The sequence below is a fragment of the Rousettus aegyptiacus genome, unplaced genomic scaffold (genome assembly GCF_014176215.1).
Source record: "Rousettus aegyptiacus isolate mRouAeg1 unplaced genomic scaffold, mRouAeg1.p scaffold_m13_p_1, whole genome shotgun sequence".
In the NCBI taxonomy this organism is placed as follows: Eukaryota; Metazoa; Chordata; class Mammalia; order Chiroptera; family Pteropodidae; genus Rousettus; species Rousettus aegyptiacus.
The window spans coordinates 109325386-109447281 of NW_023416284.1; the positions used below are offsets into that span (position 1 = coordinate 109325386).

Below are 121896 nucleotides of genomic sequence, written 5' to 3' on the forward strand. Positions count from 1 at the left end.
GAAACTCCAGAAACTGGATCAGATTCTAGATTTAGAAATCATCTTAAAGATACTCTGCAGCTTAAAATAGCTTTAATTTTATTGTCCATGAGTAAAATAGCTTTCTAAGGCCAGTTTGTATGCAGTGAACTCTGTTAACTCATCAGTTTGCCTTTAGAATTTCTTGCTGTTTGTCGTCATTCTCCATGGTAATTTGGATAGTTTTCTGAGGATTCTTTTGCTACAAGAATTTTAACTACTACTTAATAATTTCTCCCTTTGTACCAAGAACTATACTACATTATTTGAAAATGTTACCAATATTCATGATGATAATAATCAGATAGTTACTGTTATCATTCCCAAATAAAAATGAGGAAACAAATTCTAGAACATTAAGGATTATGTATGGTATGTTAAGGACCTAGGATATTATTTTCTAAGAAACGGGGAGTAATTGAACAGTTTTAAGTAAGAAAATTGAAATGATCAGAGTTACAATTTGGATAAATTTTTCTAGTGTCAGAACTTAACTTCATCCTTAGTCGATTTGACACAGATAAGAATGGAGGTAATGGCTTGTTAGGAGGTAATCATAGTAGAAGTGATGAGAAATAATAAGGGTTGGAACTAAGGCAATGGCATTGTTAATGGATTTCAGCTTCATCTCTCATTTTTAACTATATAAAAACTCACCATAAAATCTTTCTCAACAAATAATCTTCCAGGCAGCTCTTACCAATATATGAGAACATATATGCAAATAAAATCCTTTTTGCTTTACTTTCTTGCCAAAATTTTGTACTACCCTGCTGGATGGGTTTCCCACCATACTTTCTTTTACGTTGCTGCCTGATAGCTTATATTAGTGACAAAAATGGCTACCTGTTGCAATAAAGAGAACCTAAAATAAAAACAGTCTATTTCTCTGTCTCTCTCTCTCTGGAATGTGGCTGAAAAACTTCACATTTCAACATTTACTAGAAGGATAAGAAAAAAGGAGTTCAGAGCAGTCAACTGCCTTGATCCAAGTGAGGAAATGCTGCACACATCACTTCCATCCCCATTCCTTGGTGAGAACTTAGGAAGCCAAAACTAGCTGCAAGTTGGACTGGAAATATGGTTTCCAGCTGGGCAGCTATGTGTCCAAGATGAAGAGGAAAAGAAATTTGTGAGAGATGCAAAATTTTCTTAGTTTTTATATATCATTCCCTTAAATATATTTTTAAATTATTTTAATTACCCTCAAAATAAATTTCATACACTCTCTGTTCTCATTCAAGTCTTTGTGCTATCTGATGCCTGTCTACACAAAGGGTATTATTTCCAACTCCTGTCACTTAAACTTTATTGTTTCAATAAAATTTAACAATAAAAACTGCCTCAGCTTTTCCCTTTCCTGCTTCGAGCTCAGTCTGCTAGACTACAATGCATTCTTACCTTCCAAAACCTTAAGCCTATATTCATTAAATCCCATATCAAATTCTTCCTCTGCTATAGAACCTGACTTGATTGCTTTAACCTTCCTACATTTGCATCCTGAGCTCTTTACCAAATCTCCTGGTAGGTGCTAATACTTTTCTTTTTAAAAAAATTTTATTCTGGAATATTTTCTATGTACTAAGTAATACATAAAAATAAATGGGATTCATTGTTGCAGCAGTAATTCTTAATTTGTTCATACCTGTTTTTATTCATGCTCCTATATATTTCCCTCCCACATGAATTCTGGGCTTGGTCATATGACTTGCTTCGGCTTATGGGACAATAGCGAATGTGATATAAGACTAAAATAGCGCTTGTACATTGAGCTATGCTTTCTAACTTCTAGGAATCCGGTGACCACTAGCATGTAAATAAGCCTGGGTGAGCCTGCTGGAGACATATGGCCTAGCCACCACTATCACTCCTAGTTGACAGCTAGCACGAACCAACAGCATGCACCAACTGCCAGAACTGTGAATGAGGCTATCTTAGACCATCCAGATAAAGCAGATGCATAAACTGACTACAGCTGCAAGAGTGAGTCCAGACAAGATCAGTAAAACAACCATAGCCGAGACTAGTCCAAACTGCTGATCCACAAAAATGTGAGCTAATAAATCATTGTTTTAACACACTATGAGGTAAGAGTATTCTTTTACATAGCTAACGCTGAGATATGATATATATACATTTATAAAAATATTAATAAACAATCATTTTTATTACCATACTAAGAAACAGCATTATAAATAACCCCCTCCACAATTAAAATCGCTTTCTCATCCCTTTGGGATAACCGTTATCTTGAAATATGAATTTTTAAAATCATTCCCTAGCTGTATATGTACATATAATTTATATATATTATTGATATTTATAAAAATTACATCATGCCATATATAATCTTGTTTTATACTTTATTTTTTCAACATTATGTTATGAGATTTATCTGTAGAGTTGTGGCTTATGCATTTTCACTGCTATATATTTGTCCATTTCCTGTAGATGAGCATCTGTGTCATGTCTGGGTTTTTAGTTGTAACATATTTATATTTATTTTTTATGATTTGCTAAAATAAACAGTTTTGTAATAAACCTCCTTGTATAATTTTCTTGTATAAGTTCAGATCTCTACAAATATTTCTATGGTGAATATTTAGAAAAGGAATCATTAGGTGACAGAGTATATGAATGTTTACACAATTATGCTTTATTGTTTTCAAAATGATTTTATCAATTTATACACCTTAGCAGCATGATGATCTATAGTCTCTCAAACAGTCATTACTAAACTTTGTTTAAAAATTATTTGCCAATCTGGTGTGAAGTGTTATCTCATGGTCTTTATTTGCCTTTTCATAAATGTTGGTGAGGTTGGACATTGTTTTATATTTATTTCACCGTAACTCTTTCTTTATTTTCAGAAATAGTTATTCATATTTTTATAGATTTTTCCATTGGATTGTTCCTATACCTTTTTTATCCATTATTTTATTTTATGTCTTCTTACTTAGAGTTTGTTTCTTATAGAATTAGTTAATAAGTAGAAACTCGAACTCCCCATCAAGGAAAGCTACTTGTTTTTTAGATAATAGAGAACTTTGCATGTGAATTTACACAGCTTTGCATGACAAATATTTTTCTAATATTTTTTTTTGCACAGAAAATATTATACTCAACTAAGTGGATAGTTACACTTATTTTAAAACAGATTACACTTTTGCCTTTCTGATTTGACTGATTGGCACTCTCCACATCCTTGTAAAGAAAAAGAAAACAGACTTTTTCAAAATGTTCATCATTGTTAAACATGCAACAGCTTGGCCAAACTCTTCTAAATCAACTCCCAAAACATAGTCTAGGATACAGCTCTTCCTAAGAGAGCTGTTAGAAACCTTGAACAGTAAAACAGATAAAATACAGAGCATACTTATAAAACTTATTCAGGCTCTAGAGACAAAATTTGAGGCACTGATGTTCAAAACTAGTAAAATTGAAATAAAAGTAACCAGCACTGTTTAAGAAAGGTATCAGAAAAAATAATCCATATATTCTACTTTTGTAATTAGTACTAATGTATATGATCACGTCTAATGATACTTAGAATAGCTTAACACAATAATATTGTCCACTTACAGAACAGTTATACTAATAGTACAACTAGAAATTTTTGGACTAATGTTTACATAGTTTCCTTGTGATACAAATTATTTTGTGTTAGTATATATAGTTCTCTAGAAAACAAACTTTCATACTAACTACATCCTAATGCAAAATAAGTTTCAGTTTTACATGTAGAAAATAGCTATAATTTTAACCCTCCCAAAAATCTGTGTAAATGAAAGAAATTTTAATAATATACAAAGGAACTTATATTCGAGAAGTTAAAGGCAGAATTGTGCCCTGGTAATGCTGAGATATAGGGATGTCCAAAAATCAACAGCACTTTTATGAAGGGTTTTTCGGTCTGTCTTGTAGAGCCGTTTTAATGTTCAGTAGTATTTTAAATCAGAGACGCCTTCAATTACACCTCTCTTAAACCTTTTATGTTACCATTAAAACCCTTTTCTCTTCTTCTTACATATATAGACCTGATGGAAAATAATGTATTACTTTTTTTTGTTTTTCATTAGAAATTCATGCATATGTAACACTTATGTCAATGACATTTTATACAAATATTCCCAGATACTTAGCTTCATCTATCTTTTTTTTTCCTCACTGCCATAATTTACTTTCCCAAAGCTCCTTGGACTATTTAAAATACACAGCAAGTATTATTTACAAAATTATATAAAGATGTTTAATGAACTAATACCTGAATTTTATTTTCTACAAAACTTATAGGGAGTTCCCAAATGACCTTTGTCAGTGAACAGAAATAACCTGTTTCATAAAGCCCTGTGGCAGACAGGAACAGAGCTAAGTTGATTGTCTTTATGTAAACACCTGTTTCCCATGATTGGGCATGGTTAAGCTGTGAGTAATAAAACCTGTGGGTGAAGGGTTCTCATTTACTGCTAGTGCCTTGTATTGGCAGTAACTCATTGATTATGTGGCTTTAAATGCCATCTATGCTGATGATTTACAGATTTGTATCTCTGGCTGAGACCTCTCCAGTAATCTCAGGACTCATATTTCAAGCCACTTTCTGGACATCTCACTCAATCATCCCAAGTCAAACTCTCAAATACTGAGTCTCAAATGGGTCAATTCCTCCCTGTCCTATGCTGAAGCTCAGTATGTGATTCCTCCTTCTATTGTTTCAGGCCAGTTTAGTGGAACTCATCCTTAACTCTTTTTCACATCCATTAGCAAATCCTACCAACTCTACCTTTGGAATATGTTCAGATTTTAATTACTTCTTACCACTTCTACAATTACTATACTAGTCCAAGTTACCTCCTCTCTAGGATTGGATTATTTCAGTATGCCCTAAACTGTCTTTTCTGCTGCTTTTGCTGTCCCACTCAGTGCTCTCACAATAGTCAACATTCCTTTTAAAACACAAGTCATAACTTTCTCTACTCAAAACCTCCTAACGGATTTGCGTCTCAGGGAAAAAATTCAAAGTCCTTTAGTTGCCTTTAAGACCCTACATAATCTGATCCCCTGCTCCCAGCCTGAACTCCTGTCCTTCTTCTCTCCTCACCACTCACTCTGCCATAGCCACACTGGCCTCCTTGCTATGTCGCAGAAATGCCAACCACATTTTTGCATTTACTGCTACTTTTGCCAAGAACGTTCTTCCTGCAGATATCTACATAAATCACTCCTTTTAATTCTATGTTCAATTCTGTATCACCACTATACGAATGAGGTAGCACTTTCTACCTTGAAGGAGGCTTTGTTTTCCCTCCAATAATTTAGAAATACTAAATCATCCTGTGGGCTCCAGATTGTGCTCCTTGTTTATTTGATTAGAATACCTTACAGGTGCCAACTCAAGAGAGCGATTAAAATTATCTTACCACACTTCCTCCACGGAATACACTGAAACTGTAGTTCTATATGGAATACTTTCCTCTGGGAGAAAAAAAAAAAATCCTTAATATTCAAGAAATGAGAAGAAAATCCCATGGAAGCACGTGAAAGGCTGAGACACAAACCTTCTATAAGCCCTACCCCCGGTGCAGCAACCAACTAGAAGAGCTCAAAATCCCAAGCACCTCTCAAAGGAGCTCAAAGGCTCTTCCCCACATTGGGCACTCCCAGTTTTTAGGACCGGCACCTAAGAGATGAGCCCCGCAAAATGTCTGGCTCTGAAGCTCAAGGGGGCTCCTACCCATCAGAGCTGTGGGGCTCTGGCAAACTGAGGAATGATTCTTAAAGGCCATGGTAGACTCACCTGCCCCGGGGCCTAGCACAGAAGCAGCTGGTAGAAGAGCTCCCAGGCTTTATGTGAAAGAGACTCTGTTGTTGTTTTTAAAGGATCGGTATGAGGGGGCTGGGATACTCTTACGGAGGCTGGTAGGTGCCATCTTACTGCTCTCGTTCTGCCTTGCTAAAGAAGGGGGTTGGGCGGCATTTTTTTTTCTTTTTCTTTTCTTCTTTTTCCTTTTCTTAACTTTGCTTTTTCTTTGATTTTCTTTTTATTTCCCTTTCTTAAATTTTTTTTTCTTCTTTTTTTCTCAGTGTCATCTTTTGCTCTCCTCCTATGCTTTGCTCCAGCCAGTGGGTGCCATTGTTGCACTCTCCAGAGGGCCAGTATCTCCCAGAGAGGAACTTCTATGCATATCTGCTGCCCATGCTTTACATTTGGTGACATGGTATTTCTGGCTGCCTCCCAGGTGACACCCCTTGATCACCTGCCTCTGGAGGCCAGAGGGACTTGAATTCCTGGGTCCCATGGGACTTGTAACAGTTGGACAGACAGTTCTTGGCAGCCTAAAACCCCCAGAGCACTGCACAGACCATATAGGTCTTTCTGAGAAAGAGCCTTGTGTATCGTCCCAGGATCTTTGGCCTGATGATCAGGCTTCTGGTTTATAGGGGCCTAATCTTTGTGGTCTCTTTCTGCCTCTTTCCAGCTTGCCACTGTCTTTCAGAAAGGAGTTTATAATTTTGGATTGTGTCTTGATTTTTGTGGCTGTTTTCAGGTGACACCTCTATATCACCTGGCTCCAGTGGTCACTGGGACTTATGTTAGCGGTCCCAGAGGACTGTATATGTTTGAATTATTTAAAAACTGCTGTCTGAGGGTCGGTTTCCAATCAGCCTGAATCTAGGTACTGACTGAGATCCTTCCCTTTGGGACACTGACTGGTTTTGGCACACTCTAAGCTACAGGAAGCTATTAAAATAAATTATTTGGACAATCACAAAGGTTTGAGAAACAACCAAGAACTAGAGCAGGGTTGAACAATAATGTTCATCTCCTACACAAGGCCAGTCCTTCAAGACTGGCGGGAGACTGTTTTATGTAATGCATAGAAACCAATACAGAGAGTCAAGCAAAAAGAAGAAACAAAGGCATATGTTTCAAACAAGACAATAAGATAAAACCTCAGGAAAAAAAAAACTTAATAAAATGCAGATTATAATGCCTTAAAAAGTGAAATATACTTTGAGAACATTTGTTTTAAAATTAGGAAGTTAAAAAAATTAGGAAGTTAGTCCACACACTCAATTTTAACACTACTTCTTTTATATCCACTGTTTATTTTTTTAATCAAAATAATAAATTAAGCTACATGGTATTCATTTTCAAATTATTTATAAAACAACTGAGAATACCTTATAATAATTTTTAAGGAATTAATAAATGAGTGACCATGGTAGGAATTTTTTATCTTACAGTATAGAAGGAAGATTCTTCCTAATACCTATAGCAGCTGGCATAAGGTAATGCACTTCTCAGAAGCAAGAGAGTGGCAGTGGTTTATTAATGGGTAAAATACATCCTGTCTGGAGTATTTGGTCTTTTTGAAGTAGGAATCAATAGAAGACCAGCAGGCAGAATTTAGAGAGGGTATTCCTAGAGAGCGGAAAAATCTTATCAAGGCCCAGGAACTGTATTTATGTGTGGAGGATACAGAAAGCACTTTATTTTCACTTAGTAATAGGCCTAGGTGGTTAGTGTGAAGATTTCACTGGGCCCATTATGTTCAATAGCCAAGATTTTTAAAAATATTTTTCCTTTTCATCATAACATCTTTGGAGAATTGCTCATCCTCTCATATAGAATTTTTAATTTCCTAAGTAGAACACCTCAGAAAGGCTTGCTGACATCAACATGTACTGAGTACAATATTGCAAACTTTCACCTGTAAGACAATTAGTTTTCAAATCACTAGTCTTAACAACATTAAGAAATAGTACTATATATCAAAATAAAATCCTATTTTGTTATTAATTTTAAAAAAGTAATTTAAAAGCTATTTAGAAACAATTTTATGAGAGATATGCCAAACATTGAATAGGCAACAATTCAAAAGGAGGGGAGTCTATACTCACAGATGCATCTTTCTAAAGGACATAGTCTTCATTTTTTACTTGCAGATCTTGAAGAAGAAAGACAAAGACATACATTGTTCAATATACTCACATATTCTTGTCAAAAAACATTGTTTCGGTTTCACAAACTTATTTTTTGAAGTTGGTTGAAAAGATCAATTTTCATACACTTCCCATATTTGCTGGAAAATAATGTATATTCTTCAATGTTCTATACTTGCCTATTAACTCATGTTTGTTACGTAGGTACATCTGCTCAATTCTGATTTTTTTCTCTTAATCAATTAATAAGAGAGGTTCTCTAAAACTTCTCACCAAAATGTTACACTTCTAATTTCTCCTTGCAGTTCTATCAATATTTACTTTATATAGTTCTGACATAGAGTACTATGTCTTATATAAGCTTAGAAATGAGAATAGTAATTAAAAGTGTCATCAATATATTTGAACCTCATTTCTTTAGCAATGACTGTTTTGTGTTAAAATACAAATTTACTTTATTAATATGATTACCCCGGTTTTCCTATGGTGGGTTTAATCCTGGTTTATATTTTACCTTTATTTTACTTTCAGTCTTCCTATATTTTTAGTTTTAGGAGTTTCTCTTTTAAACAGAATGTAGCTAGTCATTAAAATTATTTTAAATCCAATTCAGTAAGCGATCTTTTCATTTATATTTAATATTAGATCACAATGTCTAGATTTAGTTCTATTCTATTATTATAGGCAATATTCCTCCTTTGTTATGTTTCTTTTATCCCTTTCCCCTTTAATCTTGATGAATTGATTGCATTTTAACACTTTGCAATTATTCCCTTTAAATGTTTAGGAGTCAGCAAACTAAAGCCTATGGGCCAAATCCCACCCACTAGCAGTTTTTGTAAATAAGGTTTTATTAGAATAGAGTTACACATAGTAATGTACGTATTGTCTATGGCTGCTTTTACACTACAGCTGCAAAGTTGAGTAGTTGTGACAGAAACAGAGTCTAAAACATTTTCTGTCATGTCCTTTACAGAAAAACTTTGCCAACCCTGGTTTAAAATACTCATACTATTTTGTGTTCCGAGATTGATTCTAATTTAATCGTTGTCATCAATTAACCTATCACCCATTTGCCCCAAGAATACTTGCTGGTGGCACTTGTAGCTTCAGGGTTTACCCCAAGATAACTCGTGACTACAGTCCTAACCTTACTCCCAAAGTTTGCCACAAAATCTCTCACTTTTATTATTTTCCCATCACTCTAGTATATCAATAGTCTTTGGAAAAAAAATGACATCATATTATTTATAGCATTCTGTTTTTAGTAGTGGTATTTCCATTTATAAAATTTAGTAACTCTTGATCGCCAAAAATATCAAATCTTAGAAAACGTGGTATTCCGATGAGTGATGTTAACATTGTTATCGAACAGTTGTTAGACAAAGATTGATTTGATGAATCCGATTTATGTATACATTTCTGTTACATTAAAATTAGAGACAAGTTCTGTTTAGAAATAACTCCAAGAACAGTTTTGTTTTGTTTTGTTTTTTACATTGAAAACCAGTCAGATTAGCTTCAGCCTCAACGAGTATGTTTATGTAAAATTAAATTAACGCTGGCAGTGAGCTGTACTTTTTTTTCCTGAATGGGAAAAGGGTTAAAATGCAAAACTTATATTTCCAAGCATCACTTTCCATCAAACATTCTATAGTCGTACTGTATTTTGCTATATTTAACCCTATTTAATGCTATTTAATTTTCTTTTGCTTTTTTAAAACAATTATTACACATTGTTATTTATGTCTACCTTCACGTTTACCATTTCCTTACTCATCATTTTTGTAACATTTCCTTTTAGGGTTAATTTTCTGTCTTCCTGAGGTATAATCGTAAGCAATGGCTTTGCTGTTGATGATAAACTATCAGTTATATTTTCCTAAGAATATTTTTATTTTGTCCTACTTTTTAAATAGTTTTTCTGGATACAGAATTCTAAATGACAGTTATTTTTCCTTAGCAATTTGAAGGCAGTAATTACCTTTTGACTGACTTCCAAGTTGAGAAATCAACTTTGATTAAGAGGTCAGCCATTAGCCCCCAAAAGTCTCTGAAGTCTCTGGAATACTAATTAAATAGACATTAGAATTCCCTTTGAACTCCATGTACTTCAAATTCTTTTAGATTTCCATCACTTTATATGTCTCATTGCTGCCTTCTGGATAATTTTTTCAGATCTATATTGCAGCTCACGATTTTTTTTCTCATCAGTGACATCTATTTAACACATCTCATAAAGTTTTAGACTTAGAATTAAGTTTTAGATTTTTCCTTCCCAGAGGTTCTAGTGGTTCATTTTAAATATTTCATATTCATGTTTTAATTCTTCTTTAAAACACATATGATATGCTTATTTATAATATGTACATATGTGTGTGTGTGCGCGTGCCTTTGTGTGTTTCGTCGAAGAAAGATTAAAATATATAATCTAAGATCTTATTGGTCTTGTGGTTCAAGGTAGAGAGTTATAATTATTGTCCCAGTTTGAGCTTTTTCTATAAGTACCTGCATGGAAATAAACACAGTCCAGCTTTTTAAGTAAGTCCTATTATATTTCACCATGTAGTAGTAGCCACAGTGAACTGGGGGAAAATATTGTTCACGGTTGACTACGCCATCAGATTAGGTCCTGTTTCCAGACTGGTTAAGTCTTGAGGCTATTTTATGCAGTGTTACATCTCTCATTTTCCTATCTTTACTTTGCAAAATCTGAGGCCATCGTGAATCTACTCATCCTTTCCTTTTTGTGTATATACATTGATCTTGAGGCTAACTAGCTATGAAACTAGTACACAAAGGTTAAGGTGCATAAAATTTCTAAAATTTCTTTGTCATTTTTAAAGCCTATATCTAGTCTGGTTTCTTCTATCTTTGAAATCCCCATCTTTCGAACAATCTTTACAAATAGTACAATGGACTTTGAGGTAATTTTTGCAGAACCTTTGCACTTTTTAAATTGCTAACTTGGATATGGTGTCACTTTGCTACCCAAATAAAAATACTGGCATTGATTGTTACATTTCCTATGTTCTCTTCAGTTACAATCTTAACTAAACTTGATAGATTACAGATGTATAGATATATATTTAGCAATGTATAACTTTATTGGGAAAGGTATCTTCACTTTAAATTTTAAAACGTTCTAGCCCCCTCCCCCCCCCCCAAAAAAAAAGGCAAAGAGAAAACATAGGAAAGGATGTAATCTGAGATGGAAATTGGATGATAGATTGAGCACTTCGCTGAGTGGTTATGAGACAGTTACTTGTATTTGGGAATGAGGGTTTCTTCTGCCTTGAATGGAGCTCCAGCATGAGCTAATTATTCTTTGTAATTGTCTTGGGAGATGATATTTGCCAGACTGTATAGTAGCCAGGAGACTCTGGCTCAGATTCAATGATGGTGATACAGTTCTTTACTTGAGAAAAAATTAATTTTGGATTTTATTTCTTATATTTTTCTTATTTCTTTAGTTCAATGTAGACATTTATTTTTGCCTTAGTTTTAAAGAACTCGAGTATCTGTGATTTATACCCTTCTACTTTCAAAAAAGATTAGAGCCACATTACAAAGCAAAAATACATATAAAGCAGAAAAATAAAAAACAACCACACAACTAACAAGTCAATTTATAAGTAGCTAAAAAGACCTGAGGAGACTGGATCCTATTAAAATAGGCCAAATCATTGATTTCTAGTACTAATTTGAGTATAACCAAAGTAAGACTAAAAATTTACTGTAATAATTTAGAATAATGTAACTGGACATATGGACATATATATATATATACATATACACATTTTATATATATATATATATATATATATATATATAGAGAGAGAGAGAGAGAGAGAGAGAGAGAGAGAGAGAGAAAGAGAGAGAGACTATGAAAGTACTGATGCCAATAATCTCTCCTTAAAAGGGAACAGGGAGGTTTTTCTCATTCTAATCATTTTTTGCTATTTAAAAAATTTTTTTTTGTTTAAACAGATGAAGTATTTATTTTCTGGATTTTTGCTTTGTCCATTAACAGTGAGTTATTTATTAATAATAGAAAAAGAAATTAGTTTTGACAATTAAAGATATAAAGAATCATTTAATCAACAAACATTTTACACCTGATATGCTTATAGTCTCAGTTTATGACGCATTTACTATCCCTCTTAAATAAAGAGTCAAATCAGAAAGCACAATCGAAACTAGCATCACAAGTTTAATGTAGTTTAAAATATAGAAATATATTTAAACAGCACATTTAAAGAATAATATAATAGACTTCTATTATTCTTACAATGGTATACTATTAATTCAAAAATATATTACTTAATGTACCCCCAATATAGTTATTATCAATTTTTTAAGATAAATTTTAGAATAACATTACAATATACCTGAATTACAAACAAACCCATAACATTTTTGAAGCTATTTATGATATGTTTTATTTGAAAGATCCAAAAGGATGATTAATAAATGGTGCTTTATGAATATTTTAGATGAACTATAAATAGACCTAACCATGGAGCCACCATAAATAGCAAGGTATCCATCTAAATGTCATTCTTCAAGAAATCAGTGTGTGTTAAAGAGAGCCTTAGAAGGCAGAGGGAAAAACAGAGAGAAAATTAATTTTAGAGGGAAGAACACACATGCATATACATACAACAGAACCTTCCCATTTGGAATTATTTGTGCTTCAAGGAGGGTTTATAAAATCCCCTTACAAACTAAGGTTTTCATTGAGCTCATTCTCAAAGATATGAAAAATGGATTTCAGCTGTTCATTCGAAATGGCAATTCTGTCAAAGCCATTCTGGGATTTTTTGGTAATTTCCTCCAGTTTAGTTTCAGTGCTTTACCCTAAATAAAATCCCTTGCATCACATCAATCAGCAGACTCAGTTATAAAGGAAAGCTAAAGAAAATGGCTCTGTCGGCATCTGTGCTCCAGTATATTTTATGCATACAGTGACTTTTGTTTGTGGAGGGGGAAATGGAGCATATGTAAATGTTTCCTTATTTTGGACCTCTTTTAAGTCAGAAAAAAAATCTACAGCAGTAGTGTTCTAGATAATAGGCAGACATGATTTATTTGAGGTAAGAAGGTTGTACTACAATTTTTTAGTGTTAACTTGGAAAGTTATGGACACAGGCTCAAGTCTGTCTCCACAGAATTCCTGAAGCTTTGAGCTCTTTGCAAAATCTACAATCCACAAGCCAAGAAGGAACATGCTCCTACAGTTACACCAATTCTGTTAAACCAAACAGTTATAACAATTATGTGCAACCTTTCAGATTCTATGTTCTGCCTAGTGTTTATTTATTCAAATCAAGTTCAACATTTCACTTTATCTAATGAAGCAGAAATTCTAAAAGAAAACTCGTGTTTATCCAAGCATTTTTGTTTGGGTTGTTATTTTTTTAAGTTTTATTTCTAAATAAATATTCTATCATGGTTTTCATTGGCACAACATAACCAAATGCATTCAATTTCCTTCAACAATATTTAACAGTCAAAGGAGTTCTGTCAAATTTCAAAAAATTATATTAAAAATTGCATTAGAAAAATGTGGAAATGGAATTGAATCAAACTTAGCATATCCCATTGAAAGTTAGACTGGGCAATCTATTGTATAATGTAGTGAACTATAAAGTATATTTTATTAATAAGGCATCCATAATGGAGAATATATACCTTCAATAAATAAACATGACTATATACATGATATAGTACATAGGTAGAGGGATGAAATGAAACAGACTAATTTTATAAAATTTTCCTTTTGTCTCAAAGCATACTTTTTTATTGTAGTCATAAACTTTAATACAGATCTTTTTCTTATTACCATTATTATTTAATATTAGTGGCAGCCACATGAGCGCACTACCATATTTCTGTATTTTTTCAAAATGACATTGGAGCTGTCATCAAAATATAGCACAGAGATGGCGTTTAACTTGGTTGGAGCACAACAAGGCTTTGGTACGTGGTCAGGAAACATCAGATGAACCTAGGAAAGAACAAAATGTTTTTGTTTTTTTTTAAGAAATAAGGTAGACATTTTCTCTGCAGCTTTAAAATAATGTACCCGTTTACCACTCACAGTCAGACACACCCTGAAGCTGATCACCATTCTCTTCTTTACGTTCAGTGGCTGAGGTAGAGGGGGTGAGGGCGTAGTGGAGGATGTATTCTAAAGTATTAACACCTAGAATCAACCCAGCAGTTCTAATTATGTGTTGAGGCCTTGAAAAATGTTCTATCAAGTAAGGAAAACTTTCTCTATGGAATATTCGGTGGAAATTTTCCTAGGGGAAAGAACATGACAACTAGCACTGAGTTGCTTTTGGTTAAAATGACTTCCATTTACTTCATGAGAAATACAGAAGTTATAAATGTAAATCAATAAAGCCACACGATTGGACCATAGAAAGATTTGGATCTAAGAATTATTTTCTAAAGAATAAACAGTAAGTCATAGAAGTAATGCCAACTCTTAATTTTCAATGGTAAAGGAAGCTTTAAAAAATCACAACAAAATAAATTTCAGGTATAATCCAATATTTAAAGCAATGATTTTAATTCTTTAAAGAACCTTTTAGCAGATTGGCTAGAGTTTAATATCTATTTACCTTCTTTCTCCCCTAGACAAGTGCCAAAAAGCAGGCTAAGCTAAATCAGAAGTAAGGAGCCTAGATATTTTACAAAATTAATATCCATCTTCCCTATAAGCCTAAAAAGGTGGCTGTACCTGGGAAGTGAAATGCTTAAGTAAAGGGTTTATTCTCATTTTGATCAGACTAGCAGTCTGCCTATGATTTGCAATAATTGAGCAAGGAACCAGAACATGGTTCCCCCTTTCCTACCCATCTACTCTAGTCCTTCCTCCAAAGGAGATTATGGGAAGTTCCATTGATGAGTCCTAAGGGATCTACAAAAACTGAATATAGCCTCTTAGAGTTTGGCTCACAATGTCCTGGCTGAAATGATATAAGAGCACTGCATGTGGACAGAAACAGCAGGAAAAATGAGGTGATCTGACATGAATTTGAAATTTCCTAATACCTCACGAAACTAAAAGTTGGATACTTTCTACAAATTTCAGATGCAGCTTATGTCCCTCATCAGTTTTATCTTCCATAACCCACACATACATGATTGATAACCTGCTTTTAATGGCCTTGGCAGCCTCAGGAAGCAGTTGCTCTAAAAAAAAATGAGTTGTTCTTGAATGTATCTCAAACATATTAGTCACAAACATGCTTTCCTTTAATAACAAGCATGCCTGTCTTCTTGTTTCATGTCCTTCACAGAACAAACACAGTGAGTGCATAATGCCAGGAAAAAAAAAAAATCAAACTTCGTATGTACACTTCAAGTTTTGTGATGACTTATGTCCCTTGTCCCTGGATAGAGATGCAGAGCAGAGTCTTGTTCAAAGTGCGTGTCAGATTTTTTTTAAATGTTTGTTTTTCCACACTGCCTTCTAGACTATAGTTCTAAAAGCTGACAATAGTAATTATATATTTATAAGAAAAAAAAAAAGAAAAAAATGAGATAAAGACATAGTATTTTACAGAGTTTTTCAATGATTAAGCATTACTTAGCCTGAAAGAAAGTTTGATACATTAGATACGGAGCTCAGGAAGCAAGTCTACTTTCTGGAATAACAGTAAAGAGGCAAAGAATTTTCTGAGAAATCAAATGGCATTTTTCTATAAGCTAATAGTGGCTATTCCTCTGTGACACTACAGAAAGGCAGTGATCGTGGCTGTCCCTTCAAGCCATAATAGAGCAGTATTACTCTCTGTGGACCAGCTTAGCAACCCGAATCCTCATAGACAAGGATAAAAGTCTAGATTTCCTAGAGATTTTTTTTTTTTAGAAGTGGAAGTTTGAACACACCCATCTTTGCAGAGCATACCATCTCTCCATCTTCCAGAAATGATATCCCATATCAAAAAGATAAGTCTTCACACAGAGCAAAAATGAAGTCATATCAAACTTTAAAATGCCCCAAAGTATTTATACTTTATATGTGGCTTAGAAGTGGCCAATTTCATTCATCATGACTCAGAAAAAGAATAAGATTTATAAATGATTACTTTTCAAAATGTATATTTGTTTTAACTTTCTGTTTCTCTTACATCAAAGTTATTTCCAAAGTTTTTGACAACTCCCATGCTCCAGTTGTTATAGATGTGTCTTTGGTGTCTACCTCTTCTGTAACATCTATGAAGTCAGTGAAGATGCCAGCAAAACATCAAGACATTTAACAATTTACTCTATCAGCATATATACATATATATTTATATGTACATATGTATATATGCTATTCCATCAGCTTTAAATTTTAGATTAAGTGAAAAAAATGTAACCTGAAGATTCAACTCTTTACAAATTCTAATAGTTACGTTTGGGGTGGGGTGGGGGCGGTCATAAACAAGCCTTGGTCTCAAAGATAGATTTTTTCTAATAGCTACTGCTCTCTTGCTGCCATCCACCAGATAAACCCATTCCATTATTAAGTCTAGAGTCTAAAATAATTTGTTCCCTTCCACCCCTCCTAATTACATAGTTAAATTTTTTATATTAACTCAAATATTAATTTGGAATTATATCACATAATCTATTGCACCTTCCAGGAGCCTATCAGTCTTTCAGAGATTGTCCCTCTGCCACATCAACGTCACATACCGTAAGGCAGGTATCAATCAGACTCTCCAAAAGTTTCATGAGCTCATTAAACACAGTACAACGATTCAGAGACCACAAACATTTCATTATCTTTTTTCACAAAAATAAACCTAGGTTCTTACAGATTAAATCATACTAAATTCCTGAGTATGCAAAGGAAAAAAAGATTAATTTCTACCTTAAATATTACCAAAAAAAAGATAGCGAAAAACAGAAATGAGTCTTCTACTTATATTCTACATTGAAGAACTTTCATAATGCCACAGTGTTATGAAAAATTCCTAAATAATTAGAGTAAAACCCCTCATATTAAATTCAGCACGGATATTATTCAATGATTTTGCAATATTTACTAATGAATTGCTAGGTTACAAAGAGTTACTGTGAACCTGTGTGGTCAGCCATATTACATAGTAGAAAAATGAAGGTAGAATAACCACATCATGTCATTACTCTAATTCTCCTAGCTAAATCCTTCCCCATTCTGGAATCAAAATTATTATTTAAACCAGGTTGAATTTCCTGACTATTCTTATAATTTGTGTGTTACTTTGGCTCTAAAACATACCAAAGGAATTTGAGAAGATAATGCATTGATAACTATAAATCGATACTTTCTTTTAAAATAACTTTATATGATTCTTACACAGTAAAGCATTTCTAATTCTATAAAAACAAAACATACCAGAGTTTGAACTATAGCATGGTTGGTAGCATTCATATGGGCATTGAGTGGAAAAGAACATTCTCCATCACAATAAAATGCAGCATATCCTTCTGGTGCTATAATCCAGTCCTAAAATGCACAAAAAAAAAAAAAAAGAAAAGAAAAGAAAGAAAGAAAGAAAGAAAGAAAGAAAGAAAGAAAGAAAGAAAGAAAGAAAGAAAAGAAAAAGAAGAAAAAGGTAATATTACCAAAAAAATTCTTAAAAATACTCAAATGTATTTAATCTGGATAGGTTTTTTTTCTCTTCTTGGTCTAACAATTAGTCTAAAAAAGATAGCCTCCCCAAAGGCCTAAATTTATTTTTAAGTTGAAGATTACAACAAAAGTATAAATATTTTCTCAAGAAATTGTCCTCTAATTTCTCCCAAGAGGTTGTTATGTATAATATTCATAGTATGTATTAATGCATGCATTCATGAATAACACCAAAATCACAAAATAGTCTAAATATTGTTTAAACAGGAAATGATGAACTCTGGAAAGCTCAAGTGAATCAGAAAAAAAAAAAAAGGAATAAACTTGAGATAATTCTCATTACTTCTTAATAAGTCATTTCTGGTTTTAGAATCTTAATAACCTCCTAAATCTTTGATATTTCTTCCTTGTGCTGTTTTTCTTTTCTTTCATGCATTAACTTTAGTTTCTTTAGAAGAAATGAATTGGAGCAAATTCTTGAAAACTGTAACTGAAAGATTTTAGAAAGCTAAAAAATTGGCACATATAATGGGTACCTTAATTTTTTTCCCAGAGAGGTACGACTTGGCCCAAATGTAAAATTATTGAAAAGTGCTATTTAAACAACAGCACTTTTTTTACTTTCTAAGTATAGGGTTACATTTCTTCAAAATAGTTGTTTTTGAACTATAAAATCTAAAAATTATGTTTCAATGGTGTGGTGAACAATAATGGAAAACTAAAATGATGTGCATAACCCATATACTGAATAAACATGTTAAAAATAATTACTTACTGTATTAGAAAAATTACTAACAAAGATTACAAGTAACTCAGGACTTATCATAAAGTAAAAAGAAACACCTAAAATGACTGATCATCCTTACCTGCCATCCCAGATCCCGGAAACTCACATAAAGTTCATGCTTCTTACAGGCTTGTTTTTGTTCACTTGTATTATAATCTGAAGATAAAAATCAGATTTTAAACAAATGGCAGCTTATTGGGTATACTAATATTTCTTTTGTGAGGTTACTGATAAAAAAGAGGCTGTATTTAAAGTTATAAAATATGAGTTTGATCTTAAAGCTAGAGCAACTTACTAACCATGTGAACATCAGACAAGTCACTTGTCATGAGTTTCTTATTCTGTAAAAGGTAGACAATATCATTTACCTTTTGAGGTTCTAATAAGGATTTTGTTAGATCTACCCTCTCTCCCATGTAATGATTCACAGCCTGCTGCTTGAAATTCATTGAACGCTGCTCAATGAATGTTTAATCATTAATTTGTACACACTATAGTGGCACTTCATATGTTTATACATAGTAAATGTTCACATAATATTTTTTGGCTTTAATTTAAATTTATTGGGGTAACATTGGTTAATAATATTATATAGGTTTCAAGTGTACAATTCTAAAATACATCATCCATATATAGCAAATTGTGTTCACCACCTAGTCAAATTTCCTTTTGTAACCATGTATTTGACCTCCTTTACCCTTATTTACATTCCCCCTTCCCCTCTGGTAACCACTAAGCTATTGTCTGTATCCATGAGTCTCTGTTTGTCTTGTTCATTTGTTGCTTTCAGTTTTATATCCCACATATGAATGAAATCATATAGTTCTCAACTTTTTTTGTCTGACTTATTTTGCTTAGCATGATCATCCCAAGACCCATCCATGTTGTCATAGATGGCAGTATTTCATATTTTCTTATGTCCGAGTACTATTTGTTCGTATATATGTACCACATCTTTAACCAATCACCTGATGAAGGACACTTTAGTTGTTTCCATGTCTTGGCCACCATGAATAGTGCTGCAATAAATATTGGGGTACATCTATTTTTACAAATAAATGTTTTCAAATTTTTGTGTAGATACTCAGAAGAGGAATTGCTGAGTCATATGGTTATTCTATTCTTAAATTTTTGAGGAAACTGTATTTTATAGTGGCTGTACCAATTTACATTTTACCATTTTACTAATTTAAATTATAAATTTACCAGTAGTGTATGAGGGTCCATTTTCTTCCCCAAAATAAAGGATAAAATCATATAATTATGTCAATAGATGCAGAAAAAGCATTTGACAAGATACAGCACCCATTTATGATTAAGACACTTAACACAATGGATATAGAAGGAAAATACCTCAATATAATAAATGTCATATATGACAAGCCCTCTGCTAATATAATTAATAATGAAAAACTGAAATCTTTTCCTCTAAGATCAGGAAAAGACAGGATGTCTACTCTCACCACTTTTATTCACTATAGTATTGAAAGTCCTAGCTAGAGCAATAAGGAAAAAGAAACAAATCAAAAGTATCCAAGATAGAAATGAAGAAGTCAAATTGTCACTTTTGCAGATGACATGATTGCTTATATAGTAAAACCTAAAGACTCCACTGAAAAAAAAAAAACTATTAAAAACAATAACAAATAGAATAAAGCTGCAGGATACAAAATCAACATACAAAAATTCATTGCATTCCTATGTATACTAAAAATGAAATTTCAGAAAAATAAAAAGCAATTCCTTTTACAATTGCAATAAAATGAATAAAATATGTAGAAATAAACTTAACAAAGTATGTGAAGGACCAATACACTGAAAACTATAAGACATTATTAAAAGAAATAGAAGAAGACACAAAAATATGGAAATATAGTCTTTGTTCATGGATTGGAAGAGTCGACATGGTTAAAATGGTCAGATTACTCAAAGCAATATATAGATTTAATGCAATCCCCATCAAAACCCCAATGGCATTTTTTTAAAAAGAAATAGAATAAAACATCAGATTTATATGGAATTACAAAAGACCTCAAATAGTCAAAGCATCCTGAGAAAAAAGAACGAGGCTGGAGGTGTCACATGGCCTCACTTCAAATTATAAATATTATACCAGTTTTATAAATATTTTAAATTAAAAAATCAATAAACAAACAAATAATTCGAAGTCAAAACAGACTTCTTTTTTCTCCTCTCTCACTCTCACATCCAATTTTCTAGGAAATCCTGTACATTTTTCCTTCAAATAGGTCCAAAGGACACCCACTCTCACTATCTTCACAACCAGTCCTCATCCAAGCCACTATCATTTTTCACCTGAATTATTGCAATATACTCATTAATATTCTTCCTGCTTCTGCCTGGCTCTCTTAAAACAAAACAGCCAAATATATTTTTAAATAAGGCAATTGAATTTCATCACTCCCCAGCAAAGTGTCCAATAATGATTTCCCATATCCATGAGAATGAAATATTCTCACATTGGCTTTCAAGGCTATATGATTTGGCTCCATTACCTCTCTGACTCATTTCCCACTACTCTTCCTTTCCTTCATACACTCTGGCCATGATACCACCTTGTTTTGCACACAGGTCAGCTTCCCTCCACCTTAGGGCCTTCAATCTCACTATTCCTTCTCCCTGAAATGCTCTTCCCTTGGATATCTATATAGCTAAAATTTACAGCTTGTTTGTTTCTTCACTTAAGCATCATCTTGTCAATGAAGACTTCACTGATTACCCTAAGATCACTACTCTCACTACTCTCATCTCCTTCCCTTTACTCTGATTTTTTCCCATTTCATTTATCATTTTTACTACATTATTTTTACTCATTTATTATGTATATGGGTTCTTGTCTGTTTCCTCCTACAAGAATGTCAACTCCACAAGGGTAAAATTCTTGTTTGGTTCTGTTTGTTTTACAAGTGTCAGGAACAGTACCTGGAATGCAGTAGGTACTCAAATATTTGAGACATTAATAAATAAATTTCTCAGAATATTCTGTAAATGATTTGAAGCAAAGGAAATACATTATTTCTATTCTATATTTTGGACTATAACCTGAAAAACCCATAACCTTTTATATTGTTTAAGAAAGTTAAGGATAAATGGAGAGCTCTAATCTTGCTTCCAGAATAAAACACCAAAGAAACACAGAACTTTACAGAAAATCTTTCTATATTGTTTTATTTGAAGTTTGTTCACACTTAATACCAATTTTTAAAAGCTAACCCATTTTGATCATTTCCAATACGAAATATGAATGAGGGAAACATTTAGGGTAAGAGTGTCAGCAAAATAATTTATTTTCAAAAAAGACAGTTAACTTTTTCTTCAAGAAATAAATGCTACATTTACTCTGACAGTTGTCTCTGGAAAATCAATGTAGTTGGTTTACTATGCAGAGCAGTCTGTCTTAAGGTATCACCTTCCAGTTTAATTATCCTCAACTTCTAATAAAAATGTAGACACATCAAAGATCCAAAGAGCCTGTCTTATTGGACCCTGTCATCTGCCTTTCACAGTTATATCAACTATTTATTTATTTAATGTCAGTCTACAAAATAAGATAATAATTAAATTTTGAACTCAGAGACATTTTTCCTTCTAGATCAGAGTTATTCCCACTGTGCAATTACCTTCATTAAAACAAATTAAATATGTCAGTAATGACGGAAGATGGAGGAAAGGATTTATTTGAAACTTGGCACTCTTTGGGTAAACATTGCCCTTTATGAGAATTGCACAGGTTAACTTTGTTTAGACAGTGGAAAAGTGTACTGTAACGCTAAGTACAATAAAATTAAATGGTAGTTTCCCTCTATAATTTTTAGGGAAAAGGAAAAATTGATTATGGTATTAGTTTGTTTGCATGAACTTCTTGATATTTAGAATTTGCAAAAAGTCAGCTATGTGTTATGCCAGGAGCCAGCAAACTTTTTCTTTAAAAGACAGATAATAAATATTTTAAGCTAAGGAGTCTTTCTTGAAACAACTCAACTTTGCAACTATAATACAAAAGCAGCCATAGACAATATGTAAATGAATGGATGTGGCTATATTCCAATAAAACTTAACTTATGAATACTAAAATTTGATTTTTATGTGATTTCTACATGAAACAAAATATTCTTCTTTTGATTCTTTTTTAAACATTTAAAAATGTAAAAAACATTCTTAGCAATTGGGCTAAACAAAAACAGGCAATGGGCTGAATTTGGCTCTCAGGACGCACTTTGCCAACTCCTACATCAGACAATAAGGGGGATATTTATTCTTTTATCCTCATCTTAATTTAAAACATTGAATGTGAACAAAGACATTGTAGCCAATAACACACACGAGTATATATGAAAAGCCATAAAATATGTATATGGTTATTTGAATTCCATATTTATAAAAAAAGAAAATAAAACTTAAAGTAAAAATATATCTGTTCCATCTATGCAGCTCTTCGTGCAGGCTAAGTGATGTATATAATGTAACATCACATAAAGGTAACGAGCAATGAAATTTATAACAGAATCTGGTTCCAAGAATCTGATTTCATAGAGCGTTAGGACCATATGCTTATTCTGTCAGAAATAAAAATTAATGGATACTGAGTGAAGTAAATGTTGTATCCAAACCAGCAAAGTCTGCAGTTAGGTTTACTATAAATAGTTGGCTGAATAAACTGTGGGAGGAAGGGTAGGGAAATTAGATTTATATCTTTCAAAGATATTGATTGGCAGCCCTTGAGATATTAAAATAAAATGGACATAATGCTACTGTTGATGAACTTACACACAAATAAGGAGTCGTGCAAGAATTACTAAAACATTCTGGTGCCGCAGCCAACACTAGAGAAGTATGCTAACATCCCTGAGGCACAATGTAGGTATCATAAATACAGCATTTCTCTGTAATAATATTGGGAAACTAGTACCAACATATTGAAAATATTGTTAAATACTTCATGCCAATTATTTTTATGGTCAATTTCTGAAAAGAAAGCAAATTCGATTTTTTTCTCAGCTTGATATTTTAAAAATTATTTTGCCTTAAAAAAATATTGTGAAAAACAAAATAAAATACATGGATGTTAAATGTGGTTAAAATAAATTCTGAGATCTACATAGGGCTTCAATGGTCAGTCTACTAGTCCCTGACAAAACAACCAAATAAACATAGACTAGTCTAGCTATGAAGGGTACAAAAGAAAATCAAATCCAAAAACCTCTGTATACCAATATGGGCTTCTTTTTTAAATCTATTATTAGCTTCTTTAAGGGACAAAATACTGATAAATCTGTAAATAAAAAAAATTTCAAAATATAATTTAACATTTAAGCACATCAATAGCTTAAACAAGCCAAATATGGTGAAATGCTGAGCTTCAAAGTAAAAGAGAAGATATTAATATTCTCACACTTAGTTCCCAAAGGGAAAATGTCATAAAGGAGTCAGGATTTTAATTAATTTATGGAAAATGGAAATGACAAATGAATAAGGGTACAAGAAGGAAAAAAAGCAGAAATGATGCTACAGACGAATATTCAATAATGTAAATTTTGATTTGGCCTTGGAGATAAAGTCGTGATAAACACAAAATAATAATTACCCCTACTTTAAAATGTTATTACTTCTTTGGTTTAATCACCATCTTCCATATCCAGTGAACTTTTAACTTGAATTTTGCAAAACCCAGTAGGAATTAGTGATATTTATTTGTGTATGGATAGCTGTGTTAGTCTCTGTACAAATGTATGATGCAAAACATAGACCACAAAATAACAACTATCTGGTGTGTTTGCTTAACTCTGCTTAGCAAAGCATCTATGTGGATGATCCAAAAACATTCTCACCTTAGAGCTTCTTGGCATAAAAACCTGTCCACAAAATTGAGTTTTAAACTGCCTGTCAGAAATCTCTAAATGCAAGTTTCCAAGACGCCTCCTACTTACTATTTTTACTTCTGATTTCACATCTCTTTGATGCTATTTTGATCAACGAGATCACCAATCATCTCATGGCCCAAGCCAGAAAATCTAGTAAGTTTCTTGATTTTTTTTCTCCCTCATATCCTTCACTAACCTGGTCCACAAAGCTCCACTAAAGTGACTCATATCTAGACCAGTTAACCTGTTGGAAGCCCTTTGTGTTCTTGGTTTCTTCATACATCCTCAACATCCTCTTCTGATAACTTCATCCTAGGATAATGCTCTATTTCTACTCTTCTACATCTCAGACTATCAGACCTTTGCCTCTTTCATGGAATTGCTCTTTCTCCATAGTCTATGCTTGATATTGAGGTTCCCACTGGAGGCTCTATCCTTGACATTTTTCTTTCTTTGTTTTTTATGGCACTGTCAAATCGTATGCTTCATCTAACAATTTGGGATCATATCCACATCTTTTCCTACACCTTCCACTTATTTTTAACACTCCTAACTCAAAGTTCCATTTCACCCAGCCCCACTTGGCCTCATCCCACATGTTTGGGTTTCCACTTCCACTCTTTCCAATCTATAATCTTTATTGCTTGGGGTGTTGGACTAGCCTCCTAATCATATTTGGGCTTTCAGTTTCCTCCCTTGGCATTCCGTCCTTCACTCTGATGCCAAATTTAAATTTTTAAAATGCATATCTGATTATGACTTTCCTTTTCCTAATTGCCTTTATGAAGACACCATAGCTCCTTACTATCACATACTATTCTTTATGATTTGGTTCCTGCAAATTTTTCTAGCTGATATCACACTCTTCTCACATGAGAGTACTTGCATGTCCAGCCATTTGACATTAGCACTTGGCTCTATAACTGCACGCATCAATATGAAATGGTTTCATCCTCCTTTCTATTTCTGGAAAATGTCTATTCTTTCTTACGAAATCTCTCATGAAGTCTTTTGGGGTATACTTAGCACTGCTTAGATTCTCTATCCTTACTATTCTCACACTACCTTACACCTACTCTAATAAAATTTACCTCTCGGTAATTACTAATGTACGTCTTTCCTATTGTCTATGAAAGTGATTTTTTAAGAAAGCAAGGTCTTTATGCCATCCATCTTTTATGAACATATAGTTAATACTGTACTTGTCACATAATGGGTGCTTATTTAATATTGAATATTTTTATAATAAATTATTCCTAGTTATATATACTCTTTCTGTGGATTCTCTTTAGACAGAGATGATACAGACAGACTCCATTAATGTCTACTGAAAAGTTTATTTTTACTATTATATAATCAATTGCTTAGATGGATTGGCCAAAGTAACTTAAGGATGCTAAAATCCCTTTTGCTTCTGAAGTCCCAAAGGCCAGCAAATCCCAATAAAGTATCAGGGGGTATGGACACTTATTAATAAGAGAGAGGCAATTTCTAGTTTTCTCTGCTGTAAGAGTCTGAATTCTTTATGTACCAGTTCTGAAAAACCAAACTATATGAAGTCATTTAAAAAATAACAATGAGAATAGATAACACTATAATAGGCATGTGCCCCTCTTCTCAGTTCTTTATATATATTAACTTTTTTAATTCTCACAATTCATATAATCTTACCCTATGAGGCAGGTATTATTAACATTCCCACTTTACTAATGAAGTGACAGAGGCAGAGAGAGGTGACATATCTTGTCCAAGATTCTACAACTAGTAAATAGCAGACCTATGATTAAATGACAGAATGATATATAGATAAGTGGGATAAGTGACAGATGATAGATAGATAGATGGATAGATAGATGATAGATAGATAGATAGATAGATAGATAGATAGATAGATAGATAGAGTGAGAGAGCTAGATATTATATGCATCAAAATAATTACTGTTTTAGGAGAGAGTCCCAAGATTTTGCATGACTCAGTATACAGATACCAACTTTTAGTGTTAATTACTGCAGAAATAATTTGGATTAGAAACATTTTATATATGTAGCCTTGTAGTATTTGCACTGCAGCATTGATTTTGAGAACTCCAATTTAGAAACAACCAAAATGTCTTTTAAGAGAGACATGATTAAATAAACTCTGATATAAGCACTATTAAATATATTGCAGCAGTTAAAAGAATGAGGTCGCCAATTTGAAAGTTGGCTGAGATAGTTGTTTAAAATTACATAAAAACAACTATATAGTATTTTGAAAAGGGCAAAATTATGGCGACAATAAATAGATAGGTGGTTGGTAGGGGCAGGGAGGGATGAGTAGGACAGAGGATTTTTAGAGCAGTGAAAATATACCACATGATATTCTAGGAATGGATATATGTCATTATACATTTGTCCAAACCCAGAGAATGTATAACACCAGGAGTGAACCCTGATGTAAAGTATAAACTTGGGTGACTGTGATGTGTCAGTGCAGGTTCATCTTTGTAACACATGTACCATTCCAGTGATAGATGCTGACAGGGGAGATTATGCATGAGTGAGGACAAGGAGTACACGGGGAATCTCTGCCTTCTTCTCAATTTTGTTGTAAACCTAAAACTGCTCTAAAAGACAGTCTTAAAGTATATAAAACATATCCTTCATGTAATTAAAAATGCATAATGAAAATATAGTATCTAAAAGAGACTTATATATGGAGGAAGAGATCTGGAAGTACACATAGCCTGTAGATGTTTGTATTAAGGTAATCTATGACAAAAGGATTAGGTGATCAAAAGAGAACTTTAGTCTTACTTATGATTTGATTGTATTTAAATAATTAAAATGTATATTAATTATGTGATATAAACCATCCTAAACGAATAATTTCAACTAATTGTTCTTTCTGGTTTCGATTAATATGTTTGTCCAAGAAGCATTACTTTACATTGTATTCAGCAGGCAAGAGACAGAGTCAACAATCAGAGTTGAAAATAAGTGCAGAATGTTTTCATTTTAATGACTTTTTGAAAGACTTGTCCTAAGAAATCACCATGGTTTCAGGCAGGGCCAAAAATGATTCGCCTTCAAAGATTCCCGTATCAAGTACACAATAAGGTAGTCTTTTCAAGCAGTTCTGCAGTGAACCAGTACTTGCCATTTGCCCTTTTAGTACTAAATTCTTAAAGCTCTATTATTTTCAGAACTGATAAAGTCCTTAGAATAGCATCTTGCTCTTTAAATTTTTATCAATCTGGGAGCAGTGGTTCTATGTATATTTATCTGAAAAAGAAAGTTAGTTTTTCTCATACAGCCAACACATTAACTGATTCAGTGAGTATTTGAGGGTTTCCGTTTTATCCTAGACACTGTTCTAGCTTCTTGCATAAGAGTATGGGAGAATAAAGGAGCATTGAGAAATTGGAAGGCAAGAATCTTTGAAGTGAGAAATAGGGCAAAGACAGCAATAATGACCTGGACTAACATTTGATGATGTGATTTGGGAAAAAAAATACAATCAGGAAAACATCTACTACAACTCTTCCCCCCACCCTCCTTTTTTAACCATGGAGTCTTTGCACAGTATTTTACTGTAAAAGCCTATGTACTATTACAGCATTTATTATTTCTATTTGGATAATTTTAAAACTTCACTGGCATTTCAAGAATCCTAAGTATCAAATTTTGTGTTTATACTGGTTTTATTCTTTTCCTTAAATCCCTGTCTTTTAGGCAAAATTCTATGAGATTTTTCCAATCTGCTTGATTACTATCTATTTAAAGGTTAAGTCTCGTAGACACAAACCAGCTACTTTCATCCTTCTTATTATCTAAATATGAAAACGCTCCAAAACCATCTATGACATATTTCACAGAAATGGTTGCCAATGACAAACTTTCTGAAAAGAAAATATTGGTCTATATTAGAATAATTTTGTACTCTAAATGGTGTTAGGAAACTGGTGAAAAGTTCTGTGATTTCTGTCCCATATGTTTTATTCATCGCTGGTTATAGAAGTACATTTGTTACTTGTGGTCAGGAAGAGAAGATAAATAGAGTTCACCAATAGGGAAAAGGACTTTGATGATTTCAGTCTCTGCACCGCCTCTGCCAGAGTAGTTAAGAGCTCTAATAATAAATATGGAACTTATGCTTTTCCCTTTGTAATTTCCTCAAAAATTATTTACTATCTATTCGAGTTTTAACAAACTTTTTACTTAATGCAGTCTGCTATATTAAATTAAAAACATTTCAACCAATTTTAGAACCATTCTACATGAAAAGAAAAATATACAACTTTGACAGGCTAGTATTTACAGGGAAGGAAAGGTCTTAGGAAGTTATTTTTCTCCATCTTTCATATTTACCAATTATAATTCTTACCAACCTAAATATTTTATGAAAATCTTTATAAAATGGCTTTATAATAGAGCATTACTATCATGTTTTACTTTCAAGTGAAAAAGATGATTAAACTTATTTATTGGAAAATTATTTTAAAACATCACTCTAAATGTAACATGTAATTTGGTATAATGTAATTCTATATGGATATCATCTCCCATGCTTCTGTTGCTACCTATACCAAATAGACTTCTTTCTAACATGATTTTCCTGGTGTTCATAATTTAGGAAGATTCCAATGAATTCCATCTAATATCTGTTGAGAGTCCCAGATGCAAAAGCAAACAAACATTAAAAAAAAAAAAGCAGTTATATGTTTTTGTCTTGTTTGTAATCATTCTTATTTAACACTCAAACATGTTTGAGTAATAAAAAGTGCAGTATGGTTTGTCAGTTTCAAGTGATTTAGGGGAAAAAAAAAGAAGATTTTAGGAATGATGGCAAACAGTCCGAATGTGTCTTTTTGGAAGAGCAAAGCATTCTAATTCGCTAAAAAAAAATATGCAAGGATTATGTCTGTTTTATTTACCAGCTCATCTATTTTACCTCCCAAGTACTCTGCATGTGGTGGCCATTAACAAGGAAGAATGCATATTTTACAAATAAACAAATATGATATATTAAGTTGGGATGTTCTAGGGCAGCAGTCCTCAACCTTTTTGGCACCAGGGATGGGTACTCCTATGAGAATCTAATGCCTGATTATCTGAGGAGGAGCTGAGGCAGTGATGCTAGCGCTGGGGAGCGGCTGCAAATTCAGATGAAACTTCACTTGTTCATCCACTGCTCACCTTCTACTGTGCAGCACAGTTCCTAAAAGACCACGGACCAGTACCAGTCCATGGCCTGGGGCTTGGGAACCCCTGTTCCAAGGTAAGTTTTTCCCCTTCAAATAGACTTATTATATGTAAATAAAGATAATTTCTCGGAATAAAATAGCCATCATTTTCATCTAAAAACAGCTTATGACAATCTGTTTGCAGCCTGGACAAACCAAAATACTTATTGGCATAAATAATATGATTAAATCACTTCAGATTTTGGTAATTAGATACATTCAGATCAACTGTACTTTTATCTCCTTTCTACCAGTTAAAAGACATCTATGTCCATATATTTATTGCAGAGTTACTTACAATAGCCAAGATATGAAAGCAACCTGTGTCTGTCAGTAGATGAATGGATAAAGAAATGGTACATATATATAATAGAATATTACTCAGCCATTAAAAAGAATGAAATCTTGCCATCTGCAACAACATGGGTAGACCTAGAAGGTATTATGCTAAGTGAAATGAGTCAGACAAAGAAAGACAAATCACATATGATTTCACTCATATATGTTATCTAAAAAACAAAATAAAATGAACAAACAAAACAGAAACAAAGTCATGGATACAGAGAACATTTTGACATTTGCCAGATGGAAAAAGGTTTAAAGGGATGGGTTGTACACCTAAAACTAATATAATATTGTATATTAACTATAATTCAAAAAAAAATTTTAAGTAGATTAAATTGCAAGCTTATTAGGATCAATTATGTATTTGTTATATTTCATTGTTAGATTTTATATACACTTGTGTGAATATACACACACTTAAAGTAGATTATCTAGATAATAGCCCTCCAAATAATTAATAAAAATATAAATATTATCCTAATTATCTTAATTTCTACTTCTATTGTCAGAAAAAAAAAATTAAGGTGCCTGATTCACATGTATTGTTTTAAGTACTAAAGAAATATTTTTATGTTGAATTTACTTGGTTACCCATTTACATCTGAGAGGCCCTGGGGAAGTCAGCTCAGCGAATTGTACAATTCAGTTTTGGCTAGACTTTGTTGATGTAGCCATTTCATAATTTTATTACTGCCAGCTTGGTTTTAATTTGAACTGAATCTTTCAACATGTGAAGGTAAGCCATACTTATTTTAAAAAGAATTACTGTGTGATTCACTGATGAAACATTCTGGAGATGCTAGATACATTGCTGGATGATTTAATAAACCAAATAAAGGTATACATCCAGAGGGTAAATTTATTGTGGCTACTTGATTTGCAACATGTGACCCCATAACTCTCTGTGCACAACTGCTGCTCTGGTTTTATCTTACCTCCAACACTGGACATTCTGGAAGAGTCCTGATGAGAGCTGGATTTATTGCGGTTTTGATTTTTCCGTTTGTTGGCTGCTCTCACAGATCGAAGAAGTACCTCGCTTGCCTTGAAGAAAGCCACCATGAATGGTTGCTTTGACTGAGGCCCATGTCTCCCCACAAGACCAGCAGATTTTACGTTGATACTACGTCCTAGAACAGAATGCACAAGCACTTGGTTTATGAAAAAGAGATAAAGTTTACCTGATGTGAATGAATCCTGAACGTACTTTGAAAAAGGAAAAAGTTTTAAAACATTATCAGAATGTTTCCTTCACAGGCCAAAGATTCTTATAAACATTCAAAGTTTACTATTACAGACAACTATCCATGCTTGGTTTTTCGGGTTGCATTATTCTTCCACCTCAGAACACCCTCCAGCTGCCTCCACAAACTTCTCAGACCTAGAAGTCAGCAATAGGATACATGGGAGGGCTTGACTATCATCAGCCTGGAAATGTCCATGTTATGTAACAAATTTCAGAAACATTAGCTATAGGCTCTTCTGCATTAAATTCCCTGTAAGTTTTCTCTAAGTGGTAAAAGGTGAATGGTTGGCTGTATGTTTCTACTTTCTCCAGCTTACTTAAAGCCTTTCAAGTGTTAATTAGCGCTGATAGCTTCTCCCACTTCACCTCTGGCCTGTGCCCAGCAAACTTTACAAACCTGTGTTCTACTTAAAGCTCTTTGCAGGTCATTCTAGAAGCTTCTGCTACATAGAGATGGGGGTTTGGCGTTAGCTCCCTTTTTTTCTCAATGTGAAATAATTTGAAGTAAATAAGAAAATTTCAGAATTTCTCTCCCTCTGAGGAATGTTTACTAAAAGGATTTCAGAAAATTCAAAACAAGCCTGGAGACTTTCAGAAAGGAGAAAAATTTCAGATGAGCTTAGAGACTGACCTTTGTCCCTAAACCAGTCTCTATCCCAGACCCTCCTGAGCCAATTAGTGTGGTTGTGTATCAGAGAAGAAGCTCCTGTCTATACAGGAGTCAGAAATCCAGGTGCCCTGGAGACTAAAAGTAGATAAAGTACCTCTCCCACTGGAATAGTAATAATAATGCCAAATATGCTTGGATCATTTGCTTTGTATGTGCTAGGCATTTTACTATTTCTCATGTGTTAGTTAATTTGAGTCCACAAATACTCTAGAAATTATGTATTACTACTTTTCACTTTTTACAATTCCCTTTTGTTATCGTCTATCTAGTTTAAAATAATTATCGCTCAAAAGGATATTATATATAATATAAATATATAATATATGTAAAGAAAACCATTGGCTGATATCTAGTTCTATGAAAATTACTCAAAAAGGATAAACTATTTAATCTTAAATTGTAACTTCGAGAATTAATCAAAATTCATACAAAGTTTCTACTCTAGATACAGAAAATACCAACCTTTGAAGAGTAATATATAATGTAGTTTGAAATATGTGCATGATTGACTCTGCCTTGCCCCATGAGAGATGTGCATGTTTTCTTAAAATATTTATTTAGTAAAGACTGTGAAGCAACCTCAGTCCATTGTAAGACCTGACCCACCTTGGAAGAAAGAACGGCATCAATGGCATTTCAGCAAATAAACTCTTGCTCTTAACAAAATTTATTTTGGCAGCATAAACACTTTTGTGTATACTTGTATTGTGCAGAGACCTTCTACCGTCAGAAAATGAGACTGTGTCATGTGAGGCTGTGCAGCTGTTGCGACAGACACAGAGGTCCTTTAAATGTGGAGGTATCGGTTAAAAAAAATGTGTGCACCAATCCAGTCAGCATCGGGGTCCTCAACAATTGTTCTACAATGTATTGGGAAAACTTGTTCGGTTCCTACAATTACTAAAATGGCCATCCACCTCACACATGCCACTACACTCAGTCCTACCAAAGAAAGAACTTACAAATAATCAAAGCAGTAAACCTTAAACAAATGAACATATAGGCTTCTCTTTTAAATGCAAACTTGCAGTGGCTTTATGCCAGAGTCTATATTTCTTAGAAAAACTCTATCACTGGCATAAGTGAAAGAGGCAGTTTGATTTGTGGTCAGAGCAGTTTCCATTCTACTTCCACTGTAACAAATGTATTAATTCAGCTCAGACTTCCTCCTTCTGGCAGCCCTTTTGCTGTAAAAAGAGAAATTAGAAGTTCCAGCCAAATACCATACCTTGAACTGACCCACTTCAATACATAAACACTTTTACAACATGTTTATTCAGGTGTAGCACTTGAAATTGGTTTAAGATGTTTCCAATGACAGAGAACTCAGCAAAAAAAGAAAAAAAAAAAAGAACTGAGAAACTTAACTGTTATGGAATAGAATAACTGGCAATCTGTTCTTCAAATTTTTGATTTTTTTTTTTCCTGTCCTGGAGTACAACATAAAAAGTATTTGTTGAGCTTTTATTTTGATTTTTTAATGAAGTGTTAATTTAACAGGAACTAAATTTTTACTTGTATACATCGATGACTGAAGAAATCATTTTTAATATATGATCTTTCTAATACTGAAATAGGTTGCTGCAAGATGTTCACAAATGGAATAGAGTAAAATTGGTTTTCCATTCATTACAACACACACAAACCCTTTTATAGTTAAATAAGCACTTAACACAACGTTCCAAGTTTCCTTTGGTTTGCAAGAGGGTTTCTTTTATTATTATTCTAAAGACTTTCAATATTTTAATTTTTATCTGTGGAGAAATAATACTGCTCTAAAGATTTATGTCCTGAAAACTGTAAAGATGTGTGTATGTTACAAATATGGGTTTCTTGGGCTTTACAAAGGTGGATATTGTATGTGAAGCAAAGTACCCTTCAAACCAATGTGAACTCCCTTTAAAATAACTTTTGATATTATTAAGTTTCCTCTTGGTTTCCTTTTTACTTCAGCAATGAGGTGACTATTAAGATTCCATAAGTTAATGCTTGCTCAGTTACTCTTGGTCTTGAGCTACACCATAGAAGCATTAATTATTTGACCTACTCTTTCAGACACAATATACCTACTCGATTATATAGACTAAACTTTTTGAATGGCTGAACAGCTGTTTTTGTTAGAAGTGCTAATGGGGACCCAGACTCTGATACATGTATTGAGAATAGTGAATCTTTTATAAAATTTATTTGAACATGTTAAATTTTTTTATTAAATGTATAGTAAATTTTAGACATTGAAAATATATAAAGAAGCCTACCTAAAACATTTTGATTTAGAAAAACTATATGTAGATGTGTATCACTGTGGTTTTACTTTTTAAAGTTGATCCTTATTTTTGATTTCTAGTTAAAAATATGCAGAATGATAGGTGGATAGATAGATAGATAGATAGATAGATAGATAGATAGATAGATGGATAGATGAATCAATGATAGATAGATAATGTGAATATAAAAATGGGGATTAATGAAAAGAGTATTAAGTTTAAAAGGTGATTAGGACATCAGCTTGAGCCCAGGTTTATTCATATGAAAATTTGAACATGTCTAGGCATAGCTAGAACATTGGCAAGTGTAATTCACCAGGCATATACATGACTAAGGATGACGCAACCTCATGAGAAAGAACTCATCCTAAGGAAAAGGTGAATCGCTAACTCATAGATTCAGAATAAATGTTTCAGTGAGCGTTAAGAAGCAGTGATTTTGAGGCTATAACTCAGAGTTCCTTCCAGTGCAGCTCCAATAAGGTTGCATGACTAACTGCTAAAGAACAAAGGGAAGTCAAGAAAATATAACAGAACTGCTTTTACCTAAAGTCCCTGTAAAATACTGGAAGGGCAAGGTATCACTACTTTGGAGCTTAGTTAACAATGTGATAAGTGATGGAAAATGGTTCACCCTACATCAGAAGAGAGTGGTAGCAGCTCAAAGGTGAGCCAAGCAGCAATCTGATGTCTTTGAGAATTTTAAGGTTCACCAACAATTGTACCAAAGCAAGAGACAGTGCAGGTGATGGGATGAAGTTGCTCTTAGATAAAGAGGACACTATCCTTCCATAATATCCATGCCCTAATGTTGTGCACTAGGAAGAGGGAAGGGATATGATCTGCTAAATGGGTTTGGTAGGAACAAGAGAAGAAGAATTTGGTTGTTGAGAACTGTTTAAGCTTAAATACACTTGGTGTCTCCCACAAGAATGGCAGGGGAGAGGAGATGGGAAAGGTTTTTTGAAGGATGTACCAGCATTCTAGTGATTTCACTATAGCAGCAGACCCAATGAAACATTGTTTGTGACCAATTATCCTAAGTTTGTGTATCATAAAATCCTTGGATTATAAAAACGAAACAGGTAACGAGAACAAAAACGGAAGTCCAGACTTTGGCATCAGCAGAGGTATTTATCATTAGCATTTACAAAAAGAATACCCATTAAATCTTTGCATGTAAAAAATTTTTAAAACTATTCATATCTTGGTCATCTTATTTTTTTCTCAAAATGATTGTACAGGTATAAAGGGAACATAAATCATCTAAACAGCAAATATATAATCATATGATTTCACAATTGTATTAGCTACAGAGCGAATAAAGATGGGACTATGCGGATATCTTCTAAAAAGAAATATTCTTTTTCTCTTCGCGCAGCTAAGAGAAACATAGATGAGGCCAGAGCTCACACCTACTAAATTTTATCATAATTGAAGCTGGAGATTCAAGACTTCCAGATCTGCTACTCTGACCCTTGTGACTTTGTATAAGCACTAGGGTCAGGACATTGTATTTACATCTGTCTAAGGACAGAACTATTTCAAATTTAGTCATGGAAGAGGTAAACTGGCAAGCCAAAGATCCATCCCAAACTCACTGGTTTTGTATTTCAGACCATTCTCTTTGGAAAATGTGACTTTCGAAATGTTTATTTCTTTAAAAACAAGGTTATTAAAGGACACTCTGACATTAAACAGCTCTTTAGACACATGTTGATGTTACAAGGATAAGTGGTTCCAAATAGGAGCATTTAGTTTTCCTCCAGAATACACAGTTTGAAAAACATTCATTTGAGGATTTATCAAAGTCTAAACGTTGATATCACTCTAAGATGTTAGCATAAATTCCAGTTTGTTTTTTTCTCCTATAAATCCACAGTAATTGACGGCTTAACCCAAAACACCTGTGATAGAACTTGTGCACAAATTACCTTTCTTTCATTTCAAAACATACTCTTGCAGCATCCTTGATGGACTGTTTCACAGAAAACAAATCAATGCATAATTTCACATTCAAATATCTTCCTAATCTTTGCTTATTTTCAATCTATGATTAAATTTGATTTTGATGCCCTTAAATTATAGTTTCTGTGACTCTAAATTTTACTGAAATTTTACCCTTTATAGAAGCAGATGTGTAGAATTCTCTACCCAGCATATAGACTAAATCATTTTTATATCAGATTTTAAGGAATGTGGAGAAGATACAATTTGTCTACTTAAATTCCATATGCACTTTAACTCAGCGTAACCTTAATTTAAGTATGTTGCAATCCAGCTCTGAATTTCAACTCTGTTATAATTTGATGAAAAATGTGCATGGTTTCCAGTTTTAGAGCAAAAGCACAGACCTATTACTGGATAAAAGCACATGGATTTGAAGTATCACAAACAGAATTTTACATTTGTGTTCGAACTTTTTCTGTCTTTAAGATATTTTACATTGCCTTATAAACTCAAAAACAAAAAGGCTAGAATATTAAAGTATTTTAGTGAGTGACACTGGAAATTCACAGTTAAATGGTATTTGAAAAAATATATTTTTAAACTTTAGAGTTGCTGGTAGTAAGATTTTTGATTCTTCATGGTATTTCTGGGGTTCTGTTTAACAAATCAGGCTCTTCGTGTGATGCCTTTGCTTCTCATTCTCTTCTTTATATTGACATTTCAAAGAATAAATTAAAAATAATCACTTTATTTTATATTAAATACTATATATTTACAATTCTATATTTAATATTTAAAAGGTACCAATAACAAAAGAAGGAAAATGTAATAATATATGTGAATAAGGATAGGATTTATGTGGCTGATATTAAAGGAGAAAAGACACATTGGAGGCATGAAATCCACAGAGGGCAAGAGGGAACCGTAATCTGATGCACTGACATGAAATGTGAGTTGAAAGTTATGTGCAGATAAGAAATGTGGTTACAATTCCTGGTAATATGGCAGTAGAAGGAATTCATTTTCCTCTATGATTGGGTGTGTATGAGGGGTAGAGAAGTTCAAAGGAGGAAGAGATTTAAAAAGAGTTGAAATTTTTTGTAAAAAATGTGGAAAAGGGACTGTAATTCCCTACAGTTTGAGAAAGTGGTGGGGATTACAAAAGTGAGTATTTGGTCAGAAACACCAGCATGATGACTAAAGGCGTTGTGAGGGGAAAATGAAACCAGTTGAGAACTGAAGCTCATGGGACTCCAGAAGGTAAGGCTTAAGGAAAGACAGGCCGAGAACCATAAAGGACTAAGGCCAGAGGTGTGTGCCTAGTTGTGGAAGTTGTCCAGAATGCTCAAATATTTTATTGCACTGAGGGTGGGACTGAGGTGATGGAAAACAATTAGTCTCCTTGGGGACATCAGTCTGAAATGAGGAGGCATACTGTCTCAGGCGTGACAAGCCCAATGAATGATTTTTACTAGGGCCTTGTTTTCAGATACTGAAAATATGAAGCTCAAACTAAGATTTGCAGTTTACCTTCACATAAGCATTTACTTTTTAATAGCTCCTCTCTTTATATATAGTGCCTTTCCCTTGAGGCCCTACAAGCTTTGCAGGCATCATCTGTCACATGCCCCCAAAAGACTGGTTAGCAGTTGGTCTTACAGCCCTCATTTATTTTAAGAAAGCAGAAACATTCTTTTCACAAAACCATGGGAAGAGTGAATTATTTTTAATCTTTTTTCCAGTTATTATATGACTTTTTAAAATAAAAAAAAATGTATATATACACACATACTTCTTTCCTTGAGAATCATAGATTTAAATAAAACCATAATGAAGTGGTTTCAGCAGAAATCAACCAAAAGTTCTTTTAAAACTCATTCAGTGTGTTAAGATATCAGTAAAAAGAAAAAAAAAAAAAAGCTTCTAGGCTTTAAACTAATTTTAGTTTGTTTCATAGCCATGAAAATTATTTAATTTTATATCTTTATTTTATCTATTGTGAGGGAAAGTAGTCTTTGGCATGAAATTAATGCAGTTAATAGGGAAATTCATGAGTATCTGAAGGAAACATTTTTTACCAGCCTATATTATATATTATTCAAAAGAATTTTTATCATACAGAAAAGCACGGTTGGTTAAATGTTTGACCTTCCCTTCAATTTGATGCATTAGCCTGTGAAATGATCACAAGCTACTTCTAGAATCTTCAGAATAGTCCAGTACTACCAAAGCAGAAAAGAAATATATTATTTTGATATGTTATAAAGAGTTAAAAGAGTAAAAAGTATTTTCCAAAATATGAAGTGAAGAATGGATACTGAATACCTAATGCATATGCCGTGATAAGAGTCTACTTTTGTACCCCCTCCCCCCAAAAGAAGACATTTGGGACTTAATTCTTTCTTATACATATGAAGGTTGAACCCCAAAACATTCTTCTGAGTAAAGAGAAGCAGAACTTTCCTTCACCAATTTCTCATGTCTTTTCCTATAGCAAGAATGTCAACTTGCCTGCCTTAAACAGGGACCAGTCCCAAGGCGAGATCTCATACCACTATGATTCCATGATGTACTCACCTCTGAACAAAAGCATCCCTTTGAGCTGTCTACAGCAAAATTACAACTGGATTTGAAGAATGTTTACCTTTTGGCGAACCTGGATCATCAGCATCATCTGATCGCATGCCATAAGTAGAAATTTCATATTTCTATAACTTGTATTCCTTCTCAGAGAAATGTCACTATCTCTACATATAAATATAGCTAGTACTCAAAAGGAGTAACAAGCATGCCTTCAAAAGGATCAGAGAAATTGGGAATTGAGAAGTTTAGTTAATTCAATACTTCTGAAGTCATCTATCTAGTTATTTCACCAGTCGATTTATATACATCATCTTCTTTACTACTCAGAACAATGGTTACATTTTACAAATGAGTAAAATAGGCTCAGAGAAGCATCAGATGTTTAACACAGCCTTGCAACCCCAAAGTAGTATGCTATTCCTTTAAGCACACAGTGTTTTCCTTTCTTTGGGATTGTTTCATCTTAGATCTTAGAAGCTGTGACTGTTAAGAACTGTTATATCTGCTTGGTTTGTTAAGTTCAAGACCGGACTTTCCATCATAAGTGGGAAGGAAGGCACTCAACACTTCTTGTCAGCCATGAGAGGGCAGGTGGTTTTTCCAGGTTCCGAGCCACTCAAATTGAAACTTGTCACACTGCAATGAAATTAGTATGCATATTCAAGGAGGAGGGATATGTAATTTCCCATTCAAAGTATTTTCTCTCTAATTTCAAATTTTGATCACCACTTGGTTACATACTATTGTTCGATGCTTTTCAATTCTATTTTGGTTCTTTTATGCCCTGTGAGCTTATAGCAGGTGTGTCAATGTTTAACTTCAGCCACACAGAACCACAGTAACTTCTCATATCTTATACTGATTAAAGGTTCTCTTTTCATTGTGCTCTCTGCTCACGATACAAAAGCAGCACTACTGTATTTCTGCATATGCCTTTAAGAGATATGCACCAGCAATAAATTAAACTTACAGTATAAAAATCAATGAGAAAGACAGAGTTAATGGTAGTGTATGATAAGAATAAGGAGAATCTAATATTCTTCATGGCCCTAAATTGATATTACAATGAAAGTATTTACTCCTCAGATCATTAATTAAACCAGGATCAGAGTCTAGAATAAGGAATATAACAAACAACAAAAACTGGAATACGTTTCTGACATTGGCATTTATTGGGTGAGATTGGTGCTCCATGGTTACTGTTCTGAATTAGAGAAAATCAAAAACAGAAATATAGATGTAGCCAAACACTTCCATATTCATTTTCATTAAGGGAAATCTAAAAAATTGTAAAATATATCTTTCACCAGATAATTAAGCAAGACTAAGTCCTACTTTCCCCTGCTTATTTTAAGTCACTGATTTCGAAACTCTTTTCTGTGTATATTCTGAGTTGTGATGCTAAAATTTGGATAAGCAAATTATGTTTACCATGTGGCACTCATTCAAATATAAACATACTATAAATTTTTAAAAAAAGGAAATTGACTTTAAAATCTAGTTTAAAACACTGTATTTATAGTGTATATGATAAAACAGCAAATTCAAATTTTTAATTTAGTTCTCATTATGTTCAATAATAGCATCTGTTTATAAAGGAAAATTATTTTCTCACTACAAATTATTATACAAGGCTAAACTATGTTATGAGAAGTCCATTTCAGAGTTCTGATCAGAGAGAAAAATATAGATATTAAAAATAAATACAGATATTTTAAAAGGGATCAGAATCATGATTATTCATTTTTCATTTTCAATGATTCATTTCAAATCATTTTTGCTCAAAATATAGGGTTTCTAGAAGAGTAGTCATGGTTCACTCAATTAAGCTCTACTTTTAGGGGGGAAAAAAAATGCCAAGCACACTGATGAATTAAAAATGTGTTTTATTGCTAGAGGTTTTTTTTTTTTTTTTTTTCATTTTTTTGAGAAGAATTACCCCAGTGTGTTATTTCCCAAAACACAATTTAGGCAGCCAAATGTCTCTTTAAGCTTGGAACAATACCAACTCACTATCAGCTTTTATGCTGAGAAGGGGGATGGTGTAATGAGAGAAAGGACTAATTTCATACTGATGTTTTGCAAAATCATAAACTGATACATTTTTGGGAGGAAACTGGATGCTTGACTAGCCTCACAAAGAGTGGCAGGGGAGGTAGATATGAGGATCTAACAGTAGGGAGCATGGATTAAGAGAGAGTAAAGCAGAGAAGGAGAGAAAACAAGGGGAGGAGAGCTATCACAATACATTAGTGAGTAGAGCAAGGCACAAAGGAAGGGGGAAGTTCATTATCAAGTTAAAAATAAAGAAATTAAATTGGCTAAATTTAATTACATGTTGAGTTCAATCACCGGCAGAAGAAAAATTACTATTTTTTCAATTTATGAATTTATCAAATTAACCATAACTGTGTAAGGGGCTAAAATAACCATTTAAGTATTATAGTTAAATTTAGAATACAAAAAGTATGATAAAAATGTTATTACCATTTGAGGGCCAGCTCACAATTAAATTCCAGACAGAAAATATAAAAACCCAAAGGTAATTCCCAACAGAACCAACACTAAAATTCAATTTCGTTCCATAACCGTCATTATTAATAGCATTGTTTTAGTTGGAAATTATAAAAATATACTTTTTTCATTTTGGAATTTATATAAAATTTATAAAATTTGTGAGAGTCGTAGTATATAAGAGCTGGTTCTGAAAACATATAAAATATAAAGTAGGATAATAACAGTGAAGATAAAGTAGACAATCATTTTGAAGAGGTTAGCAAATGCCTGATGTTTTGAAAAACTCTCAGGAAATGTTAGTTTCCATTAGTAATTAATATTATTTTGATTGACTATCACAGGAAGTACATAGTTTAAATACTTATTTAAAATGAATTATTACCTAAGAAGTAAAAGCTGGATTAATCATGAAGAACTAAAAATCTAAAATATTAGCATGGAAGAATAAATGATGTTGGTAAAAAGTACTGCAAAAATCAGAGTATAAAATAAGCAGATTTTTATATAGAAAGAAAATAAGTTTTGATAAATAGAATGAGTTTGAAAATACATGAAGTATAGTTTATGAAAATCTTATATGACTAAAAAGAGAATTAATAAGATCTTGTTTTGAACAAAGTAAAAATTTAAGTGCTCCAATATTTATGATTAGTTACTCTAGATGAAAGTCATATTGATGATTTTGCTCATTTTTATGCAGTGGGAAATTGTAAAAAGCATACAGAAAGATTTACATTCTTTGATGTGCTTTAAGACATTACACTAGTTAGAAAACCTGTAGGTCACAGCTTACATGAGTTTGGAAAATTAACAAATACTTTTAAACCCCAAAGGAAATCTATGTCATATTTATTTTCAGCAGTAATTTTTACCATAAAAATACATGAATTCTTCTCGTTTTCTGATTCATTCACATAAAATGACTAGAATAAGTCAAATGCAGTTGTTTTTTTAATCAGTATTCTACATATTTCATCATGGAGTGGTTCACACAAAAAAAAGATTTTTAGAAATTAATACACTGCCATAGATTAATTTTTGCTTGATGTTTTTGAAAATTTGTAGAAATATGAAACAGAAACTGCTCTAATATGCTCAGGAAAAGTTTAGATTAAGTTCTGTTTTGTTATAATACTAAAAAACTTTCTGTGGTGCATAAAGTAAAAGAAAATATAATACTACTACATGCTGTAATAATAGCACTCTAGAAACCTTTAATTATAGATTTCAACTATCAACTTATATCTGATTTCCCACATGATTATTTGCAAATGTTTCTGCCTGGATACTCCCTCTCTAGACACACACATACACACACACACACACGCACCAAAAGAAAGTTTGTGGGATGTATCGTTTCCCCTTACCAGTTTCTCCAACTCTGATTTTATATAATATCTTGAATTTTGGGTTGAATATCACTATTTAATAACAGGCACCTTTAAGATGGCACATTTCTATTCACTGTACCCTCTCTGAATCTAAAATATTTATATATGTATAATACTTAAAGTATAAATATATGCTTGTAAATTACAATTACCTGATAAATTATCTCATGCAATATGATAATCTCTAGACAAAATTAATAAACTGTGAATTCTTCCAATCATGTATAGATCATTCCTTCACAGTACAAACAATTCTAAAGTTATTAATTTCCATTTGTTAGGCACTTTTTTCTTATTCCTTATCTGTTATTTTAATACACTGATTTAATTTCTAGACTATGTAAAAAAAATCCAATTTTGCTTATTCATTTTATTTAAGTATTTGAAGGTAATTATTCTTCATCTGTCCTAATTTATTCTCAAATATTCATCCAAAAGTCAAGCAAGGATGCTCTAATTTTCCCTAACATTAAACACTACATAGAGAACTACTTCACTTCTACTAATATTTGTGTTTAAAAATCGTAGGAGTATATCTTCCTTTTTCCTTTCAGAACATTTAGCAAGATATGAGATTCTTTCAGTTTCATGAACGTAGACTTTCTCATTTATTTATTTGAAACCAATTGCTATCACCATAAATTCAGCAAAAGAGATCCATATGCTTGTATGAACAAAAATGACTTAATTGCTTTATAAGATAAAGTTCAGATAAGGGAATAAATAGAATATGATCAAACTTCAAAATATTTAATAAATTCTCAGACGAGTGCACATAATTCAACTTTCTGAACTTATATAAATAATAATGAGAAACTATAGTCAAAACAGCAGGACAAAAAGGAAAATATCACCCTTGATCTCTGAATTTCTTCTGCTACTGATTAGTACTACTCAGCTGATATTCAGATTAACCATGCATAGATCATCTGACCCTTGACACAGATAAATAGTCATCTGACAACACAAGGGCTTAATTTGGAAAATTTTCCCCCTGAGATAAAAAAAGATTCTGTTAGGGATCCTAAGGATAACAGAACAAACTTATTCAACCAAATACTTAAAAAAAAAAAATAGCTAATTCCAGGACTGGCTACACTTAAGCAGATAGTACTTTAAGAACTTCATTCTTAATGAAGATAAAAGAATATCAAGTTAGTAATGTGTACGTTTGTTTACTATCTAATGATATAAAGACATTAGATATTAAAATGTATTTTTTTCTAATTAGTAATCTTTATTCTGTAAATCAAAAGATTTCATGGAATTTTTGAAAAATCTGGCTTTTTAAACATAGAACATTTAAGAGATATCACAGAATATTGCAATTTTGAAAAAAACTTTTATCAGTATGCTAAGTTACTCTACACATAGTAAGGAACAACAGGAATGAAAAACACCTCAAGGTTTTAGAAAAATGTCTAGTCCCATTCCTTATTATTAATGAAGATGTAGCAGTGTTCGGTTTTTAGGAATGAACCATAAAACCCCGCAAAGTGAAGATTAGAGAACATGGCAAAACCATGGGTAATAAAAGTTTAAAAGTACCCATTTTCAATTTAATGTGTATTGATAACAAGCTAAGATGTTTTATTTTGTTTTAAGTTTGTACAGTAATGTTGGTGAAAATAAGAGGATTAAATAGTTGGAGCTTTTAGATCTTTGATATATATATAAATATATATAATAGCTCTCTATAGATGTACATATATGCATATACATGTATTCTAGAAATGGAATAGAAAAATTCTGTGTACCAACAAACAGAAAAAGAGCTATAACTTTACCCCTTTACAATGTATGGGATATATAGCTGCTGACCAATACGGGCTAAAATCTGAGAAGAAGGCAATAATTACAATGGTTTGTTTCCTTGACTTTCAAGGAAATCTTCTCTGATTTCTTCCAATCAATTTAAAAGTTATCTTCAGTTTTCTGATTCTTTTTATGGGAAATGTCAATTATTTAGTGAAGGTTTAATTCAATTTGCTATTTATATCGGCACAACATATATTAAGGTCTATTGGTCCCCACTCTTTAGCAAAGACTATCTTTATTTTTTAACCATTTGTTCTATGAGCATTAAAAGACTGCTATAGTCTTTGTAAGAAGCCATGATGATGTGTAAGCCTTGCTAATAGGTTTACTAGTCAAATACTAGTAATTTACATCGAGGCATCTGTGGGTTATAAATTTTTTTCTGATGGTAATGTGGGGCAGCCTTTAATTAAATATCCTTGTGTATAATCCTATAAAGTGACAAAAAGCTTATTTCTCTTATATTCATTGGTGCAATTAGTTCTCCCCAAAATAATTATGTTATTTTTTCTAAGAATACATGGCTAGAACTCAAGAAGAGTACCATTTAAGTAGTAATAATTTGATAGTCCAGTATCTGTGAATACCTACTCAATATAAGCAATCAATTAATCATGACAGTTATCTCTGAATAATCATTTCTATTAACTTCATACCCAAGTTCAGAATATATTTGTTTCCTATAATCATTTTATCAACCAAAGTTATTACACATGAGCCTAATAACATAACCATCTATACACTGTGCTGCCAACTCAAAGTTTAAGAACATGTATCAATAATGTTACCTTTCTCCCATAGACTATCATTTGTGATTGTATCACAAATGATATTAATGTCTAGCCCCACTCCTTATTATTAATTCTAAATTAAGGTACCACCTGGAGTAAGTGAAAAGTCTCTGTGAACTCTCTATTCAGTCAGCATAAAGACCTGTATTTCTGTCCTAGTGTATCCAAGGCCCTATTATCTAACACAGCCTCATGCTATTCTTGTAAGGTAATTACTATAACACTTATTTTTTTGATGCTATGGCTAAATATACAACATTTTGTCAGAGCCAAGACTTAAATCTAGGTTTCTTATTTCTCCTTAGAATTTATATTTCAGAATCTATTTTATTTACTAATCCTTCTTATTTAAATTAGGTATCAAAACTTTAAATTCTAAGTTATCTGAGAATAAGTTATCTGTAGCAATGATTATAAATTCATTTAACTTATATTTAAGCATCAATTATAATAGAATTTAATTTTATAATTATATCTCTGAAATCTTTTTTTTCTTGAGTTGGCTACAAAATTTAGTAAAGCTTCAAAATCTCTGAAGTTTTACCTTGATATGTTTGGCAATTATGCCACAACTTTTTGAAGAAAAATAGATTTTTGAGTCTTATTAAGAAAAAAAACCTTACAATGTTTCTTGGCCATTAAACAATACTCTGACAAAACAACATTTTGAATACAAATGAATCAGAAACATACGGGTTGAATTTTCCTTGACTTATAAGTGGGTTTGAATAGAGAGGAAAAAAAGTCATTGGCAAAATTTGTTCTCAGTATTGCCAAACCTAAAATGTCTGAAAACAAGGGTTTTTTTTTAACAGACAGTCTAATGATCCCAAAAATGCTATCTTTGTTTTTCCATTTCTATATTATTCTATAAACCCAAGTTTGAAAAAATAATTAATTTACTTAGAAGCTTTATATAAAGCATCAAGCAGTGGAAAATTATACTGTTTGGGATAAAACCCCAAGTCTTAAAAGCTAGATTCAATTGCAGTCTGTATAATAAACTCTGTGTGCATATTTGTGTAAAGGATAATAATTACCATAGATATAATAACAATTATATTAAAGATCTAATAAGTCAGATAATTAATATATATTTTTAATTTGGGGAACTGATAATCTCACAATAAATTATAAGACAGATCTAAGCCTATTTATTTGCTATTAAAAAAGAGTACTTGTTTTATCATGGAGATTAATTAATCACCATGAATGAGTGCTTGATTGTTTTGAAACTGATTTTGTATAACTGGATACAACCACTTGTCCAGAATCTAGATTTATTTATTAAAAATCAGCAATGTTTTTTTTATTTGTTTATTTACTTGCTCATACGTTCATTTTATTTCGCTGAAAAAAGACATGAAACTCAGAGAATAATCTATTCTTTGAGAAAAAAATTAATAAAATATTTTAAGCTCTGCTGCCAAATCCTTGGCAGTTCATTTGTCATAATTCTAAAAAGAATATATCAGAAATTGAGATATTTTCCACGGGTCCTCTAAGAAATCATAATGCTACTTTTGATTTCAGCAGTCTTTTGACTTTCAAAATATATTTAGCCCTCTGCTATTTTTTCTTTGTGGAGCAGGATAAACAAAATTTATAATATTCATCACTGATTTTCTCCTCGCCTTATGATTGAAACTATTTTAACTACTGTACTGTGGTTTGCAGCATAAAATTCTTCTGTGTTATACCAAACTAGTTTAATTAATAATTACCCAAATTTTACAGTTTGGAATGTCTTCTTAAGAGTAACATGTTCAGTGTCAGGTAGTCTGAAAGAGTCTTTTAAATCACAAACTCATTCAATGATTATTCAAGACATGTTTTTAATACCTATAACCTGCATTGTACCAAGCACCTAAGGTACAATTGTGAATGAGAAATACACATCCCATGACCTCATGAAACTGATATTCATTCCAATATGTAATTACGATGGTGTTGCTGTGATTGATTAAAGCAACAAGTCCAGTTCTTTAATGAAGTGTGATCAAGCTACAAGAATATATTATACATAAGTTAGATTTCATGTTTCTTCCATGATTTATCTCTAAATCACTTTCCTAATAGCATCTACAATCATATTTTATACATGAAAGTTGTTTTAGCCAACCCTGGACTATTGACTTTTTCCAGACTATAACATACCATTTTCCATATCTCTGTATTTACTCACATTGTTTCCTCATCCAAGAATGCATTCTTTCCTGTTCTCACCATCACTCCATATAACCCTGCCTCCTAATCTCTATTTCTTGAAATTTTACCCAGAAGACCTAGCTTAAAAGTAACCTGAACCACAATCCTTTTGGCTGTGTCCCATTTGGACTTAACCATCTCTTTTCTGTTTTCTTACAGTGTCTTGATTGTATCACTATTTTTAGCATTTAGGGTACTTCATTCTTTCTAAGATTAACTACACATGTCTCTCTTCTAGGTCTTATTCTCTTTAACATTTTGTCTTGCATGTACAGACACTCAATAATTTTATGTCAAACAAGTAAATAAATGGATAATAGTCAACAAATGAACTCGAAAGCAGACTTTCCTGAGTATCATCCTTTTGACTTCCATTTACTTTTGCTAAGAACTAAACATATTCGGAATCCATTATTGCACATAAAAGATGGTTTGTCTGCTCTGTTTAAAGCAATATCATAATATCATGTTGAGAACATCAATAGTAGTAATGAATGGAGCAGTAATAAGTGGAAGCATGTGGTTATTCATATTTATAGAGAAATGCCACATGTATATTCTCCATGAGGTTGCAGTTAATAAAATACAGGCACTGGGAGAGTCATTTGCTTCTTACAGCCATATATGCTCCATTTCTGGTTAAAATCTGTTTTGCTTAAAAGCAAAATGCCAGCTTGCCTAGCACGTTTAACCATTTTAATAATTTTATATTAGATAATAGTAAAGAAACAAGAGCAATACCTCTCAAACCTAACTCAAATAATTTGGAAACCTTTGAAAAAATGTCAGTGTATTTTACTGTCTAAAAATACCCATAAATAATACAACAATAATTTAAAATAAAATTATTCTTAAAATATAAGAGACAAAAAACAGGAGTGGGGAACTCAAAATATAAAGTAGTTCTCTCAGACAAAAAGATAAATTGAAAGCAGAAGCTAAATTATATAGATATTAAAGTAAAAAGAACCAAAATAAGGAGCAAACAAACAAAAAAGAAATTTCAGAATTTTCAAGTGGGGTAGTGGGATGGGGCAGGGAAATAAAAGGAAACAGGCTGACCATATTTCACAGATTTCTTAAGTTGTTTAGATAGACATTTCAAGCACATCCCCAAGGAGAACACTGGGGAAAGCACATACCACTAATTTAATTTTTTGTTGTTATTTGGGCTACATACTGGGGAAGAAACAACTGGCTTTCCCCTGCAGTGTTGTTTTCCCAGTCACATTTCTGACTGTAAATATTCAGTAGTTTACACTGTAAAACTGCGTAGATTATTTAAATATGTGCTTTTCTCAGTCTACATTTATAATGCTTGAACTCTGAAAATCTTTAACATTAATCTCAAAGCCATAATTGAATAATGATAATAACCTATAATTCAAAATATTTGAATTGTTTATGAAAAAATCAACATTGTAATTAAAATCTATGAAAAAGTCTGGATTTAAAACTTGTCCACAACACTTTCAGTAAAAACATTTGTTTTTCTAATTGAGATCTGAGGCACATGAAACCTTCACTAGGACTAACTCTGGAATATACTTAATTTGTAGCTATTGACCTCATTCCAGATACAAAATCCTTAAAGTAACAACATTGGTATAGTATTATTCTTAGGCTGTGAAACTGCTTATAGATAAAACAATACTACCACAAAGTCCTGTTGCTTACAGTAATGAATCCCCTTGCAAGAGAGACCCAAGACAGATACAACTTATGCTTAACTGTAGTTTATTAATCAAACAAGGTGAAATGAGTGAGACAGATTCTAGGACTAATGTTTATTTTACATCTGATCCTGCAAAAAACTAAAGCCAGTAAAACTTAATAAGGCATGTCCTCTAATTAATCTTCCCTTTACAAATTACCCTCCCTAGGCCTGACCCTAACATTAGCAGGGTGTGGGGAAGGAGCACAGTGTGGGCCCACTTGGTTCTACTTTTAAATGTTTAAAAATTACTAATCAAGTGAGCAAATCATTGAATAAATTATGTTCTATCCTGCTACCATGATAAATAATTTTTAAAATAACCTGGATGTCCAGATTTGAATTTAAAATTTTGGGGCACTGAATGATCAAAGGCAGACAAGGCTCTGAATAAATTGGACTTGGCTTTCCAGACCTCCTGATCAAATGTGTCAAGATTTCTCTCACCACAGTCTGTATATTCTTTTCTGTTTGTCTGAAATGGCCATTCCCATTCCAACTTCCCTTAATCACATCTTCCTGATCTTTGACACTATATCTTGAATTCACTCATTTTCAATACTCATAAGTCTATCGAACTCTTCTCAGTGTGTAGTGATATGCATTCAGGGATATTATGTGATTACTACTTTGTGCCTCATCATGCTTCAACTGCAAGCCTCATAAAGACATCTCTGCATTTGCTCACCATTTTGTCTCTGGCATCTAGCCAAGCACACAGCACATAGTTGTTCAATGAATACTTGTGAGCATAAGAATAGCTTCTGGGGCCTCTTAAAAATGAGGATTTTCTACAGACCTCTTCCACAGGTGATTCTGGAGCTGTTTGACCAAACATTGCAATATGTTAAGACCTAACTCAATATTATTTTTTGCATTTTTATGGCTCTTTTGTTTCAACCCCATTCTTTCCTCCCCCTTGTATTATTAGTAGCTCTTTTGTCTGTTGCCCAACACCTTTTTAAATATATATTTCTTTGTTATTTTTAATCAGGCTTTGAGATATAATTTGCATATAGTAACATTTATTCTTATTTAATATATGGTTCTAACCATGTTTACAAATTATATAGTTTTGTAACTACCACCACAATCAACACATGGATTCATAGCACTCGGTATATAGATTTTTTTTTTGGTATTGTTGTTATTACAGTATTTCAGCTTATTTGCATACAGGTCTTCAACAGAAGACAAAAACTTCCTTAAAAGCAGTAATACTACCTACTTCTTTACATCTCCACCCCCACCACACAGAAATTGGCAATAAATATGTGTTGAGTAAATGTGTTCATAAACATGTTAACTAATATAGTACACTACCCTATGGAATATGCTACCTTGCACATTGTAAGGATAAAGAAGATATTGGTTAAATTGCGCAAAAAGCTGCAATTCTCAATGTTTCAAAACTGACACCACAAAAAAATATGTGAAATTCAATGCTTACCATCTCCTGTTTCTGCACAGAGCTGTAAGCCCAAATTGTTCTGTGGGTTAATCACCCAATGATTGCTGGTCACAGTGATATCAAAGACAAGCCAACCCACGTCTAAAGCTTGGGCCTTTCTTGTGTCTAACAAGAACAGATCTGCATCCCTGAGGAAAAAAAAGAACAACAACAGAAAAAGTTAAAGATTTGAACTAAGATCATCATTTCCTATACTTAAGTGAAAACATTACCAGAGTACTCTTTAAAATAATAGGAGTTAATTAAACAACAAGGGAAACAAGTGACTCAAGTGATGAGTAATAAGACGCCGAACCTATTGATTGCTGGACTCCCAATCCAAACCTGGTACAGATTAATAATACCTAAAAGTAATTTTCATTTTCCTGTTCTTCGCTGGCCTTTACAAACTAACTAAGTGGGCTTGATTTGTTCCCTGATAATCACTGTTCCCGTAACCACTATCTGTAAGTAGCTCACACTAGCAAGTTCACCGGCAAGGATATAACTGGATAGAGATGGAAGTGAAAGTAGCTTCTCCAGTTTGAATAAATGTGGATTCGCAAACAGATGGAGCACAGAGATATTTTTCATTTGTTTCTATTTTTATTATATTCTCTCATTTTATTAAATATTTTTCATTTTTATTTTATTTTCTATTTTTATTACTATTAATATTTTATGGAGACCAAAGGTCCAAGAGAGAGTCACAGCGTGCACTATTGAATTAAAGGGTAAATCCCATGAACTGAGCCAAACATCTACCCTGATTTGCTTTAACATGTTCTACACATAAGTGCCCGGGGGCAGTAATATCTATGAATATGAACTTATGCGTTTTGACACAATATTACTGTCATTAACATTTGTCAATCTTAACTTTAGCATTAAATTGACAAATTATGACTATTTGTTGAATTATAATGAATTATTTTATTATGTTCTTTCCACTGGAAGCCTCTGGGCTAAATTTTACATATTTCAAATGTTTAATTTTTACAACTCTTTCATATTAATAAAGTTGAGGTTCAGGTAGGTTAATGGTAAAACACTGGAATGCCTTCAAAGAAAAAAATACACTATTATGCATTTTCATGACCTTTAATACTGCTCTGAATCTGTTTAAGAGCATATTATTTATATGGGGAAAATCAGAACTATGTCAATAAGCTAGGTTAGTGTTCCGCTGCATTTGATATATAACTGTATCATAGAAGTCACTTCAAAAGTGGCTTACAAAATGTCAAAAGGAAATTTTGAATACAATCAAATCATGCACATACATTATTTCTTCAGAAAAAAAATGCTTTTAATTGAAAATTGAACTATTTTTTTAACAAGTGAGGAGTCTCACTCTATATCTTAGAAGCTACACTTTCATTTCTTTACTTCAACTTGATTTATGCCATTTTCCCATTAATCTAGAGAAGTTAAAATAAATGTATTATGATCAATTAAATTGTTCAGCTAACCTACTTTGAATGATGCAACTCTCATTCTCCTTCACAAGTTTAATCATAGTGTATACTAAAGCAGGGCTGCAGACACTTTTTTTATCTCCAACATATGATGACTCAGTTTGATACATAAGACAAGCATAATACAAAACAATGAAAAGTTTCAATTAGTTCCCCCTTGAAATTTAAAAACCCATTTTATTCACAGTAAGGTGGAATGTCAATCAAACTCTTCTTCCTAACTTGTAAAACCCATCAAATAAACAGAATCCAAGAAAAGGATATTCTTCAAATTTTGAGATATTTAATAAATATGCTCGAGACTATAACCTTGGAATTAATCCTATTATTAGCTTCTTAAACAAAAGGAGTCACCCTGTATCTTGGGAAATACTTCATAAATGTTACCCTTATTTCAAACCTGTTTTCATTAGAAATATGGTAAAAATATTCTAATAAACCCTTCAAAGCTTATAATAACATTCTTGGCATGATATAAGTAAACGCTCGGTAGGGTAGGGAGAGGTGCATAGAACAGAGGTAAATTTTGACAGCAGTTTCAAAGAGTTAACAAATATCTTTATATAGTTATTAAGGTGGTATTTTCTATTATTTTAACATTGTTCTCTTTTTCCAGGAAAAGAATCCCCAACTACCCACAATCAAGTCCCAAAATTTTCAAGCATGTCTATGAGGAAAATAGTTCCAATTGTAACATATATATTTAGAAATAGTATCAGCCAAAGTATTTTAGCAAGTCCTGAATATCTGAATTTCTGTGATACAAATCCCAATTCATTGAAAAGTATGTTGAGGCAAATAGTATGGTTTGAAGATTCCATATATTTCTAGTTCACCTCTGAAAAGTTAGGAAGGTTCAACTGCTTTCATAAGCTCCAGGGCTTCCAATTTTTGAGCAAAGCTATTTTATATTTTACTTCATTTTTTTATTATTATTTTATTTTTGATAACAGCTATTCTTTAATTCCTCTTTTTTTCCTTTTATATAAGAGGCGCTTCTACATTACCTACAGATAAAATAATATACTTTGGGAGAATTACAATGGTAATTCTATTACCATTGTACTTATTAATAATAGACTCAGTTCTTATTAGTGGTACTTATTACCATTCATGTAGCAATTTTTATGACAGCATGTTAAAAATAAATTTCCACCCTTTCTGTAGAATGTTAGATGTAATTTCTTTTGAAGTATAAAAATTATTCCACTAAAGAATAGCAGTTTTCTCTCTGGAAATAGAATATACTAAATATAAAATAAACTTGTTGAAGTTTCCATGTCTTATCATTTTATCAAACTTTTAATTTGAAAGAAACTTTTATAATAATTAATAAAAGAACATTTTAAATATTAATGCATTTAAAAGAAATGCAGTAGAGAGAAAATATGTATGTAGAAAAATATATTCATTTATAGTAGAATTAAATCCATAATATAATTTCTTTGTTTTTTGTGCAATTATAAATAACAAAACTAAAATTAAAGTCTGCATTCTAGCCAATGGAAAAAAGTCCATTTACATGGATGTATATAAGCAAATATTTCAGAATGGTATTTTGTTAGTTTCCTAATGCGACCTTAACAAGTACCACAGACTGGGTAGTTTAAACAACAGAAATATATTGTCTCAGTTCTGGAGACTAAGAGTCCAAAATCTAGATGTTGGCAGAGTTGGTTGTTTTGAGGACTGGGCAGGGATAATCTGTTCTAGACCTCTCTCTTAGCTCACAATTGGCCATCTTCTTCCTCTATCTTCATATCATCTACGTATGTGTGTCTGTATCCAAATTTTTTCTTTTCATATGGACCCCAGTCATACTAGATTAGCATTGACCCTAATGACCTCATTTTAACTTAATTACTTCTTTAAAGACCCTATCTCCAAATAAGATCATGATCTGAGGTATTGGAGGTTGAGACTCCAACATATAAACCAAGAAAGGAGAGAACACAATTCAAACCATAAAATTATTTGAAAATATTTTTTTAAAGAAACGAATAATCTTCCATGTGAATATATCTAAGCCATTAACAGCCTGTTAAGCTGTTTTTCATTGGCTTCTGTCCTATGAGATGGAAGTAGCAGGAGGTGTTGCAGGTAATTTCTTGTATTTCAGACATATTCTTCTAGTTTCCCTTTGATATTCATAATCAAGTATCACACATAGTATAGTAGTCCTTTAACAGTTTGTTGATTGAGTGGCATGAAGAACCCAAAGTGACCACAGGAAAGTCTTGACCTCGAATTAATGGAACCATTGCTATAGCCACTACAGGCAACATTCCATTACGATGAACTACAAGCTCTGCACCAACAGAATCCAACATCTTAGGGTCCAGCTGTGAAATTTTTTCTAATTGGATCAGGTAGAGTGAGTGAGAGAAGCCACTTCTGTTAACACTCCTTGATTTCCAGACCCATGAGAGATACAGCTATGAGAGAAATAGCCCTGTATTGGTAGATTTAGATCATATAAAGCTTCATGAAACATATTAGTCTATTTGCATAAGATTTTGACACCCGACTGTTGGTATAACTGAGTCTTTCGAAGGCCATTCCACTATCCTGTCAAACTAGCTGCTGCAAGATGATGGGAAACAAGGCAAGACCAGTAAAATTCCATCAGCATGAGCCCATTCTTTACTTCAGTGTGCTAATAAATGAGTTTCCTGATCAGAAGCAATAGCACATGGAATTTCATGATACTGAATAAGGCATTCTATAAGTTCATGGACAGTGATTTCGGCAAAATTCACAGGCGCAGAGAAGAAAAATTCATATCTAGAGAATACATTCCAGTGAGAACAAAGTACTGCCCTTCTATGACATAAGTGGGCCAATATAATCAATCAAACACAAAGTTGCTGTCTAATTTTTCTGGGGAATAATGCTTTAAGGATTTTTTGGAGGGATTGGATGTATGCAATTGCAGAAGGTAGTTAAAAGTCTTTCTAAGGCTGTTGCACTGTATCTAATGCTGGGCCTAAGGGACTCAACACAGATAGTCAGAAAGGAAAGGTAAATGTGGGTTGAGGAAAAGTGGGACAAAGTAGAACCTGTAAGGATGATCAGGAACCTACGAAGACAATGTGGAATCTATCTCCAAGTCTCCAACTTTGTAACATTGTGACATATGATTCAAAATATGGTGACAGTGACAGACAATGTCAAACATGCATGTGAAAGTTTGAAGAAAGTTTTCACATATATATTTTGAAAGCGAAACAAAGAATATGACTATATTAAATATGTTACATAATAGGAATAAAATATGTATACATAATTATATTAACTATTATATATTTTTACTATTTAACTTCTATCATATTCATTATAAATGTCTATAAATAAATTCAAGTGTGTATATACATATATATTTATATTCAATTTCTTCCTGTAAATTTTAATCTTTTAGTTGGATAAAACAGATAGCATTTTTATATAATCATATCAAGATTATGTGTTTTCCTTATAATCAGGCATATATGATATGCCAATGCACATAGTAGCACACTATGTATGTAGTTTTGGGTGTTTGAACTGTTAGCTTTATCTACTGTCTATACAGCTGAATAACTAAATAAATGAAGTATTTTCATAAAACTAAAGGAAAAATTGTAATAAAAAATGTCTAATGTGAATGTCGGCTAGTCTAGAATTCTACCTCTGAAAGTGATCAAAATAAATTACAGAATACTAGACCTCAGGGGGATATAAATGACTTAGCCAAATTATTATTTTATTGATGAGAAAATTGAGAGAAATCAAATTATTTCTCATGGTTACCCAATCTATTGGAGGACCAGAACCCAAGTTTCCAAATTCCATTTTCAGAACACTTTCTATTATATTATGGAAGTTCCCTTTAGTTCCAAACTGTACTTTAACTGTTCTCCATATACTGAAAGATCATTGGTTTTTGGATTGGAATATGAAAAAGTTCAAGGCCACTAGCCTCAAACGCAATGGGTAGAAATGGAGCCGAGGAGTTACCTGAGACATTTTACAAATTTATCCATCCATCCATTCATCTATTCACTCATTTAATCTAACAGTTCTTGACTCCTTGTAATGGTTTTACATTATATCAATTTAGCAAAGCTGCAACTACTCTGTATGTTTTTAGATTAGAGTTGGCCATAAAATAAATTTGTATAATATTTGGAAAGTGGAAGTAAAGCAGTAGCCATATTTATGCTAGGAAGATTTTGGTACGATCAAGCATTATTGCAGTTTAGGTGTACTGTCAAAATCTGCTTGTTCACCTTACTGGTGTGGGGCAGAAGCTGGACCTGCAGCTTTTTCACATCCCACAGAATCTCCTTATTCAGTTCTCTGGATCCAAGGTCATGTGGGCACATCTATGAGGAAAAATTCGGTAGCTAGGAAATCACTGCTGTGATTTATTGATATTATAGCAATTACCAACGTCGAAATATTTCTAAAACAAATATGTAAAAGTAAATTTATATTGATAATTATTCATATTTACTAAAATTTTTAGTTTCCTTTTCAGGCAGAATTTGAACATTTGTCTTGATAGTGATATAGATCGGCATAACAATCTACAGTTAAATGAGGTCATTGTGCAGTAGTTAAATAGAGTCTTATTTAACAGATAAAGGATTTTCAGTGTACAGATAGACTTATTGGACATGAAGTATATAGGTATATTAAATATAGTTAGTCAAAGGTAAAAAATAATAAGTATATGTATAAATGTATAATATAATACAAATACATTTGAGAAGATCTTATTTTAATCATGACCATGTTTATTTTAAACATGTCTAGTTATGGGAAATTGGTGGGCTTGTAGTTAATAATTTGCAATGGTGCTTTTTATGTTCCTAAGAGAGAAAAGGGTTTTGCACACAAGCCTTGGGAGTTTCAAAACACCAGAAAGATAGATACTTCACTAAGGACTGAGTGGTATGAGCCAAATTTTAGCAAAATTTGAGTTATCATCAATTTTACAATTTATTTGAAAGCAGTGGTAGAATGAGAAAATTGAGGCTACATATCTAAGAATATGACAATGAAAGACCTAAAACTTAAATTATGTCATCTTTATGTGAATATTAGTGTACTGTAATGAAATAAGGGTTTGGAGATCAAAAAGAAGTGGAACAATTAAGAAATTCCTCAGCCTCAGTTTCCCTATGAATACAAAATAATATGATAATCCCTTCCTTTGAATGTTTTGTAGAGACCAAATATAATATAATCTGAATCTCTTTGTGGATAAGAGGCATATTACAATTGAATCTTTAAAAGATCTGTCATAATAAAATGATCTGACCTTTGAATTTTGGGAATTAATTATTTGGGCAGGGATGTTACCATCAAATGACCTCAATCAGTGTCATTTTCGGATGCTTATCGATGTTAGCTGTTAGAATTGGTTACAAGAAAAGCAAAAAGGAGGAGCAAGATATAACAAGGAGCACAATGGTGAAGGGGAAAAGAGGATAAAGAGGAGGAAGAGAAAAAGATATAAGGAAGTTTAGTAATTATTCCTGGAAGTGTTGTCTCAAAAATACAATTATCAGTTCTTTGTAACTCACTCTTTAAAAATTACTTATAAAAACATAGAATCAGAAGTTACATTGAAGATATAAATGTATTCATCTAAAAAAGCCTGAAAAACCCCAACAACCACAAAAGACATGGGTACTGGTGCTTTTGATAGCATAGTAATTCCAGCAACAGCATCATTCACAGATTCAAAAATGCTTCTTTTTAAATAACATAGATGGACTTGAAGATGATGCGTTACCACAATATGGGAAAAGAGGAGCATGTCTAAAATACAAGAGATCACTTGAAACACCTCTTAGTAATCCTATGTCATATGAGAGAAGTCAATTAAAAACTAAGCTCAATACAGGCATGCTGTTAATGGCCCAGATACATCAAGAATAAATTTTTACTTTACCACCCTATGTAGGGACAGTGACCAGCAGTGGTGCTTGCTAAAAACAAAGAGGATATGTATTGCATAGTGGGAGAAAGTAGTTATAAATACCAGCTACAACCATGTGACCAGTTATAGAAATGAGGATTATAATAGTTATGAGCAACTCTTCCCAATTTTGATATTAATATATATGCTAAGCATTTCTTTTTCTTCCCTTCCCCATCTGCTTACCAAGTTTTGATAGTAGCTAACCTCATATTTCAGTCTTAAAGTTATAGAATATTAAAGAATATGACTTAGAAATGAACGATATCCTAAAATAGATAAAAGAGCAGAAGAATTTATTATTATATTTTAGAAAGTATGAATGGTTATAAAAGGTATATGATGGTGCCAAGTTGACAAGAGTGGACTGTTGTAGCTTTAAACTCTGTCAAACTAGTTAAACTAAAACTCGAAATCTCAGAATTCTCTTCCCTGCTTAGTTCTGTGTTAACGTTGTCCATATGAGAAATTTGTGCAGAAGCAGAAGTGAAGCTTCAGCTAAGTTTATGCATGGAAGATTGCCAAAGTGCCAGGCCTTAGTGCTGCTCACATATATTGTAGCTGATCTGCTAGTTCACTTTGTGGTGGGGAACAACTGGGCCTGCAGCCCTTCCAGCTTCCACTGATCTCCACTACGCTACCTTCTCCAAATCCTGGCCCACAGTTTCTCCTTCAGCTTCCCCACATCCTGAGCAAGAGGCGTATGGAGCACATGGTGAAGTGCACCAGCTTCCCCTGCAAGTCACCCACATCATTACTGTTGGAGACTCTGAGAGATGAACATGGGTTTCAAGTTGTGCCTGGGGTTCCAGCTTATTCTCACAGGTTCTAGTTCTCCTGTTCTCTCTTACTCTACACCTACTTTTTTTTTCTCAGCTACATGTGCTACAAACTTCAATACCATCACCAAATGCAAAAGTAGCAGCCTTCCATAAACTGTTTAACTGGGTCTCACAATTGCAGCATGTCAAATCACTATAACAAATCTCTTATTCCTTTTCACTCATAATGGCTCTATTTTTTTTTTTTTTATAATCAAACACTAACTGACATTCTCCATGATATGTGTTGAATTGTGTCCTCCAAAAAAGATATCTTAAAGTGCTAAGCCCTGGCACTTGTTATCTTATTTGGAAATAGGGTCTTTGTACTTGTAATCAAGTTAAGATGAAGTCATTAGGGTGGGCTGTAATCCAATATGACTATGTCCTTATAACAAAGACACAGATAGAAACACAATGGAAAGACGGCCATGAAGACAAAGCAGAGATGGGAATTATGTTGACACACGCCAAGGAACATCTGTAGCTACCAGAAAATGAAAGAGGCAAAGAAATAATTCTCCCCTAGAGGGCAGGAGGGAGAATGCCCATACAAACACCTTGATTTTGGTCTTCCAGCCTGCAAAACTGTGAGAGAATACATTTCTATCGTATTAAGCCATCCAAGTTTTTGGTAACTTATAGTGGCCCTGGGAAACTAATACACTCGCCTAGTTGGGATATTTCACACATTAAATAGGAGGTGGTCAGCAATATCAAATACCGAGAATAGAAAGAATGAAAAATGTCCATAAGATTCTGTAGCAAGAAGCTGTTAGTGGATGATCAGTAGGGTGAAGTTATGGGAATCAAATTGCAGTGGGTTGCGGGATGAATGTAATATAAAAAAGTAAAGGATTTATAGCAAAGTTTTATATCAGTGAGCTAAGATATGGAGAAGAGTAATAATGTGGAGTTTAGGACAATAGAAAAAGAAAACAGAATCAAGTAGAGGGATTTTTAGTTAATGCAAGAAACATGAGGTTATTTATAGGACACAATTAAATTCATATTTAGAAGACAGAACATTTTACACTCTTTCAACACAGAAGAAATGTGCACAGGCAACACTGTAAATCTGCCAAAATAAGCATATGCTTGGTCACCTCTCTTTAACACTATCCTTGGAGTTAACATATAAAACTTCTTTATAAATGAAATCACTACTTAGCAAGGGGAATTGGATAAACTAACACACTTTGGATGAGTCTTCATAAGGAATCCTCATTCCTCTTTTTCTGAAATCTATTTTATCAAGGGTACTATCTCACAAATTTGCGGCAAGTAAATTCTCTTGCTTATTTCTAAATATTGTCATTGGTATCTTATTGCTTGAGCAGAAGATATAAGATTCATGGATTCTTAAAGAATCTCTATAGAAGTATACCTTTGTAGTTATCGTTGGAGTTGGTACCCATTTAATTTCAACAACTTGATATTCTTAGCCTTATGCTCTTTGAGTCACTTTTCCAAGCTTGTTTCTTCTTTAAATTAAGATAAAATAATATTTACCTCACAAATCTATTACAGGAATAAGAGGATACACAAATAAAAATGCTATGCAAAAAACTATCATTGCAATTTTCTCATCAAAACATATTATGGTATATAAGTGTGTATATAATAAGTTGTATTCATTATGCTTGATGGCATAATTAGAGTCAGAAGTAATTTATGCAATTATTATGGGTAAAGGTCTTTAAGAACCTATATTTATAAGTTTTGAATATAGGAATTCATTTTCTTTAACTTTAGTAACATTTATTGATACATATGATTCATAATAAAACTTTATCTCTAAATTCAATCAGAGGAAAATGATTAAGTTGAAAACATCAAAAAGAATTAAAATTATTTATATAATAAACAATAAAAGATAATGATAGTATTTAGATCGTTATAGTTTCAATTATATGTATACATGTATATGTGTGTATGCACATATATAATACATATTATATACATATATAATATATATGTATTTACAATATACAATATATATTATATGGGGGGAGAGAGAGAGAGAGAAAGAGAGAAAGAAAGAGAGAGAGACAGAGAGAGAGCGAGAGCGAGCAAGTGAGCCTGACCAAAAAAAAAAAAATACTTTGAGAAATTGTGTGGAAGATATAGGAATAAATTTTAGAGAAAAAGTTGCGATATCACTCCATTCATTAGGAATGAGCCTTGTACAGTGACTCTCCATTATTCCCAAAATGTGTACTATTATAACTCTTTCACCTTCTTCCATCTCCTTTTATCTTTAAATAGTTTATTAAATCTAGTAAAAATGTAATAATAGCCACCCAAGGAGAAAGCACACAGTTCACTCTGGTATTCAACATAAATACCACCAAGACATTTAAGGAACCCAATTATAGCTCTAGCACAGAACATATTAACAAAGGACTACAAATTAATAAATAATATTCTCTGGCATGTATAATGTTAAAAGTTTCTCTCATGAGCAGTTTTAGCTTGAAAGTGTTAGAATCTGACTTTGTTAGCTGATTGATATTTTCAAATGATAATTGTTTTTTCTCTCAAAACAAATGTGAAATAATAAAATTCTCACATATAGCATCAATTTTCAGAATAATTGAGTTAATAACGTGTTAACATATAAAAGGTAAAGATGCAAATAGGTAAAATGTTAATATTAGAAAGAATCGAATGACAAAGCATAGCAAAAATAAAAAAGTGAGTTGAATTCCCATTATGAAAATTGAATCACTTTTCTCTGCAGATTTTTTTTTTAATTGCCGAGATATTGTTAATGTTTAACAGGTTTCCTGACATTACATCATCCTATATTGTTACCCTGGAGAAAAAACTAAACATGTGCTACTGGACATACACACATGTACACATATAGACATTCAACAAGAAACAAAGAAGTGAGGCTATTACAGATAGTCCAACTACTTTAAATACCCCATAACAAATGAGCACTGTAACCTGTTCAAGTTTCTGACAGCTCTTCCATGCTGTGACTCTTATGACCCAAAATGTGAAATACTCAAAGAAAACTGACTGTATAACACGTTATTCACATTCTTAGGTTCATAACTTAAATCCTCAAATCAAGCAGGATTTGTCAACCCAAGCACAATGGACATTTTAGATCAGATTATTCTTTATTGGGTGGAGGCACTATCTTGTTCATTGCAGAAGGTCTAGTACCATCCTCCACTACTCAACGTTTCTATCGACTAGATGCCAATAACGGTCTATCTCCTGCCCCTCACCAATTGTGACAGACAACTAAATATATCTCAGGACGTTGTTAATGTCTCCTGGGGGTCAAATCGCCCCAGTTGAGAACCACTGAAGCAGAGCATGATCTCAGCACACTGAAGAAATGCAAGCTGTGCTTGTGTACTGTCCTGTATACTTGGAGAAAACATCATCGACCTTTCAAGTGTCCTGCTCTGCTACACTACTCTCAAGAGCCCACAAAATTTTCCTGAGTAGAAATTGTCTATGTCCATTCGGAAGTATGTCCACAGAAGAATCACAAAACTTAGAGAAGCAGGAGGGGAGAGATGATGTAAATATGAAGCTGACTGTGAACTGGAATGATGACAGCTTAACTAAATATATCCAAGTAGTGAAGGTGGCTAATGACATCGAGCAGGCTAGCTTAAAATGTTTTTACAATGGAGTACAGAAATTTATATTCATAGCAGAACATTAGGAAAAGGTTGAATTATACATAACAGAATTTCTTTGGGGAATATATAAATATATATATATTTGTGAAAAAATTAATTCAAGTAAAGCACTTAGCACAGTGCCAGACACATGGTGAGTGCCCGTTAACTGGATAAGTCCTGGCTGCTATTCTTAGTAGTAGTATTACTGGCATTGATAATTTTATTTGCATTATTTAATTTTTTTATACATTTAAACATTTTAACACTTAGGAATATTCTCTCTCGCTCTCTCCTGCTATAGAAAGTTCTTACTCATCTTGAAAGACCCAGCTCAATGGTGAACCCCTCTGTGTGGCTTCCCATAAGATCCCTCACTCTCCCACATAAAGAATTAATTTTCCCTTCATTTGTGTTTCCACAACACTTAGTGCATACTTACATCATAGTACTTAGCACATTGTATTATAGTTATTAAAGTCTGTGTGCGGCAGGCCCACCACAGCCCCCAGCCCTCAGGCTATGAGCTTTTGAGATCTTATTTACTAGGCCTTCTGTCCCCTGTGCTTGCCACATGGTAGGCGCTTAGCAAAAGCATGCCGAACTCAGTGAATTATCTGGAAAATTCAATCATGTGGAAACCTCATTTCCCAATAACGCCAGATATATGAGGTGTGACTGAAGAGCAATGCTTTCTGTATAGAATTTGGGGCTGTCAGCCTTTATGAAAAGATTAAATAAGTGAAATGATGCAAAGTGTGTTAACTTTTGACCAAGAAAAATAAAGATTTGGATAAATATCAGAACGCTCCTTTAAATTGCACACATTTAAATATGGGTAGGGATTAAATGAGTGAAGTGGGAGATGGTAGGAATAAAATATATCATTTTAAGGGTTTTAAGCCTCACTAAGATAAATAAGTGCGAAAAGAGATGACATAATGGGTCTTTTTCTTATTTGATTACATAACACTATCAAAGAATTCATAGACTACATGGTTAATAGATCAATGTCTTAAATATAAAACATATCTAAAAACATCAGCCTAAATTACTGCAAGGATTAAAAAAATACACACACATATGTATGCACTGTAAAATGCACTGCGTTAAAGAATACAATCTGCACTGACATTTCAGTTGTTTCTAAGTTTAATTCAAAGCACTAGTTTCTTCTCCTTCCTCTATTTTAGTTCTTGATCTAAGAAATATATGAAACCACAGATAATCAATACTAAAAAAATAATAAATTTTAAAATTACTTTTTAAAATTAAAATTATTTCAGTTTTAACTGTGATTACATGAAATATAAATGAAACATTTTTAATCTATTTCTCTTCACATTCAGAGAATTAAAGTCAAGTTTTCCAATTGGCTGGAAATTTTTTCATAGAATAACGGAAAGACAAAAAAAATTATAGAACATCTGCATTTATAGATGTTCCTATTAAGCTATATGAATATACATTGACCAATATGTTTATTGAGCATGAACTATGATCTTTGCACTGTGATAAGTGCTAGTCCCATCCAAATGATCAGAAACATGGTTTATTGTTCTGAAATATTTGTTTTTTGCTTTTATTCTTTTCAGATTTATAAACCAAAACTCCAAGATGCGCTCATATTTCCCCATGTGGTAATTCCAAAGTTCATGCTGTTATAGCTATATATTACTATATTCTATGGTGACATTGGAACACTGTGTAGAAACCTGAAATATTCTAAGAGGCATATGTGTTGTTTCTATATTTTCTGTCCCTTAAATATTTTTCTTTGGAAGATAAAATGGAGTACAAAAAGTGAATCCTAGATTTAGTTATAGGGTTGCATGTTGTTATACTGAAGATTAGTGAATCCCTAGCAATAAACGAATGCCTACTTCAAAGACTAGGAAGACATTTTGCCAGAGATTCTCTTGCCTGATCAACAGTATGTAAAATTGAAATGTAGGGTTTGCATGTACGAGTTTGTCTTTTTCTGAGACTGAAATAGATAATTGGGGGTAAAAAGCCCATACACATTAGCAAAAACACATACTACACAAGACAACAGGTATAGCTTAATCCTAAGGGATAAAAGTAACTCAGGCACAGTATTTAATAATGAAAGTTTTAAAATATAAATTTGGTTGATCTGGATTAATACTGAATTGAATTTACTAAATTTGTCAAAATAATATTCATTCCTAAACAAAGTGAAAACTATCCAATCTATGCCACCATAGAGTTTGGAATGTCAAAGTAAGAGACTATCAGTCAAAGGAATTTTACATTTTAGAAATCATTTTTCAATCATTTAGGAAAAATATCAGTGAAATCTAGATCTTAGGGTATGCCTAAATGTGCTAAAATACATAAAGACTTTGTCAGATTATGCACCAGAACACTAAAAGAGTATTTGATGTACTTGCAGAAATACTTAGAGTAATTTATATTTAGAGAAATTTTAAATTTTCAAGATAGATGTCTCATCTTTTTTTAAAAAAATAAAACTTTCCAAAACTATAAAGTCAGATAAGTTAAGCAGTAATAACCACAAATAATCCAAAGCGTATTAATAAAAAAATAGCATGCAGTTATCCAGAAAGAAATCTACAAATTATTATGAGTGGTGTCTTCTATTAGTTCTTTATCTTCATCATTGTTATTATGTCTTAAATTATACAGTTCACATACTTAGAAAATAGAATTGAAAAAAAAAGCTCAAAGGGATAGCTAGTTAAATAAATAATATTCAAAAATATCCTGAGAAGATAGAACACTAGACCTAAATAAAAGGACCTTTAATTGTGATGACTATAAAAGTCTACATAGAGAGTCAAAAAGTCAATAAATACATTCTAGAGGATAGAGAATAGGCATATTGACAGTTTTTGTGGGGAAAAAAAAGCACAACAACAAAGAAAAACAACATGATCTGTTATATAACCAAAGATAAATTTAACATGCATAAAAATATAATATGAATGAACAAAAATAAAGATAATTCAAGCATTTTAGAATATGTTAATGGAAGTAGTACCTCATTTGATGATTTCAAAACTTTATATAATACCAAACGAATTCATAATGATAGGGATAAAAATATAAATAAAATTACTTAAGACACTGTCTCTTTTTTAGGGAACCCACAGTTCAAGTATAAAAACAGATATAGAAAAATATTTGGAGTATTATTTTCAATTCTGGTCACTTAAGTTTGAAAATGCCATTGTTATTTAGTATTAAAAACAATGTACTATAATATGCCAGGCCCTGTCTCTCAAAAAGACAAATTAGTACCCCCATTTTATAAATGGAACTACTGGATTAAGATTTAAAAAACAAATCAACAACAACAAACAAACAAACAAACAAACGAAAACTTCACCCACAGACAAATGCCACTAAAGATTAGAGCTGAGGAAGTAACATAGCATTTTCTGCTTTAGGATTACTACTCAAACATATATAAATCAGTATTTATCGAAGTATGTTCCTCTGAAACAGTGTTCATAGGATATTAAGTATTATAGACACCCCCCAGAAAAAGATTTACAGTAAGATAATTTTGAAGAAAACTATATTTATTATAAAGCCTTTCTAAGACTTTAATATTAATTATGATGTGCATTGTGAAGATCCTTGAAGATGGTCCCACAGGTAGACTTTTCAAATGCATCTGACCTCAGACTTTTTATTTACTTTCTTCTCACTGAGTATTGTGAGGGGCTAGTGTTCCATGGAACATTTGTTGGAAAACTCTGGCACTGTAGATGACCAGGAAAAATCTAAATGTCAGGAACAAGAAGTATTCAACAAGAAAAGAAAGAGGCCCTAGAGGGGACGTGATAGCTGTTTTTAAATATTGTCTCATCAAAAAACAACGTAGTATGTCATGAAATGGAAGATCTCTATCTAATAAATGGAAGCTACTGGAAATGAATTTCACCTCAATATAACATTTTAATGAGGTTTTTTATTTTAAATGTAAGTTAAGAACTGTTTAATGAAAGTCACAAATCACCTGTAAAAGGTGTTAGTTACCCAAAAGATTTCTTCATTGGATGAAAGGTCAGAAAACACAGCTAAGCTCCCTTTTTTACTTTTTTATTTGATGGTTCATTTGCAGTAAGTATCGACTAAGGTATTTATATATTTAATTTTTCAAATTCTCTGTCCATCTTTGTACTATTCTGAATTAAGCATTTCAGATTACCTACAGATTAACTGCTAGAACCTGTTGCAAATATAATGTCTTACGCCAAAATACACATAACAACACATACGATTTACACTCATGCTGGTAAAAAATTAAGCTGAGCTTCTCTAACAAAACACCAAGTGATTTAAATCACCTTAATTATAAATTCCATGTGTACAGAATAAAATGGAAGCTTTCTCATTTACAAAACAAGACAAGAGGCCTGGAAAGCACATATGGGGAAGCATGAATCCATGTCACACACAGATTGGTGTCAGGAATAGAGAAAAGTTGTGGGATATAGAAGGCACTTTTCCAATCAGTTACTCTTAAAGTGTCTGTACCTGGCCTTGACTGTCATTACATCCAAAGAAAACATGAATTGATGAATAATATGTGTCATCAATGGATTCACTACAATTAACATTTGTTTGCTGGAATGTTAGATTTAAAGTTCATACCTATTCGCGTATTCCTTGATGATCTGATATATGCTAATCTTAATTGTTTCATTTTCAAATCTACTGTTGCTCCGGTCCTTGTATATCCGGAATTCAGCTGCTGTCACTGCTTCTCCATGAGGAATTTGAGTAAGATCAAACCGGAATTCTTTATAATGTCTTCGCTGGTGAGAAAAATCCTTGTCTCTTTCAACTGAAAAAAAAAAAAAAAAAAAAACAGAAAGGAAGGAAGGAAGGAAGGAAGGAAGGAAGGAAGGAAGGAAGGAAGGAAGGAAGGAAGGAAGGAAGGAAGGAAGGAGAGATAAAAGTTAGTCTTTTATAAAATTTGGAAATTAATGGTAAATTCTACAGCTTTGAAAATTAAAACAAGCAGAATATTATAAAACTGGGAAAACACTAAAACCGCAGACTTATACACATTTCCAATTGAAAGAAATTCCAAAAATCAACAGCCTTTAGTTCAAAAGCAATATAACCTTTGTGGTTTTATACAAATTCCTGGATCCTAAACGGAAAGGCTATCCAAAATTTTTTTTTAAAAGTGAAGGTTGTAAAGCAATTGCTGGTATATATCAAATACCAGAACACGGAGGGTTCATATAGGAATTAGAAATATGTTATAGAAATCTCCAGAGTTCCAGGTAAAGTTGATACTGAAATTTAGCACAGCTGAGGGAAAAAAAATAGGAAGGAAAACAGAAATTGCAGGCACATAAGGACAATCTTTATGACATTTTTAGATGTCAAGTAAATAAATTCATTTTCAGAATAAAGACAATTTCTAAAATGTCTTCCCCAGAAGAATTTTTCTTCTTTCAGCAAATGAAATGTTTTTTTAAAAATGTACTTTCATTAATTCTTATAGATTGTTTAGTACAAACTTCTTATGTGTGATACAGCATAAAGCCTCCCAAAGATCTCTGTTCTTACTCAGAATTGAGAGGGGAACATATTTTCCCCCTTCAGCAACCTTCTTATCAAATAAAGTCAGAGAATGCTTCCTCGAGAATATTAAGAAATGTTGAAGAATTGAAATAAGTATGTGTCCAGCATATTATTAATCTGGCTTTGTTAGATAGTTTATTATTTGACACAGTCTGTATGTACTGGTACCAAAAACTTTCTTAAAGAACTACCTATCCAAAAAGCTCATTTTTAGTAATGCAATATTATTTGATGGAGTTAAATTTCTTAGTACTAATAGTTTTCTCAAAATCTGTTATCTGGGATAATTTAGGATTGAAAAAAATCTACTGCAAAACACTATATGCAAGATGTCTTACAATTATAGCCTATGATAATTCTTAAATGTTCCCAGTGATGTTTCATTGCTAAAATTTTGTTTAAGATGATTTTAAAAATATATGTTATATAAATAAATTCACCAGTTTTAAAAAATTAAATTGATACAAAAATATTGTTAGATGATTAATTGAAATTATGTCAACACTGCTATAAATATATAAAACTTGGGATCTTAAACTAGAGAAAACGTTGAGATTAAGGGGGAGCAAAGAGGTTCATGACAATCCAGGAGTGACTGGGAGCCAAGGCCTTTAGACCTCTGTAACCCAGTGTCAGATGGGTTCCACCTCTGAGAGGAAATTCGTGACACAGGAACCCACAATTCTTTGTCTTTATCATCCAAAATTATTTTGGATTTACTTTCCTTAGAGAAGTAGGAGGTGGTTTAGAGAGCAAAAAGCTCATCCCCACCTCCAAATCAGATACCTAAGCCAGCAAGGAGAAAAAAAAATAAGCTATACCTGGAGCCATTTTTATCCTGTGGAGTTTTGCAAGGATGGTGCTCTCGGGCTGTCTGATTAAACTAACATCACCTCACATGACTCATCAAGTTCTGCTTTCTTAAAATATTATTATCTTGGTTCTAAGAGAAATCCATTTTCAGGGAGGTTATTAATCAACTTTTCCCTGAATAAGGAAGATAACCTCATTTCTAGAATTCTATTTTGGTCCATAATTTCCTATGTAAACTTCTGCTGGTAACTACACAGGCTGCTATGAATGTGTCTTCTTCCTCTCCATTTGTCCATTTTCTTGACTGAACCATTTGAGAGGGAAAGTATAAATGTAGAAAATACCCAGAAACTGGGTATCTCATAACTGAAATTGCATTTATAAAGATTAAAACTAGCTGCAACTTTTGTTTATAGAGAACTAAATTTAATTCTATGTAAACTTGTTCCTTTCTGATCTCAAGTTAAGTAGATGACATTATGAAAGAGTCATGTTTCATCTGAAACATTATGAGACAACTTTAAATAGCACTTATTATACGCCAGGCACTGTCCTAAGCATTTTATTAATATTAGTATATTCATAACAACCTATGAGGTAGATTCTATTATTATCCTTATTTTTAAGATGAAGAAATGGAGAAGGCATAGAGAATAAATACCTAGCCAAAAAGTTTGAGTCCAAGCATTTGATGCCACCAAGCCATGGTTCTTAAATGCCAAATATGCTGCTTCTGATTATAAGGTATTACTTTGTCCTAATTTATGAAATATTCATGCTTTAATAAAGGTCTAAAATCTCACATTCACAAGTTCAAAATCTAAAAAGCTCTAAAAACTAAAAGTTTGACTCTAAAAACTAAAAGTTTTTTTGGCAGAAAAAAAAAACTGAAAATTAACTGATTTGAAGTCATTCAAAGTCTCTATTTATTCCACTTTATAGGAATATTTATTGCTTTGCTACAGAAATGTTCCTGTTTTTGACTCAGTGGCGATGTCCCAGACTCTGCTGGAGGAGTTCCCTACTTTATGATATATACACCAACCACTTATTCGGAAGTTTATTTTCACTATTCTGAAAGTTGATATTCCAAATTCTAAGTGATAACAATCATTACTTAATTTCTCATTAACATTCAATTTTATGTTTGAAATTTAGACCAAAAAAAACTATAATCCTAGAAATAAGAGCTGAGTCTTGAGTTTGTTAGGATTCAATCTAAAGCATGCACCTGGATAATGCAGATGAGTTTTGAATTCATATTATGTAAAGTAATCTAAAGTTCCAGAATCCCCTGTGAGATGTTAGTGTAATAAAGTGGAAAGCTAGAATTTCAGCTGTTATTATAAAATTTCAGTTTTCTAATCCAGGCTATTTAACCTATCCCCTTAAGGAGGCACATTTTCAAAGACTTCAATAAAAATTTATATTAAATATACCACACAGAATAAAGTTGCAGTGCACATTTATCCAGTGATTCAAAATCCTATATCCTCCTGCTTTGAATTATAATTTTACTAGTAAATTCCATGGGACATGTTGGAATAATGGAATAAAACTTGTATTTATAGAGCATCCTAATGATGCTCACAAATATTCACAAGGTAATCTCAGTTACCTCCAAAAGTAATGCTAGAGAGAATTAAATATTAATATCCCTCAGTTAAGAATGAGAAATTGGGTGATGACAGCTAGGCGATAACAGATGTCTGTCTTCTAAAGTTTATTATGAATCTTTGTTCAATGTCCATACCACCTATATAATGACATCCTACTGTTCTGTACTTTGAGACTAGTTCATTGTTAGTATATTCATACAAAGTTTCTCAGCAGTACTCAAAAAAAAGTGACAAATAGCCTGGAGAATTGGGTTGGTCGACAATATGTAATTAACATCTCACGCCATACAATGCCTAATCCAAAGATGTCTTACAATAAATACTAGTAAATGAAAAACTATGAATAGATCTAAATCAGGTTCTATCTTTTTACTCAGCATAATCTTACTGCATTCCCCATTGACTGAAGACTTGATCATTTATTTAACACTCATTTATTTGGTAATATTTTGTTCGATCCACATAATCTTACGTATGTGCATATGTTTTTATAACTTACCCAAGAAACCACAGTGTAAAATTGGGAGAGAACAGATTTCATTCCAGGGTCAAGATTTTAATTCTGAAGCCTTAAGACATCACAACAGTGTGTTTGTTTGTTTTTCCTGGATTCAGCTTTATCTTTTTGTTTATTTATTTGTTTGTTTTACCTAATTATCACTCAAGAAAGTTGATTGTCTTTCAACACTTTTATTCTCCTCTATCACGCTCCTACTCTGTAGAGGTTATTCTATTTTCTAGACTCTGCTCATTCTTTTAGAATTCACTCCTTCCAATCTTCATTTTAGCAAACATTGTATTACATTCACTTATTTAATACTGATTCCATTTCTTATCTAAGTAAAAATTTATAAATGAACAATTGATCATATTCATAATTTGAATTATTATATAATATCTATACTAGTATGCAAGGTTATCCTTTGACTACAACCACATTTTAAAATAATTGTAACTTGCCAGCTGGATTCCTTCATACTCCCACCTTTTTTCCACCAGACCCACTACCAAAAACAACACTCCAAAAACAGATGAAAAAGAATATACACACACATTTTATATTCCCTAAACATAAGCTTTTTATAGGAGATACCCATGCTTTGTTTATACTGTGATAATTTTGGTCAGCATTAAGTATTATGTTTCTCCATATTAATATATATGTGTGCTATAACCTATTGCAATTGTAAATGTCTTGAGAAACTTAAAAGACAAACAAGTAAATGAGAAGGAAAAAAATTTAAGTGTACTGTTCTTGTTTTTTTTTTAAATTCATACTGTGTTAAATATTTAGTCCTTTCAATTCATTCTTTACATGTCACATCTACTACATACCATGAGTTTCCTCAAAAAACTTTATTATCATTTCTAATAAAATTATCAGATTAAAATCTGCAAGACTCCATAAAAACCATAATTACATTCCTATTTGGTGGAAGAAAAGACTGTCTTAATTACTGAACAAAACAAATAAAAATAAAACAAAAAAAGAGGGTTAGCTCATTCAAGAAGACCCAGACTTGTCAAGTAGAATGACAAAAGTGTTAAAATATAGTAAGATTAAGAGGTTAACACTTTTCTCTAGTGGAGTCACTTTTTTTATCCCATATTATAGACACCATTTCCCTCATGTGAAGTGGAAAAGAGAGTTTAAGAATAAATACAACTATATTTACAACACACATCCTGTATCAATCAATTTACCTATAAAAATTGTATTTAAAAACAGAACACAATGACTTACCTAGATTGCTATTTTCATATCTGCTTATATATCTAACAAGATCAACAGGCTGTATTTTGCCAGTCATACATACATTACACTTAAGGCCATATGCTCTTCTCTCATTTATAATACACGCTTGTCTTGAAGATTATTAAGTGCAAGCCAATGAATATCATCATTAAAATGAAATAAATCCATCAATTTTGGGTTGCTTATTCATTTGAGCTGATGGTTGTCAACAGTGCTGTCTACAAAAATTAAAAAGATTTTACTGCATATACATACTCCCGACCTCAATGAAAATAAACCATCAAAAGTTCAGCAATATTTATACAGCTCACCACTCAAAACATGACCATGATGACTGTGAATATATTTCCTTTTGCTCCTAGGAAGTAGGTCTTTGTGCATTCCAAACTTTTCCATCTCTGTGCACTGCCTAGAACAACTGAAAGTTTACCTACACTAACAGAATCAGATAATTAATTTATTATTACATTTTGGTTTTTAAAAGTGGCAACATCAAAGCATACGAGATAAAAACAAAAATGAATCAAAAGATTCACATTCCATGATTAATGGGCTGATAGTGAAAAGAAACAGGATTGCTTTTATATAAGCATCAACTGCATTCTAAGTGCTCTAAATTGCCAAAGTTCTGCAAAGATTAGGCTTCTTGTGGTTAAAGACATACACTGAAATCTTTTATTGTTGAGATGTAACTTAACAGAAGTTAATGACTGATTGCAGTCTTTCTTTTCTCCAAACAAACACCTCTCTGAATGACTTTATCATTTATAGAAAGTGAATAAAAATGTCATGACTAAATATTTTTGTGTCCACAAAATCAAGAGTAGAGTAATTAACAGAAGATTGTAATTTTATCTATTTAATGATTTATCTGCATTTTTAAGGACATGCATTCATGGGCAATCAGTCTTAATCTTCCACACAAGGGCTGGAACTTGGAAGACACAAATAGAATCAGTAGCTGCAAAGCAAAGATAGCATTCTCCCAGGAGCCTAGCCAGCTGTTGAAAGAATACACATCACTATTTGCTGCTGAGTGCAGAAAATCATTAAGAGATTACTCATAGAATTATTACTTATCTCTGTTGCATTTTAAAGTAAAAGAAAAAAAAGCAAAGATATCGTATGACTACCAAAATGTGTCACTTCACAAGACATCCTTTACCTACTAGTCCACTGAGAAACATAAACTTGGTCCTATAAAGAGGTATTCATTGGTCAGTGAATGCATATTACATGTTTCTTTGGATGGATAACCATTCCAGAGGGTGTGGTAAACTCCAGATTCCAGAAACCCTAAGAGCCTCTTAATACCATAGCAACATGTGACCTAGAGGAGAGAAAATTATCCCCCTGAATGTTTTGTTTCAAAGAATAATTTCAACTGATTTTCAAATGTTCTATAGTTAAAATACTCTTACTTACACTTATAAATGCTTCCTGAATACAGTTTTATAAAGAAGAAAAATCTCGAAAGAAAGGTGAGATGGTTAAATTACTTAAATATTGTAATAGGACAGCTAAACAAATTTATTTCCGGAATTGATTTAAAATACAATGAATATAATTTTGAAATGTATAAAATTTAATTAATGATCCAATTTTTTATTTTTTTGCTTTTAAAAATATAAGCAGTTTAGGGGCACAAAAAATGTCATCTTTTATGAAAAGAGCTTTGGAATTGGGATGCAGATGTCTCATAGTCTACCTGTCCTTCTTAGATTGGATGGGACCAGCACTCAGCCCTCAGTGGTTATTTAGAAAACTACAATGATAAAAGCTAAATATAACAAAAATTGATATAAAAGTTGATATATTTAATAAGTTAATAAATAATAACAATAAATTATTTCATAAAATTAATATATTTCAACTTTTTGTTTCTTCCCCCTTATTTGATGCAAGAAGGTAGAGCCTCCTTCAGAGTACAGATAAAAACTATAACTTTCTCAATGTCACAAAGTGAGTTAATTACAAAGCCAGGAATAGTATCTAGGTCTTATGATTCCAAATTTAATGCTCAGTGCACGAGAATTTGAACTAGTCATGACTGCTACTTCTGTTTTGGGCAAAAGTTTTTTTCTCTTTCACGCCAAGGCCAGTGTTTCCAATGAGCCTTGCTCCCAATTTCCTGGGCTCATTCTTATACACTTTTCTTCTCCTATATGTTCAATTCTTTCTACCCTGTGTCAATGCCCTGGACAACAGAACACTGGGGACACATCTACAGATGAACATAGTTGGGTTTACTGGCTTGTTTATTTCAACATACTTCATGTGATGGATGGCACAGGGACCCTCAGTAAAAAGATGTTAGGAAGGATTTATTAGGGTTATATAAAGTAATGTGAGCAAAGAGTCTAAGAAGCAGGGATTTGTTGGAGAACCGGGTGAGCTTAGGAAGCAGAGGTAATTTTATCAATTGGTATTTTAATAAATTTTTCCATAAAGTGGAAAGAAGAGAAGTAGAACAAAGTATTTAATTGACAAAGAAATAATAGTCTCTAACATTATCCAGGAAAGGATCGTTTTTGAGATTCGAACAATGTTCTTGTTTTTAATCTGTGTTCAAATATGCCTGTGGAGTGGTCCTACCTTTTACTTCCTCCCTTATAGACTAAGAGTTGTCTGATGTTCATGTTCTGTGAAATTATTTATATTCCACAAGAGAACTGTGAAACCTGGACCAGCTCCTAAACTCAAAGTCCTGCCTGACAGGTCCAGTCCAACTTCTGGCTGTCAGGGAGCTGCTTTTCTCATTTACACCTTTCATATATATTAATGTCGATCATCCTAAAAATAGTCTTCTACTTCTATATCTATTCTATCTCAAAATATTTATTGGCTAACTACTTTGTTCCAAACCCAAATAGTTAAGGAAGTATAAAAAACAAACCAATATGAGCTCAGGATAAGAAAGACAAACATGGAGAAGTACAGTTATGACATAATTGTGGTGAGGCTTATGGAGATGTGTGTAACATAAAGCAGAATCACAAAGAAAGAAACAAAACATTATTCAGAAGGCTTAAAGAGGAGGTAATTTTGATCTCAGTCTTAAAGAATTATCCCAGGTAGAGAAAAGAGTTCTTATAGATGAAAAGAAACACGAAAGCTTATGACCAAAATAGTGAACAATAAATAGCTGTTTATAGGCAGTGCACATTATGGAATCTAGAGAGTCAGTGGCAAAACTTGAGAAATAATAAGAGTTTCCTGAGACTTGATCAATGGTTTTCAGTATTCCCATTCTATTGACGTATTCTATATTCTAGTAATTAATGACAGAAACTTTTTAAAATCAGTATTACCTAGAACAAGTGAGCAGTCAACACTCAAATAGTTTTGAAAGAGAGTTGAATAAATTAATTTTTTCAATAATCACCTCCCTTTCTTGACAATAGTTTTGCTCACCCTTTCCTCTAACTGTTTCCTCATTTTAAGAGATATAAATCTTACCTCTACTTAAAATGTCCAACTCTAACTACACAAGATAACTTTAAAAATTCCTATTCAAATTAATTTCTTCTCCTGGGAACCAAATAGCACTTCCATGTCTCCTTTTGATAATGGAGATGACATATATCATAGTTAAGAGTATCAGATTTGAAGTGAGAAAAACTTAAATTCAGTCTCAGTTTCTTAACTTATTAAAGAGTGTGATATTAAAAAATTTACTCATCCCTGTCTTTATTTATGCATCTCTAAAATGAAGCTGGATTATAAAAGATCTACTCCATAGTGTGTTGTAAAGGGTAAATAGTATGAGTGGGAAAGAATATTAGCATAGTGCCTGGAACATAGAAAATTCTCTAAAAGCAGTAGGTATCGTATTAATCAGTTTTCACTTGCATTATAATTATTAAGTCACTTTATATTTACCTCATAAGTAAAATACCTCAGGTAAACATCCATATATTCTTTTTATTTTGTTTTTTATATTTCTATTTTTCCACATACCACAAACAGGACTTTTGTATAGAAAATAGTCAATAAAAGTTTAATTAATATAAAATTACTACCCTGCCCTAAAACTCAGACATTTTGGTTATCAAAATGTCAATTTCTTTACTGAAAAACAGGTTTATTAATAAAGAATCTTGTTGCTTTTTTAAAAAACTGTTATAGTGAAATTAAGAAAGAATAGGCTAGATTTCTACAATAGTGGATATATAGAAAATAATTGTATTTATTTGAAATTTGTTTAGATATTTCGCATCTACAAGGTAGAGAACATAGAAGCATACATTCTGACATTTATATATTGCCCATCGGTTCAATCAAACTTGCTTGTTCTGATACAACTTCTCTTTAAACAAGTGTGAAGTCACTTAGTTATTTTTATCCCTGAAGACAACAACGCATCCAGAATTATAGAAAATGTTTTATTATTATTTCATTATAGTCATTGTATATAGGAAATTATTAGTTGAAATTTAAAACAAATATTCAATTTGTGGTGTTGAATATTAATGTTAAGCCAAAAATTAGAATACTCAGATGATGCATGATTAATTCATTTTCTATGTAAAAATGATTACTTAATGATGAGTGAATATTTGTAGAAAGTTTGTTTACCCATAAAAAGTCAATGTAAAAGCACGACTGTCTGATAATCACCTTTCGGTAAATATTTATTTCTCATGTTTTCCTTAATATAAATATCTGTGTGTTTTATAGATTCTCTGGCAGCTAAAGGTCAACTAATCTGCCCAGATTTCACTGAATGACCTTGTGAATTCTTCTGCTCCATAAATTAAAAAACAAAAATAAAAACATTTTAACCACCTGAGGTGAAAGAGGTTAAAGTAAATCGATATACAGCAAAGAACTTCCCCTTCTATCTTGAATACAATGAAATGATAGTTTATCTACAATGAATATTTGTGGTTATCTGACAAAAATAGGTCAAAGTTTTCTTGAGCTCTCTTCTGAAATTGTTCAGTGCCCTCTCTAATGACTGATAATTGAAAACAGAGTCTGGGACTATCAAATGTGGTGGGTGACAGATAAGCAGTAGATTAATGCCAATACTTGGTTAGGAGACACTAAAAGGTCAGGAGTCACAAGAATTAACTATTGTGCTACCGTAAAAAGACAGACATCAAGAGTCTATTATCCCCTTAATAGCTGTTCCTCAAGCCTCAAATCCATTCTCACTTCCTTTGGTTATAATTTAGAGATAATCTCTATGTCCTTATACACATGATGTCAAAGTGAAGCCACTCATCCTAAGTAGTTAGGGTTGGAATATTTTTATTTACATACTAAAGAAAATTTTTTTCATAGCACATTCTTAGTGTATTCAATTTTCATTTTAAAGAACTTTGAAAACATTTTATCAAGAAAAAAGTAATTACACTTAATGGAAAGAGAAAAACTAGAAAACTTGACATGTTAAATTTGTTCAGAATTTCACTCTGCTGAAAAAAAATAGAGATTTAAGGCAGAGTTTACATATTATAAAAGATAAGAGAATTTTTGTAGCTGAACAAATAAATGTCCTATAGTAACTGCTTTAAACTTTAAATCAGTAAAACTTTTATAGCGTTCACTCAAGTTCAGTCTGTGCTTCAACCTGTTGCTTTGAAACAAAAGCAAACTATAATTTTTTTCTACCAAATGAGTTGCATCAGTGAAGTTTAGTATATGGAAGGAAGTCACAGAGAAATGTGATTATAATTAATGATGTGTAACATTATGAGAACCACAATTACTTGATTGTATAAGTTTTTAGGAAGAGGAATAAAATGATGTATAAGAATATATTAAATAGATACTTTACAAAAATATAAGGGTAGCTGATTTATCTGTTCTACTTAGGCAAGGACCACACGTGGCCATTGGTGGCCTTTATTTGTTTCCTAAAATGTGCTTATTTCCTGTCAGTCTCCCTTGCTACATTTTAAGCCTGACAATAGCAGCACTTTTATTTGGTTTGTTATTGTATACTTGGCTCCTAATTCACAGTAGGTGTTTAATATATATGTAGAATGAATGAATATAGATATACATGTCTGGTTCCTGTTGTCTTGTTTTGTTTTGGCAGGGAGAGTAAATGCATACCCTTGTAATCCAACTTAGCCTCAACCATTTATTCTTAAATAAATCTTGCACATATAACAAAATAGTATTATTCTTTGATATGTTTTTTCCTTTCTTCTTAGAAAGGAATTCAAATAAACAATGATAACTTGATAATTAGACAGAATCCTAATGTCATATACTTATTTTCAGTTTCTACTAGCTATTTCGGTACTTAAAAACATATACTAGACTAATAGAATCTTTATGATTCTCAAACAGATATATTATTCTTGGTGGAGGAGAAAAATGTAATATAAAAATTAAATAATATTACTCTCATGGCTATTAATAGAATTGGATTTAAAATAATTTGCAGAATGAATCATGTTATAGAAGATAATATTTATTGATTTTTAGAATATGATAGAATTCCTATATTCCCATTGATTTCTCTTTACTCACAAAAATCACTTAACTTTATTCCTGCACAATAAGTATATGTAATATAACAATATCTTTGATAACATGTTTATAATATTCATAGTTTTTTAATCTTCTGCCTAAAATATTGAAAATAATTGCTATCTTTACAAATGTTTTTTGTCAGTTTCTTTTTTGTTTGAAAAAATTATTGTAACCTCTTTTATTTCGTATGTTTTTCTAACATCATCCTTAAAAGTTTATTTCATCAGTCTGTATGTTTACAGATAGAAACGGGAATACATAACATATGACTTAACATTTCTTTATAGCACATTATTAAAATTATGACTTAGATGAATCAATCTATTGTATTAAAAGATGTTTTCTATATTTGGAGACTACTTCAGAACATGTGCTAGATTAAAAAAAAATGTAACAGGTGCCAGAATGAATAAAGAAATCACACAATCATCCCACATTTATTGAATGAGTCCACATTGTAATTAGAGCCAAGGGATCTTTAATGGTTCAGAACACAGAGTATTCACATGAACAGTCTCATATTTTGGTTGCTCTGGTTTCACACTCTTGGGCTTTTCATTTGTATTGGGATTTTAGGTCAACCACAAAACTCAGAGCAAAATTTAGCTAAGAGTCATTGAGCAGTTTCCGGTTTTGAGTTCAAACTACACAAATCCTTCAGGTTTCTTAAGATACACACCTGGAATAAGTCTTCTGAGATGCAGGTCAGACAATCTCATTTTAATTCAAATTTAATAACTTCCTGAGTAGCCAATTCAATTTTATATTAACTATCAGATGGACTATTTTCTGATGCTTTTGTTGCTAAATGTTTGACTTGTACTTAATGATATTTAACAATCCATTCAACTAACTTATATTTACGTGTACAGAAAGAGCCAAATTCAGCCATGGGAAAAGCTGAGTACCAGCCTTATTTAAATCACCTCAAAATTGTCAGGAACTGGTTATATCTAGTACCTCCGAAAGTGAGTATAAAGAGCAGATATGAATGTGTACTGTTTAAATAAGAGTGTTTGAGTATTGGATTCTTAAGAAGCAAACGAATTCTTAGATTAACCTCCACATCTGTGCTTCTTCGGGATTCCTCTTTCCCACATGAGTAGAAGTTTGAAATTTTCTGGAAAAGGTTAAATGGTGGCATTACTAGGAACCATTGACAGTGTTGTAATATTCTGAAATTAGAGGAACTAGATAAAACTATACATACTACATGCTGAGTTTCCAGGACTCATTCCCTACTTGGTTCTCAGAATATTGACAAGCAGATCTGTACCTTCCAGACAAGAGAATTTAATTAAAGAGTCCTCTCACTGAATTGTGACTATTTCAAATAGGAAGACAAACCTTCCCCAAAACGACAAAGCAAGAATATCTTATAGAGAATATAATACTGACAAGTTCTACCCATATGCTAAAAGCTTTTAATCAGCTTTTAAATCTCTCACTATTAAATAAAAGCAGACAAGCAAAGATCACCAGATAACTGAAAAAAATTCTCTACCTTGAAACATAGAGACAAAAGTAGTTTTTAAAAAAGGAAATTGAAAAATTCAAAAAAAATCTAGTAAAAAACTACTATAATGTTCTTTGAGAGTAAGAGAAGCTTTTATACTCTTGAAACAAAGATGCTGTAAAAAAAAAAAAATACAAATATTTAATCCTAAAAAATCTCTTGAAAATAAAGCTGAAAATCAATGTTAGTTTGAAAGATTAATTTTCAAAAAGAAGAGCAATTAGTCAAAGGAATGTAAAATAAGAGGGAGGGAGGGACGGAGGGAGGGAGGGAGGGAGGGGAGAGAGAGAGAGAGAGAGAGAAAAAGAAAGAAAGAAAGAAAGAAAGAAAGAAAGAAAGAAAGAAAGAAAGAAAGAAAGACAGAAAGAAAGAAAGAAAGAAAGAAAGAAAGAAAGAAAGAAAGAAAGAGAAAGAAAGAAAGAAAACGAAGTAGTTCAGAATTAGCCCTAATAATTGTGGTTCCATAAAAAGTGTTCAGGGGGAAAAAAGAAAATGAAAATCTTCAAAGGAATAATTCAGTTTACTGATCCAAAGTGTAAAAGTTTCAAGCTTAAAAGTGTCTGCTTTGTAGACAAATAGAAGGTTCTGTAGGCTTCCAGAAACAAAATACAAATCACATACGAATTAGGAGTCAAAATGGATTGAGACTTCTTAAAAACAACACTGCAATCCAGAAGACGAAGTGAAAATGCCTTCAATATCATGGAAAAGTTATTTCCATCCTAGAATTCCATATACTGTAAAATTATCCATCAACTATGAAGATATAATAAGCATACTTTCAAACATAGAAGGTATAAAAAGTTTGATACCCAAAAAACATTTCTTATGTTTCTGAAGAATTTGCTCCACCAAAACAAGTAAGCCAGAAAGAAGGTGAAGCCATGGGTGATAATAAAGAGAAGGTTTAACACAAAAGAAAACAAAGATGATTCCTAGAATGATTAGGAAGGGAGATCATGGGATGATAGCTGTGCTCTAGGCATAGAAGGAAAACGGTCCATACTGAAGCGTTGAGACTCAGCAGAAAGGTATGCTAAGGCTAACATCACCAAGTTCTATGCTAGCACTAACATCGTCAGGTTCTCTCTTCCCATTCTGTATCATCCTTTGAACCTGACATGTGTTTATGAAATCCTATTTTTTTTCCTCAAAGCCCCACTGCCTCGGTCATCTGAGAATACGCACTTCTTCCCACAGAACTGTTCCCCCTGCCACAAACACACACATTTTGCTGTACAACTCAGAGCTGGCTGTTGACCACGGGTGAGCCTAGAAGCTGAGATTAGAGAAAAATCTCTCTTACTGTGTTTCAGTTGATGGGAGCATACTTGACCTCGCCGCACTATGCTCCCCCCAAATTTCCCAGGACACCTTAGAAAGGAATCTTTAAAAAATCCCACATGATCTAAATCAGAATTTTATTCAGTAGCTATGTTTAGGTCATCTTCTGAAAGCATTTATCTACACACTTTTACTTAAATGCCCAGCTTTGTGCTTTCTATTAGTTTCAATAATAATTTGTTTTATATTTATTTACTCATATGTGAAATATATCAGATAAAATATGAAATATGTAATTAAGGTAGAGAAAAATAACTTAGCCAAGTTGATATATATAGCAAACCGTGGACCATGGTTTCAAATCTAGGTCTCAACGCATCAATGCCTCTTAGGAAATGTTCTGAGAACCTGCTAAATTTCTTTTTGAACTTTTATCTTTATGCTCTGCCTCAGTGTTTCTGCTAATTTCAAAATTCTACTGTTTCTCATTTTTTCTTTGTATGTCTTTTCTTTATAAATAAATTCTAGAGTGATTCGAAATATCTAATACCAGGGAGCATTTTCAGTAATCTTCATGGCACTGATCACAGTACAGTACGTTTAGACTCCAAAATTCAAGCATTATTCCTACAATCATGCCTAAGTACACCAAGACTTGATTTTGTATGGAAACAAAAAAATACACTTGAAGCTCTGCTTTATTTTCTCATCCTTCAGTGTGTGATTACAAGGGCAACAGAGCATAACCCTGAAAGCATATGAACATCACCGAGCATTGCACTTAACACAGTGAAAACAAAAGTCACCTCAAGGCACATAACCAGTTATAACTAGTTTTCTTTTTTGCTTTTGAAGGAAACCAGCTAAAGCTGGAAATAGCCATGTAAGTAATCATTAAACAAAAGAAAACTGACAATGTTAATGGAAATGGAAAGAAGGCTTTTTTGGAATGCATCTGAGAGAATGGCAGCAGGGAATGGGGGATGGTAATAAAGCTTGTTAATATCACCTGATAAATTCAAGCAAAGAAGTTGCAGAACATATGGACAGGACAGCAAACTCAGAATCTGTGTCTTTAACTATACTCATGTGGAGCAGAAATTGTGTCTCTCATCTTACTCAAAATCATACAAGATATTTCATATTCAACCACGGAATCCTAATGAATTTATAAAGTTTAGCTAGATATTTACAAGTCTTATAATATTTAGTGTCAGTAATAATAGGAATTATTATTATAAAATATAACTAGTAACATTTATAAAACATTCTAAAAACACATAATCCTATTTAATACAATATGTATTTAGTGAGAGAAGAAAGACATATTCAGCTAGATTTATTGAATGTTATTATGTGGCCATCATTTCAGGCAGAAAAGACCGGGGAACATTGGGGAGAAGGGAAGTAGAGAACCAAGTGTTACCTTCCTACAGGCAACTGTCAGTTACTCTATGAGGAAGTTTGATTCTGGAAGAAATAAAGATCATGGAAAGGAACATGAAATGAGTGTTAATTAAAATATAACATGTTTCCCATCTGTGATTAGTATCTTGCTTGCTGAATGAAATATGAAATTGGCTATTCACTTAAAGCCACTTTAGTTTAGATTTCATGAACGGGCAGTTTCTTTTCTTTCTCCTTGAATTCTGCTTTTCATTTACTCCTAGCTATATTCTGAGAAAATAACTCGGTTAAAGTAATTATTCTTGTTATTTGTATTAGATTGATAAGTCGAACTATATACTCATGCCTTTGATATCATTTGCCTCTTGTCTGTGACATAGAAGTGTGTATTTTCTTTAAAATTCTAGATTCCAAATTGTCTCAAAAGAAAATTTCCACTTGGCTGATTCATGTTTCATTTGGATTGTGGCTATAAAAATTCAATCAATTATCATTTCATTGAATCTTTGCATGTGGCAGGTACTATACTAGGTGGCATGGGACTATACCTCTCCAAAAAACAGTGAAACTGATAGTTTATTTTTTAAATAAAATAAAACCTTAAAGTTAACAGCACAGGTGAGATTTCAAAAACAGATTCTATATGTACTCAGAAATACCAAACAAATGGTACAAAATTCTGGGGGCAGTTGTTTGAGAAGACTTTCTTGTGAGTAGCAGTCCCTATCTAGTCTTTTAACACAACCTCATTTACAGGGAAACATTCACCTTATACTTAATATACAATTTAAAAATAATTGTATGAGAACCAAGACCCTGCCCTAAATTCTCTCTACCAAATTCCCAGGAATGAAAAGATAAGAAAACTCAAGATTTTATCAAAAACTTACAAAAACAAGTATAAAACTTCCTGAGCAGGAATCATCTCTTTGATTTAAAATGCATAGGAACAGAAAAATTTTGACTTGGTTAAACAATGATGTTTTACTCTGTGCACTACATACTATCTTGAAAGTAAGCTCAAATTGAAAATCTAATGTTATTTATACTTACTGAGCACCTATTTTGTACAAGGTGCTCAATTTGAAATTGTGGAGGAGGAGAGCAGAAAACCTACTAGAGACACTACTTATGTGCTTAAGACTAAATTATATTGCTCAGGGCTCAGGGGCATATAGCTCTATTTTTCTATCTCCCTCTTTCCAATTTTGGATTCTGTTCAATTTCCAATAACCCATTTTTTTCTTCTTTCTAGAATGCCAACATAGCCTTTGTTGTGTTCAAGAAAAAAGGCCGCAGATAGAGCAGATTTACAACACTTGAAAAACACTTCAGTGGCAAGGGACTGAGATAGAAATTTTCTGTCGGAAACTATTTGGGGGAAAGTGTTACAAAGTTTTCTATTTAAATTTAAAAACAAATGGAGATGAATTTAAAGTTAAAGAGCACTAGTTTAGAACTAAAGAATAGGCATATAATATAAGCCATTGTTATATTTTTAATTTTTCGATTTAATGAAGTACTGAATTTGTTCTTTTTTAAATATTAAATGGAATCATAATATCATCTCATTACTTATTTAAGTGTAGGCTACTCAACTTCCCCAATGACAACAAAAGAAAAATATACTTGCGAATTTGATTAAGATATCTAAAAAGTTCATAAATTATCAGAGAATGAACAATATTTATAACTGATGTTTATTGAGCCTTTAAAGTATGCTATGCAATGAACTAAGATGCATTTTCCTTAAATACATTAAAATCTATCACTAAAATTCAAAAGAACCTGAAATAAGATTGTTATTGAATTGTTGCAACAAAATCATTAGCATTAAGTAGTAGTAAATATTAACCAATTCCTAGAACATATATATATATACATCAAACTATTTTCCAAAAACAAGAGAGCCCATTTCAAAAGCAAAAACAAACAAACAAAACCTTCCTCCATCATTCTAAAGGGGTTTAGGTCTAGAAGTAATAGTCCCATTGTCTGGCATGAAAGTCTAACTTGGTAAGTCTCGGTAAACCAAATTATGTAATGAGTTGGTAGTAAGAACGAGATTTTTGTCTACTGACTTTATTATAAACTCCCAGTTGACAGATTCTAGGCTACAGAGTCTTTACCCCCACCACGCACACAGATAAGTAGGTATTCCTGGGAGACCTTCCAGATTTTCTGACTTATTTCACTTAGCATAATATTCTCAAGATCCATTCACATTGTTGCAAGAGGCAGTATTTCATCTTTTATGGCTGAGTAGTATTCCAGTTTACATAAAGGCCACATCTTCTTTATCCAATCATCTACTGAAAGACACTTGAGTTGTTTCCATGTGTTGGCTATTATAAATAACTTTGCATTTTCTTAATGGTATATAATGAACAGAAGTTTTTTCACTTGATGAAATCCCCTTATCTATTGAGAGAGAGAGGGGCGGGTAGGGAGGGAGGAAGGCAAAGAAAAAAGACAGACAGAGACAGAGACAGAGACAGAGACAGAGATAGAGAAAGGGAGAGTTACCTAGTTCTTTCAGTCATTAAGATTACGTCCTATTTTTACCTTTTAGCATTATACGTTAAAATTGTTTATTTAATTTTATGATCCATCTCTAATGAACCATTAGTATGTGTGTAGTGTGAGGTAGAAGTTGAGGTTCCTTTTTTTCTATATGTTTATCTAGTTGTTTCAATACCATTTGTTGAGAAGACTATCCTTTTCCATTGAATTTTCTTTGCTTCCTGGCAACTTCATTAAAACAATTTCCTTGTGTGTAATTCTGTGGGTTTATTTCAGTGCTCTCTATACTGTTCCATTGCTTTTTTTTTTGTCTGTTTTTACTCCAATACCACAATGTATTCATCACTGTGACTTTATACTAAATTCTGAAATTAGATAATACAAGTCTTCCATTTTTGTTCTTTTTTCAAGATAATTTTGGGTATTCTAGATCTCTTGCATTTCCACTTACATTTTAAAAGCATTTTGTCAATTTAGATTTTTAAAAAGACCATTGGTATTTCAATTGTCATACATTGAATGTATAAATCAAGTTATGGAAGATCATCATCTTAACAATATTGAGCTTTCCAATTTATAAAGTTCATCCATCCCTTCATTTGTTTAAATTTCTTTACTCCAGCTATGTTCTATAGTTTTTAGTACAGAGGTCTTAGATATCTTTTGTAAAATTAATTTTTGATGCTATAGTAAACCATGGTTTAAAATTTTATTTTCCAATTGTTTGAATACAGCATAAAAATACTATTTACTATTTTATATTGACTTTGTATCAATAACTTTGTTAAATCCACTATTTTTTCTGTTAGTGTAGAAGTTTTTAAAGGATTTTGTACATGTTCATGTTGTCTTCAAATAAAGTTTTACTTCTTTTATGACCTTTATGACTTTTATTTCTCCTGATTTTACCAAGAACTCCAATATAATGTCAAATAGATATGGTAAGCATATGTATTCTTACTTTATTTCTTATCTTGGAGGTAAACCACTCAACATTTGACCTTCCAGTATAATATTAACTGTAAGGTTTGTGTAGATGTCCTGTACAATACTGATATCATTTGTCTGAGTCTAAAGATTTTCTTCTAGCATTTCTTAGAAAGCAGGTTGACTTCTGTTAAAACATCTCCAGTTTCTTTTATCTAAAATACATCATTATTTTAGCCATCATTGTGACTGTTATATTAGGGATAGTCTGTGCATTTTCATTCTTTAAAAGCTATTGAGTTTTGCTTTAACAGACAATTAAATATCTGATGAATTCTCTTAATCTTGTCAGGCTTTATTATAACAAAATTATGATTTCTTAGAGTAGATCTATTTTGCTTTGTCTTCGTAAGCCCTACCTACCCTAAGTACCCTAACTCCTAAGGTACAGCCTTTCTGAGGTCCTAACTGAATGTCTGAGAAGTCAGCAAGGTCTCTCCACTCTCATGGGAGCTAGATCACCCATGTTTCTCATAACTTGGCCCTTGGTTCAACAGCCATTCCTGCAGCATCTGTTCTTTGCTAAGCCTCACATTCAGAGGCCGACCCTTGACTAACTTCTGGAGGGGAGCTCAGTGTCTTCCCATAGCTTCCTCACCTACAGGATCTTTCCCTGAAAATTCCAACTTCCTCAGAAGCCCCAGACTCCAATCACTTCCTCCTCAGCTGAGTGGCTGCTGCTCTCAGTTTAGCCTCCACCTTCTTGCATCATGGTCCCCAAAAATATTTACACACATAAAATCTGGTCAAGCGTGTATCTCACCTTCTGTTGAAGGTTATAAGCCTCTACTGTTTGCTGATCAATGCCTAAAAAAGTTGCCTCAAATATTTTTTTCCCAGTTTTATAGTCTATTTTGTTTGGTTTTATTTACTTTTTTTTTTTTTAACTTTAAATATATAAGTCTAAGGCCAGTTAGTCTGCCATAATCATAGGGAAAAATATTATTTATATATTTTTTACATGTTTGAGCTAAAATAATATATATTAACTTTAAATAATTATTCTCCTCCACTTATCTACTTACTTCTTCTTTGCCATTAGACCAAAGAGAACCTAATTGCTTGCCTGTACCAGATGCAGTCTCCTAAAACTGAACGTCATTAGATCTATTTCCTGACCACTGATACTGATCGTTATGAAAACTGTAAAGCCAAAAAATAGAATAAAATAAAAAGAAAGACTTTTCTGAATTGTCTTTTTCCAAAGGCTTATCAAATAGAAAACATAATTTGCATGGCTACCTTCCACAATGTAAAAACACTTTTACTTTCTGAGTATTCCCAGTTAGGATATATAAGTTTTAGACTTACTGATAAATGATTAACTTTTAAAGCACACTGGCTGGTTTATAAGCTTGCTTGGTACAAGTTGGAAAGTTAAAAAAAAAAAACAAAAAAACAGTTTTTTAAAAATAGTTAAGCATTTTATAAACTATATAAATTAATACATTTCTGAAGTCAAGAAATATAGCCAACTAAAGCACAAACATACATCTCTATAACGACATTTGGAACAAAAACTTCAAAAACTTGCATATTATCTTAACTATTTGATCATGCTCGATGTCTTTTTTTTTTTCCTCCCAAATTCAGAGTTACATTTTTTTCCACATTACTCTAACACAGAGGCCCTGGATTTCACATTGATTAGGCTGCCTTTCTCTCTTTAAAGAACCAGAAGGTTTTTCTGCAAGGACAATCATTCAGATAGATTTAATGAAAGCCAAAACAACTGCAAATATGATTAGACAAAAGGGTTCGAAATAAGCTAAGTTGCTATCTAAAGATAATTTGAGCACGGTGATGAATTTGTCTCCTAATATTTGTTTTTCAGGTTTCACTATTTCAATTTTAATAACTAAAAAAAAAAAGAAATAATAGGCAAGTTTCTATTTTGATGAATTTTTTAAATTCTAATCACAAAAATTAAGTATTAGTTTTGAGGTGAGGCTTTATATAATTCTTTTATTTAATGAAAATTGAGGATTATTCACACTATACAGGGGAGTATCTGATATTCGGAGAGAAAAAAAGTAACTAATCTGAAAAAGCAGAAATGACTTATATGACATACTATCAAATTAAATGCAATCATTGACACTTAGAGTTCACTTAATAAATGAATGTTTAATAAATTAACAATTTCCAGTACTGCCTGAGCCAAGATTTAAATACAGGTTTGCATGACTCCAAAATTGGTACTTAATATCCTGTCCTGAATAATATCCTTAATGTCCTTAGAGAAACAAATTTTCTGATTTTAAAATTCAGATTACAAAGTTTTCACCTTCCACCCTTTGGATAAATCATCATATTCTTTATGAGAACACGGCAGGAGCATAGTAGTTAATTGTTCTGTCTTCTCAATTAAGCCATTTCCCCCACTGAAATATTATATTCAGAAGAGTAATAGCAAGCAGAGTTTGGAGATGATCCACTTATAGTTTATCAATTCTTTTAACTGTGCTATTGTCATCGTGACATCATGGCTCATTAATCTAACTTTGATTTGGATAACTGAATAAAAATGCTGTCAGATTATCTTTCTTGCAACATCAATCTAAAGACAGCAAACTATTATAAAAATTAAAAATAAAAACTGTTAGCAGAGGGAAGATATAGTATCATGAAGTTATATAATTTTATAGGTACAACAGATTATACATATTTATAAACTCATTTTTAACATCATATATTTAAACTAGAAGTACTTTTCTTTTTATAATATACTTTTCCTAGAGTTATTTTTTGAGTTCTACAAATTAGTAGAACTCAAAGTTTGTTTCCCAAACTTTTGACACGCAGATCTTTAAAATTCAATGGATATTTGATAAATAACCAACATTTTTATACATAATTTTATAAATTACATAATCTACTAAAAATTGTGTTCTTGCCTTTTAAAATCTAATAAATGTACATTTTAAATCTTGCTATAAGTAAATTGGAAATTCTACAGAGAAATATGTTTTTATCCTAAATGTAATATTCAAGACATAAAACTTATCTAAGGAAAAAGTAATAATGCTGTTTAATACTGCCAAAATATCTTCTAAAAAACATCTAAATATTTTTAGATGTTTAGTTAAAAAGTGTACATTTTGAAATCTTGACTTTGACACATTCGATTCATTTTTAAGTTCCTTTCAAAAGCAGAAAAATGACACCTTGTATATATCATATAGCTTCAGTTTAATTTACCATCTTCATGACTATCAATTGTATTTATTATTTCCTACACACATGAAAAATCATAAACAAATGCTCTTCTACAAGTTATTTGAAACATACAAAAATTTGAAATCCCCTAGAGGACATTCACCAAATTTCATGGCTAATATCTTTACACTACACATGCACATAATAGGAAACAGAGCTGTCATATATACTTCAATGGATATTTATAATGAGATTTATATTTTGCCCAAAATTTAAGTTTCACAACAAATCAGATATGCTGAGACAATGAAAAATAAACATGGAAATTTATGAATTATTCCAAGATATGATTTTACCATATAAATTACTTGACATCTGCAAGTAACTAAATCACTGTAGCAAATTCACCTGAAACCTAAAATAGATGGGTGGAGCAATTCTTGAAACAAAATTATGGTCTGAATGATGTTATAGTGATATAATCAGAAGGTGAATGGATTTCCGTGCAATGTATAAATACGCAACACTTCATTTACCATAAAGACGAGTGTCTCCCACTAACTTTCAGATGTTTTTCTTATTATACAGATCTATGTCTGATAGCAATAATATACAGTGGGTCCTCTGTCTTCATTCATTCAACCAACTGCAGATCAAAACTATTCAAAAAAATGTTACTTAGTTGCCAACATGTACTATGTGGTTAGGCTAGGATGATGGTGTTTGTTTGTACTGAACACTTACAGACTTTTTCTGGTTATTATTCCCTAAACAATACAGTATAACTCTATTCACATAGCATTGACATTATATTTTGTGTTATAAGTAATCTAGAGGTGGTTTAAAGTATAAGGGAGGATGTGCTTAGGTTATGTGTAAATACTACTAAGGGACTTGAGCACACAAATCTGCGGAAAGATGGGGGCTTTGGAACAAATCCCTTCAACCCCCTAATACAAAGGATGACTGTACTGTTACTTTAAAATTGCTTAAATAGCCAATATATTTACCTGGATTAAACTATGATGTTAAACTATCATAAAACCACAGTAAGAAGCCTTTCAGAGAAACACAGGGAATTGAGAATTAGTTTCCCCTCCTATGGATAAAGAGGCTATGGTGCTCTGTCCCTCAGTATGAGGGTATGCTATGAACCCTCTGAGCTTTATAAAATGCATCAAATTTCCCCATGTCAGTCTTCTTGGAAAACACATATCGTACCATTAGGCAGCTAATTTAACCTCTTCTCATTCTCATAGTTTTAGAGAGCAAATCATTTGCGAAGAAGGACACCAGATCCAATATACTATTCTCCCTGATCCCATACCCACCCTCAATGTTCTAAGGCACAGATAATCTCACAGGAAGCAATATCATCCCTAGAGAGACGTTGGGAAATTTACAGTGTTGACTTTTAGCAAGAAGGACACAAGAATCCCTCAGAGGGAAGAATTGTCTCGGGCCCCACACTGCCTTTGAATGGCCACCATACTAAACCTCCATAAATATAAACTGGTCATTCTTTATTACATAATAATACTTAAGAGTTTATATAAGAACTTACATGAAAACAATAATTCAGCAAAGTTCAACATAGAGAGGGAAATTTAAGTGGAATAAAGGCATTGTCTTAAAATTATATAATTATTACTTGCTACTCTATACTCTAATCAATGTATCAATGTATATTTTAAATACCATCTTCAAATAGTAAACAAAATGGAAAGGGAAATACCAGTACTGATCAGATAATTGCCATTTTGTTAATATTTTATTCATTGTTACTGAAAACACATGATAGTTGTTTAGGATGATCTTCATTACATATAGAGAGAAATGCTGTCCAAAGTAGTTTAGAAAAGATGGAAGCCTGAAGGGCCTATGATAGCATTGTTTATACCCTCATTTGAAAAAGTATACTAGTCCTTCAGTTTCTCCACTAAAATAATTATCATTTCGGTGGCGGGGAGGGGGGGGGAGGGGAGGTTAATCATGTCTTCAATTAAACTTTCATTTTATCTACACTTACTACCATCTCCTTTCTCTTATCATGTACAAATGGCCCAGTTTCTTATTACTTATCTTAACACTAATTTACATGCTCGCATTTCCCTGAATGTCTGCTCTTTTGTTTCAATGTGTGTGTTTTAATAGAATGGCTTCTAATAGCAAATCTCTTAAATTCAAATATTTTCATTCCTAGTAGGTACAAGTAACTATTTTATTGTTTCATCTACTGAAATAAGACCCAAGTCTTTACATGTTTAATACAACATTTAAAAATAAATTACATTCCTTTTATCCTCCTTTTAGATTGCATTTAAGCATTAGCTCATATTTCATAATTATGTATAAGTAGATTATATTTTTACGATTTTCATTTAAGGAAAGTAAATAGTTATAGTTGAAAGGTTATTTTAAGATGAAATCACTGCTGTAAGGAAGGAAGAGAGAAGTAAACACCAAGGATTAAAACAAAAAACACCAAGGGGTAACTGTGGATCAGACCTGTCCCAAGCACTGTATACTCATAATTCTATTATCTCACATAATGGGGATTACAGTTTCTTTTTCATAAATGTGGAATCTGAGGTTCCAAGAAATTTACTTACCCAGGTTTGCTCAGCTAGAAAGTATTGGAACTGAGATTCAAAGTCAATGCATTCTAAAAATACACGAGAGATCCTCTAGTCATCTACACCAGACCCAAGATAAACATCTGTGAATTCTCATCTCATCCTTTCATTCTCAGCCCAGGCAGACCCAAAATTTCCTTTCATGCTAAATATTTTGTAATGTATCCTTTTCTGTCATGAAATAAAAGCCTTAGAAAATATATTCTGTATACCCTCATAGTTTCCAAAACATCAGTATAAAATCAATATTATAAAGTAATTTATAAGTACAGTAGAAATAGTCAAAATTTTACATTACTAGGAATGCAACAGCCTCAAATGTAGACTGACAGAGTTGCACAGCCATCAGTCATATTATGTATAAAAATTGAAAATGGTGCTTCTTAAAATCTGGGACAAAAACAAAAAGTACAATCATCCTTTGACTTACGAGATAAATACATCAATGGAGAAATCAGTGTACATGAAACTGTAAAAATACTTTGAATTTTTATGTTAAATACTTTAGAATCTAGGTTTTGATTTTTTACCTACAGGAATGTCCAAGAGAATATTAGAAATTTTTGTAAGCAGAAAATTCTTCATGGCATGGAACACCCATTATTATAGAGTTTCTAGTACTCCACTTACAAAATATCACTGCTATATCTCAATTTTGTGAAAAATAAAATCTGGACTCAAAATTTCAAAGAGGACTTTTAAAGCAAATCATATTACTCCTATAGTTTTTATAGGTATCGCTACTGTTCTCAGTGAAGAGTGCTTTTAATTCTATTAGTTAATTTTCCTTAAAAGGATAAAGGAATCTAACATATGCAGTTTGACTCTTAAGCCATTGTTTTTAAAACAACTTTTTAAAGACCCCAATTTACTTTTCTTAGTCAAAATTTCTGGTGTAGTCTACATATAGACTTCCCTGTGAGGCCAAAAGTTTCTACTTCCAACCAGAATTCTTCTGTGTGTATATTTCCATAACACTGCTTGTAAATCTTCTGTTTGTTGTTCTGTTTCCTGGAAGACTACTCTCATGTAGGAATAAATATCTGGCAAAAAAAAAATCGGCTAACTCCTGGTTTCTGGTTGACCAACTGTTGTCACTTTGGTATAAGCATTCGAAGTCCAAAAGAATGCAAATTGATAAACAAAGAAAAAATTGCATCCATGTCACTACATTTTACTCTCTATCTTTATCATTTAGTAACAACACACAAAGCTCAGCTGATTTGGTGTACTACTCATTCAATATATTTATACTATTCCTAAATTCAATGTACATCCATACACATATATGAAAGTCTAGCTCCCAGATGATGGATGGCATCATAATGAGAAGAAAGTCCTTGTTTATCTCATTTCCTACTATAACCCCAGAGTTGAAAATAGTGTCTGGTACGTAATTGGAGCTTCATAAATATTTGTTGATAAATGAGAAACTAGGACTTTGTGTTATGGTCTGCGGATGGCCATAGAATTCTTCATTGCAGGGTGATGATATCATTTTCTGGTTTTCAACTTCCTTTTTCATGAATCTCTAGTGTCTATTAGCTCTAAAATGTTAGGATTCTGAATATTAACCATGCAACAAGTGAGAGAAAAGATGCTTCAAGAATCATCTTTCTCTTCTGTTTAGTCATAAAAGAGTTCAGAGTTAAATCAGTTCTTAAAGTTTATCTAGTCTCAAAATGACCCTCTCTAAATCTGAATTGAGAAATTATTCAGAGACTGCTTGAATATCTTAGGTAACAGGGAATGAGTGCTACCTGTGACTGACCCCTTTTCTTAGGACAGTTGGGACTGTTACAAAATCCTTCCTCATCTTGAGCTCAAATGTGACTACCAATAATTTAGCAGTATTCCAGATTACATCTAATCACACTTTTACACAAAAGCAATTCAGTATTCGAGGATAATGATTAGCCCTCACTGCATTTTCCCCTTCTTCAGGCTAAATTGTCTGTAATTTATTCCTTCAATAAATATTTATTGAGAGCCTACTATGTGCCAGACACAGTTCTTAGGATTCGGTATACAACAGAACAAATTGACAAAGTCCCTGTCCTTATGGAGTTTATATTCTATTGGTGAAAACTATAATAATAATGACTAAGAACTGATAGATTGATAAATAACATCAGGTAGTGATAAGTGCTATCTTATGTATGCACGTACATATACATTCATATATGCATGCATATATTCATCAGGATAAGGGGATAGAAAGTAATGTAGGTGTTATTTTAGATAAGGTAGTTGAGGAAGGGCTATCTGAGAAAGGGACAATTTAGAAAAGTGGGAGTAAGCCATATATTTATATATATGGGAAGAATATTTAGACAGCATTGGTAAAAGGTGCAAAGTCTCTGAGGCAGCATGATATTTGGCTTGTTTAATAATGAGGTGATGAGCATACAGAGTCAATAGAACTGCAGGAAAAGTTAAGAAAGAATGTAAGAGAGCTAGCCAGAAATTGGATTACTTATAGCCTTGTAGTACAGAAAAAGTAGAAAAGTAGTTTGAATTTAACCTTGAGTAATGGAAAGCTTTTAGATTTCCTTCAAGTGCTCCTGAGTTAAATGATTTAGAATCTGTTTTCACCTCACAACCTGTATTTACCTCCCATGTACCTACTTAATTTTTATTTATATGTCTTTCAAATCATGAGGAGCAGAAGATAATACAAACAATCCTAAATTTATCCGATTAGCAACTACAATAGGGCTATTTTCACCCTACGATTGATAATCTATTAATAAAGACTAAATTTGTATTACATTAATCGGTGGGCCTATCAATTTGTTTCCTCTTAAACATATACGGTAACTGTCAAAATCTATCTGGTCAGTGTTGCATTTTTCTTCTTGTTTCTGACTAAGAGCAAAACTTCAAGTTTATCTCTAACATGTCACCTTTTCTTAGATATTTATTTAGCATCTACTAAATGTATATCTGGAGACTATTGGCATTAGTTAATAGAATAAGTTCCAATCTCATCTTAACTTGTTGTGTGACTTTGTGAATTTTATTGTTCCTCTCCAAGCTTCAACTTCCTCATCTGTGAATGAGGAATAATAAACTGTGTGTGTGTGTGTGTGTGTGTGTGTGTGTGTGTGTAATAAATAATAAACTTTCTTTACAAGGTATAGAAAGGTTTAAGTGATAAAATGAATGTATAGCATCTAGCATTTTATGGATTGCAAAACAGGTACATTGTGAAAGGTAGTTGATACCGAAGTTATTGTTTTGATATTTCTATAGGACTACAAACTTAAATTAGCTTTGTGTCCTATACTTCTTTATAGTCCTTAGAGCACAGAGTACAGTCATATGAACTATTAGTGTTTTCGTGTCATTGACTATTTTAATAGAATGAAGAAAAGGAAAACTGTTCATAATTTTCTTCTCAATTTTTCTTTCTATGTTTTAAACAGCTACACAGATCTCTGAGGTACTCTTTCTTTCAGGGAAAAATTGTGTTTTGCCTGTAGGCAATCTCCCTCCCTGGCTATTTTTGGGCCTATACCTTAATGTCATTGAGGGGATTATGCTTGATGAAGAAAAAGATAAGCTAATGCTTTTAAGGGAAATGTAGGTAAGAGTAGCAAGGCAGAACAGAAAGATTTCCCAAGGCAGTAAAGTGATCCTGGGCCAGCTTTTTCCTGGAGGTAGAGAATGGCAGTACCTCTGGAAAAGGTATGGAAAGTGGGTTTCTGGCCCCAGGAATATCATAGGAATATTTCTGGAGAGGAGAATAGACACTAATTTTTCTTAATAAGACTTCATATCATGATTTAAAACATGCACATGCATAATTATGATTTTTAAAAAATTGACCTAAAAGAAATAAATATTACAAAAATTATTTGTTAATTTTAAATACTAGTCATGGCAATTGTGTCATTACTTTGATTAAGTGTTGTAAAGAATCTCATGAGAAATCTACCTGGTTTCTCTAATAAATGACAGCACTTATGCCTTAAAAACTATAAAAACCTTCTTTCGTTTAAGTTTGGGTTATGTTATATTTTAAGAAGTGTCTTTATTCCAAAGATGAAGACACTTGAGTGTACCTTAAATGTATGAGTCTACAAGAGAGTTGAAGGTCTTATTAATTTTCCAGAAAATTCAGGAAAAAAATTGCATTGACCCCAAATTTCATGCAGCTAATTACAAAAATTTTTTGAAGATAAACTGGTTTTTATGTACCAAGAATTTCTTATTTTAAAAAATGTAGAATTTCTTTGTTTATACATCTGTCCATCCTCAGTATACTGAAATTGATCAGCTTGAGGAAGCATGCGCTATATCTTGCTTTACAAATAATAAGTGCTCAATAAAAAAAAGAAAGATATAAAAGACAGGAAGTAAAGAAAAATTAATGTGGGTGTTTTAAATAAGATTTATTTATTTTTGATGATAAAATACATATTCATTATATTCCATTTGGAAAAACAGTAATAAAATATTAAAAAGATAGTTATAAAATTGCTATAAATTTAGTTCCCAAAGACTAAGCTAGTTAGGAAGTTGGTACATTTCTTCTCAGGCATTTTGTGATACATTTTCAAAACATGTGTAAGTAGTCGCATATTCCATAACAGCAGTTTGTGCCATATCTTTACTGTATTCCCTGCTCTTTAATCTATTACATTTGATTTGATTAATTTGTATGAAATTATATCTATTTAGCATGTAAAATTTATATTTTATATTTAGTCTAATGTTTTTATTCAATTACTTAATCTTCTAATTTTATTACCCTTTTCTTAGGTGGAGAAATTGCTCGTTTGCAAAGTAGTTAATTCTAGCTATCTTTTATTCAGGAATTTTACAAATTTTTCATTAATAATAGACCTTCTTCCCCCAATGAGTGCTTCAAAATGAACATTAACATATACAGCATGATATAGTTAACAATACTGTATTGTATATTTAAACGTTTCTAAGAGAATAGATCTTAAAAGTTATCACAAGAAAAACTTTTATAACTATGTGTGGTAACATGTTAACTAAATATATTATGGTAATCATCTTGCAATGTATTCATATATCAAATCAATGTAATATGTCAAAAATAAACATTAATTAACTAATAAACATTAAATCCATTTTGATTTGTAAGTATGAATTTATTGTGTATTAAATTATTATGTGTGGTAGTGTTTTTTTCTTAACTTATTCTGGTTTATGGATATATACCCTGTCGTAGTAGTTCCCCCTTTTCTGTGGCTTTGCCTTCCACAGTTTCAGTTACCTGCGGCTAATCATAGTCTGAAAATATTAAATGAAAATTCCAGAAAATTCCTGAAAACTCCAGAAAATTCCAAAAATAATTTGAGCACCATTCTGAGAAGCCTGCTTCATCCCATCCAGGACATGAATTATTCCTATGTCCAGTGTATCTACACTGTAGACACACCTACCCGCCTGTTAGTCAATTAGTAGCCATTATAGTTCTCTGATCAACTGTCACAATATTGCAGTGCTTGTGTTCAAGTAACTCATATTACTTAATGTTTGCAAAGTGCAAGAGTAATGATGACAGTAATTTATATATGCCACAGAGAAGTGTTTAAGTGAAAAGATATGTATGGATAGAAAAAAAACATAATGTTTATAGAGTTCAGTTCTATCTGCAATTTCAGGCAGCCACTAGGGGTCTTGGAATGTATCCCATGTAGATAAGGGAAAACTACTGGATATACAAATACTATACTGCTTCGACTATTATAACATTAGAACATATTATAATACTTACTAGAGCTTTAGGATATGTGATAAGATTTGGTAGAAGGATTCCTAAAGTTCCAGTTTAACTAGATATTTGCTAATTTTCATTTCAAGATGAATTTTAGTATATTTGTCAAGATCCAACAAAGATCCAGTTGAGTTTTAATTAGAATAGTAAATCTACAAGCATTTAGAAAAACGTTACCACTCTCTTCTCATTCAGAAACTGGTTTGTCTCTGAATTTATTTATACCTTTTTACTTATGTAAATAAAGTTTAATCATAAAGGTTGTATTCATTCTTGCTAAGAGTTTCAATTAAACTTTCTACACCATCTATGTTTGTACTTGGTTTTATTTTCACTGTCATTGAGATGTGATTTATTTTTCATTATAATTTTTAACTGGCTGTTGTCTATATTTAATAAACCTCTTTTTTTCTTTTTAGCTTCATTTTAATATATTTTCAGTTGATTACTGAAATAAGCAATAATATCGTGTATAGTTAGACTTGTTGCATTTTTTTCAGAATGTGAATCATTATTAGTGAAAATTAACACTTGTTTTTGCTGTTGTTTGGCTGTTTAGTTTGTCCTTTTTCTTTGATAGGCGTTGATTGTTGAATGTTTGCTATTGACTTATGATAGATTTTACCATGTGTCTAAAACATCTTCCTATTCCTAGTTCTGTCTCTGTTTCACTCTCCTCTTCTCCCTCTCCATCTGCCCCTCCCTTTCTCTCTAATAGGATTAGGAATTGAATTTTATTCTATGCCATTAATCATCTATCAAGATCATTGGCATACCAAGAGCAGGCAGTTTAAGAAATCCACACCAGTCCAGGAAAGAAAGGGATTCATTAAGGACAATAATAAAACCAGCTATAAAGTCATTCTGCTTTTCATTATCACCATGCCTCAGCAATTCTAAACAGTGTCAGTGATAAAATCCTCCTCCCAGAAAAAAGTTTTGTGTTCATTAAAGTTCCCAAAACTGCTCTTGTTACTGTTGTATTTTCATAATATATATGTAAGCTTCAAATTAGCACATTTTTACTTTCTTTCCTTTAATAAAAATTGTATTACATGGAAGTTAATATGGATAACTGCTAGTTCTACAGGCAACTCCAATGCACATGAGTAAGGCCTTTAAGTACAGCTATATTTTTTCTCTATAATCACTAGGCTATCATTATTTATACCCAGTCTACTGTTTAAATGCAGAAATATGTAGTACAACAGGACTCAGACACAACTAGCAACCAGAGCAAACTTCAACAACTCTAAACCATTATAGCTTCAGAAGTTTTTACCAAATGTAACAGAATTTTATCATAAATTTTCTGGTGAGGGCATTTTAACAGAAATTTTTTCAATATGAAAACTTTTGAAAGCCATTAAAAGTAATCCAAAGAGACAGACAGTATCGCAATTTCTGGAAAGCTGAAATGAAATTTTTATCAATCTCAAATAAATTTATTCTTATAATTAAGACTTTCCTTAACTACTTGTATATCTGTTGTTGTACATTAAAGAAACTTCTTGAAATTAATAATTATAAAAATTATTATTCAATCAAGTAGAAGACAGATTGACAAAAATCACTATGCTGAACACAAATATACAAAGATTGTTTCTAATAAAATCATTGATAAATTTACAAAAGTCTTGAAAACAAAAACTCTAATGTTATTTCTTGTATATTTGACCAATATGTTGATATTGGTCAGTATTTTTTAATTTTCCTTTATTTCAAAAGATGCATTAAGTAATTTAAGTGTTAATCTATTACCTCTTTTCATATATTATATTCTTTTATTTTTTTTATTGACATACATATGTATCTGTGGGTATTATGTATATAATTCAATAAAGGAATCATTACTATTTCTTTTGTGGTCTTGTGCTACTGGATTCATTGAAAATAATTTGTTACAGAATAGTTAGGTGTTAAAGTGATCTACTCTGAGTGTCTAATATTCTAGGTAAGCCATCAATTAAAAATATATGATTTATTTAATTGATGGGCTCCCTGATTCTAAATTATTTTTTTATTTCTAGGATCAAATTCAATGGTAAAGATGAATGACTATTTAAAATTACTTAATTTCAATTTGCAAGTATTTTAATTAAGATTTAGCCACAAAAATTTTCATTTTTATTTGCAAATTGTTTTAACTAAGATTTCTGACTTACAAAAATAAATCTCTCCCTTTTTAATATTTTTCTATCCAAATTTTCTAATTTACTAAAAATTATTATGTGGCCATTTTGAACATTTTAGACCAGTTTATATAGCATTTGCTTTTCTGTTTCTTAATTTTTTTCACTCCCCACCCCAAAATGACAAATCTCCAAATATTTGAAAAAACATTTTAATCAAATTTTCAATAATTACTCATGTTTCTCACTCCTAAGCCACTTCGTTTTTAACTTATTAGCATAGTCAATGTAGTATTCTACAGTGTTCAATCTATATTTAAAATTATATATTTCTCTTTTTATTTATGTTTTTCTACTTTCATATTTGCCAGAAGCTTGTTAGTTACATGGTCTTCAACACTAATAGCTCTTAGATAAATTAATTCTACAGTTTGTTTTCTAATTCAGTAAATTTTGTTTTTATTTCTGTATGTCATCTTTTCAGGATTTAATGGGGCATGCTGAATAGAATGCCTAATTTATTAATGGACATTCATTTCCAATTTTTTTTTAACAAAAGTTCTAAAGGCATAAATTATACATAGAGTATAGCCTTGTCAACAACTTTTATGTTTTGATAAATTTTTTATCTAGCATTTTCTAAATCTTACTTCTTAAGCATGTGATTGCTCTCTTAAGAGGTTTTAGATAAGTTATTCCATATTTTGTTAATATTTAATTGTAAATATGGCATATAAAAATCTTCTTTGTAATATACTTTTACAAATAAATCCTGCTATTAGTTCCATGGCTTTTGACAAATGAAGAGTTCTCAATCACCACCACAATCGAGATATAGAATAGTTCCATCATCACCTTTCTTTAGGCCCTTTGTAGTCAGCTCCTCACCTACTTTTAATCCCTGGCAAACACTATTCTATTCTCTATCTCTATAGTTTTGCTTTTCATAGAATTTCACGTAAATAAAATTACATAATACATAGCTTTTTGGTTTTGATATTTTTTTCTTAGAAAAATGTGTTTTAAGTTTATCTATATTTTAGCATGTATCAGTAGTTCTCCCTTTTTTATTACTGAGAATTCCATTGAACAGATATACTACTGTTTGTTTCACCACTGAGTCATTGAAGAACATTTAGTTCTTTCTACTTTGGGGCAATTATCAATAGAATTTTTATAAACGTTTATGTACAGGTTTTTGTGTGAACTTAAGATTTCATTTCTCTAGGATAAATATCCAGAAGTGAGATCTCTAGGTCACAATGGTAAATATATGTGTAATATTATAAGAAACTGCCAAGATTTTTCCAAAGTGGCTGTATCATTTTGCATTCCAACCAGCAATTTATGAGAGCTCCTAATCATTGCCAGCTCTGGTATTATGAGTTTTGTTTTTTTCTATTTCAATTTTAACCATTTTTATGTTGTTTAGTGGTATCTTACAGTGATTCTAAGTAGCATTTCCCTAAATGCTGATGATGTTGACCATGGTTTTATGTGCTAGCTTTTATAAGATTTTAAAATTTATATATTACTTCATTAGTTTCAAGGAATCTTCAAGAAAAGTACATTCTCTACACGATTTAATGCATATAACTATATTTCAAAGTATAATCTTTTAGATGTGTCAATTAATTCAACTCTATTAATTGCATTATTCAAGTACATTACATTTATTTGTGTGTGTGTGTGTGTGTGTGTGTGTGTGCGCGCGCGCGCGCACTCTAGCATGCCATTTTAATTGTATGGTAAAATTTCATACTACGATTTGTTTCTAGCAATTTTTACTTAACTTTCTAACAATTGTTTTATGCATTTTGATTTGTTACTTTTCATATAAAGAGTTGGCAATGTGGGAGCTTTGTTGAGTTTCACATAGTTTATGATTATAGTGACTTGTTCTGTTCCATCTCATTTATTTTCCCTCAAATCCTAGACTTATTAATATAAAACTCTGACAGATGTATCATATTTCTTGATTCAGAATTTATCTAATTATATGATTGTTACTTCAGTTAAATTAATATTGCAGTTATCACACACTATTTTATACTTAAATTTGGACTTGTAACTTTTACTTAAGTGTCTTTATAAAATTACCCCATGATATAGTATTGAAATTCAAAAAGTTATTATGTATGATTGAAAATTTTTCAAAGCTAAGAGAGGATGATATGATCATGAACATTAAAAAGTAAAATATATATGTATGCATGTATATATGTGTGTGTGTGTGTGTATATATATACACACATACATATACATATATATATATTTAGAGACCAGATTTAGCCAAAACAAAAATGCAGACTACCTTGGGACCCTTTCATAACCTCAGATGTAGCTATCAACCTTGATGGTGCTAAAGAGGTCTAAGTGATGAAAGTGAGTTATTAATACTCCATATCAGAGTCATCACTTAAATAACTGCTGATGACCAAAAAAGATAATTTCAAAACATCTTAGGATTCTCTGAAAATGGCTTAAACTAGAAAATCTAACTTGATACTAAATGAGAAAGTATGTAATTTGTGGGTAGAGGTTGACAATTGCTGGTCAACAAAAAACAATATGTGCATTTCTTAATATTACCTCCCTTTAATCCCCAAATGCCACCTGTATGTAGTTTAGTAATTAGATACTTATGACACTTCTGCCATCCCAGTTATTCTTAGGTCATATGTAAATGTATGTTTCATATTTAAATTACAGAAAATTATCTAGGCATAAGGTAATTTAGACCAAATCCATTTGCTCATCTGATTATAATTCTCAAACTGTGGCTCCTTAAAGTTATGAATTCTCTATTCGTCTTAATTTTTATCCCAGTAATCAACTACAGTACACCTTTGAGCATTTATTTCTAACTTGGAATGTGACTGGTATGTTTTCCAAGCTCTTAAATATCTGAAAGTATTTTCTCATTATTGTTGAAAAAGTAAGAAATCAAAGCATAAAAGTGGAAAAAGATAAAAATGAATAATTATTAAATATCCAGTCACAGGAAAGATTTATAAGCAAATAAAAAAATGAACAAAAATATCAGCGTAGAACTTCCCAAAGAGAGAATACAAGTGGCCAATAGATGTTTAAAAATCAATCTCAGAAGAAAAACAAATTTAAAAAAGATAAATTTTCGATTATCAAAAGCATATTCATATTTAATTTATATTTCAGTCTGATAAAATAGCACTAGTATTTACTATTGGTGCAAATAGAAATTAAAACAAATTTACTGAAAAACATATTAGTGATACTTTTCAGGAGTTTTGCAAAACAATCATACCTTTTGTCCTAATAATTTTTGTAAGAACAGATTCTAAAGAAATTATCAGAAATTGACATGTTTACAAATACTTTATGTATAAAGATATCCATTGCAAAAGAGTATGTGACAGTAAAAACTAGAATAATTTCATGTCCAACATTAAAAGAATGTTTATGTAAATGATGAATATTCAGCTGCAATATATCATTATTAAAAAATGTTCTCATAAAGAGCGAATGAACAAATGAGAAAAATCATATCCCAAAAAGTCAAAAATAATCTAAGGATGCAACATTGCATAAACATTGCTAAACTCTGTAAAAAAGGGTATATTTTAAGAGTATGGAAAGAAATAGATATATGGTTCTAGATAATAGAATTAAAATTTTCCTGCTTTTAAAAAAATTTTGGATATAAAGTGATTAGTGTCAACAAATTAGATTATGTTCTGCTTAATTAGACTACTCTCTGCTTGCCATATTTCCAAAATGGCTTTTATAAGATAGCATGTATATGTGGAAAAATGATTCTCAGAGTGAGTTCCCTGTAACACTAGGCACCTATGGTGCTCTGTTAGGAGAGTTTCAGAGACCAATGTGCATGTGAAACTGCATAATCCATTTCTCCTTGCAAAGATTCACAATGCCCATCTGCATAATAAAGACACTGAAAAGTCTTGTCTTGGAAATACTGAAACCTATTTAATTACTGTTCCTCAGCAGAGTTCAAATTTATTTGACTACAAAATTTCAGATCACACCTCTTAAAATGACGTAGAAATGCTTTCAATAAAATACACTTAGGAAAATATGACAAAGAATTCTGATTAAAAAGAGTAAATGATTGAATGTACCCAAGAGGTTTAAATAATTATGATTCAGTATGTGCTTCAGTTGTATGTCAATGAAGTTAGTCAACTTAAAATTAAACATGCTTTTTGACCTATTTATAAACAATAATTTTATCATCTAGCTTCCTAAGTATATCTCAGTCTAAATAATTCGAAATCAGATATTGAAATTGTTTATACTTCTCTTTACATTATAGTTGGATCCTAGGTAGACTATGTAGAAGTGGTTACATAAAGGGACGAAGAGAGAGATAGAAAATAGAATTTTTTAAAAAGCAGCAGGTAACATCCTAAATGCTTATCTTTACTCTGCAGCTACCTCTTGGTTTGCTTTTCAAAGCAGAGATTAGTTCTCAGGTGGTTAGCTAAAAGTTGATATATTAACAATAGTTTTTACAACACCTCTTTTGATTCCTTTGCTTGGTTTTGAGAGCAGATGGTGAGCTGAAACTGAACTATATGTTAGCATTTTGCTTTGAGAAATTTTGTTGCCCCAGAAATATTTCCTTTTGGAAGAAAAAATTATTCCAAGGCCTTAGCCGTTAATTTATTAGATACCTGAGGAGCAGAAAGAACATGTTTAGTTTTTGTATGGTATAGGTGCAATGAGTGAGCTATTTGAAAGGAACTCACTTTACACATGCAAGAGATTAGGACTGTAGCTGCTTGCTACAAATCAAGAGATGTATATTAAATGTGGCGTGTTCATTGTTATATAGAACACAGAGGAGATTTCAGCCATAACTAGCAGGACTAAACAGAGGCTAACTGCCAGAATTTCTATGTGCAGCAGCAGGAAATTCTTAACGTGTAGGTTGTAGATGGTCCTGCAGTCCAAACTTCCACTTTAGTAGGTTTCTCATGAGATTCACTGGGCAATCCGGTGCTAGCTCAGAAAAGCTGGGGCAAGATACTAATATTTAACTGCAGAGCAGCTCTGCCTGTGCGGCCTTCTACAACGGCCAGCAGGTTGGTAGTCTTCCAGTATCCTAAAGAACTCACTATTAGTTTGTTCCAATCTCCAAACACTGTTCTTGATGCATGTTTCTGTTTACAACTTTGATATTCTGCCTCTTTTCTATTTTGCCAAATATTACTGCTGTTCATGCCAAGTTGTTTAAGGTAGAATCAACATAGATCACCTTTCTACTCCTCATGACTGACCAGTTAGGTTTCATGGCTCAAAGGTCAATACCCTGGGTGTCTACAAAGTTCTTTCCCTCTGCTTGCAAGTATTGTATTTGCTTTCTTCAAAAAGCCACAGCACCTCAGTTTAGAAGAAGGCCTTTAAGAGCCCAACTTCAGGGATAAGACTCTTGGTAAATCCATTAGTAAAGATTTTTCCCTAAATTATAAAGCATTACTAAAGAAGTAAAAATATTTCAAATCAAATACATGAAATGTCAGAAAAATATATAGAACTTTACGAAAAGTTCAATGTCCCAATGACAAGATCCCCATTTATAAGAATATAGCAGTGAATAGCCTGGATTCTGAATCCAGTTCCTTCTCTCATGGGATGCAGGACTTAGAACAAATGACCAAATATCACTTTCCTCATCTGTAAAATAGAGGCATTTTGTGAGAATTAAATACGCTAGTACTTGAAATGCTACTAGCACACTGTCTTGCACTTCTTGAGCACTAAATACATACTAGCTGTGGAAGATAGTGAATTTCCAGTAAAGAAATCATTACAAGTCTTAAATTTTTCTTCCACTTTTATAATTTCCCTTCGACAATCTGGTATTTTGTAGATATGAATTGATAAACACCAATAACTGTGATGGTGGACCAGGAGACTTAGATCCACGTTTTGCTGCAATATTCATTTCTCAATCACAGTAGATTATTGGTAAAAAGTGGTTGTAAAATATTGGTCAATTTTTCTCAATAATCAGCTTGAAGTAATAATTACCTAATGCCTAATATCCTAAGTAGATTCAAAACAATGTATCAAAGAGGTCTTTATACCAATTCTTAGAATTCTGTTATTTTCCACATTATAAATTACGTCTCCATTAACTCTTACTATAACCTGGATCCACATCATATTCAGTGGGTATTGTAACAAAGTAAACACTGAACACAACTTTGTTAGCACACAATCGAAGAAGACAGGGTCAGAGGTCAAGATTTAGACAGATTAAACAACTTAATTTTGAAAAACCGTATGACCTTCTACCTTTATTTCCTGACCAAAACACAAATAAATAATGAGTGTTTAAGCCATACTTATGCTCTGGAATGTGCATTAGGCATCCAGTGTACAACATAAACCTTCTTTTTAGATATTTCTTTTTTAAATCACTGGAGCCACCATATTAGTAATGCCATACAGAAGCAGGTTTCTGACAGAGCCCTTAAATTTTGCTAATGCTTGGTTCTACCTTCGCTCTGTCTTTTGGACTAAAAGGCTTCCTTAGGCTCTATATACTAGTCACAGGTTTTTGTTTTTTTTTTCTTTAAAGGGATTGATGTTTGAAAAAATTTTTCTATACACAGGAGGCTAATTCTAATTGGTTATTTAAGTAACAAAAGAACACGTTCTTTTATATAATGTTTGTTAGTACTTTTAATTTTACTTGGTGCTGAAATTTTTGTGTGATTTCTGTAAAGTATGTGACATTAAGCAACAAAATCCTGGCACAAAAATCAGGGATTCCAAGCGCAGACCTGGCTCTTCTTGCCCTGTAATTTTGGCAGTAAAATAAGCACAGTCTTTCGCACAGTGCCTGGCCCAATAGTAGGTAATCAGCTTATATTTGTCAAATAACTGAATGAATAACCTTTCAGACTTCCAGTTTCTACAGTTGTATACTATGGAATTATATCTACTTCCTTGAGTGCTATATACTACAGTAATGTAGATGAAAGCACATAATGTAGCAAAAATGCTCTCAAAAAATATTGATCAATATTATTAAAGTTGCAAAAAGTTTTTATTTTATATTTTTCAAAAGTGGGTCACCAAGATAAAGAATAGTGGCAAAGAACAAAAAATTGGTAGCCAGATAGATCATGGTCCCAGTACTGATTCTGCCATCTACCAGTTGGGTGACCTTTGTAAGGTAGTTAATCTCTGATAAACCTGAAAAAATAAATAATATTCAAGAAAATGGAAATTGGAAAATATTTACCCACATAATTGAGATGCAGATTAATTAAAATAAAGCATGTAAATTATTTCATCCAGTTTCTGAACACAGAAATTATATTTATTGTTTTTATTGTTGCTATAATTACTATCACTACAACTAGAGTAGAACTTAAAATTATATATATCTGACAGTCATATACTTTAAATGAATCACGTACTCACACACAAAAGAATAATAAATATTTTACTTAATTCTGATAAATTTTTCCTCAAAGTAAATAACTGTAGAATAATAACTGTTTTGACATGGCACTATGAAAGAGAAAAATCTTAAATGTTGATTTGAATATGTCAATATTTGCAGCTAGAATCCATATTTTAAAAACTTTACTCACCACAATTAAAAATTTAGCAAAGATCATCTTACTGACATCTTTCAGCATGTTATCAAATTATTAAAAACCAATAAATCTATATTTTCCCACTTAATATAAAATATTAAATGTCAATGTGATTACTTTTCAACATGAAGATGTTGTAAACAGAAAATGTTCACAATGCACGTGTGGCCATTTGTGTGACTTTTTGGATCAAACCTATAATCTCATCCTGCTTCAAAATATTATAAGAGGAAGCAATTCAATTAAATAAATAAATAAATGTCATCTAAAAAAACAAACAACAACAAAAAAAACCCAAAAAACAAACAAAAAAAAAACAGCCTAAAAGGTCTAGGAAAGAAAAAAATACTTAAGGTTGAATATTATTAAATAGAAACAAAACTATAATAATGATACAAATAGTAATGAGAATAGCTACAAATTAGAAAATCATAAATGTAAGCATGATTTGAGTTACATACAATACAAAAATCTCCCTGATTAAATAATTATTTGAATAGAGTGGCTTTCCTAGTTAGAATTTAGTTTATTCACCAAGATTTTTGTCATGAATCAACTTCTTTAAAAAATTGAAAAGTAAAAAAAACAAGTTTGCTTATGAAAATAAGCATTAAAACTTTTCAACATTTTTTTCCCCTTCATTCAAAGGGTCTTTTACAGAGTGCCCATATCCTCACAACCAAATATTTTCTAATTGTATATTATTACTTTGGCCTGCAATCAATCTCCCTTTTCCATAACAAGCAAGGAAATGGACTTGGTAATATCTAGAACTAAAGTAAAACCATTGGTTTGTTCTAGGAATCTGACCAAAGGTAATATGAAAAGCACCTTTCAGCAACATGTCACAGAAAATGTTACATTTGGGTGCTCAAAGTTAAGCCTCACAGTCTCCTGAAGCCTCAGTTCCAGACTGACCTTTTCCAAGACACCCTGATGAGGAAATACAGTCCATCAACAATCCAACTTGAAGACAGAGTCAATGAAATTCAAAGGTTCATTTTTTGGAGGGGATTAAGAAAAAATCATATGTAAAATGTTACACAATTTCAAGAAGGGTTTTATTTGACCACATCTGGTGGACTGGATGTAGATCTCCTTGAACATTAAAACACCACACATTCTACTCTGGTAGAAGTAGTTATAGTAGCAATGGAAAACAGTAAATTAGTACTTTTTTCATAAAGACTTAAAGGCCTATAACCTTACCTTATTGAGTCCTAACTAGAATTCTGTATTATGATTGCCACTTTACAGATAAGAAAACAGTTTCAGTGAAGTGAAATAATTTGCTGGAGAATATGAAGCTGTTAATACAAAGCTGGTATTCAAACCAGTATGACTCCAAAGCCCTTACACTTAAACCTTACTGGGGTAGTTAGTTAAAGAACCAAGTAATTCCTCCTCATATAGTTTTCAGTGTACAAATCTCTCACCTACGTGGTTAAACTTATTTCTAAATATTTTATTATTTCTGATGCAATTATAAATGAAATTGTTTTCTTAATTTCTCTTTCTGGTAATTAATAATATGTAGAAATGCAACAGACTTCTCTCTATTAATTTACTGAATTTATTTATTAGTTCTAATAGTTTTTTTTTTTTCTTTTTGGTGGCATCTTTAGGGTTTTCTATATACAGTATCATGTCATCTGCAAATAATGACAGTTTTTCTTCTTTCTTTCCATTTTAGATGACTTTTATTTCTTTTTGTTGCCTCATTGCTCTGGCTAGGACTTCTAATGCTATATTAAATAAAAGTGGAGAGAGTGGGTATCCCTGTCTTTTTCCTGATCTTAGAGAAAAAGCTTTCAGATTTTCACAGTTGAGTACGATAGTTTGTCCACACCATTCAAAGCAACCTACAGATTCAATGCAATCCCTACCAAAATTCCAATGACTTTTTTCACAGAACTAGAACAAATCATTTTAAAATTTGTATGGAACTCTAAATATCCAGAATAGCCAAAGCAATTCTGATAAAGAACAAAGCTTGATGTGTCTCACAACCTAATTTCAAAACATATTACAAAGCTATAGTAATCAAAACAGTATGGGACTGGCACAAAAACACATAGATCAATGGAACAGAATTGAAAGCTCAAAAATAAACTCATGCTTATTTGGTCAATAAATCTATGATAAAGGAGGCAAAAATATACAATGGTAAAAAGACAATCTCTTCAATAAATGATGCTGGGAAACCTAGACCACTTTCCTACACCATATACAAAACAAAACAAAACAAAACAAAACAAAACAAAAACCTCTTAGTGGATTAAAGACCCAAAAAACATATAATTTCAAAAAGAAAACATAGGCCATAAACTCTTAGACATCTATCTTAGCCATCTTATTTTGGATATGTCTCTTAAACCAAGGGCAACAAAAGCAAAAATAAACAAATGGGACTATGCCAAATTAAAAAGCTTTTGCACAGTGAAGGAAACTGTCAACAAATTGGAAAGGAAACTTCTAAATGGGAAAAGATTTTTACAAACAATGTATCCGATAAGGGGTAGATATCAATAATATATAAAGAATTCAACATCAAAAAAAAAAATCTGATTAAAACATGGACGGAAGACCTGAACAGACATTTTTTTTTTTTTTAAAGAAGATATACAAACAACCAACAGGCACATGAAAAGAAGCTTGATATCACTAATCGTCAAGAAAATGCAAATCAAAACCACAAGGAGATATCATCTCACACCTATCAGAATGGCTATTATCAAAAAGATAATAAACAAGTGTTGGCAAGAATGTGGAGAAAGGGAACCCTAGTGCACTGTTGGTTGGAATGTAAGTTGGTGCAGTCTCTATGGAAAACAGTATGAAATGCAATATATATATAATGGAATATTAGTCAACCATAAAAAAAGAATAAAATCTTGCCACTTATAACAACACAGAAGGACCTAGAGGGCATTGTGCTAAAGTGAAATAAGCCAGTCAGAGAAAGATAAATACATCATGATGACTTCACTTAGACATGGAATCTAAAAAAAAACGGAAACAGATTCATAGATAATTGATACAGAGCAAACTGATAGTTGCCAGAGGGAAGGATAGTGGAGCACAGGTGAAAGAGACAGTGAAAGAGATAAAGAGGATTAAGAGGTACAAACTTTCAGTTATAAAATTTAGTCATGGAGATGTAATATCAAAACATGGAATATAGTCAGTAATACTGTAATAGTGTTGCATGGTGACAAATGGTAACTAAACTTATTGTGGTGATCACTTTGAAATGTATTAAAATATTGAATCACTACATTGTACACCTGAAACTAAGATAATGTTGTATGTCAACTATAATTTGACAAAAAAATCTCTCCTCACTTTGAGCAAAGAAAACACATACAAAATATTAACCATAAAGCTTATTAAATTGGTAGCCTTCACTTTTTCCCTGATCTAACGTTTTCAGTGCCTGTATCAAGGTTATTTGCGGAAGAGTCTATACAATTTTCAAGTTGAACTCTCTTTTCCTCTGCTTCTGATAATTATAGAAGCAAAATGAAGTTAAATTTACCATCCTCAGTGGCTTTGAAAGGAACACAAACTCTACTGGAAAGATGTTCTCCTTAACGCCTGTTTGTGATTAAAGGGCCAGGGTATGGCTGTGGCCTCTAGGCTTAGTGGTTGGTTATTTATGAGAACTAAACAGTAGACATACCTGCTCCTTCACTAAATTCTGCCTTTGTGAGTCACAGAAACTCTGCCAGAGGAGAGGAAAGGTAGCAAAAACAAAAACAATAATCTCAATTTACCTCATCCTTACATTATTTCTGCCTGCAATACTAACTGTGGAGAATATCATGTGATTCCACTTAGAATTCCAAAAGCTTTAACACATGGTCATGGGTCATTTCAGGAAGAATGACATAGGATTGAAAATAAACCAGTTAAAGTTTTAAAAAAATATATTGCTCGTCACATTTGCTCTATATATTTGCATATACTCTAGTGCTTTCTATACTGAGTTTTTTGATCAGCAGTTGCAGTCTACTGTTTGTACTGTAATCTGAGAGCTCTACTTCTCCCTGGGATTTTGGTTTTGTTTTAAAGTTCAGTTTGCTCTAAAATGTTTTTAATATATTAATATGGAATTACTGATCCATATAGAATTTAAGAATTTTTCCAGCATGCCATGACTGTTTTTGCCACTTTATTTCACCAAATTGTGAAGTAATTAACTCTCACATTAACTTATGATTCGCTTTAATTTTATAAATTTACTAGAACAAAGGTAAACATATACATGAGTAACTTGCTCTGAAAATGAAGTGATTCTAGAACTCCTGTTGACTAAATTCCCAATATTTATTTATCTATTTGTGCTAAATATCTTCAATTTGTGCCTCAGGATTCACTCTCCACGTTTCTCTATTCTGCCCTCTACACCAAACAGCTGACTTACATGAGCTGCACCAATGGGCATTGTGGCCCTTTAGCTTTCAGTGAGGATCAGATAATGAGAAACAAGACAGAAAAGTATGGTTTAGGTGTTTATTTCTATCTTCCTCCCTGTTATCTACAGGTTGGCTCCATGGCATCACTCTCAGAAAGGCCACAGTTCCTGTCAGTGTACCTTTCTCACAAAGCTCACCTCTGAGTTCTCTAGGAATTGTTTTTGCCTCCTTCCCAGGCATAGTCGAGCAAAGCTCCCCTGCTGTTTCAGGTGTTGCATTATCCCCATTTAGCCAAAAAGCCCTGCCCACAACATTTTAAACATTACAATATTAGTGCAACACTCCTCAAATGATTCATTTTACACATGCTGTCTCTCTCCTCCTGGGACCCTGATACCCTACTAGGGATCGAAATGGATGAACAGGTCATGGTTCCTGCTATCATAACATGTAATCAAATATGTAAGGCTGGCTTCACTGGCATGTGACCTGTGTAGTTGCAGAAAGCCCTGCATCCAGAAGAACCCCATACTTGGTCTAATACTTTGCTGCCATCATCTTGAAATTCTTGATAATTTTTGAACAGGGTCCCCACATTTTCATTTTGCATCAAGCTCCACAAATTATTTAGCCACTCCTGCAAATATGGTACAGATGCTGGACACAAATGCTACTCTAATAACAATAATGGCCATTTATTGAGGTCTCGCTCTGTTCCAAATACAGTTCTTAAAACTATATGCATATTAATTTATTTAATCCTTTCAGCACCAGTGAGGAAGATGTTATCATTATTGGATAGAGAAGAAACCAGAGTCATAGAGAAGATTTAAGTAACTTGCCAGAGGTCACACTGCTAGAAAGCATAGAATGTGGGATTCCAATTCAGATATTCTGGCTTCTTCTATACTACTCTGCTTCTGAGATGCAAGCACAGTAAAGAAAACAATTAGGTTTATTTTATAATTAAACCTTAAAGCCATTCAAGCTGTGTTATGGTATGAACTTAAGATTCTGAAAATATTCTGTCTCCTATATAGGAAGGCAAATCAAAGTTATAATAGGAACAGAAAATCTGTGCACAATAAATATTGAATTTCTCATATCACAACAGCATACGAGCTGAAGGGATTTGAAAATCTTAATAAGTCTTTTGTTTTTGACATGTCTCATAGTCTTGAATAAAATCTAAATGAGATGTATGTCTGTTAATCCTGACATTTAAAACTATTTTTTTTTTATTTCTAACCACTCCAGAAAAGCTGTTAAACTAGAATAAAAGGTAAAAAGTTATTTACTTCCAGAAAGAAGGTAAATAAACACAATATCTAAGAGATAATCTAATTAGACTCATTCTTTTTAAAAAAATACACAGTTGTTTCTTCCAATGCAAGCACTAATACTCCATTGTTAATGAAAATAAAAACGAAAGGACATGTCACTATAAAGTCAGAGATCTTCATCACCTTAGAAATTATAAAATAGCACATTTCCTAGTTTAATTTCTATACCACACTTTAACATTATGTCAGGTCTTGGTTTCTAAGTTTTATGTAATATTTAGGTAATTCACTGACTTCCAAGTAGAGGATGTGTATTTTCTTTGGTTATAGAGGTTTGTTTTCTTTTCTCCCCAAACCACTAAAGATTCTTCCTAGTAATCCGTAAATGACTTCCTCCCCTCCCCCACCGCCCTCATTTTAGGCATTCTACACTTTAATAGATTATGTTTTTACCTTTTTGGATTATGATTTACCAAAACCATTTAGACAAGACATACAAATCAGGAGTTACTACTTGGTTATGTGAACGTCTCCAAAAAAGTCAGGTGAATACTCCCACCATTATTTTCATCTTACGGTCATAACATTAAGGTCCGTAACTGGAATTTAAACATCCCAATCTGACATCAAAATCACAACAGATCCCTTTCTCCCCAATATAAATGAGCCAGTTGTCAGGGCTGACTGGTGTGTTTTAAAGGATATCTTAGCCAAGCGTATTATTTTAAGAGATGAGCAAATGGGGAAACCCCACAGCCGAGCCAATAAAATATGAACTTAAGGTGCAAAGAAGCACTCATAAACATTGCTTAGAACAAGGGATTCATTGTTTCAAGCCAACCCTTCCAGTGGCTCCTCTGATCTCAGCCCCTCTCTGTGCGTCAGGGAAGCCTCTTCCTTTAACCTGTGGTTTTTTCAAGCTGAGCCACTACATTATTTATGACTGTAAATGTGAGTAGCCTGTCTGTATGCTCCTTGTACACACATACTGAGAGGCCCCCTCCCTTTTCCCAACTTCTGTATTTTAGTGTGGAAGGATAAAAGGGTTTTCCCCTGGAGCTGATGTGATTGAATTAGCTGCTGTGTCAGTATGAGGTAGACTGAGGGTTCCCCAACACATCCTCCACCTGCACACCCAAGACCAGCCTCCACTGACTCATTTCATTCCTTTTCTTTCTTTTAAAAACTTTTAAAAATATATTTTATTTCTTTCTCATCTCATCCTCATTGTTCTATGCCTCCAGCTGTTACTCTTGATACTCTCTCATCATCTCTTCTCAACTTTAAAAAGGAAATGTCTTCACAGACATGAGTACCAAATATAAATAATATAAGAAAAAGTATTTTATAAACTGAAAGAGAATTGCAGTTTTGATTAGTTATTTTTGTTCAAGGTTGCATTTTTCTTTTTCTTTTTTTACTTTCCCTTAAAATCTCCCTTTTAAATTTTAATTGTGTTATAAAATAGTAAAGGCAAAAACAATTAAATTCAGTCAGTGGGATCCTCAGGGAGAGGTGAGGCGGCAAAGAAGAATGGGATGATGGAGTAACAATTATAAGGGATGGCGACAGCCAGAGCAGTTCTGATGCCCTGGGGAGCTTTTCTTCTGATGGGTGGAGGCTGTAATTGGCACATCATAACCTTTTCCTTCTCAACTAAAGAGAAAACAGGAGACTGTACCTAAATGATCAAGCTGTAACTAATTGATTTTCAGCTAATCTAAGCCTCCAGCTATGAAGAAACTAGGACCAAAGGCAGACCCCAGGAAGGGCGGGGGCAGTAAGAAGGGTGCCAAGAGAGCCTGGGGCTAGAGAGACCAAGGAACTAGAGAGGAAAGGGGAAGAAAAAGGGAAGGGAGAGGGAGGAGAAAGGGAGGTGATGATTTTTAAAAATGGAAGAATGAAAGGGAAGGAACTGGGAGGTGATGGGTGAGGCAGTCCTAAGCCTTTCTAGAGAATGTTATTATACCTTCGTATTTACAGCTGTTGCTTATTAAACTTTTAAAAATAGTTATTTGTGAGTGACCATTAAAATGTTCAAAAAACTTTTAATTAAACTCTGATGATAACTCTCTGCAGTCATGCCCATCATTAGACAATAAAATAACTTGAAAGGAAAATAAGAATCCTTTTGGTCACATTTATGAATACAAAGGGTTGTTAAAAAAGAGAGAAAAAGGTCTCCACCACAACAATTTCTTTCTCTTCAAAAGTTAAAAGCTTTAAAGAATAATTTTTTTCACCCAATATTAGCATTTGTGATTCCAGACATAATCCATGAATATATACTATCATGGTTTTAGATTATCTTTCCTCCCATCCCATTTCTCCTCTCTCAAAAGAAAAAAAAAAAAATCTTGCATGTGTTTATGGATGTGTTTATGTTACACAAGTGTTAATAACCCTTTTGGAGAGGCTACATAGATAGGCATCTTTAGGTAGATCTGTATATAAATTCCTCTCCACTGACCACTTGTGTTGGCCAAAAACAACAATAAATATCAATGATGTCTTTCAAATCTTTCAACTGAATACATAAGCATTTTTTTCTTTCAGTACCAAGAGAGTTTAATGATTTGAGGAAATAAGAGGAAAAGGGTTTAATCTAAAGTTTTGAAAGTATATTTTTCTATTTCATATCTCAACATGCTAAATATGTCATTACAAAATGAAAAAAATTTAGCATTACCTTTATATACTTTTATGCTTGAGAATAAATATTTTTGAAATATATCTAAGAAGTATTTTAATCCAAACCAACTGATCAGTGAGTCAAAATCCATTAATAAACCTTACGTTCTTCTATATCAGAGAAACACATGTAGTCTAAGGATAATATAAATGTAAATTTCCTGTTTACTCTTTTTATTATAATTTTCTCTAAAATATCTACAATGCATATCATTTTAATTATACTATCACCAAGCAGTCGAATATTGGTTTCGAAATAAAAGATCTTAGAAATGCAGAACATGTTTATCTTTATGTAAACAGGAGATTCACATAAATATTGCAAATTTCCTAACCATTCCTTTCATTTATGTAGGTATTTGATATATAAACTAACACATTTCTGAAAAAAAAATGGTTAAAAAAGAACAAATTTACTAGAAAGACATTGATGTTACCAACAAATAATGTGATATTGACTAAGAAAAAATTCCACTGATATTCAACAGGTTTTGGGACAAAACAGAGATATCAACCTGTAAAAGCTAGACTGACAAATGTTGGCTTAAGAATAATAAATTGAATACAGTGGGAAGTTTCTCTTCACACAATTAATAATTGATACTTGTTTCTTTAAAGTGAACAAATCACTAAAATAATTTAAAGGTCAAAATAATGTTTTAGTTTTATAGTTGGTTATCTTGACCTTAATATAATTGATTTACATTTTATTTTTTTTCTTTTAGTAAATTCTAATCTACTTTTTGTTTATGAACTCAAAACTAAGCTCATCTGAAATTTTAAAAATAGATGTTTTGTTAAATATGATTCAGAGTTTGAATTCGGTTTAATTTTTCTTGAGCAAAACATGTTGGAAAAAATATATTTCTAAATGACATATACAGAAAGTCCATTAACTTGAAATTGACACATGCAAGCATTATTTAAAAGGATGCTACTAGAGCCATTTTATATGATTCATCTTATTATGGGAAATGTCAACAGATTCTTTTCACATATTTAAATATCCAGGTGATTTCCTCAATACAAATCCCTTGCCTATTGCTAATTTGATCATTTGCCCTTAGTCCCCACTACATTTACCTATCTATCTATCATCTATCTATCTATCTATCTATCTATCTATCTATCTATCTATCTTTTAAAATACTAAAAAATAAAATTCTTGAATCTTATAAGAACATGAAATAGTTGCAGAGAATATTTGTTATGAATGTTTCATTAAGACACTCTGAAATTTTTAGTGCACTTAATAATAATATTACACTGCTACCGTCTCTAAGCATGCTTTGACCTATTTCATTATAGCAGAAATACAGAAGTTTAAGCTTTTTACTAAGTAGTTATAGGTTGCAAGTTTTAGATATATTAGAAATCATAGTCTAAGGACTATAAAATAATATTGAGACTACTAGGAGAAACTCACTCTCAAGTATCAGAATCAATTTATCAGTAATTTCATCTGAGACACTTAGTTTGGAATTATTAAATTTAAAAATATTTATGATTGAGGGTAAGTCACTACTTAACAGTTCAAGCAGAATAAAAATAAATAAAAATTTTCTGAAATGCATATCCAGTGTTATTTCTCTAGGGTAAAATGAATAATTGCATTTCATGGCATAGTTAATAAACTTATTTATTATTATAATCCAAACAATATAACCCAAATTTCATTGATTTAAAAATATAAGCATTCTTAATGATAAAACGGTTCTAAAAGTCACTGAATAAAACTGTATATTATTGTTTTTGGTTTTCTTATTCTATGTAGATTTATAAAAAGTATTAATACACAGATTCAAAATCATAATTTCTGAAAAGACAAATATACTTCTCTTATGAATGATCAAAATATGCAAATATAATAAAATATATTATGAGAACAAGTTCATGACTGAGCTATTGTTTTTTAAAGTACATAATATAATACATTCTTTCATGTCAGATTTTAGATAACCTGAATTGATTTTTTCAGTGATTTATTTTGTGAACATGTAATTCATATGAGATTGAAGTTTTTTTATTAAAATATTAAAATTAATTTAAGTTATTGAATAATGCTTTAGAAATAGCTACGAAGTAAAAATGTACCATGAGCCACATTTGCATGCCACTTATACTGTGAAAAAGCAATCAAATTAATTTAGAATTAAGCTTTCTTTTAGTGGCTTGAAAATTTCAAATGAAACTTGTTAATTATACGTTGAAAAAAATGTGTCCACAACACCTGATTAGGGCAACCAATGATGACTTCCAAAAATTCAATAATGAGAGCTTTGTCTCTAGTAACATGAAACATATGATTTATTAAGCACCTTATCCTTCATGCTAGAACTGCTGAGAGCAAATGAGCAGAGCACATTAAGCAACATGTATTATAAATACATCATGCGTTATTAGGATTTGCTGCTAACTGACTTCTCAAAGAATATTTTTGAGATTTTATACGAGGAAGTTTTTAATTAAGTGTATAATCAAATACTTCAATTTTAAGTCATAGCAGATTGCATTTTTTAAAAAAGTTTTAAAAGTTATTACATTAAAATGTTCTCAATTCTTTCGAGTTGATTAAACCTGTTGATAAAATTTTGTCTTGAAAAATATATTTTATGTTTTTATTATTTTGAATGTCTGAAGATAGTAAATTTTCACCCTCAGTCTCTACTAAAACACTTAAAGAAAATTACAGCAGATGTAAAATTATTTTAAACTGGTAAACTCTTTAATATTGTTACAAGATGAACTATGACATTATCATACCATTTGACATTGTCAGTCTTTCAAAACTACCATACAAGTACCAAAACTGAGTAAAATATAGTTTAAAAAAAATCATTCTATAATACTGTTACCAATTAAAGAATTTCAATCTAAAATAAAAAAAAAAAAATCTGAATAGGTAAAGAACATCATGGCTTGATTTACATTTATCTTGTTTCTGAAAAAAATCAAATAGGTATGATATATTTTAATCATTACAGTTAAGAAATGTTAGATTGAAACTTGTTTTCTAAAATATGTTTCAGGGAATTTCAGAATCTTTCCCTTGAGCTATTTGATAATGATCTTTTATAACATTATTTGATCTTAATTTCACATTTATATTTTCACAGTAGTTGCCTCTCCTGAATTAAAGTTTTAAGTAGCATATAAGTCTATATTTATATGTTTTGTAAATTACTAATCAAAAATGGTACAGAATGTCACCTTTTTTTTTCCATCTAGAAATGCTTTTTAAAAATATTATTGTCACTATTTTACCCATAGCATAGCTATCTTCATTATTTCTCCTTTTTTAGACTATTGCCTGTTTACATACATTAAGCAAAGTTAAAATTTTAACAAGATCTGAAAAGACCTAAATCTACCCCAACTACAAATGTTTCATTTTAGCTTTTATGTTAAAAATTATATATATATATTATATATATATAATATATATAACATATATATATGACTTAGTTGCCTAAGGCAAAATCTTACATTGCATCAATGAAAGAAAGGAAACAGAAGCTGGAGAGGAGAGTTATAGAAAATGACTTTATATAAACATGACCACCTACCAAGCAGCTACTTTACCACTAGAAAAACTTCCACTTTGTAATAACATAGATTAACAAATAAACGAACAACATACCTAAATTGACAAAGCTCATGACCATGTCAGCATCATTCAGAAAGTTGGTATCATGTAGGCTGGCTAGAGGAGGACTCTGGGTGGTCAGGGGAGTCGTTCGAGATAACTGTATGCGACGAGGATACCCATTGGGAGAGGCTGGGTATCCCTTTCTTGCTCCTCTGGCCTCTCCTGCCAGGGATGCCCTCACTGAGTATTCCGACTCTTCAGGATTTTCTTCATTGGCCATAGCATTGTATAGGTCCAGCATAAAGAGAGGTGCAGAAGAAGCTTGTTTTCCAGGTGAAAATGGTCTGGGTCTGTGAGGCAAACCCAAGATAGAGAGAATTTCCCTCTGTATTTCCCGTCTTTCGTGGTTCCGTAGTCTTCTATAAATAAAACTGGAGTGAACATGATTGTCTCCTAAACCTCCTTTTGCATAACCCAGTAGAACCCAGCAGCTCCAGAGGAAACCCACAATACCCCTAAGTAAAAATTCAGTCAGATGCATTTTTGTCCAAAAGCAAAGTTGATATTTTTAGTCCTTCTTGTCCTCTTAAAAAAAAAAAAAAATCTAAGTTTCTAGGAGGTACAATTTCCCAGTAGCGGAAAAAACAAATTTACCTATTCTTCATGACAGTGACATTTCTGAACGCAACATCCTCACTGATTTTCCTGCCCTATTTTAAATATTTTGGAATATGTCAAGAGTAGTTATTTCTAAGAAGGCTGAAACTCGGATTTCCAATTATCCACAGTTGTTAAGAGTTTTTGCTGCATTGATGTAGCAGAAGACGGCTAATATTATTTGATCAGAAGACCTAGGCATTCCTATATGAGTTTATAATAATCAGGCCTTTGGTATTTGAATTAACGAAAGCTGATCTTCTGATAAACTGTAAGTCCCAAGTTATCTTCACTTGCTCTTGAGTTCTTCTCAACCCTTGAGCTCTTTCCAAGACAAATCCTGATTTCTGAATCACAGATCTATGCTGATCTGTACCTTGGTGTTGGAATATATATTTGTCCGGCAGCTTGGTGATAACTTTAACATCTTTTGTGTCGTCTTAGTGTAAAATAAGACTCAAGGTTGTACTATTCAAGTAAATGTGTTTCCCTGTATTTACTTGAAAACCTTCCTGTAAGTCCATTCAATCCCTTTCTCCTTCTTACTGTTAATTCCACCTCCAGCAGGCACAAATATACCAGCCCTCTTCAAGGGAGATCTAAAGAGTAATGTAAGCACAACCCTGCTGGGAAAGAAGAGGCTTCTCATTGTAATTTGAAACTGGTAAAGCAAAAAGAACTTAACCCTTTTGCTACCAGAAAAGCCTTCATTTTCGCAATTTTATAGCCATGCATCTAACACAGTACAGTGATGAATGGGGCATATAAATTCTAGGAGGGAAAAAAGCCAGTTTTCAAGCAGCACTCTGAAAATTTTGCCACCAATTTTATATAGTACTCTTTTAGATCTTTCTTTTAATAGTACACATTTAATACACTTCTATATTAAGTCTCAGGTTGTGGTTAAATTAACATGATATGTCTCAGTTCTATATTTGAGGTTATTTCTGGTTTTTATAAGTTATTAAAGTTTACTTCTTAAAAAATAAAAAGGAAAAGTTGTAAATTGAGGTTAATCTGTTGTTTTTTAATGACAGCCAGCTCTTTTTAGAATAAAATACAGTAGAGAATTAATCAACAGTAAATACATTCTAGCTCTCGAAGCAGTAGTTATAAAAACTCAATAATGGTATTTAGATAGCCCAGCCTTAATGGTCTTTAAATCAAAGTTTTATGCAGATAAGTATATTCATATTTCTCTTAAGAACTCAGTACAGTTGAAATACAAAAACCCTAAAACATAGTGTCATGATTCTTAACTTTTAAGTCACTTTAGTTGAAATGCAAACAGACTTACAAATTAGATACTTCTCATTTATTGTACTTAGTACTTTGATTTGTTTTAACCCATGCAAATAAACACATCAAATATTCTTCAAAATGACATGCAAATTAAAATTTGTCTTTTTAAATTTTGATGGTATAATGGGGAAAGTGCACACCTTTCTAAAACATCATACTGAATCCAAGGAAATGAGCAAAATACGTTTATCCTTAATGTTTAATGTCTTTAAAATTTAGAAGTCTATAATGATTTTGTGCAGTTGCAAATTTCCTAATCAGCTCTCACTTAACCTTAGGGTTGGTTCACAGTACTTTCATTGTCTGGAATAGTATTCTGATACC

General features: G+C 32.1%; 1 protein-coding gene across 1 annotated transcript; it reads right to left on the reverse strand.

The window, feature by feature from the left end:
• Positions 1 to 13733: 13733 nt before the first annotated feature.
• Positions 13734 to 120894, reverse strand: BMP5 (bone morphogenetic protein 5). Its single transcript, XM_016145692.2, has 7 exons — positions 119665 to 120894; positions 66990 to 67182; positions 50426 to 50574; positions 30756 to 30950; positions 18448 to 18524; positions 17345 to 17455; positions 13734 to 13972 (listed from the first exon to the last, which is right to left on the reverse strand). The coding sequence occupies exons 1-7, from the start codon at positions 120152 to 120154 to the stop codon at positions 13823 to 13825; spliced, it is 1365 nt and encodes a 454-aa protein (XP_016001178.1). The 5' UTR covers positions 120155 to 120894; the 3' UTR covers positions 13734 to 13822.
• Positions 120895 to 121896: the final 1002 nt, after the last annotated feature.

What these genes read in the sequence shown, in the direction of transcription:
- BMP5 (XM_016145692.2), bottom strand. Translation starts at nt 120,154, where the DNA reads ATGCATCTGACTGAATTTTTACTTAGGGGTATTGTGGGTTTCCTCTGG. An exon ending in CTGTGCAGAAACAGGAGATG is followed by an intron (nt 30,951 to 50,425) that starts GTAAGCATTGAA and finishes ATTCTGTTCTAG; the next exon opens with GACGTAGTATCAACGTAAAA. An exon ending in TCCGGGATCTGGGATGGCAG is followed by an intron (nt 17,456 to 18,447) that starts GTAAGGATGATC and finishes TGTGCATTTTAG; the next exon opens with GACTGGATTATAGCACCAGA.